At 44.9% G+C, this 143,406-nt stretch overlaps 2 protein-coding genes, 2 long non-coding RNA genes and 1 pseudogene across 5 annotated transcripts; 3 read left to right on the top strand and 2 right to left on the bottom strand.

The window, feature by feature from the left end:
- Positions 1 to 72,870: 72,870 nt before the first annotated feature.
- LOC113842041 (peptidyl-prolyl cis-trans isomerase) lies at positions 72,871 to 78,430 on the top strand. The gene is made up of 2 exons (XM_072043323.1): positions 72,871 to 73,154; positions 77,857 to 78,430. The coding sequence occupies exons 1-2, from the start codon at positions 73,080 to 73,082 to the stop codon at positions 78,175 to 78,177; spliced, it is 396 nt and encodes a 131-aa protein (XP_071899424.1). The 5' UTR covers positions 72,871 to 73,079; the 3' UTR covers positions 78,178 to 78,430.
- Positions 78,431 to 80,166: 1,736 nt separating this feature from the next.
- Positions 80,167 to 83,281, top strand: LOC140003393 (uncharacterized). Its single transcript, XR_011811922.1, has 2 exons — positions 80,167 to 81,289; positions 82,172 to 83,281. It is a non-coding gene; the product is annotated as an uncharacterized lncRNA (long non-coding RNA).
- Positions 83,282 to 90,121: 6,840 nt separating this feature from the next.
- Positions 90,122 to 94,754, top strand: LOC140003389 (uncharacterized). The gene is made up of 2 exons (XR_011811911.1): positions 90,122 to 92,015; positions 93,533 to 94,754. It is a non-coding gene; the product is annotated as an uncharacterized lncRNA (long non-coding RNA).
- A 22,109-nt stretch (positions 94,755 to 116,863) lies between these two features.
- LOC140003418 (zinc finger CCCH domain-containing protein 11A-like) lies at positions 116,864 to 123,414 on the bottom strand. 2 transcript variants are annotated; one of them, XM_072043384.1, is made up of 7 exons: positions 123,168 to 123,414; positions 122,424 to 122,648; positions 122,117 to 122,193; positions 121,238 to 121,430; positions 120,428 to 120,597; positions 119,952 to 120,013; positions 116,864 to 119,402 (listed from the first exon to the last, which is right to left on the bottom strand). In XM_072043384.1, the coding sequence occupies exons 2-7, from the start codon at positions 122,629 to 122,631 to the stop codon at positions 119,135 to 119,137; spliced, it is 978 nt and encodes a 325-aa protein (XP_071899485.1). In that variant the 5' UTR covers positions 122,632 to 122,648; positions 123,168 to 123,414; the 3' UTR covers positions 116,864 to 119,134. The 2 variants fall into 2 exon arrangements, with proteins under 2 accessions (XP_071899485.1, XP_071899484.1); XM_072043383.1 differs by lacking the exon at positions 123,168 to 123,414 and having other exon boundaries at positions 122,424 to 123,110.
- On the bottom strand, positions 123,157 to 142,635 carry LOC140003428 (zinc finger CCCH domain-containing protein 11A-like; annotated as a pseudogene).
- Between the last annotated feature and the right edge of the window lie 771 nt (positions 142,636 to 143,406).

The following is a 143,406-nucleotide window of genomic DNA, read 5'->3' as shown; positions in this document are numbered from 1 at the left end:
ACGTCACAATGCTAAGGTCCTATTGCTGAGGTCACAATGCTAAGGTTCTCTTTCTGAGGTCACAATGCTGAGGTCACAATGCTGAGGTCCTATTGCTGAGGTCCTATTGCGTAGGTCACGATGCTGAGGTCCTATTGTTGAGGTCCTATTGCTGAGGTCACAATTCTGAGGTCCTATTGCTGAGGTGCTATTGCTTAGGTCAGAATGCTGAGGTCCTATTGCTGAGGTCCTATTGATTAGGTCCAGAGGATGAGGTCCTATTGCAAAGGTCTTATTGCAGAGGTCACAATGCTGAGGTCCTATTGCTGAGGTCCTATTGCTGAGGTCACAATGCTGAGGTCCAATTGCTGAGGCCCTATTGCTGAGGTCCAACTGCTGAGGTCCTATTGCTGAGGCCACAATGCTTAGGTCACAATGCTGAGTTCCTATTGCTGAGGTCACAATGCTGAGGTCCTATTGCTGAGGTCATAATGCTGAGGTCCTATTGCTGAGGTCACAAGGCTGAGGTCCTATTGCTGAGGTCACAAGGCTGAGGTCCTATTGCTGAGGAAACAATGCTGAGGTCCTATTTCTGACGTCCTATTTCTGAGGTCCTATTGCTGAGGTCCTATTGCTGAGGTCCTATTGCTGAGGTCCTATTGCTGAGGTCCTATTGCTGAGGTCACAATGATGAGGTCCTATTCCAGAGGTCCTATTGCTGAGGTCCTATTGCTGAGGTCACAATGCAGATGTCACAATGCTGAGGTCCTATTGCTGAGGTCACAATGCTGAGGTCCTATTGCTGAGGTCACAATGCTGAGGTAACAAAGCTGACGTCCTATTGCTGATGCCCTATTGCTGACATCCTATTGCTGAGGTCACAATGCTGAGGTCCTATTGCTGAGGTCACAATGCTGAGGTCCTATTGCTGAGGTCACAATGTTGAGGTCCTATTGCTGAGGTCACAATGCTGAGGTCACAATGCTAAGGTCCGATTGCTGAGGTCCTATTGCTGAGGTCACAATGCTGAGGTCCTATTGCTGAGGTCACAATGCTGAGATCACAATTCTGAGGTCCTATTGCTGAGGTCCTATAGCTAAGATCACAATTCTGAGGTCCTATTGCTGAGGTCCTATTGCCGAGGTCACAATGCTGAGCTCCTATGGCTGAGGTCACAATGCTGAGGTCCTATTGCTGAGGTCCTATTGCTGAGGTCCTATTGCTGAGGTCCTATTGCTGACGTGCTATTGCTGAGGTCCTATTGCTGAGGTCACAATGCTGAGGTCCTATTGCTGAGACCCTATTGCAGAGGTCACAATGCTGAGGTCCTATTGCTGAGGTCCTATTGCTGAGGTCACAATGCTGAGGTCCTATTGCTTAGGTTCTATTGCTGAGGTCCTATTTCTGAGGTCAAAATTCTGAGGTCCTATTCCTGAGGTCACAATGCTGAGGTCACAATGCTGAGGTCAGAATGCTGAGGTCACAATGCTGAGGTCACAATGCTGAGGTCACAATGCTGAGGTCCTATTGCTGAGTTCCTATTGCTGAGGTCCTATTGCTGAGGTCACAATGCTGAGGTCACAATGCTGAGGTCACAATGCTGAGGTCCTATTGCTGAGGACCTATTGCAGAGGTCACAATGCTGAGGTCCTGTTGCTGAGGTCCTGTTGCTGAGGTCCTGTTGCTGAGGTCCTGTTGCTGAGGTCCTGTTGCTGAGGTCCTATTGCTGAGGTCCTATTGCTGAGGTCACAATGCTGAGGTCCGAGGTCACAATGCTGAGGTCCTATTGCTTAGGTCAGAATGCTGAGGTCACAATGCTAAGGTCCTATTTTTGAGGTCCTATTGCTGAGGTCACAATGCTGAGGTCACAATGCTGAGGTCACAATGCTGATGTAACAATGCTGATGTCCTGTTGCTGAGGTCCTATTGTTGATGTCCTATTGCTCAGGTCACAATGCTGAGGTCCTATTGCTGAGGTCAGAATGCTAAGGTCCTATTGCTGAGGTCACAATGCTGAGGTTCTATTTTGAGGTCCTATTCCTTAGGTCACAATGTTGAGGTCACAATTATGAGGTCCTATTGCTGAGGTCACAATTCTGAGGTCACAATGCTGAGGTCCTATTGCTGAGGTCACAGTGCTAAGGTCCTATTGATGACGTCACAATGCTAAGGTCCTATTGCTGAGGTCACAATGCTAAGGTTCTCTTTCTGAGGTCACAATGCTGAGGTCACAATGCTGAGGTCCTATTGCTGAGGTCCTATTGCGTAGGTCACGATGCTGAGGTCCTATTGTTGAGGTCCTATTGCTGAGGTCACAATTCTGAGGTCCTATTGCTGAGGTTCTATTGCTTAGGTCAGAATGCTGAGGTCCTATTGCTGAGGTCCTATTGATTAGGTCCAGAAGATGAGGTCCTATTGAAAGGTCTTATTGCAGAGGTCACAATGCTGAGGTCCTATTGCTGAGGTCCTATTGCTGAGGTCACAATGCTGAGGTCCAATTGCTGAGGCCCTATTGCTGAGGTCCAACTGCTGAGGTCCTATTGCTGAGGCCACAATGCTTAGGTCACAATGCTGAGGTCCTTTTGCTGAGTTCCTATTGCTGAGGTCACAATGCTGAGGTCCTATTGCTGAGGTCATAATGCTGAGGTCCTATTGCTGAGGTCACAATGCTGAGGTCCTATTGCTGAGGTCACAAGGCTGAGGTCCTATTGCTGAGGAAACAATGCTGAGGTCCTATTGCTGAGGTCCTATTGCTGAGGTCCTATTGCTGAGGTCCTATTGCTGAGGTCCTATTAATGAGGTCACAATGATGAGGTCCTATTCCAGAGGTCCTATTGCTGAGGTCCTATTGCTGAGGTCACAATGCTGATGTCACAATGCTGAGGTCCTATTGCTGAGGTCACAATGCTGAGGTCCTATTGCTGAGGTCACAATGCTGAGGTAACAAAGCTGACGTCCTATTGCTGATGCCCTATTGCTGACATCCTATTGCTGAGGTCACAATGCTGAGGTCCTATTGCTGAGGTCCTATTGCTGAGGTCACAATGTTGATGTCCTATTGCTGAGGTCACAATGCTGAGGTAACAATGCTAAGGTCCGATTGCTGAGGTCCTATTGCTGAGGTCACAATGCTGAGATCACAATTCTGAGGTCCTATTGCTGAGGTCCTATTGCTGAGATCACAATTCTGAGGTCCTATTGCTGAGGTCCTATTGCCGAGGTCACAATGCTGAGCTCCTATTGCTGAGGTCACAATGCTGATGTCCTATTGCTGAGGTCCTATTGCTGAGGTCCTATTGCTGACGTGCTATTGCTGAGGTCCTATTGCTGAGGTCACAATGCTGAGGTCCTATTGCTGAGACCCTATTGCAGAGGTCACAATGCTGAGGTCCTATTGCTGAGGTCCTATTGCTGAGGTCACAATGCTGAGGTCCTATTACTGAGGTCCTATTGCCGAGGTCACAATGCTGAGCTCCTATTGCTGAGGTCACAATGCTGAGGTCCTATTGCTGAGGTCCTATTGCTGAGGTCCTATTGCTGAGGTCCTATTGCTGACGTGCTATTGCTGAGGTCCTATTGCTGAGGTCACAATGCTGAGGTCCTATTGCTGAGACCCTATTACAGAGGTCACAATGCTGAGGTCCTATTGCTGAGGTCCTATTGCTGAGGTCACAATGCTGAGGTCCTATTGCTTAGGTTCTATTGCTGAGGTCCTATTTCTGAGGTCAAAATTCTGAGGTCCTATTCCTGAGGTCACAATGCTGAGGTCACAATGCTGAGGTCAGAATGCTGAGGTCACAATGCTGAGGTCACAATGCTGAGATCCTATTGCTGAGGTCCTATTGCTGAGTTCCTATTGCTGAGGTCCTATTGCTGAGGTCACAATGCTGAGGTCACAATGCTGAGGTCACAATGCTGAGGTCCTATTGCTGAGGACCTATTGCAGAGGTCACAATGCTGAGGTCCTGTTGCTGAGGTCCTGTTGCTGAGGTCCTGTTGCTGAGGTCCTATTGCTGAGGTCCTATTGCTGAGGTCACAATGCTGAGGTCCGAGGTCACAATGCTGAGGTCCTATTGCTTAGGTCAGAATGCTGAGGTCACAATGCTAAGGTCCTATTTTTGAGGTCCTATTGCTGAGGTCACAATGCTGAGGTCACAATGCTGAGGTCACAATGCTGATGTAACAATGCTGATGTCCTGTTGCTGAGGTCCTATTGTTGATGTCCTATTGCTCAGGTCACAATGCTGAGGTCCTATTGCTGAGGTCAGAATGCTAAGGTCCTATTGCTGAGGTCACAATGCTGAGGTTCTATTTTGAGGTCCTATTCCTTAGGTCACAATGTTGAGGTCACAATTATGAGGTCCTATTGCTGAGGTCACAATTCTGAGGTCACAATGCTGAGGTCCTATTGCTGAGGTCACAGTGCTAAGGTCCTATTGATGACGTCACAATGCTAAGGTCCTATTGCTGAGGTCACAATGCTAAGGTTCTCTTTCTGAGGTCACAATGCTGAGGTCACAATGCTGAGGTCCTATTGCTGAGGTCCTATTGCGTAGGTCACGATGCTGAGGTCCTATTGTTGAGGTCCTATTGCTGAGGTCACAATTCTGAGGTCCTATTGCTGAGGTTCTATTGCTTAGGTCAGAATGCTGAGGTCCTATTGCTGAGGTCCTATTGATTAGGTCCAGAAGATGAGGTCCTATTGAAAGGTCTTATTGCAGAGGTCACAATGCTGAGGTCCTATTGCTGAGGTCCTATTGCTGAGGTCACAATGCTGAGGTCCAATTGCTGAGGCCCTATTGCTGAGGTCCAACTGCTGAGGTCCTATTGCTGAGGCCACAATGCTTAGGTCACAATGCTGAGGTCCTTTTGCTGAGTTCCTATTGCTGAGGTCACAATGCTGAGGTCCTATTGCTGAGGTCATAATGCTGAGGTCCTATTGCTGAGGTCACAATGCTGAGGTCCTATTGCTGAGGTCACAAGGCTGAGGTCCTATTGCTGAGGAAACAATGCTGAGGTCCTATTTCTGAGGTCCTATTGCTGAGGTCCTATTGCTGAGGTCCTATTGCTGAGGTCCTATTAATGAGGTCACAATGATGAGGTCCTATTCCAGAGGTCCTATTGCTGAGGTCCTATTGCTGAGGTCCTATTGCTGAGGTCACAATGCTGATGTCACAATGCTGAGGTCCTATTGCTGAGGTCCTATTAATGAGGTCACAATGATGAGGTCCTATTCCAGAGGTCCTATTGCTGAGGTCCTATTGCTGAGGTCCTATTGCTGAGGTCACAATGCTGAGGTCACAATGCTGAGGTCCTATTGCTGAGGTCACAATGCTGAGGTCCTATTGCTGAGGTCACAATGCTGAGGTAACAAAGCTGACGTCCTATTGCTGATGCCCTATTGCTGACATCCTATTGCTGAGGTCACAATGCTGAGGTCCTATTGCTGAGGTCCTATTGCTGAGGTCACAATGTTGATGTCCTATTGCTGAGGTCACAATGCTGAGGTAACAATGCTAAGGTCCGATTGCTGAGGTCCTATTGCTGAGGTCACAATGCTGAGGTCTTATTGCTGAGGTCACAATGCTGAGATCACAATTCTGAGGTCCTATTGCTGAGGTCCTATTGCTGAGATCACAATTCTGAGGTCCTATTGCTGAGGTCCTATTGCCGAGGTCACAATGCTGAGCTCCTATTGCTGAGGTCACAATGCTGAGGTCCTATTGCTGAGGTCCTATTGCTGAGGTCCTATTGCTGAGGTCCTATTGCTGACGTGCTATTGCTGAGGTCCTATTGCTGAGGTCACAATGCTGAGGTCCTATTGCTGAGACCCTATTGCAGAGGTCACAAAGCTGAGGTCCTATTGCTGAGGTCCTATTGCTGAGGTCACAATGCTGAGGTCCTATTGCTTAGGTTCTATTGCTGAGGTCCTATTTCTGAGGTCAAAATTCTGAGGTCCTATTCCTGAGGTCCTATTCCTGAGGTCACAATGCTGAGGTCACAATGCTGAGGTCACAATGCTGAGGTCACAATGCTGAGGTCCTATTGCTGAGGTTACAATACTGAGGTCACAATGCTGAGGTCCTATTGCTGAGTTCACAATGTTGAGGTCCTATTGCTGAGTTCACAATGCTGAGGTCACAATGCTGAGGTCCTATTGCTGAGGTCCTATTGCTGAGGTCCTATTGCTGAGGTCACAATGCAGAGATCACAATGCTGAAGTCCTATTGCTGAGGTCCTATTGCTGAGATCACAATTTGAGGTCCCATTGCTGAGGTCCTATTGCTGAGGTCACAATGCTGAGGTCCTATTGCTGAGGTCACAAGGCTGAGGTCACAATGCTGAGGTCCTATTGATGAGGTCACAATGTTGAGGTTACAATGCTGAGGTCCTATTGCTGAGGTCACAATGCTGAGGTCCTATTTTTGAGGTCCTATTGGTGAGGTCACAATTCTGAGGTGCTATTGGTGAGGTCCTATTGCTGAGGTCCTATTGATGAGGTCCTATTCCTTAGGTCCAGAAGATGAGGTCTTATTGCAAAGGTCTTATTGCAGAGGTCAAAATGCTGAGGTCCTATTGCTGAGGTCCTATTGCTGAGGTCACAATGCTGAGGTCCTATTGCTTAGGTTCTATTGCTGAGGTCCTATTTCTGAGGTCAAAATTCTGAGGTCCTATTCCTGAGGTCACAATGCTGAGGTCACAATGCTGAGGTCCTATTTCTGAGGTCCTATTGCTGAGGTCCTATTGCTGAGGTCACAATCCTGAGGTCAAAATGCTGAGGTCCTATTGCCGAGGTTACAATACTGAGGTCCTATTGTTGAGGTCCTATTGCTGAGGTCCTATTGCTGAGGTCCTATTGCTGAGGTCCTATTGCTGAGGTCACAATGCTGAGGTCACAATGCTGAGGTCCTATTGCTGAGGTCCTATTTCTGAGGTCACAATGCTGATGTCCTATTGCTGAGGTAACAATGCTGAGGTCCTATTGCTGAGGTCCTATTGCTGAGGTCCTATTGCTGAGATCACAATTTGAGGTCCTATTGCTGAGGTCCTATTGCTGAGGTCCTATTGCTGAGGTCACAATGCTGAGGTAGTATTGCTGAGGTCACAATGCTGAGTTCCTATTGCTGAGTTGCTATTGCTGAGGTCCTGTTGCTGAGGTCACAATGCTGAGGTCCTATTGCTGAGGTCCTGTAGCTGAGGTCCTATTGCTGAGGTCCTATTGCTGAGGTCACAATGCTGAGGTCACAATGCTGAGGTCCTATTGCTGAGGTCCTATTGCTAAGGTCACAGTGCTGAGGTAACAATGCTGAGGTCCTAATGTTGTGGTCCTATTGCTTAGGTCACAATTCTGAGGTCCTATTGCTGAGGTCCTATTCCTGAGGTCACAATGCTGAGTTCACAATGCTGAGGTCCTATTGCTGAGGTCACAATGCTGAGGTCCTATTGCTGAGGTCCTATTGCTGAGGTCCTATTGCTGAGGTCCTATTGCTGAGGTCCTATTTCTGAGGTCCTATTGCTGAGGCCCTATTGCTGAGACCCTATTGCTGAGGCCCTATTGCTGAGGCCCTATTGCTGAGGTCCTATTGCTGAGGTCCTATTGCTGAGGTCCTATTGCTGAGGTCCTATTGCTGAGGTCCTATTGCTGAGGTCCTATTGCTGAGGTCACAATGCTGAGGTCCTATTGCTGAGGTCCTATTGCTGAGGTCACAATGTTGAGGTCCTATTGCTGAGCTCCTATTGCTGAGCTCCTATTGCTGAGCTCCTATTGCTGAGCTCCTATTGCTGAGCTCCTATTGCTGAGGTCCTATTGCTGAGGTCCTATTGCTGAGGTCCTATTGCTGAGGTCACAATTCTGAGGTCCTATTGCTGAGGTCCTATTGCTGAGGTCCTATTGCTGAGGTCCTATTGCTGAGGTCCTATTGCTGAGGTCACAATTCTGAGGTCCTATTGCTGAGGTCCTATTGCTGAGGTCCTATTTCTGAGGTCCTATTGCTGAGGCCCTATTGCTGAGGCCCTATTGCTGAGGCCCTATTGCTGAGCTCCTATTGCTGAGCTCCTATTGCTGAGGTCCTATTGCTGAGGTCCTATTAATGAGGTCCTATTGCTGAGGTCACAATGCTGAGATCACAATGCTGAGGTCCTATTGCTGAGGTCACAATGTTGAGGTCCTATTGCTAAGGTCCTATTGCTGAGGTCACAATGCAGAGGTCACAATGCTGAGGTCCTATTGCTGAGGTCCTATTGCTGAGGTCCTATTACTGAGGTCACAATGCTCAAGTCCTATTGCTGAGGTCACAATGCTGAGGTCCTATTGCTGAGGTCCTATTGCTGTGGTCCTATTGCTGAGGTCACAATGCTGAGGTCACAATGCTGAGGTCACAATGCTGAGGTCACAATGCTGAGGTCCTATTGCTGAGGTCACAAGGCTGTGGTCCTATTGCTGAGGTCCTATTGCTGAGGTCTTATTGCTGAGGTCCTATTGCTGAAGTCCCAATGCTGAGGTCCTATTGCTGAGGTCCTATTGCTGAGGTCCTATTGCTGAGGTCCTATTGCTGAGGTCGTATTGCTGAGGTCCTATTGCTGAAGTCACAATGCTGAGATCACAACGCTGAGGTCCTATTGCTGAGGTCAAAATGTTGAGGTCCTATTGCTGAGGTCCTATTGCTGAGGTCACAGTGCAGAGGTCACAATACTGAGGTCCTATTGCTGAGGTCCTTTTGCTTAGGTCCTATTACTGAGGTCACAATGCTGGGGTCCTATTGCTGAGGTCCTATTGCTGAGGTCCTATTGCTGAGGTCACAATGCTGAGGTCCTATTGCTGAGGTCCTATTGCTGAGGTCGTATTGCTGAGGTCCTATTGCTGAGGTCACAATGCTGAGATCACAATGCTGAGGTCCTATTGCCGAGGTCCTATTGCTGAGGTCACAATGTTGAGGTCCTATTGCTGAGGTCACAATGCAGAGGTCACAATGCTGAGGTCCTATTGCTGAGGTCCTTTTGCTTACGTCCTATTACTGAGGTCCTATTGCTGAGGTCCTATTGATGAGGTCCTATTGCTTAGGTCCTATTGCTGAGGACCTATTGCTGTGGTCCGATTCCTGAGGTCACAATGCTGAGGTCCTATTGCTGACGTCCTATTGCTGACGTCCTATTGCTGAGGTCCTATTGCTGAGGTCCTATTGCTGAGGTCCTATTGCTGAGGTCCTATTGCTGAGGTCACAATGCTGAGATCACAATGCTGAGGTCCTATTGCTGACGTTCTATTGGTGAGGTCACAATGCTGAGGTCCTATTGCTGAGGTCACAATGCTAAGGTCACAATGCTGAGGTCCTATTGCTGAGGTCCTATTGCTGAGGTCACAATGCTGAGGTCCTATTGCTGAGGTCACAATGCTGAGGTCCTATTGCTGAGGTCCTATTGCTGAGGTCCTATTGCTGAGGTCCTATTGCTGAGGTCACAATGCTGAGGTCCTATTGCTGAGGTCCTATTGCTGAGGTCCTATTGCTGAGGTCCTATTGCTGAGGTCACAATGCTGAGGTCCTATTGCTGAGGTCCTATTGCTGAGGTCACAATGCTGAGGTCACAATGCTGAGGTCACAATGCTGAGGTCACAATGCTGAGGTCACAATGCTGAGGTCCTATTGCTGAGGTCACAAGGCTGTGGTCCTATTGCTGAGGTCCTATTGCTGAGGTCACAATGCTGAGGTCCTATTGCTGAGGTCTTATTGCTGAGGTCCTATTGCTGAAGTCCCAATGCTGAGGTCCTATTGCTGAGGTCCTATTGCTGAGGTCCTATTGCTGAGGTCACAATGCTGAGGTCCTATTGCTGAGGTCACAATGCTGAGGTCCTATTGCTGAGGTCCTATTGCTGAGGTCCTATTGCTGAGGTCCTATTGCTGAGTTCACAATGCTGAGGTCCTATTGCTGAGGTCACAAGGCTGTGGTCCTATTGCTGTGGTCCTATTGCTGAGGTCACAATGCTGAGGTCACAATGCTGAGGTCACAATGCTGAGGTCACAATGCTGAGGTCACAATGCTGAGGTCCTATTGCTGAGGTCACAAGGCTGTGGTCCTATTGCTGAGGTCCTATTGCTGAGGTCACAATGCTGAGGTCCTATTGCTGAGGTCTTATTGATGAGGTCCTATTGCTGAAGTCCCAATGCTGAGGTCCTATTGCTGAGGTCCTATTGCTGAGGTCCTATTGCTGAGGTCCTATTGCTGAGGTCGTATTGCTGAGGTCCTATTGCTGAAGTCACAATGCTGAGATCACAACGCTGAGGTCCTATTGCTGAGGTCAAAATGTTGAGGTCCTATTGCTGAGGTCCTATTGCTGAGGTCACAGTGCAGAGGTCACAATGCTGAGGTCCTATTGCTGAGGTCCTTTTGCTTAGGTCCTATTACTGAGGTCACAATGCTGGGGTCCTATTGCTGAGGTCCTATTGCTGAGGTCCTATTGCTGAGGTCACAATGCTGAGGTCCTATTGCTGAGGTCCTATTGCTGAGGTCGTATTGCTGAGGTCCTATTGCTGAGGTCACAATGCTGAGATCACAATGCTGAGGTCCTATTGCCGAGGTCCTATTGCTGAGGTCACAGTGTTGAGGTCCTATTGCTGAGGTCACAATGCAGAGGTCACAATGCTGAGGTCCTATTGCTGAGGTCCTTTTGCTTACGTCCTATTACTGAGGTCCTATTGCTGAGGTCCTATTGCTGAGGTCCTATTGATGAGGTCCTATTGCTTAGGTCCTATTGCTGAGGTCCTATTGCTGAGGTCCTATTGCTGTGGTCCGATTCCTGAGGTCACAATGCTGAGGTCCTATTGCTGACGTCCTATTGCTGACGTCCTATTGCTGAGGTCCTATTGCTGAGGTCCTATTGCTGAGGTCCTATTGCTGAGGTCCTATTGCTGAGGTCCTATTGCTGAGGTCACAATGCTGAGATCACAATGCTGAGGTCCTATTGCTGACGTTCTATTGGTGAGGTCACAATGCTGAGGTCCTATTGCTGAGGTCACAATGCTAAGGTCACAATGCTGAGGTCCTATTGCTGAGGTCCTATTGCTGAGGTCACAATGCTGAGGTCCTATTGCTGAGGTCACAATGCTGAGGTCCTATTGCTGAGGTCCTATTGCTGAGGTCCTATTTCTGAGGTCAAAATTCTGAGGTCCTATTCCTGAGGTCCTATTCCTGAGGTCACAATGCTGAGGTCACAATGCTGAGGTCACAATGCTGAGGTCACAATGCTGAGGTCCTATTGCTGAGGTTACAATACTGAGGTCACAATGCTGAGGTCCTATTGCTGAGTTCACAATGTTGAGGTCCTATTGCTGAGTTCACAATGCTGAGGTCACAATGCTGAGGTCCTATTGCTGAGGTCCTATTGCTGAGGTCCTATTGCTGAGGTCACAATGCAGAGATCACAATGCTGAAGTCCTATTGCTGAGGTCCTATTGCTGAGATCACAATTTGAGGTCCCATTGCTGAGGTCCTATTGCTGAGGTCACAATGCTGAGGTCCTATTGCTGAGGTCACAAGGCTGAGGTCACAATGCTGAGGTCCTATTGATGAGGTCACAATGTTGAGTTTACAATGCTGAGGTCCTATTGCTGAGGTCACAATGCTGAGGTCCTATTTTTGAGGTCCTATTGGTGAGGTCACAATTCTGAGGTGCTATTGGTGAGGTCCTATTGCTGAGGTCCTATTGATGAGGTCCTATTCCTTAGGTCCAGAAGATGAGGTCTTATTGCAAAGGTCTTATTGCAGAGGTCAAAATGCTGAGGTCCTATTGCTGAGGTCCTATTGCTGAGGTCACAATGCTGAGGTCCTATTGCTTAGGTTCTATTGCTGAGGTCCTATTTCTGAGGTCAAAATTCTGAGGTCCTATTCCTGAGGTCACAATGCTGAGGTCACAATGCTGAGGTCCTATTTCTGAGGTCCTATTGCTGAGGTCCTATTGCTGAGGTCACAATCCTGAGGTCAAAATGCTGAGGTCCTATTGCCGAGGTTACAATACTGAGGTCCTATTGTTGAGGTCCTATTGCTGAGGTCCTATTGCTGAGGTCCTATTGCTGAGGTCCTATTGCTGAGGTCACAATGCTGAGGTCACAATGCTGAGGTCCTATTGCTGAGGTCCTATTTCTGAGGTCACAATGCTGATGTCCTATTGCTGAGGTAACAATGCTGAGGTCCTATTGCTGAGGTCCTATTGCTGAGGTCCTATTGCTGAGATCACAATTTGAGGTCCTATTGCTGAGGTCCTATTGCTGAGGTCCTATTGCTGAGGTCACAATGCTGAGGTAGTATTGCTGAGGTCACAATGCTGAGTTCCTATTGCTGAGTTGCTATTGCTGAGGTCCTGTTGCTGAGGTCACAATGCTGAGGTCCTATTGCTGAGGTCCTGTAGCTGAGGTCCTATTGCTGAGGTCCTATTGCTGAGGTCACAATGCTGAGGTCACAATGCTGAGGTCCTATTGCTGAGGTCCTATTGCTAAGGTCACAGTGCTGAGGTAACAATGCTGAGGTCCTAATGTTGTGGTCCTATTGCTTAGGTCACAATTCTGAGGTCCTATTGCTGAGGTCCTATTCCTGAGGTCACAATGCTGAGTTCACAATGCTGAGGTCCTATTGCTGAGGTCACAATGCTGAGGTCCTATTGCTGAGGTCCTATTGCTGAGGTCCTATTGCTGAGGTCCTATTGCTGAGGTCCTATTTCTGAGGTCCTATTGCTGAGGCCCTATTGCTGAGACCCTATTGCTGAGGCCCTATTGCTGAGGCCCTATTGCTGAGGTCCTATTGCTGAGGTCCTATTGCTGAGGTCCTATTGCTCAGGTCCTATTGCTGAGGTCCTATTGCTGAGGTCCTATTGCTGAGGTCACAATGCTGAGGTCCTATTGCTGAGGTCCTATTGCTGAGGTCACAATGTTGAGGTCCTATTGCTGAGGTCCTATTGCTGAGCTCCTATTGCTGAGCTCCTATTGCTGAGCTCCTATTGCTGAGCTCCTATTGCTGAGGTCCTATTGCTGAGGTCCTATTGCTGAGGTCCTATTGCTGAGGTCACAATTCTGAGGTCCTATTGCTGAGGTCCTATTGCTGAGGTCCTATTGCTGAGGTCCTATTGCTGAGGTCCTATTGCTGAGGTCACAATTCTGAGGTCCTATTGCTGAGGTCCTATTGCTGAGGTCCTATTTCTGAGGTCCTATTGCTGAGGCCCTATTGCTGAGGCCCTATTGCTGAGGCCCTATTGCTGAGCTCCTATTGCTGAGCTCCTATTGCTGAGGTCCTATTGCTGAGGTCCTATTAATGAGGTCCTATTGCTGAGGTCACAATGCTGAGATCACAATGCTGAGGTCCTATTGCTGAGGTCACAATGTTGAGGTCCTATTGCTAAGGTCCTATTGCTGAGGTCACAATGCAGAGGTCACAATGCTGAGGTCCTATTGCTGAGGTCCTATTGCTGAGGTCCTATTACTGAGGTCACAATGCTCAAGTCCTATTGCTGAGGTCACAATGCTGAGGTCCTATTGCTGAGGTCCTATTGCTGTGGTCCTATTGCTGAGGTCACAATGCTGAGGTCACAATGCTGAGGTCACAATGCTGAGGTCACAATGCTGAGGTCCTATTGCTGAGGTCACAAGGCTGTGGTCCTATTGCTGAGGTCCTATTGCTGAGGTCTTATTGCTGAGGTCCTATTGCTGAAGTCCCAATGCTGAGGTCCTATTGCTGAGGTCCTATTGCTGAGGTCCTATTGCTGAGGTCCTATTGCTGAGGTCGTATTGCTGAGGTCCTATTGCTGAAGTCACAATGCTGAGATCACAACGCTGAGGTCCTATTGCTGAGGTCAAAATGTTGAGGTCCTATTGCTGAGGTCCTATTGCTGAGGTCACAGTGCAGAGGTCACAATACTGAGGTCCTATTGCTGAGGTCCTTTTGCTTAGGTCCTATTACTGAGGTCACAATGCTGGGGTCCTATTGCTGAGGTCCTATTGCTGAGGTCCTATTGCTGAGGTCACAATGCTGAGGTCCTATTGCTGAGGTCCTATTGCTGAGGTCGTATTGCTGAGGTCCTATTGCTGAGGTCACAATGCTGAGATCACAATGCTGAGGTCCTATTGCCGAGGTCCTATTGCTGAGGTCACAATGTTGAGGTCCTATTGCTGAGGTCACAATGCAGAGGTCACAATGCTGAGGTCCTATTGCTGAGGTCCTTTTGCTTACGTCCTATTACTGAGGTCCTATTGCTGAGGTCCTATTGATGAGGTCCTATTGCTTAGGTCCTATTGCTGAGGTCCTATTGCTGTGGTCCGATTCCTGAGGTCACAATGCTGAGGTCCTATTGCTGACGTCCTATTGCTGACGTCCTATTGCTGAGGTCCTATTGCTGAGGTCCTATTGCTGAGGTCCTATTGCTGAGGTCCTATTGCTGAGGTCACAATGCTGAGATCACAATGCTGAGGTCCTATTGCTGACGTTCTATTGGTGAGGTCACAATGCTGAGGTCCTATTGCTGAGGTCACAATGCTAAGGTCACAATGCTGAGGTCCTATTGCTGAGGTCCTATTGCTGAGGTCACAATGCTGAGGTCCTATTGCTGAGGTCACAATGCTGAGGTCCTATTGCTGAGGTCCTATTGCTGAGGTCCTATTGCTGAGGTCCTATTGCTGAGGTCACAATGCTGAGGTCCTATTGCTGAGGTCCTATTGCTGAGGTCCTATTGCTGAGGTCCTATTGCTGAGGTCACAATGCTGAGGTCCTATTGCTGAGGTCCTATTGCTGAGGTCACAATGCTGAGGTCACAATGCTGAGGTCACAATGCTGAGGTCACAATGCTGAGGTCACAATGCTGAGGTCCTATTGCTGAGGTCACAAGGCTGTGGTCCTATTGCTGAGGTCCTATTGCTGAGGTCACAATGCTGAGGTCCTATTGCTGAGGTCTTATTGCTGAGGTCCTATTGCTGAAGTCCCAATGCTGAGGTCCTATTGCTGAGGTCCTATTGCTGAGGTCCTATTGCTGAGGTCACAATGCTGAGGTCCTATTGCTGAGGTCACAATGCTGAGGTCCTATTGCTGAGGTCCTATTGCTGAGGTCCTATTGCTGAGGTCCTATTGCTGAGGTCACAATGCTGAGGTCCTATTGCTGAGGTCCTATTGCTGAGGTCACAAGGCTGTGGTCCTATTGCTGTGGTCCTATTGCTGAGGTCACAATGCTGAGGTCACAATGCTGAGGTCACAATGCTGAGGTCACAATGCTGAGGTCACAATGCTGAGGTCACAATGCTGAGGTCCTATTGCTGAGGTCACAAGGCTGTGGTCCTATTGCTGAGGTCCTATTGCTGAGGTCACAATGCTGAGGTCCTATTGCTGAGGTCTTATTGATGAGGTCCTATTGCTGAAGTCCCAATGCTGAGGTCCTATTGCTGAGGTCCTATTGCTGAGGTCCTATTGCTGAGGTCCTATTGCTGAGGTCGTATTGCTGAGGTCCTATTGCTGAAGTCACAATGCTGAGATCACAACGCTGAGGTCCTATTGCTGAGGTCAAAATGTTGAGGTCCTATTGCTGAGGTCCTATTGCTGAGGTCACAGTGCAGAGGTCACAATGCTGAGGTCCTATTGCTGAGGTCCTTTTGCTTAGGTCCTATTACTGAGGTCACAATGCTGGGGTCCTATTGCTGAGGTCCTATTGCTGAGGTCCTATTGCTGAGGTCACAATGCTGAGGTCCTATTGCTGAGGTCCTATTGCTGAGGTCGTATTGCTGAGGTCCTATTGCTGAGGTCACAATGCTGAGATCACAATGCTGAGGTCCTATTGCCGAGGTCCTATTGCTGAGGTCACAGTGTTGAGGTCCTATTGCTGAGGTCACAATGCAGAGGTCACAATGCTGAGGTCCTATTGCTGAGGTCCTTTTGCTTACGTCCTATTACTGAGGTCCTATTGCTGAGGTCCTATTGCTGAGGTCCTATTGATGAGGTCCTATTGCTTAGGTCCTATTGCTGAGGTCCTATTGCTGTGGTCCGATTCCTGAGGTCACAATGCTGAGGTCCTATTGCTGACGTCCTATTGCTGACGTCCTATTGCTGAGGTCCTATTGCTGAGGTCCTATTGCTGAGGTCCTATTGCTGAGGTCCTATTGCTGAGGTCCTATTGCTGAGGTCACAATGCTGAGATCACAATGCTGAGGTCCTATTGCTGACGTTCTATTGGTGAGGTCACAATGCTGAGGTCCTATTGCTGAGGTCACAATGCTAAGGTCACAATGCTGAGGTCCTATTGCTGAGGTCCTATTGCTGAGGTCACAATGCTGAGGTCCTATTGCTGAGGTCACAATGCTGAGGTCCTATTGCTGAGGTCCTATTGCTGAGGTCCTATTGCTGAGGTCCTATTGCTGAGGTCACAATGCTGAGGTCCTATTGCTGAGGTCCTATTGCTGAGGTCCTATTGCTGAGGTCACAATGCTGAGGTCCTATTGCTGAGGTCCTATTGCTGAGGTCCTATTGCTGAGGTCCTATTGCTGAGGTCCTATTGCTGAGGTCACAATGCTGAGGTCCTATTGCTGAGGTCCTATTGCTGAGGTCCTATTGCTGAGGTCCTATTGCTGAGGTCACAATGCTGAGATCACAATGCTGAGGTCCTATTGCTGAGGTCCTATTGCTGAGGTCCTATTGCTGAGGTCCTATTGCTGAGGTCACAATGCTGAGGTCACAATGCTGAGGTCCTATTGCTGAGGTCCTATTGCTGAGGTCCTATTGCTGAGGTCCTATTGCTGAGGTCACAATGCTGAGATCACAATGCTGAGGTCCTATTGCTGACGTTCTATTGCTGAGGTCACAATGCTGAGGTCCTATTGCTGAGGTCATAATGCTGAGGTCACAATGCTAAGGTTACAATGCTGAGGTCCTATTGCTGAGGTCCTATTGCTGAGGTCACAATGCTGAGATCACAATGCTGAGGTCCTATTGCTGAGGGCCTATTGCTGAGGTCACAATGCTGAGGTCCTATTGCTGAGGTCGTATTGCTGAGGTCCTATTGCTGAGGTCACAATGCTGAGATCACAATGCTGAGGTCCTATTGCTGAGGTCCTATTGCTGAGGTCACAATGCTGAGGTCCTATTGCTGAGGTCGTATTGCTGAGGTCCTATTGCTGATGTCCCAATGCTGAGGTCCTATTGCTGAGGTCCTATTGCTGAGGTCGTATTGCTGAGGTCCTATTGCTGAGGTCACAATGCTGAGATCACAATGCTGAGGTCCTATTGCTGAGGTCACAATGCTAAGGTCACAATGCTGAGGTCACAATGCTGAGGTCCTATTGCTGACGTTCTATTGCTGAGGTCACAATGCTGAGGTCCTATTGCTGAGGTCACAATGCTAAGGTCACAATGCTGAGGTCACAATGCTGAGGTCCTATTGCTGAGGTCACAATGCTGAGGTCCTATTGCTGAGGTCCTATTCCTGAGGTCCTATTGCTGAGGTCCTATTGCTGAGGTCCTATTGCTGAGGTCCTATTGCTGAGGTCACAATGCTGAGGTCCTATTGCTGAGATCCTATGGCTGAGGTCCTGTTGCTGAGGTCCTATTGCTGAGGTCCTATTGCTGAGGTCACAATGCTGAGGTCACAATGCTGAGGTCCTATTGCTGAGGTCCTATTTCTGAGGTCCTATTGCTGAGGTCACAATGCTGAGGTCACAATGCTGAGGTCCTATTGCTGAGGTCCTATTGCTGAGGTCCTATTGCTGAGGTCACAATGCTGAGATAACAATGCTGAGGTCCTATTGCTGAAGTTCTATTGCTGAGGTCACAATGCTGAGGTCCTATTGCTGAGGTCACAATGCTGAGGTCACAATGCTAAGGTTACAATGCTGAGGTCCTATTGCTGAGGTCCTATTGCTGAGGTCACAATGCTGAGATCACAATGCTGAGGTCCTATTGCTGAGGTCCTATTGCTGACGTACTATTGCTGAGGTCCTATTGCTGAGGTCCTATTGCTGAGGTCCTATTGCTGAGGTCACAATGCTGAGGTCCTATTGCTGAAGTCCTATTGCTGAGGTCCTATTGCTGAGTTCACAATGCTGAGGTCACAATGCTGAGGTCCTATTGCTGAGGTCCTATTGCTGAGGTCCTATTGCTGAGGTCCTATTGCTGAGGTCACAGTGCTGAGGTCCTATTGCTGAGGTCACAATGCTGAGATCACAATGCTGAGGTCCTATTGCTGAGGTCCTATTGCTGACGTACTATTGCTGAGGTCACAATGCTGAGGTCCTATTGCTGAGGTCACAATGCTGAGGTCACAATGCTGAGGTCACAATGCTGAGGTCCTATTGCTGAGGTCCTATTGCTGAGGTCCTATTGCTGAGGTCACAATGCTGAGATCACAATGCTGAGGTCCTATTGCTGAGGTCACAATGTTGAGGTCCTATTGCTGAGGTCCCAATGCTGAGGTCCCAATGCTGAGGTCACAATGCTGAGGTCACAATGCTGAGGTCACAATGCTGAGGTCACAATGCTGAGGTCCTATTGCTGAGGTCCTATTGCTGAGGTCCTATTGCTGAGGTCCTATTGCTGAGGTCACAATGCTGAGATCACAATGCTGAGGTGCTATTGCTGACGTTCTATTGCTGAGGTCACAATGCTGAGGTCCTATTGCTTAGGTCCTATTGCTGAGGTCACAATGCTGAGGTCCTATTGCTGAGGTCCTATTCCTGAGGTCCTATTGCTAATGTCCTATTGCTGAGGTCCTCTTGCTGAGGTCCTCTTGCTGAGGTCCTATTCCTGAGGTCCTATTGCTGAGGTCCTATTGCTGAGGTCACAATGCTTAGGTCCTATTGCTGAGGTCCTATTGCTGAGGTCCTATTGCTGAGGTCACAATGCTTAGGTCCTATTGCTGAGGTCCTATTGCTGACGTACTATTGCTGAGGTCACAATGCTGAGGTCCTGTTGCTGAGGTCCTATTGCTGAGGTCACAATGCTGAGGTCACAATGCTGAGGTCCTATTGCTGATGTCCTATTGCTGAGGTCCTATTGCTGAGGTCACAATGCTGATGTCCTATTGCTGAGGTCCTATTTCTGAGGTCATATTGCTGAGGTCACAATGATGAGGTCCTATTGCTGAGGCCCTATTGCTGAGGTCACAATGCTGAGGTCCTATTGCTGAGGTCCTATTGCTGAGGTCCTATTGCTGAGGTCCTATTGCTGAGGTCAAAATGCTATGGTCCTATTGCTGAGGTCACAATGCTGAGATCACAATGCTGAGATCACAATGCTGAGGTCCTATTGCTGAGGTCCAATTGCTGAGGTCCTATTGCTGAGGTCACAATGCTGAGGTCACAATGCTGAGGCCACAATGCTGAGGTCACAAGGCTGTGGTCCTATTGCTGAGGTCCTATTGCTGAGGTCACAATGCTGAGGTCCTATTGCTGAGGTCCTATTGCTGAGGTCCTATTGCTGAGGTCCTATTGCTGAAGTCCCAATGCTGAGGTCCTATTGCTCAGGTCCTATTGCTGAGGTCCTATTGCTGAGGTCCTACTGCTGAGGTCCTATTGCTGAGGTCGTATTGCTGAGGTCCTATTGCTGAGGTCACAATGCTGAGATCACAATGCTGAGGTCCTATTGCTGAGGTCACAATGTTGAAGTCCTATTGCTGAGGTCACAATGCAGAGGTCACAATGCTGAGGTCCTATTGCTGAGGTCTTTTTGCTTAGGTCCTATTACTGAGGTCCTATTGCTGAGGTCCTTTTGCTGAGGTCCTATTGCTGAGGTCCTATTGGTGAGGTCCTATTGCTGAGGTCGTATTGCTGAGGTCCTATTGCTGAGGTCACAATGCTGAGATCACAATGCTGAGGTCCTATTGCTGAGGTCACAATGTTGAGGTCCTATTGCTGAGGTCACAATGCAGAGGTCACAATGCTGAGGTCCTATTGCTGAGGTCCTTTTGCTTAGGTCCTATTACTGAGGTCACAATGCTGAGGTCCTATTGCTGAGGTCTTATTGCTTAGGTCCTATTGCTGAGGTCCTATTGCTGAGGTCCTATTTCTTAGGTCCTATTGCTGAGGTCCTACTGCTGAGGTCCTATTGCTGAGGTCCTATTGCTGAGGTCACAATGCTGAGATAACAATGCTGAGGTCCTATTGCTGACGTTCTATTGCTGAGGTCACAATGCTGAGGTCCTATTGCTGAGGTCACAATGCTGAGGTCACAATGCTAAGGTTACAATGCTGAGGTCCTATTGCTGAGGTCCTATTGCTGAGGTCACAATGCTGAGATCACAATGCTGAGGTCCTATTGCTGAGGTCCTATTGCTGACGTACTATTGCTGAGGTCCTATTGCTGAGGTCCTATTGCTGAGGTCCTATTGCTGAGGTCACAATGCTGAGGTCCTATTGCTGAAGTCCTATTGCTGAGGTCCTATTGCTGAGTTCACAATGCTGAGGTCACAATGCTGAGGTCCTATTGCTGAGGTCCTATTGCTGAGGTCCTATTGCTGAGGTCCTATTGCTGAGGTCCTATTGCTGAGGTCACAGTGCTGAGGTCACAGTGCTGAGGTCCTATTGCTGAGGTCACAATGCTGAGATCACAATGCTGAGGTCCTATTGCTGAGGTCCTATTGCTGACGTACTATTGCTGAGGTCACAATGCTGAGGTCCTATTGCTGAGGTCACAATGCTGAGGTCACAATGCTGAGGTCACAATGCTGAGGTCCTATTGCTGAGGTCCTATTGCTGAGGTCCTATTGCTGAGGTCACAATGCTGAGATCACAATGCTGAGGTCCTATTGCTGAGGTCACAATGTTGAGGTCCTATTGCTGAGGTCCCAATGCTGAGGTCCCAATGCTGAGGTCACAATGCTGAGGTCACAATGCTGAGGTCACAATGCTGAGGTCCTATTGCTGAGGTCCTATTGCTGAGGTCCTATTGCTGAGGTCCTATTGCTGAGGTCCTATTGCTGAGATCACAATGCTGAGGTGCTATTGCTGACGTTCTATTGCTGAGGTCACAATGCTGAGGTCCTATTGCTGAGGTCCTATTGCTGAGGTCACAATGCTGAGGTCCTATTGCTGAGGTCCTATTCCTGAGGTCCTATTGCTAATGTCCTATTGCTGAGGTCCTCTTGCTGAGGTCCTCTTGCTGAGGTCCTATTCCTGAGGTCCTATTGCTGAGGTCCTATTGCTGAGGTCACAATGCTTAGGTCCTATTGCTGAGGTCCTATTGCTGAGGTCCTATTGCTGAGGTCACAATGCTTAGGTCCTATTGCTGAGGTCCTATTGCTGACGTACTATTGCTGAGGTCACAATGCTGAGGTCCTGTTGCTGAGGTCCTATTGCTGAGGGCCTATTGCTGTGTTCCTATTTCTGAGGTCCTATTGCTGATGTCCTATTGCTGAGGTCCTATTGCTGAGGTCACAATGCTGATGTCCTATTGCTGAGGTCCTATTTCTGAGGTCATATTGCTGAGGTCACAATGATGAGGTCCTATTGCTGAGGCCCTATTGCTGAGGTCACAATGCTGAGGTCCTATTGCTGAGGTCCTATTGCTGAGGTCCTATTGCTGAGGTCCTATTGCTGAGGTCCTATTGCTGAGGTCAAAATGCTATGGTCCTATTGCTGAGGTCACAATGCTGAGATCACAATGCTGAGGTCCTATTGCTGAGGTCCAATTGCTGAGGTCCTATTGCTGAGGTCACAATGCTGAGGTCACAATGCTGAGGCCACAATGCTGAGGTCACAAGGCTGTGGTCCTATTGCTGAGGTCCTATTGCTGAGGTCACAATGCTGAGGTCCTATTGCTGAGGTCCTATTGCTGAGGTCCTATTGCTGAGGTCCTATTGCTGAAGTCCCAATGCTGAGGTCCTATTGCTCAGGTCCTATTGCTGAGGTCCTATTGCTGAGGTCCTACTGCTGAGGTCCTATTGCTGAGGTCGTATTGCTGAGGTCCTATTGCTGAGGTCACAATGCTGAGATCACAATGCTGAGGTCCTATTGCTGAGGTCACAATGTTGAAGTCCTATTGCTGAGGTCACAATGCAGAGGTCACAATGCTGAGGTCCTATTGCTGAGGTCTTTTTGCTTAGGTCCTATTACTGAGGTCCTATTGCTGAGGTCCTTTTGCTGAGGTCCTATTGCTGAGGTCCTATTGGTGAGGTCCTATTGCTGAGATCACAATGCTGAGGTCCTATTGCTGAGGTCACAATGTTGAGGTCCTATTGCTGAGGTCACAATGCAGAGGTCACAATGCTGAGGTCCTATTGCTGAGGTCCTTTTGCTTAGGTCCTATTACTGAGGTCACAATGCTGAGGTCCTATTACTGAGGTCCTATTGCTGAGGTCCTATTTCTTAGGTCCTATTGCTGAGGTCCTACTGCTGAGGTCCTATTGCTGAGGTCACAATGCTGAGATCACAATGCTGAGGTCCTATTGCTGAGGTCCTATTGCTGACGTTCTATTGCTGAGGTCAGAATGCTGAGGTCCTATTGCTGAGGTCCTATTGCTGAGGTCACAATGCTGAGGTCCTATTGCTGAGCTCCTATTGCTGAGGTCCTATTGCTGTGGTCCTATTGCTGAGGTCACAATGCTGAGGTCCTATTGCTGAGGTCCTATTGCTGAGGTCCTATTGCGGAGGTCCGATTGCAGAGGTCCTATTTCTGAGGTCAAAGTGCTGAGGTCCTATTGCTGAGGTCCTATTGCTGAGGTCCTATTGCTGTGGTCCTATTGCTGAGGTCACAATGCTTAGGTCCTATTGCTGAGGTCCTATTGCTGAGGTCCTATTGCCGAGGTCACAATGCTGAGGTCACAATGCTGAGGTTACATTGCTGAGGTCACAGTGCTGAGGTCACAATGCTGAGGTCACAATTCTGAGGTCCTATTGCTGAGGTCACAATGCTGAGGTCAGAAGGCTGAGGTCACAATGCTGAGGTCCTTTTGCTGAGGTCTTATGGCTGAGGTCCTATTGCGGAGGTCACAATGCTGAAGTCCTATTGCTGAGGTCCTACTGCTGAGGTCAAAATGCTATGGTCCTATTGCTGAGGTCACAATGCTGAGGTCCTACTGCTGAGGTCCTACTGCTGAGGTCACAATGCAGAGGTCCTATTTCTGAGGTCCTATTTCTGAGGTCCTATTTCTGAGGTCCTATTGCTGAGGTCCTATTGCTGAGGTCCTATTGCTGAGGTCCTATTGCTGTGGTCCTATTGCTGAGGTCCCAATGCTGAGGTCCCAATGCTGAGGTCCCAATGCTGAGGTCCCAATGCTGAGGTCACAATGCTGAGGTCACAATGCTGAGGTCCTATTGCTGAGGTCACAGTGCTGAGGGCCTATTGCTGTGTTCCTATTTCTGAGGTCCTATTTCTGAGGTCCTATTTCTGAGGTCCTATTGCTGAGGTCCTATTGCTGAGGTCCTATTGCTGAGGTCCCAATGCTGAGGTCCCAATGCTGAGGTCCCAATGCTGAGGTCCCAATGCTGAGGTCCTATTGCTGAGGTCACAGTGCTGAGGTCCTATTGCTGAGGTCCTATTGCTGAGGTCCTATTGCTGATCTTACAATGTTGACTTCTCAATGCTGAGGTCCTATTGCTGAAGTCCTATTGCTTCTGTCCTATTGCTTCTGTCCTACTGCTGAGGTCACAATGCTGAGGTCCTATTGCTGATGTCCTATTGCTGAGGTCACAATGCTGATGTCACAATGCTGAGGTCCTATTGCTGAGGTCCTATTGCTGAGGTCCTATTGCTGAGGTCACAATGCTGAGGTCACAATGCTGATGTCCTGTTGCTGAGGTTTTATTGCTGAGGTCACAATGCAGAGGTCCTATTGCTGAGGTCACAATGCTGGTGTCACAATGCTGAGGTGCTATTGCTGAAATCACAAGGCTGAGGTCCTATTGCTGAGGTCCAAATGCTGAGGTCCCGTTGCTGAGGTCACAATTCTGAGGTCCTATGGCTGAGGTCACAATGCTGAGGTCACAATGCTGAGGTCACAATGCTGAGGTCACAATGCTGAGGTCCTATTGCTGAGGTCCTATTGCTGATGTACTATTGCTGAGGTCCTATTGCTGACGTCATAATGCTGAGATCACAATGCTAAGGTCCTATTGCGGAGGTCCTATTGCGGAGGTCATATTGCGGAGGTCCTATTGCGGAGGTCCTATTGCGGAGGTCCTATTGCGGAGGTCCTATTGCTGAGGTCCTATTTCTGAGGTCCTATTGCTGAGGTCACAATGCTGATGTCCTAATGCTGAGATCCTATTTCTGAGGTCGTATTGCTGAGGTCACAATGATGAGGCCCTATTGCTGAGGCTCTATTGGTGAGGTCACAATGCTGACGTCCCTTTGCTGTGGTCACAATGCTGAGGTCCCTTTGCTGAGGTCACAATGCAGAGGTCACAATTCTGAGGTACTATTGCTGAGGTCACAATGCTGAGGTCAGAATGCTGAGGTCACAATACTGAGGTCCTTTTGCTGAGGTCTTATGGCTGAGGTCCTATTGCGGAGGTCACAATGCTGAAGTCCTATTGCTGAGGTCCTACTGCTGAGGTCAAAATGCTATGGTCCTATTGCTGAGGTCACAATGCTGAGGTCCTATTTCTGAGGTCCTATTTCTGAGGTCCTATTGCTGAGGTCCTATTGCTGAGGTCCCAATGCTGAGGTCCCAATGCTGAGGTCCCAATGCTGAGGTCCCAATGCTGAGGTCCCAATGCTGAGGTCCTATTGCTGAGGTCACAGTGCTGAGGGCCTATTGCTGTGTTCCTATTTCTGAGATCCTATTTCTGAGGTCCTATTTCTGAGGTCCTATTGCTGAGGTCCTATTGCTGAGGTCCTATTGCTGAGGTCCCAATGCTGAGGTCCCAATGCTGAGGTACCAATGCTGAGGTCCTATTGCTGAGGTCACAGTGCTGAGGTCCTATTGCTGAGGTCCTATTGCTGAGGTCCTATTGCTGAGGTCCTATTGCTGATCTTACAATGTTGACTTCTCAATGCTGAGGTCCTATTGCTTCTGTCCTATTGCTCCTGTCCTATTGCTTCTGTCCTACTGCTGAGGTCACAATGCTGAGGTCCTATTGCTGATGTCCTATTGCTGAGGTCACAATGCTGATGTCACAATGTTGACGTCCTATAGCTGAGGTCCTATAGCTGAGGTCCTATAGCTGAGGTCCTAGAGCTGAGGTCCTATTGCTGAGGTCCTATTGCTGAGTTCACAATGCTGATGTCACAATGCTGAGGTCCTATTGCTGAGGTCCTATTGCTGAGGTCCTATTGCTGAGGTCCTATTGCTGAGGTCCTATTGCTGAGGTCCTATTGCTGAGGTCACAATGCTGAGGTCACAATGCTGAGGTCACAATGCTGAGGTCCTATTGCTGAGGTCACAATGCTGAGGTCCTAATGCTGATGTCCTATTGCTGAGGTTTTATTGCTGAGGTCACAATGCAGAGGTCCTATTGCTGAGGTCACAATGCTGGTGTCACAATGCTGAGGTGCTATTGCTGAAATCACAAGGCTGATGTCACAATGCTGAGGTCGCAATGCTGAGGTCCCGTTGCTGAGGTCACAATGCAGAGGTCACAATTCTGAGGTCCTATGGCTGAGGTCACAATGCTGAGGTCCTATTGCGGAGGTCCTATTGCGGAGGTCCTATTGCTGAGGTCCTATTGCTGAGGTCCTATTTCTGAGGTCCTATTGCTGAGGTCACAATGCTGATGTTTTATTGCTGAGGTCCTATTTCTGAGGTCGTATTGATGAGGTCACAATGATGAGGCCCTATTGCTGAGGCCCTATTGATGAGGTCACAATTCTGAGGTCACAATACTGAGGTCCTATTGCTTAGGTCCTGTTGCTGAGGTCCTGTTGCTGAGGTCACAATGCTGAGGTCCTATTTCTGAGGTCCTATTGCTGAGGTCACAATGCTAATATCACAAAGCTGAGGTCCTATTGCTGAGGTCACAATGCTGAGGTCACAATGCTGAGGTCACAATGCTGAGGTCCTATTGTTGAGGTCCTATTTCTGAGGTCACAATGCAGAGGTCCTATTGCTAAGGTCACAATGCTTACGTCCTATTGCTGAGTTGCTATTGCTGAGGTCACAATGCTTACGTCCTATTGCTGAGGTCCTATTGCTGAGGTCACAATGCTGAGGTTTTATTAATGAGGTCCTATTGCTGAGGTCACAATTATGAGGTTCTATTGCGGAGGTCCTATTGCGGAGGTCACAATGCTGAGGTCCTATTGCTGAGGTCCTATTGCTGAGGTCACAATGCTGAAGTCCTATTGCTGAGGTCGTATTGCTGAGGTCCTATTGCTATGGTCCTATTTCTGAGGTCACAATGCTGAGATCCTATTGCTAAGGTCCTGTTGCTGAGGTCCTATTGCTGAAGTAACAATGCTGAGGTCCTATTGCTGAGGTCACAATGCAGAGGTCACAATTCTGAGGTCCTATTGCGGATGTCCTATTGCTGAGGTCCTATTGCTGAGGTCCTATTACTGAGGTCACAATGCTGAGGTCCTATTGCTGTGGTCACAATGCTGAGGTCCTATTGCTTAGGTCCTATTCCTGAGGTCCTATTGCTGAGGTCACAATGCTGAGGTCACAATTCTGAGGTCCTATTGCTGAGGTCACAATGCTGAGGTCCTCTTGCTGAGTTACTATTGCTGAGGTCACAATGCTGAGGTCCTATTGCTGAGGTCCTATTGCTGAGGTCCTATTGCTGAGGTCCTTTTGCTGAGGTCACAATGCTGAGGTCCTATTGCTGAGGTCCAATTCCTGAGGTCCTATTGCTGAGGTCACAATTCTGAGGTCCTATTGCTGAGATCCTATTGCGGAGGTCCTATTACTGAGGTCACAATGATGAGATCACAATGCTGAGGTCCTATTTCTGTGGTCACAATGCTGAGGTCCTATTGCTGAGGTCTTATTGCTGAGGTCCTATTGCTTACGTCCTATTGCTGAGGTCCTATTGCTGAGGTCCTATTGCTGATGTCCTATTGCTGATGTCCCATTGCTGAGGTCCTATTGCTGAGGTCACAATGCTGAGGTCACAATGCTGAGGTCCTACTGCTGAGGTCACAGTGCTGAGGTCCTATTCCTGTGGTCCTATTGATGACGTCCTATTGCTGACGTCCTATTGCTGAGGTCACAATGTTGAGGTCCTATTGCTGAGGTCCTATTGCTGAGGTCCTATTGCTGATGTCCTATTCCTGAGGTCACAATGCTGAGGTCACAATGCTGAGGTCACAATGCTGAGGTCCTATTGTTGAGGTCCTATTTCTGAGGTCAAAATGCAGATGTCCTATTGCTAAGGTCCTATTGCTGAGGTCACAATGCTTACGTCCTATAGCTGAGGTCCTATTGCTGAGGTCACAATGCTGAGGTTTTATTGCTGAGGTCCTATTGCTGAGGTCACAATTATGAGGTCCTATTGCGGAGGTCCTATTGCGGAGGTCACAATGCTGAGGTCCTATTGCTGAGGTCACAATGCTGAAGTCCTATTGCTGAGGTCGTATTGCTGAGGTCCTATTGCTATGGTCCTATTTCTGAGGTCACAATGCTGAGATCCTATTGCTAAGGTCCTGTTGCTGAGGTCCTATTGCTGAAGTAACAATGCTGAGGTCCTATTTCTGAGGTCCTATTGCTGAGGTCACAATGCTAATATCACAAAGCTGAGGTCCTATTGCTGAGGTCACAATGCTGAGGTCACAATGCTGAGGTCACAATGCTGAGGTCCTATTGTTGAGGTCCTATTTCTGAGGTCACAATGCAGAGGTCCTATTGCTAAGGTCACAATGCTTACGTCCTATTGCTGAGTTGCTATTGCTGAGGTCACAATGCTTACGTCCTATTGCTGAGGTCCTATTGCTGAGGTCACAATGCTGAGGTTTTATTGCTGAGGTCCTATTGCTGAGGTCACAATTATGAGGTTCTATTGCGGAGGTCCTATTGCGGAGGTCACAATGCTGAGGTCCTATTGCTGAGGTCCTATTGCTGAGGTCACAATGCTGAAGTCCTATTGCTGAGGTCGTATTGCTGAGGTCCTATTGCTATGGTCCTATTTCTGAGGTCACAATGCTGAGATCCTATTGCTAAGGTCCTGTTGCTGAGGTCCTATTGCTGAAGTAACAATGCTGAGGTCCTATTGCTGAGGTCACAATGCAGAGGTCACAATTCTGAGGTCCTATTGCGGATGTCCTATTGCTGAGGTCCTATTGCTGAGGTCCTATTACTGAGGTCACAATGCTGAGGTCCTATTGCTGTGGTCACAATGCTGAGGTCCTATTGCTTAGGTCCTATTCCTGAGGTCCTATTGCTGAGGTCACAATGCTGAGGTCACAATTCTGAGGTCCTATTGCTGAGGTCACAATGCTGAGGTCCTCTTGCTGAGTTACTATTGCTGAGGTCACAATGCTGAGGTCCTATTGCTGAGGTCCTATTGCTGAGGTCCTATTGCTGAGGTCCTTTTGCTGAGGTCACAATGCTGAGGTCCTATTGCTGAGGTCCAATTCCTGAGGTCCTATTGCTGAGGTCACAATTCTGAGGTCCTATTGCTGAGATCCTATTGCGGAGGTCCTATTACTGAGGTCACAATGATGAGATCACAATGCTGAGGTCCTATTTCTGTGGTCACAATGCTGAGGTCCTATTGCTGAGGTCTTATTGCTGAGGTCCTATTGCTTACGTCCTATTGCTGAGGTCCTATTGCTGAGGTCCTATTGCTGATGTCCTATTGCTGATGTCCCATTGCTGAGGTCCTATTGCTGAGGTCACAATGCTGAGGTCACAATGCTGAGGTCCTACTGCTGAGGTCACAGTGCTGAGGTCCTATTCCTGTGGTCCTATTGATGACGTCCTATTGCTGACGTCCTATTGCTGAGGTCACAATGTTGAGGTCCTATTGCTGAGGTCCTATTGCTGAGGTCCTATTGCTGATGTCCTATTCCTGAGGTCACAATGCTGAGGTCACAATGCTGAGGTCACAATGCTGAGGTCCTATTGTTGAGGTCCTATTTCTGAGGTCAAAATGCAGATGTCCTATTGCTAAGGTCCTATTGCTGAGGTCACAATGCTTACGTCCTATAGCTGAGGTCCTATTGCTGAGGTCACAATGCTGAGGTTTTATTGCTGAGGTCCTATTGCTGAGGTCACAATTATGAGGTCCTATTGCGGAGGTCCTATTGCGGAGGTCACAATGCTGAGGTCCTATTGCTGAGGTCACAATGCTGAAGTCCTATTGCTGAGGTCGTATTGCTGAGGTCCTATTGCTATGGTCCTATTTCTGAGGTCACAATGCTGAGATCCTATTGCTAAGGTCCTGTTGCTGAGGTCCTATTGCTGAAGTAACAATGCTGAGGTCCTATTGCTGAGGTCACAATGCAGAGGTCACAATTCTGAGGTCCTATTGCTGATGTCCTATTGCTGAGGTCCTATTGCTGAGGTCCTATTACTGAGGTCACAATGCTGAGGTCCTATTGCTGTGGTCACAATGCTGAGGTGCTATTGCTTAGGTCCTATTCCTGAGGTCCTATTGCTGAGGTCCTATTGCTGAGGTCACAATGCTAAGGTCCTATTGCTGAGGTTTTTTTCCTGAGGTCACAATGCTGAGGTCCTATTGCTGAGGTCACAGTGCTGAGGTCCTATTGGTGAGTTACTATTGCTGAGGTCACAAAGCTTAGGTCCTATTGCTGTGGTACTATTGCTGAGGTCCTATTGCTGAGGTCCTATTGCTGAGGTCACAATGCTGAGGTCCTATTTCTGAGGTCACAATGCAGAGGTCCTATTGCTAAGGTCCTATTGCTGAGGTCACAATGCTTACGTCCTATTGCTGAGGTCCTATTTCTGGGGTCCTATTGCTGAGGACACAATGCTGAGGTCACAATGCTGAGGTCCTATTTCTGGGGTCCTATTGCTGAGGACACAATGCTGAGGTCACAATGCTGAGGTCCTATTGCTGAGGTCACACTGCAGAGGTCACAATTCTGAGGTCCTATTGCTGAGATCCTATTGCTGAGGTCCAATTGCGGAGGTCCTATTGCCGAGGTCACAATGCTGAAGTCCTATTGCTGAGGTCCTATTGCTGATGTCCTATTGCTGAGGTCACAATGCTGATGTCCTATTGCTTAGGTCACAATGCTGAGGTCCTATTGCTGAGGTCCTGTTGCTGAGGTCGTATTGCTGAAGTCACAATGCTGAGGTCCTATTGCTGAAGTCACAATGTTGAGGTCCTATTGCTGAGGTACTATTGCTGAGGTCCTATTGCTGATGTCCTATTGCTGAGGTCCTATTGCTGAGGTCACAATGCTGAGGTCACAATGCTGAGGTCACAATGCTGAGGTCCTATTGCTGAGGTCCTATTACTGAGGTCCTGTTGCTTAGGTCACAATGCTGAAGTCCTATTGCTGAGGTTCTATTGCTTAGGTCCTGTTGCTGAGGTCCTGTTGCTGAGGTCACAATGCTGAAGTCCTATTACTCAGGTATTATTTCTGAGGTCTTATTTCTGAGGTCCTATAGCTGAGGTGCTATTGCTGAGGTGCTATTGCTGAGATCCTATTGCTGAGGTCACAATGCTGAGGTCCTATTGCTGAGTTACTATTGCTGAGGTCACAATGCGGAGGTCCTATTGCTGTGGTACTATTGCTGAGGTCCTATTTCTTAGGTCCTATTGCTGAGGTCACAATGCTGAGGTCCTATTGCTGAGGTCCTATTGCTGAGGTCCTGTTTCTGAGGTCACAATGCAGAGGTCACAATGCTGAGGTCCTATTACTGAGGTCCTATTGCTGAGGTCACAATGCTGAGGTCCTATTGCTGAGGTCCTATTGCTGAGGTCACAATGCTGAGGTCCTATTGCTGAGGTCCCTTTGCTGAGGTCACAATGCTGAAGTCCTATAGCTGAGGTCCTATTGCTTAGGTCCTATTGCTGAGGTCACAATGCTGAGGTCCTATTGCTGAGGTCCTATTGCTGAGGTCACAATGCAGAGGTCACAATTCTGAGGTCCTATTGCTGATGTCTTATTGCTGAGGTCCTATTGCTGAGGTCACAATGATGAGGTGCTCTTGCTGAGGTGCTATTGCTGAGGTGCTATTGCAGAGGTGCTATTGCAGAGGTGCTATTGCAGAGGTGCTATTGCAGAGGTGCTATTGCAGAGGTGCTATTGCTGAGTTGCTATTGCTGAGGTCACAATGCTGAGGTCCTATTGCTGAGGTCACAATGCTGAGGTCCTATTGTTGAGGTCCTATTTCTGAGGTCACAATGCTGAGGTCCTATTGCTGAGGTCACAATGCTTACGTCCTATTGCTGAGGTCCTATTGCTGAGGTCAAAATGCTGAGGTCACAATGCTGAGGTCCTACTGCTGAGGTCACAGTTCTGAGGTCCTATTGCTGTGGTCCTATTGATGACGTCCTATTGCTGACGTCCTATTGCTGAGGTCACAATGTTGAGGTCCTATTGCTGAGGTCCTATTGCTGAGGTCCTATTGCTGATGTCCTATTGCTGAGGTCACAATGCTGAGGTCACAATGCTGAGGTCCTATTGTTGAGGTCCTATTTCTGAGGTCACAATGCAGAGGTCCTATTGCTAAGGTCACAATGCTTACGTCCTATTGCTGAGTTGCTATTGCTGAGGTCACAATGCTTACGTCCTATTGCTGAGGTCCTATTGCTGAGGTCACAATGCTGAGGTCCTATTGCGGAGGTCCTATTGCGGAGGTCACAATGCTGAGGTCCTATTGCTGATGTCCTATTGCTGAGGTCACAATGCTGAGGTCACAATGCTGAGGTCCTATTGCTGAGGTCACAATGCTGAGGTCACAATGCTGAGGTCCTATTGCTGAGGTCACAATGCTGAGGTCCTATTGTTGAGGTCCTATTTCTGAGGTCACAATGCTGAGGTCCTATTGCTGAGGTCACAATGCTTACGTCCTACTGCTGAGTTGCTATTGCTGAGGTCACAATGCTTACGTCCTATTGCTGAGGTCCTATTGCTGAGGTCACAATGCTGAGGTCCTATTGCGGAGGTCCTATTGCGGACGTCACAATGCTTACGTCCTATTGCTGAGGTCACAATGCTGAGGTCCTATTGCGGAGGTCCTATTGCTGAGGTCACAATGCTGAAGTACTATTGCTGAGGTCGTATTGCTGAGGTCCTATTGCTATGGTCCTATTTCTGAGGTCACAATGCTGAGATCCTATTGCTAAGGTCCTGTTGCTGAGGTCCTATTTCTGTGGTCAGAATGCTGAGGTCCTATTGCTGAGGTCTTATTGCTGAGGTCCTATGCTTAGGTCCTATTGCTGAGGTCCTTTTCCTGAGGTCACAATGCTGAGGTCCTATTGCTGAGGTCACAATGCTGAGGTCCTATTGGTGAGTTACTATTGCTGAGGTCACAATGCTAGGGTCCGATTGCTGTGGTACTATTGCTGAGGTCCTATTGCTGAGGTCCTATTGCTGAGGTCCTATTGCTGAGGTCACAATGCTGAGGTCCTATTGCTGAGGTCCTATTGCTGATGTCCTATTGCTGATGTCTTATTGCTGAGGTCACAATGCTGAGGTCACAATGCTGAGGTCCTATTGCTGAGGTCCTATTGCTGAGGTCACAATGCTGAGGTCACAATGCTGAGGTCACAATGCTGAGGTCACAGTGCTGAGGTCCTATTGTTGAGGTTCTATTTCTGAGGTTCTATTTCTGAGGTCCTATTTCTGAGGTCCTATTGCTGAGGTCCTATTGCTGAGGTCCTATTGCTGAGGTCCTATTGCTGAGGTCCTATTACTGAGGTCACAATGCTGAGGTCACAATGCTGAGGTCACAATGCTGAGGTCCTATTGCTGAGGTCACAATGCTGAGGTCCTGTTTCTGTGGTCCTATTGCTGAGGTCCTATTGCTGAGGTCCTATTGCTGAGGTCACAATGCTGAGGTCCTATTGCTGTGGTACTATTGCAGAGGTCCTATTGCTGAGGTCTTATTGCTGAGCTCTTATTGCTGAGGTCCTATTGCTGAGGTCACAATGCAGAGGTCACAATTCTGATATCCTATTGCCGAGGTCACAATTCTGATATCCTATTGCTGAGGTGCTATTGCTGAGGTGCTATTGCTGAGGTGCTATTGCTGAGGTGCTATTGCTGAGGTGCTATTGCTGAGGTCCTATTGCTGAGGTCCTATTGATGAGGTCACAATGCTGAGGTCCTATTGCTGAGGTCCTATTGCTGAGGTCCTATTGCTGAGGACACAGTGCTGAGTTCACAATGCTGAGGTCCTATTGCTGAGGTCACAATGCTGAGGTCCTATTTCTGAGGTCACAATGCAGAGGTCCTATTGCTAAGGTCCTATTGCTGAGGTCACAATGCTTACGTCCTATTGCTGAGGTCCTATTGCTGGGGTCCTACTGCTGAGGACACAATGCTGAGGTCACAATGCTGACGTCACAATTCTGAGGTCCTATTGCGGAGGTCCTATTGCGGAGGTCACAATGCTGAAGTCCTGTTGCTGAGGTCCTATTGCTGAGGTCACAATGCAGAGGTCCTATTCCTGAGGTCCTATTGCTGAGGTCCTATTGCTGAGGTCCTATTTCTGAGGTCCTATTGCTGAGGTCACAATGCTGATGTTTTATTGCTGAGGTCCTATTTCTGAGGTCGTATTGATGAGGTCACAATGATGAGGCCCTATTGCTGAGGCCCTATTGATGAGGTCACAATTCTGAGGTCACAATACTGAGGTCCTATTGCTTAGGTCCTGTTGCTGAGGTCCTGTTGCTGAGGTCACAATGCTGAGGTCCTATTTCTGAGGTCCTATTGCTGAGGTCACAATGCTGATATCACAAAGCTGAGGTCCTATTGCTGAGGTCCTATTGCTGAGGTCACAATGCTGATATCACAATGCTGAGGTCCTATTTCTGAGGTCCTATTGCTGAGGTCACAATGCTGTGGTCCTACTGCTGAGGTCACAATGCTGAGGTCCTATTGCTGAGGTCACAAGGCTGAGGTCCTATTGCTGAGGTCCTATTGCTGAGGTCCTATTGCTGAGGTCACAATGCTGAGGTCACAATGCTGAGGTCCTATTGCTAAGGTCCTATTGCTGAGGTCACAATGCTGAGTTCCTATTGCTGAGGTCCTATTGCTGAGGTCACAATGCGGAGATCACAATGCTGAGGTCACAATGCTGAGGTCCTATTGCTGAGGTTACAATGCTGAGGTCACAATGCTGAGGTCCTATTGCTGAGGTCCTATTTCTGAGGTCACAATGCAGAGGTCACAATGCTGAGGTCCTATTGCTGAGGTCCTATTGCTAAGGTCACAATGCTGAGGTCCTATTGCTGAGGTCCTATTGCTGAGGTCACAATGCTGAAGTCCTATAGCTGAGGTCCTATTGCTTAGGTCCTATTGCTGAGGTCACAATGCTGAGGTCCTATTGCTGAGGTCCTATTGCTGAGGTCACAATGCAGAGGTCACAATTCTGAGGTCCTATTGCTGATGTCTTATTGCTGAGGTCCTATTGCTGAGGTCACAATGATGAGGTGCTCTTGCTGAGGTGCTATTGCAGAGGTGCTATTGCAGAGGTGCTATTGCAGAGGTGCTATTGCAGAGGTGCTATTGCTGAGGTGCTATTGCTGTGGTGCTATTGCTGAGGTGCTATTGCTGAGTTGCTATTGCTGAGGTCACAATGCTTACGTCCTATTGCTGAGGTCCTATTGCTGAGGTCACAATGCTGAGGTCCTATTGCTGAGGTCACAATGCTGAGGTCCTATTGTTGAGGTCCTATTTCTGAGGTCACAATGCTGAGGTCCTATTGCTGAGGTCACAATGCTTACGTCCTATTGCTGAGGTCCTATTGCTGAGGTCACAATGCTTACGTCCTATTGCTGAGGTCCTATTGCTGAGGTCACAATGCTGAGGTCACAATGCTGAGGTCCTACTGCTGAGGTCACAGTGCTGAGGTCCTATTGCTGTGGTCCTATTGATGACGTCCTATTGCTGACGTCCTATTGCTGAGGTCACAATGTTGAGGTCCTATTGCTGAGGTCCTATTGCTGAGGTCCTATTGTTGATGTCCTATTGCTGAGGTCACAATGCTGAGGTCACAATGCTGAGGTTTTATTGCTGAGGTCCTATTGCTGAGGTCACAATTATGAGGTCCTATTGCGGAGGTCCTATTGCGGAGGTCCTATTGCGGAGGTCACAATGCTGAGGTCCTATTGCTGAGGTCACAATGCTGAGGTCGTATTGCTGAGGTCCTATTGCTATGGTCCTATTTCTGAGGTCACAATGCTGAGATCCTATTGCTAAGGTCCTGTTGCTGAGGTCCTATTGCTGAAGTAACAATGCTGAGGTCCTATTGCTGAGGTCACAATGCAGAGGTCACAATTCTGAGGTCCTATTGCGGATGTCCTATTGCTGAGGTCCTATTGCTGAGGTCCTCTTACTGAGGTCACAATGCTGAGGTCCTATTGCTGTGGTCACAATGCTGAGGTCCTATTGCTTAGGTCCTATTCCTGAGGTCCTATTGCTGAGGTCACAATGCTGAGGTCACAATTCTGAGGTCCTATTGCTGAGGTCACAATGCTGAGGTCCTCTTGCTGAGTTACTATTGCTGAGGTCACAATGCTGAGGTCCTATTGCTGAGGTCCTATTGCTGAGGTCCTATTGCTGAAGTCCTTTTGCTGAGGTCACAATGCTGAGGTCCTATTGCTGAGGTCCAATTCCTGAGGTCCTATTGCTGAGGTCACAATTCTGAGGTCCTATTGCTGAGATCCTATTGCTGAGGTCACAATGCTGAGGTCCTATTGCTGAGGTCCAATTCCTGAGGTCCTATTGCTGAGGTCACAATGCTTACGTCCTATTGCTGAGGTCCTATTGCTGAGGTCACAATGCTGAGGTCCTATTGCGGAGGTCCTATTGCGGACGTCACAATGCTTACGTCCTATTGCTGAGGTCACAATGCTGAGGTCCTATTGCGGAGGTCCTATTGCTGAGGTCACAATGCTGAAGTACTATTGCTGAGGTCGTATTGCTGAGGTCCTATTGCTATGGTCCTATTTCTGAGGTCACAATGCTGAGATCCTATTGCTAAGGTCCTGTTGCTGAGGTCCTATTTCTGTGGTCAGAATGCTGAGGTCCTATTGCTGAGGTCTTATTGCTGAGGTCCTATGCTTAGGTCCTATTGCTGAGGTCCTTTTCCTGAGGTCACAATGCTGAGGTCCTATTGCTGAGGTCACAATGCTGAGGTCCTATTGGTGAGTTACTATTGCTGAGGTCACAATGCTAGGGTCCGATTGCTGTGGTACTATTGCTGAGGTCCTATTGCTGAGGTCCTATTGCTGAGGTCCTATTGCTGAGGTCACAATGCTGAGGTCCTATTGCTGAGGTCCTATTGCTGATGTCCTATTGCTGATGTCTTATTGCTGAGGTCACAATGCTGAGGTCACAATGCTGAGGTCCTATTGCTGAGGTCCTATTGCTGAGGTCACAATGCTGAGGTCACAATGCTGAGGTCACAATGCTGAGGTCACAGTGCTGAGGTCCTATTGTTGAGGTTCTATTTCTGAGGTTCTATTTCTGAGGTCCTATTTCTGAGGTCCTATTGCTGAGGTCCTATTGCTGAGGTCCTATTGCTGAGGTCCTATTGCTGAGGTCCTATTACTGAGGTCACAATGCTGAGGTCACAATGCTGAGGTCACAATGCTGAGGTCCTATTGCTGAGGTCACAATGCTGAGGTCCTGTTTCTGTGGTCCTATTGCTGAGGTCCTATTGCTGAGGTCCTATTGCTGAGGTCACAATGCTGAGGTCCTATTGCTGTGGTACTATTGCAGAGGTCCTATTGCTGAGGTCTTATTGCTGAGCTCTTATTGCTGAGGTCCTATTGCTGAGGTCACAATGCAGAGGTCACAATTCTGATATCCTATTGCCGAGGTCACAATTCTGATATCCTATTGCTGAGGTGCTATTGCTGAGGTGCTATTGCTGAGGTGCTATTGCTGAGGTGCTATTGCTGAGGTGCTATTGCTGAGGTCCTATTGCTGAGGTCCTATTGATGAGGTCACAATGCTGAGGTCCTATTGCTGAGGTCCTATTGCTGAGGTCCTATTGCTGAGGACACAGTGCTGAGTTCACAATGCTGAGGTCCTATTGCTGAGGTCACAATGCTGAGGTCCTATTTCTGAGGTCACAATGCAGAGGTCCTATTGCTAAGGTCCTATTGCTGAGGTCACAATGCTTACGTCCTATTGCTGAGGTCCTATTGCTGGGGTCCTACTGCTGAGGACACAATGCTGAGGTCACAATGCTGACGTCACAATTCTGAGGTCCTATTGCGGAGGTCCTATTGCGGAGGTCACAATGCTGAAGTCCTGTTGCTGAGGTCCTATTGCTGAGGTCACAATGCAGAGGTCCTATTCCTGAGGTCCTATTGCTGAGGTCCTATTGCTGAGGTCCTATTTCTGAGGTCCTATTGCTGAGGTCACAATGCTGATGTTTTATTGCTGAGGTCCTATTTCTGAGGTCGTATTGATGAGGTCACAATGATGAGGCCCTATTGCTGAGGCCCTATTGATGAGGTCACAATTCTGAGGTCACAATACTGAGGTCCTATTGCTTAGGTCCTGTTGCTGAGGTCCTGTTGCTGAGGTCACAATGCTGAGGTCCTATTTCTGAGGTCCTATTGCTGAGGTCACAATGCTGATATCACAAAGCTGAGGTCCTATTGCTGAGGTCCTATTGCTGAGGTCACAATGCTGATATCACAATGCTGAGGTCCTATTTCTGAGGTCCTATTGCTGAGGTCACAATGCTGTGGTCCTACTGCTGAGGTCACAATGCTGAGGTCCTATTGCTGAGGTCACAAGGCTGAGGTCCTATTGCTGAGGTCCTATTGCTGAGGTCCTATTGCTGAGGTCACAATGCTGAGGTCACAATGCTGAGGTCCTATTGCTAAGGTCCTATTGCTGAGGTCACAATGCTGAGTTCCTATTGCTGAGGTCCTATTGCTGAGGTCACAATGCGGAGATCACAATGCTGAGGTCACAATGCTGAGGTCCTATTGCTGAGGTTACAATGCTGAGGTCACAATGCTGAGGTCCTATTGCTGAGGTCCTATTTCTGAGGTCACAATGCAGAGGTCACAATGCTGAGGTCCTATTGCTGAGGTCCTATTGCTAAGGTCACAATGCTGAGGTCCTATTGCTGAGGTCCTATTGCTGAGGTCACAATGCTGAAGTCCTATAGCTGAGGTCCTATTGCTTAGGTCCTATTGCTGAGGTCACAATGCTGAGGTCCTATTGCTGAGGTCCTATTGCTGAGGTCACAATGCAGAGGTCACAATTCTGAGGTCCTATTGCTGATGTCTTATTGCTGAGGTCCTATTGCTGAGGTCACAATGATGAGGTGCTCTTGCTGAGGTGCTATTGCAGAGGTGCTATTGCAGAGGTGCTATTGCAGAGGTGCTATTGCAGAGGTGCTATTGCTGAGGTGCTATTGCTGTGGTGCTATTGCTGAGGTGCTATTGCTGAGTTGCTATTGCTGAGGTCACAATGCTTACGTCCTATTGCTGAGGTCCTATTGCTGAGGTCACAATGCTGAGGTCCTATTGCTGAGGTCACAATGCTGAGGTCCTATTGTTGAGGTCCTATTTCTGAGGTCACAATGCTGAGGTCCTATTGCTGAGGTCACAATGCTTACGTCCTATTGCTGAGGTCCTATTGCTGAGGTCACAATGCTTACGTCCTATTGCTGAGGTCCTATTGCTGAGGTCACAATGCTGAGGTCACAATGCTGAGGTCCTACTGCTGAGGTCACAGTGCTGAGGTCCTATTGCTGTGGTCCTATTGATGACGTCCTATTGCTGACGTCCTATTGCTGAGGTCACAATGTTGAGGTCCTATTGCTGAGGTCCTATTGCTGAGGTCCTATTGTTGATGTCCTATTGCTGAGGTCACAATGCTGAGGTCACAATGCTGAGGTTTTATTGCTGAGGTCCTATTGCTGAGGTCACAATTATGAGGTCCTATTGCGGAGGTCCTATTGCGGAGGTCCTATTGCGGAGGTCACAATGCTGAGGTCCTATTGCTGAGGTCACAATGCTGAGGTCGTATTGCTGAGGTCCTATTGCTATGGTCCTATTTCTGAGGTCACAATGCTGAGATCCTATTGCTAAGGTCCTGTTGCTGAGGTCCTATTGCTGAAGTAACAATGCTGAGGTCCTATTGCTGAGGTCACAATGCAGAGGTCACAATTCTGAGGTCCTATTGCGGATGTCCTATTGCTGAGGTCCTATTGCTGAGGTCCTCTTACTGAGGTCACAATGCTGAGGTCCTATTGCTGTGGTCACAATGCTGAGGTCCTATTGCTTAGGTCCTATTCCTGAGGTCCTATTGCTGAGGTCACAATGCTGAGGTCACAATTCTGAGGTCCTATTGCTGAGGTCACAATGCTGAGGTCCTCTTGCTGAGTTACTATTGCTGAGGTCACAATGCTGAGGTCCTATTGCTGAGGTCCTATTGCTGAGGTCCTATTGCTGAAGTCCTTTTGCTGAGGTCACAATGCTGAGGTCCTATTGCTGAGGTCCAATTCCTGAGGTCCTATTGCTGAGGTCACAATTCTGAGGTCCTATTGCTGAGATCCTATTGCGGAGGTCCTATTACTGAGGTCACAATGATGAGATCACAATGCTGAGGTCCTATTTCTGTGGTCACAATGCTGAGGTCCTATTGCTGAGGTCTTATTGCTGAGGTCCTATTGCTTACGTCCTATTGCTGAGGTCCTATTGCTGAGGTCCTATTGCTGATGTCCTATTGCTGATGTCCTATTGCTGAGGTCCTATTGCTGAGGTCACAATGCTGAGGTCACAATGCTGAGGTCCTACTGCTGAGGTCACAGTGCTGAGGTCCTATTCCTGTGGTCCTATTGATGACGTCCTATTGCTGACGTCCTATTGCTGAGGTCACAATGTTGAGGTCCTATTGCTGAGGTCCTATTGCTGAGGTCCTATTGCTGATGTCCTATTCCTGAGGTCACAATGCTGAGGTCACAATGCTGAGGTCACAATGCTGAGGTCCTGTTGTTGAGGTCCTATTTCTGAGGTCAAAATGCAGATGTCCTATTGCTAAGGTCCTATTGCTGAGGTCACAATGCTTACGTCCTATAGCTGAGGTCCTATTGCTGAGGTCACAATGCTGAGGTTTTATTGCTGAGGTCCTATTGCTGAGGTCACAATTATGAGGTCCTATTGCGGAGGTCCTATTGCGGAGGTCACAATGCTGAGGTCCTATTGCTGAGGTCACAATGCTGAAGTCCTATTGCTGAGGTCGTATTGCTGAGGTCCTATTGCTATGGTCCTATTTCTGAGGTCACAATGCTGAGATCCTATTGCTAAGGTCCTGTTGCTGACGTCCTATTGCTGAAGTAACAATGCTGAGGTCCTATTGCTGAGGTCACAATGCAGAGGTCACAATTCTGAGGTCCTATTGCTGATGTCCTATTGCTGAGGTCCTATTGCTGAGGTCCTATTACTGAGGTCACAATGCTGAGGTCCTATTGCTGTGGTCACAATGCTGAGGTGCTATTGCTTAGGTCCTATTCCTGAGGTCCTATTGCTGAGGTCCTATTGCTGAGGTCACAATGCTGAGGTCCTATTGCTGAGGTTTTTTTCCTGAGGTCACAATGCTGAGGTCCTATTGCTGAGGTCACAATGCTGAGGTCCTATTGGTGAGTTACTATTGCTGAGGTCACAAAGCTTAGGTCCTATTGCTGTGGTACTATTGCTGAGGTCCTATTGCTGAGGTCACAATGCTGAGGTCCTATTTCTGAGGTCACAATGCAGAGGTCCTATTGCTAAGGTCCTATTGCTGAGGTCACAATGCTTACGTCCTATTGCTGAGGTCCTCTTTCTGGGGTCCTATTGCTGAGGACACAATGCTGAGGTCACAATGCTGAGGTCCTATTGCTGAGGTCACACTGCAGAGGTCACAATTCTGAGGTCCTATTGCTGAGATCCTATTGCTGAGGTCCAATTGCGGAGGTCCTATTGCCGAGGTCACAATGCTGAAGTCCTATTGCTGAGGTCCTATTGCTGATGTCCTATTGCTGAGGTCACAATGCTGAGGTCCTATTGCTGAGGACCTGTTGCTGAGGTCGTATTGCTGAAGTCACAATGCTGAGGTCCTATTGCTGAAGTCACAATGTTGAGGTCCTATTGCTGAGGTACTATTGCTGAGGTCCTATTGCTGATGTCCTATTGCTGAGGTCCTATTTCTGAGGTCACAATGCTGAGGTCCTATTGCTGAGGTCCTATTGCTGAGGTCCTATTACTGAGGTCCTGTTGCTTAGGTCACAATGCTGAAGTCCTGTTGCTGAGGTCCTATTGCTTAGGTCCTGTTGCTGAGGTCCTGTTGCTGAGGTCACAATGCTGAAGTCCTATTACTCAGGTATTATTTCTGAGGTCTTATTTCTGAGGTCCTATAGCTGAGGTGCTATTGCTGAGGTGCTATTGCTGAGATCCTATTGCTGAGGCCACAATGCTGAGGTCCTATTGCTGAATTACTATTGCTGAGGTCACAATGCGGAGGTCCTATTGCTGTGGTACTATTGCTGAGGTCCTATTTCTTAGGTCCTATTGCTGAGGTCACAATGCTGAGGTCCTATTGCTGAGGTCCTATTGCTGAGGTCCTGTTTCTGAGGTCACAATGCAGAGGTCACAATGCTGAGGTCCTATTGCTGAGGTCCTATTGCTGAGGTCACAATGCTGAGGTCCTATTGCTGAGGTCCTATTGCTGAGGTCACAATGCTGAGGTCCTATTGCTGAGGTCCCTTTGCTGAGGTCACAATGCTGAAGTCCTATAGCTGAGGTCCTATTGCTTAGGTCCTATTGCTGAGGTCACAATGCTGAGGTCCTATTGCTGAGGTCCTATTGCTGAGGTCACAATGCAGAGGTCACAATTCTGAGGTCCTATTGCTGAGGTCCTATTGCTGAGGTCCTATTGCTGAGGTCACAATGATGAGGTGCTCTTGCTGAGGTGCTATTGCAGAGGTGCTATTGCAGAGGTGCTATTGCAGAGGTGCTATTGCTGAGGTGCTATTGCAGAGGTGCTATTGCTGAGGTGCTATTGCTGAGTTGCTATTGCTGAGGTCACAATGTTGAGGTCCTATTGCTGAGGTCACAATGCTGAGGTCCTATTGTTGAGGTCCTATTTCTGAGGTCACAATGCTGAGGTCCTATTGCTGAGGTCACAATGCTTACGTCCTATTGCTGAGGTCCTATTGCTGAGGTCAAAATGCTGAGGTCACAATGCTGAGGTCCTACTGCTGAGGTCACAGTTCTGAGGTCCTATTGCTGTGGTCCTATTGATGACGTCCTATTGCTGACGTCCTATTGCTGAGGTCACAATGTTGAGGTCCTATTGCTGAGGTCCTATTGCTGAGGTCCTATTGCTGATGTCCTATTGCTGAGGTCACAATGCTGAGGTCACAATGCTGAGGTCTTATTGCTGAGGTCACAATGCTGAGGTCACAATGCTGAGGTCACAATGCTGAGGTCACAATGCTGAGGTCCTATTGTTGAGGTCCTATTTCTGAGGTCACAATGCTGAGGTCCTATTGCTAAGGTCACAATGCTTACGTCCTATTGCTGAGTTGCTATTGCTGAGGTCACAATGCTTACGTCCTATTGCTGAGGTCCTATTGCTGAGGTCACAATGCTGAGGTCCTATTGCGGAGGTCCTATTGCGGAGGTCACAATGCTGAGGTCCTATTGCTGATGTCCTATTGCTGAGGTCACAATGCTGAGGTCACAATGCTGAGGTCCTATTGCTGAGGTCACAATGCTGAGGTCCTATTGCTGTGGTACTATTGCAGAGGTCCTATTGCTGAGGTCACAATGGTGAAGTACTATTGCTGAGGTCGTATTGCTGAGGTCCTATTGCTATGGTCCTATTTCTGAGGTCACAATGCTGAGATCCTATTGCTAAGGTCCTGTTGCTGAGGTCCTATTTCTGTGGTCACAATGCTGAGGTCCTATTGCTGAGGTCTTATTGCTGAGGTCCTATTGCTTAGGTCCTATTGCTGAGGTCCTTTTCCTGAGGTCACAATGCTGAGGTCCTATTGCTGAGGTCACAATGCTGAGGTCCTATTGGTGAGTTACTATTGCTGAGGTCACAATGCTAGGGTCCGATTGCTGTGGTACTATTGCTGAGGTCCTATTGCTGATGTCCTATTGCTGATGTCTTATTGCTGAGGTCACAATGCTGAGGTCACAATGCTGAGGTCCTATTGCTGAGGTCCTATTGCTGAGGTCACAATGCTGAGGTCACAATGCTGAGGTCACAATGCTGAGGTCACAGTGCTGAGGTCCTATTGTTGAGGTCCTATTTCTGAGGTTCTATTTCTGAGGTCCTATTTCTGAGGTCCTATTTCTGAGGTCCTATTGCTGAGGTCCTATTGCTGAGGTCCTATTGCTGAGGTCCTATTACTGAGGTCACAATGCTGAGGTCACAATGCTGAGGTCACAATGCTGAGGTCCTATTGCTGAGGTCACAATGCTGAGGTCCTGTTTCTGTGGTCCTATTGCTGAGGTCCTATTGCTGAGGTCCTGTTGCTGAGGTCACAATGCTGAGGTCCTATTGCTGTGGTACTATTGCAGAGGTCCTATTGCTGAGGTCTTATTGCTGAGCTCTTATTGCTGAGGTCCTATTGCTGAGGTCACAATGCCGAAGTCCTATTGCTCAGGTCCTATTGCTGACGTCTTATTGCTGAGGTCCTATAGCTGAGGTGCTATTGCTGAGGTGCTATTGCTGAGGTCCTATTGCTGAGGTCACAAAGCTGAGGTCCTATTGCTGAGGTCACAATGCTGAGGTCCTATTGCTGAGTTACTATTGCTGAGGTCACAATGCTGAGGTCCTATTGCTGTGGTACTATTGCTGAGGTCCTATTGCTGAGGTCCTATTGCTGAGGTCACAATGCTGAGGTCCTATTGCTGAGGTCACAATGCTGAGGTCCTCTTGCTGAGTTACTATTGCTGAGGTCACAATGCTGAGGTCCTATTGCTGAGGTCCTATTGCTGAGGTCCTATTGCTGAGGTCCTATTGCTGATGTCACAATGCTGAGGTCCTATTGGTGAGGTCACAATGCCTAGGTCCTATTGCTGAGGTCCTATTGCTGAGGTCACAATTCAGAGGTCCTATTGCTGAGGTCCCAATGCTGAGGTCCTATTGCTGAAGTCACAATGCTGAGGTCCTATTGCTGAGGTCCTGTTGCTGAGGTCAGAATGCTGAGGTCACAATGCTGAGGTCCTATTGCTGAGGTCACAATGCTGAGGTCACAATGCTGAGGTCCTATTGCTGAGGTCCTATTGCTGATGTCACATTGCTGAGGTCACAATGCTGAGGTCCTATTGCTGAGGTCCTATTTCTGAGGTCGTATTGCTGAGGTTACAATGATGAGGTCCTATTGCTGAGGTCCTATTGCAGAGGTCCTATTGCAGAGGTCCTATTGCAGAGGTCCTATTGCAGAGGTCCTATTGTTGAGGTCCTATTACTGAGGTCCTATTGCTGAGGTCACACTGCAGAGGTCACAATGCTGAGGTCCTATTGCTGAGGTCACAATACTGAGGTCCTATTGCTGAGGTCCCAATGCTGAGGTCCTATTGCTGAGGTCCTATTGCTGAGGTCCTATTGCTGAGGTCCTATTGCTGAGGTCACAATGCTGAGGTCACAATGCTCAGGCCCTATTGCTGAGGTCCTATTGCTGTGGTCCTATTGCTGAGGTCACAATGCTCAGGTCCTATTGCTTAGGTGTCAATGCTGAGGTCCTATTGCTGAGGTCCTATTGCTGAGGTCACAATGCAGAGGTCACAATGCTGAGGTCCTATTGCTGAGGTCACAATGCTGAGGTTCTGTTTCTGAAAACCTATTGCTGAGTTCACAATGCCGAGGTTACAATGCTGAGGTCCTATTGCTGAGGTCCTATTGCTGAGGTCACAATGCTGAGGTCCTATTGCTGAGGTTACAATGCTGAGGTTCTATTTCTGAGGTCCTATTGCTTAGGTCACAATGCTGAGGTCACAATGCTGAGGTCCTATTGCTGAGGTTACAATGCTGAGGTTCTATTTCTGAGGTCCTATTGCTTATGTCACAATGCTGAGGTCCTATTGCTGAGGTCACAATGCTGAGGTCCTATTGCTGAGGTCCTATTTATGAGGTCACAATGCTGGTGTCACAATGCTGAGGTCCTATTGCTGAGGTCACAATGCTAAGGTCCTATTGATGAGGTCACAATGCTAAGGTCCTATTGATGAGGTCACAATGCTGAGGTTCTGTTTCGGAAAACCTATTGCTGAGGTCACAATGCTGAGGTCACAATGCTAAGGTCCTATTGATGAGGTCCTATTGCTGAGGTCACAATGCTGAGGTCGTATTGCTGAGGTTACAATGCTGACGTTCTATTTCTGAGTTCCTATTGCTTAGGTCACAATGCTGAGGTACTATTGCTGAGGTTACAATGCTGAGGTTCTATTTCTGAGGTCCTATTGCTTATGTCACAATGCTGAGGTCACAATGCTGAGGTCCTATTGCTGAGGTCACAATGCAGAGGTCCTATTGATGAGGTCACAATGCTAAGGTCCTATTGATGAGGTCACAATGCTGAGGTCCTATTGTTGAGGTCACAATGCTGAGGTTCTGTTTCTGAAAACCTATTGCTGAGGTCACAATGCTGAGGTCACAATGCTGAGGTCCTATTGCTGAGGTCCTATTGCTGAGGTCACAATGCTGAGGTTCTATTTCTGAGGTTACAATGCTGAGGTTCTATTTCTGAGGTCCTATTGCTTATGTCACAATGCTGAGGTCACAATGCTGAGGTCCTATTGCTGAGGTCACAATGCTGAGGTCCTATTGCTGAGGTCACAATGCTAAGGTCCTATTGATGAGGTCACAATGCTGAGGTCCTATTGTTGAGGTCACAATGCTGAGGTTCTGTTTCTGAAAACCTATTGCTGAGGTCACAATGCTGAGGTCACAATGCTGAGGTCCTATTGCTGAGGTCCAATTGCTGAGGTCACAATGCTGAGGTTCTATTTCTGAGGTCCTATTGCTTATGTCACAATGCTGAGGTCACAATGCTGAGGTCCTATTGCTGAGGTCACAATGCTGAGGTCCTATTGATGAGGTCACAATGCTGAGGTCACAATGCTGAGGTCCTATTGCTGAGGTCACAATGCTAAGGTCCTATTGATGAGGTCACAATGCTGAGGTCCTATTGTTGAGGTCACAATGCTGAGGTTCTGTTTCTGAAAACCTATTGCTGAGGTCCTATTGCTGAGGTCACAATGCTGCGGTCCTATTGATGAGGTCACAATGCTGAGGTCACAATGTTGAGGTCCTATTGCTTAGGTCACAATGCTGAGGTACTATTGCTGAGGTTACAATGCTGAGGTTCTATTTCTGAGGTCCTATTGCTTATGTCACAATGCTGAGGTCACAATGCTGAGGTCCTATTGCTGAGGTCACAATGCTGAGGTCCTATTGATGAGGTCACAATGCTGAGGTCACAATGCTGAGGTCCTATTGCTGAGGTCACAATGCTAAGGTCCTATTGATGAGGTCACAATGCTGAGGTCCTATTGCTGAGGTCACAATACTGAGGTCCTATTGCTGAGGTCACAATGCTGAGGTCCTATTGCTGAGGTCCTATTGCTGAGGTCCTATTGCTGAGGTCCTATTGCTGAGGTCACAATGCTGAGGTCACAATGCTCAGGCCCTATTGCTGAGGTCCTATTGCTGTGGTCCTATTGCTGAGGTCACAATGCTCAGGTCCTATTGCTTAGGTGTCAATGCTGAGGTCCTATTGCTGAGGTCCTATTGCTGAGGTCACAATGCAGAGGTCACAATGCTGAGGTCCTATTGCTGAGGTCACAATGCTGAGGTTCTGTTTCTGAAAACCTATTGCTGAGTTCACAATGCCGAGGTTACAATGCTGAGGTCCTATTGCTGAGGTCCTATTGCTGAGGTCACAATGCTGAGGTCCTATTGCTGAGGTTACAATGCTGAGGTTCTATTTCTGAGGTCCTATTGCTTAGGTCACAATGCTGAGGTCACAATGCTGAGGTCCTATTGCTGAGGTTACAATGCTGAGGTTCTATTTCTGAGGTCCTATTGCTTATGTCACAATGCTGAGGTCCTATTGCTGAGGTCACAATGCTGAGGTCCTATTGCTGAGGTCCTATTTATGAGGTCACAATGCTGGTGTCACAATGCTGAGGTCCTATTGCTGAGGTCACAATGCTAAGGTCCTATTGATGAGGTCACAATGCTAAGGTCCTATTGATGAGGTCACAATGCTGAGGTTCTGTTTCGGAAAACCTATTGCTGAGGTCACAATGCTGAGGTCACAATGCTAAGGTCCTATTGATGAGGTCCTATTGCTGAGGTCACAATGCTGAGGTCGTATTGCTGAGGTTACAATGCTGACGTTCTATTTCTGAGTTCCTATTGCTTAGGTCACAATGCTGAGGTACTATTGCTGAGGTTACAATGCTGAGGTTCTATTTCTGAGGTCCTATTGCTTATGTCACAATGCTGAGGTCACAATGCTGAGGTCCTATTGCTGAGGTCACAATGCAGAGGTCCTATTGATGAGGTCACAATGCTAAGGTCCTATTGATGAGGTCACAATGCTGAGGTCCTATTGTTGAGGTCACAATGCTGAGGTTCTGTTTCTGAAAACCTATTGCTGAGGTCACAATGCTGAGGTCACAATGCTGAGGTCCTATTGCTGAGGTCCTATTGCTGAGGTCACAATGCTGAGGTTCTATTTCTGAGGTTACAATGCTGAGGTTCTATTTCTGAGGTCCTATTGCTTATGTCACAATGCTGAGGTCACAATGCTGAGGTCCTATTGCTGAGGTCACAATGCTGAGGTCCTATTGCTGAGGTCACAATGCTAAGGTCCTATTGATGAGGTCACAATGCTGAGGTCCTATTGTTGAGGTCACAATGCTGAGGTTCTGTTTCTGAAAACCTATTGCTGAGGTCACAATGCTGAGGTCACAATGCTGAGGTCCTATTGCTGAGGTCCAATTGCTGAGGTCACAATGCTGAGGTTCTATTTCTGAGGTCCTATTGCTTATGTCACAATGCTGAGGTCACAATGCTGAGGTCCTATTGCTGAGGTCACAATGCTGAGGTCCTATTGATGAGGTCACAATGCTGAGGTCACAATGCTGAGGTCCTATTGCTGAGGTCACAATGCTAAGGTCCTATTGATGAGGTCACAATGCTGAGGTCCTATTGTTGAGGTCACAATGCTGAGGTTCTGTTTCTGAAAACCTATTGCTGAGGTCCTATTGCTGAGGTCACAATGCTGCGGTCCTATTGATGAGGTCACAATGCTGAGGTCACAATGTTGAGGTCCTATTGCTTAGGTCACAATGCTGAGGTACTATTGCTGAGGTTACAATGCTGAGGTTCTATTTCTGAGGTCCTATTGCTTATGTCACAATGCTGAGGTCACAATGCTGAGGTCCTATTGCTGAGGTCACAATGCTGAGGTCCTATTGATGAGGTCACAATGCTGAGGTCACAATGCTGAGGTCCTATTGCTGAGGTCACAATGCTAAGGTCCTATTGATGAGGTCACAATGCTGAGGTCCTATTGTTGAGGTCACAATGCTGAGGTTCTGTTTCTGAAAACCTATTGCTGAGGTCACAATGCTGAGGTCACAATGCTGAGGTCCTATTGCTGAGGTCCTATTGCTGAGGTCACAATGCTGAGGTCCTATTGCTGAGGTTACAATGCTGAGGTCCTATTGCTGAGGTCCTATTGCTGAGGTCCTATTGCTGAGGTCCTATTGCTGAAGTCACAATGCAGAGGTCCTATTGCTGAGGTCACAATGCTGAGGTTCTGTTTCTGAAAACCTATTGCTGAGGTCACAATGCTGAGGTCACAATGCTGAGGTCCTATAGTTGAGGTCCTTTTTCTGAGGTCACAATGCTGAGGTCCTATTGCTGAGGTCCTGTTGCTGAGGTCACAATGCTGAGGTCACAATGCTGAGGTCCTATTGCTGAGGTCACAATGCTGAGGTCACAATGCTGAGGTCCTATTGCTGAGGTCCTATTGCTGAGGTCACAATGCTTAGGTCACAATGCTGAGGTCCTATTGCTGAGGTCCTATTGCTGAGGTCACAATGCTGAGGTCCTATTGCTGAGGTCTTATTGCTGAGGTCACAATTCTGAGGTCCTATTGCTGAGGTCCTGTTGCTGAGGTCACAATGCTGAGGTCACAATGCTGAGGTCCTATTGCTGACGTCCTATTGCTGAGGTCCTATTGCTGAGGTCCTATTGGTGAGGTCACAATGCTGAGGTCCTATTGCTGAGGTCCTATTGTTGAGGTCCTTTAGCTGAAGTCCTATTGCTGAGGTCCTGTGCTGAGGTCACAATGCTGAGGTCCTATTGCTGAGGTCCTATTGCTGAGGTCACAATGCTGAGGTCCTATTGCTGAGGTCACAATGCTGAGGTCACAATGCTGAGGTCCTATTGCTGAGGTCCTAATGCTGATGTCCTATTGCTAAGGTACTATTGCTGAGGTCACAATGTTGAGATCACGATTCTGAGGTCCTACTGCTGAGGTCACAATGTTGAGGTCACAATGCTGAGGTCCTTTTGCTGAGGTCCTATTGCTGAGGTCCTATTGCTGAGGTCACAATGATGAGGTCCTATTGCTGAGGTCCTATTGCTGAGGTCACAATGCTGGGGTCACAATGCTGAGGTCCTATTGCTGAGGTCCTATTGCTGATGTCACAATGCTGAGGTCACAATGCTGATGTCCTATTGCTAAGGTACTATTACTGAGGTCAAAATGCTGAGATCACGATTCTGAGGTCCTACTGCTGAGGTCACAATGTTGAGGTCACAATGCTGAGGACCTTTTGCTGAGGTCCTATTGCTGAGGTCCTATTGCTGAGGTCACAATGATGAGGTCCTATTGCTGAGGTCCTATTGCTGAGGTCCTCTTGCTGAGGTCCTATTGCTGAGGTCCTCTTGCTGAGGTCCTATTGCTGAGGTCACAAAGTTGAGATCACAATGCTGAGGTCCTAGTGCTGAGGTCCTATTGCTGAGGTCCTATTGCTGAGGTCCTATTGCTGAGGTCACAATGCTGAGGTCCTATTGCTGAGGTCCTATTGCTGACGTCACAATGATGAGGTCCTATTGCTGAGGCCCTATTGCTGAGGTCACAATGCTGAGGTCCTATTGCTGAGGTCCTATTGCTGAGGTCACAATGCTGAGGTCCTATTGCTGAGGTCCTATTGCTGAGGTCACAACGTTGAGGTCACAATGCTGAGGTCCTTTTGCTGAGGTCCTATTGCTGAGGTCCTATTGCTGAGGTCACAATGATGAGGTCCTATTGCTGAGCTCCTATTGCTGAGCTCCTATTGCTGAGGTCCTATTGCTGAGGCCCTATTGCTGAGGTCCTATTGCTGAGGTCCTCTTGCTGAGGTCCTCTTGCTGAGGTCCTCTTGCTGAGGTCCTATTGCTGAGGTCCTATTGCTGAGGTCCTATTGCTGAGGTCACAAAGTTGAGATCACAATGCTGAGGTCCTAGTGCTGAGGTCCTAGTGCTGAGGTCCTATTGCTGAGGTCCTATTGCTGAGGTCCTATTGCTGAGGTCACAATGCTGAGATCCTATTGCTGAAGTCACAATGCTGACGTCCTATTGCTGAGGTCCTATTGCTGACGTCACAATGATGAGGCCCTATTGCTGAGGTCACAATGCTGAGGTCCTATTGCTGAGGTCCTATTGCTGAGGTCACAATGCTGAGGTCCTATTGCTGAGGTCCTATTGCTGAGGTCCTATTGCTGAGGTCACAATGCAGAGGTCACAATGCTGAGGTCCTATTGCTGACGTCCTATTGCTGAGGTCTTATTGCGGAGGTCACAATGCTGAGGTCACAATGCTGAGGTCCTATTGCTGAGGTCACAATGCTGAGATCACAATGCTGAGGTCCTATTGCTGAGGTCACAATGCTGAGATCACAATGCTGAGGTCCTATTGCTAAGGTCACAATGCTGAGGTCACAATGCTGAGGTCCTTTTGCTGAGATCACAAAGCAGAGGTCACAATGCAGAGTTCACAATTCTGACGTCCTATTGCTGAGGTCCTATTACTGAGATCACAATGCTGAGGTCCTATTGATGAGGTGCTATTGCTGAGGTCACAATGCTGAGGTCCTATTGCTGAAGTCCTATTGCTGAGGTCCTGTTGCTTAGGTCACAATGCTGAGGTCACAATGCTGAGGTCCTATTCCAGAGGTCCTATTGCAGAGGTCCTATTGCTGAGGTCCTATTGCTGAGGTCCTATTGCTGAGGTCCTATTGCTGAGGTCAAAATGCTGAGGTCCTATTGCTGAGGTCCTATTGCTGACGTCCTATTGCTGACGTCCTATTCCTGAGGTCACAATGCTGAGGTCCTATTGCTGAGGTGCTATTGCTGAGGTCACAATGCTGAGGTCCTATTGCTGAAGTCCTATTGCTGAGGTCCTGTTGCTGAGGTCACAATTCTGAGGTCACAATGCTGAGGTCCTATTGCTGAGGTCCTATTGCAGAGGTCACAATGCTGAGGTCACAATGCTGAGGTCCTATTGCTGAGGTCCTAATGCTGATGTCCTATTGCTGAGGTCCTATTGCTGAGGTCACAATGCTGAGATCACGATTCTGAGGTCCTACTGCTGAGGTCCTATTGCTGAGGTCACAATGCTGAGGTCCTATTGCTGAGGTCACAATGCTGAGATCACGATGCTGAGGTCCTACTGCTGAGGTCCTACTGCTTAGGTCCTACTGCTGAGGTCCTATTGCTGAGGTCCTATTGCTGAGGTCCTATTGATGAGGTCCTATTTCTGAGGTCCTATTTCTGAGGTCCTATTGCTGAGGTCCTACTGCTGAGATCCTACTGCTGAGGTCCTATTTCTGAGGTCCTATTGCTGAGGTCACAATGCTGATGTCCTATTGCTGAGGTCCTATTGCTGAGGTCACAATGCTGAGATCACGATGCTGAGGTCCTACTGCTGAGGTCCTATTGCTGAGGTCCTATTGCTGAGGTCCTATTGCTGAGGTCCTATTGCTGAGGTCACAATGCTGAGGTCACAATGCTGAGGTCACAATGCTGAGGCCCTATTGCTGAGGTCCTATTGCTGTGGTCCTATTGCTGAGGTCACAATGATGAGGTCCTATTGCTGAGCTCCTATTGCTGAGCTCCTACTGCTGAGGTCCTATTGCTGAGGCCCTATTGCTGAGGTCCTCTTGCTGAGGTCCTCTTGCTGAGGTCCTCTTGCTGAGGTCCTATTGCTGAGGTCCTATTGCTGAGGTCCTATTGCTGAGGTCACAAAGTTGAGATCACAATGCTGAGGTCCTATTGCTGAGGTCCTATTGCTGAGGTCCTATTGCTGAGGTCACAATGCTGAGATCCTATTGCTGAAGTCACAATGCTGACGTCCTATTGCTGAGGTCCTATTGCTGACGTCACAATGATGAGGCCCTATTGCTGAGGTCACAATGCTGAGGTCCTATTGCTGAGGTCACAATGCTGAGGTCCTATTGCTGAGGTCACAATGCTGAGATCACAATGCTGAGGTCCTATTGCTGAGGTCCTATTGCTGAGGTCCTATTGCTGAGGTCCTATTGCTGAGGTCCTATTGCAGAGGTCAAAATGCAGAGGTCACAATGCTGAGGTCCTATTGCTGAGGTCCTATTGCTGAGGTCCTATTGCTGAGGTCACAAGGCAGAGGTCACAATGCTGAGGTCCTATTGCTGACGTCCTATTGCTGAGGTCTTATTGCGGAGGTCACAATGCTGAGGTCCTATTTCTGAGGTCCTATTGCGGATTTCACAATGCTGAGGTCCTATTGCTGAGGTCACAATGCTGAGGTCACAATGCTGAGGTCCTATTGCTGAGGTCACAATGCTGAGATCACAATGCTGAGGTCCTATTGCTGAGGTCACAATGCTGAGATCACAATGCTGAGGTCCTATTGCTAAGGTCACAATGCTGAGGTCACAATGCTGAGGTCCTTTTGCTGAGATCACAAAGCAGAGGTCACAATGCAGAGTTCACAATTCTGACGTCCTATTGCTGAGGTCCTATTACTGAGATCACAATGCTGAGGTCCTATTGATGAGGTGCTATTGCTGAGGTCACAATGCTGAGGTCCTATTGCTGAAGTCCTATTGCTGAGGTCCTGTTGCTTAGGTCACAATGCTGAGGTCACAATGCTGAGGTCCTATTCCAGAGGTCCTATTGCAGAGGTCCTATTGCTGAGGTCCTATTGCTGAGGTCCTATTGCTGAGGTCCTATTGCTGAGGTCAAAATGCTGAGGTCCTATTGCTGACGTCCTATTGCTGACGTCCTATTGCTGACGTCCTATTCCTGAGGTCACAATGCTGAGGTCCTATTACTGAGGTCACAATGCTGAGATCACAATGCTGAGGTCCTATTGCTGAGGTGCTATTGCTGAGGTCACAATGCTGAGGTCCTATTGCTGAAGTCCTATTGCTGAGGTCCTGTTGCTGAGGTCACAATTCTGAGGTCACAATGCTGAGGTCCTATTGCTGAGGTCCTATTGCAGAGGTCACAATGCTGAGGTCACAATGCTGAGGTCCTATTGCTGAGGTCCTAATGCTGATGTCCTATTGCTGAGGTCCTATTGCTGAGGTCACAATGCTGAGATCACGATGCTGAGGTCCTACTGCTGAGGTCCTACTGCTTAGGTCCTACTGCTGAGGTCCTATTGCTGAGGTCCTATTGCTGAGGTCCTATTGATGAGGTCCTATTTCTGAGGTCCTATTTCTGAGGTCCTATTGCTGAGGTCCTACTGCTGAGATCCTACTGCTGAGGTCCTATTTCTGAGGTCCTATTGCTGAGGTCACAATGCTGATGTCCTATTGCTGAGGTCCTATTGCTGAGGTCACAATGCTGAGGTCCTATTGCTGAGGTCACAATGCTGAGATCACGATGCTGAGGTCCTACTGCTGAGGTCCTACTGCTTAGGTCCTATTGCTGAGGTCCTATTGCTGAGGTCCTATTGCTGAGGTCCTATTGATGAGGTCCTATTTCTGAGGTCCTATTGCTGAGGTCCTATTGCTGAGGTCCTACTGCTGAGATCCTACTGCTGAGGTCCTATTTCTGAGGTCCTATTGCTGAGGTCACAATGCTGATGTCCTATTGCTGAGGTCCTATTGCTGAGGTCACAATGCTGAGATCACGATGCTGAGGTCCTACTGCTGAGGTCCTATTGCTGAGGTCCTATTGCTGAGGTCCTATTGCTGAGGTCCTATTGCTGAGGTCACAATGCTGAGGTCACAATGCTGAGGTCACAATGCTGAGGCCCTATTGCTGAGGTCCTATTGCTGTGGTCCTATTGCTGAGGTCACAATGCTCAGGTCCTATTGCTTAGGTGTCAATGCTGAGGTCCTATTGCTGAGGTCCTATTGCTGAGGTCACAATGCAGAGGACACAATGCTGAGGTCACAATGCTGAGGTCACAATGCTGAGGTCCTATTGCTGAGGTCCTATTCCTGAGGTCACAATGCAGAGGTCACAATGCAGAGGTCACAATGCTGAGGTCACAATGCTGAGGTCCTATTGCTGAGGTCACAATGCTGAGGTCCTATTGCTCAGGTCACAAGGCTGAGGTCCTATTGCTGAGGTCACAATGCAGTGGTCACAGTGCTGAGGTCCTATTGCTGAGGTCACAAGGATGAGGTCACAATGCTGAGGTCCTATTGCTGAGATCCTATTTCTGAGGTCCTATTGCTGAGGTCCTATTGCTGAGGACCTATTGCTGTGGTGCTATTGCTGAGGCACTATTGCGGAGGTCACAATGCTGAGGTCCTATTGCTGAGGTCCTATTGCTGAGGTCCTTTTGCCGAGGTCCTATTGCTGAGGTCCTGTTGCTGAGGTCCTATTGCTGAGGTCCTATTGCTGTGGTCCTATTGCTGAGGCACTATTGCGGAGGTCACAATGCTGAGGTCCTATTGCTGAGGTCCTATTGCTGAGGTCCTATTGCTGAGGTCACAATGCTGAGGTCCTATTGCTGAGGTCCTATTGCTGAGGTCCTATTGCTGAGGTCACAATGCTGAGGTCACAATGCTGAGGCCCTATTGCTGAGGTCACAATGCTGAGGTCCTATTTCTGAGGTCCTATTGCTGAGGTCACAATGCTGAGGTCACAATGCTGAGGTCCTATTGCTGAGGTCCTATTGCTGAGGTCCTATTGCTGAGGTCACAATGCTGAGGTCCTATTGCTGAGGTCCTATTGCTGAGGTCACAATGCTGAGGTCCTATTGCTGAGGTCCTATTCTTGAGGTCACAATGCTGAGGTCCTATTGCTGTGGTCCTATTGCTGAGGTAACAATGCTGAGGTCCTATTGCTGAGGTCCTATTGCTGAGGTCAGAATTCTTAGGTCCTATTGCTGTGGTCACAATGCTGAGGTCACAATGTTTAGGTCCTATTGCTGAGGTCCTATTGCTGAGGTCACAAGGCTGAGATCACAATGCTGAGATCATTATTCTGAGGTCACAATGCTGAGGTCCTATTGCTGAGGTCTTTTGCTGAGGTCACAATGCTGAGGTCCTATTGCTGAGATCACAAGGCTGAGGTCACAAAACTGAGGTCCTATTGCTAAGGTCCTATTGCTGAGGTCCTATTGCTGAGGTCAAAGTTCTGAGGTCCTAGTGCTGAGGTCCTATTGCTGAGGTCCTATTGCTGAAGTCCTATTGCTGAGGTCACAATGCTGAGGTCCTATTGCTGAGGTTCTATTCCTGACGTCCTATTGCTGAGGTCACAATGCTGAGGTCACAATGCTGAGGTCCTATTGCTGAGGTCCTATTGCTGAGGCAGTATTGCGGAGGTCACAATGCTGAGGTCCTATTGCTGAGGTCACAATGCTGAGGTCTTATTGCTGAGGTCCTATTGCTGAGGTCCTATTGCTGAGGTCTTATTGCTGAGGGTCTATTGCTGAGGTCCTATTGCTGAGGTCCTATTGCTGAGGTCACAATGCTGAGGTCACAATGCTGAGGTCCTATTGCTGAGGTCACAAAGCTGAGGTCCTATTGCTGAGGTCACAATGCTGAGGTCACAATGCTGAGGTCCTATTGCTGAGGTCACAAAGCTGAGGTCCTATTGCTCAGGTCACAATGCTGAGGTCCTATTGCTGATGTCCTATTGCTGAGGTCCTATTGCAGAGGTCACAATGCTGAGGTCACAATGCTGAGGTCACAATGCTGAGGTCCTACTGCTGAGGTCCTATTGCTGAGGCACTATTGCGGAGGTCACAATGCTGAGGTCCTATTGCTGAGGTCACAATGCTGAGGTCTTCTTGCTGAGGCCACAATGCTGAGGTCTTATTGCTGAGGCCCTATTGCTGAGGTCACAATGCTGAGGTCACAATGCTGAGGTCCTATTGCTGTGGTCCTATTGCTGAGGTAACAATGCTGAGGTCCTATTGCTGAGGTCCTATTGCTGAGGTCAGAATTCTTAGGTCCTATTGCTGTGGTCACAATGCTGAGGTCACAATGTTTAGGTCCTATTGCTGAGGTCCTATTGCTGAGGTCACAAGGCTGAGATCACAATGCTGAGATCATTATTCTGAGGTCACAATGCTGAGGTCCTATTGCTGAGGTCTTTTGCTGAGGTCACAATGCTGAGGTCCTATTGCTGAGATCACAAGGCTGAGGTCACAAAACTGAGGTCCTATTGCTAAGGTCCTATTGCTGAGGTCCTATTGCTGAGGTCAAAGTTCTGAGGTCCTAGTGCTGAGGTCCTATTGCTGAGGTCCTATTGCTGAGGTCCTATTGCTGAGGTCACAATGCTGAGGTCCTATTGCTGAGGTTCTATTCCTGACGTCCTATTGCTGAGGTCACAATGCTGAGGTCACAATGCTGAGGTCCTATTGCTAAGGTCTTATTGCTGAGGTCCTATTGCTGAGGTCACAATGCTGAGGTCCTACTGCTGAGGTCCTATTGCTGGGGTCCTATTGCTGAGGCACTATTGCGGAGGTCACAATGCTGAGGTTCTATTGCTGAGGTCACAATGCTGAGGTCTTATTGCTGAGGCCCTATTGCTGAGGTCACAATGCTGAGGTCACAATGCTGAGGTCCTATTGCTGAGGTCACAATGCTGAGGTCACAATGCTGAGGTCCTATTGCTGAGTCCTATTGCTGAGGTCACAATGCTGAGGTCACAATGGTGAGGTCCTATTGCTGAGGTCACAATGCTGAGGTCCTATTGCTGAGGTCACACTGCTGAGGTCCTACTGCTGAGGTCCTATTGCTGGGGTCCTATTGCTGAGGTCCTATTGCTGAGGTCACAATGCTGAGGTCACAATGGTGAGGTCCTATTGCTAAGGTCTTATTGCTGAGGTCCTATTGCTGAGGTCACAATGCTGAGGTCCTACTGCTGAGGTCCTATTGCTGGGGTCCTATTGCTGAGGCACTATTGCTGAGGTCACAATGCTGAGGTCCTATTGCTGAGGTCACAATGCTGAGGTCTTATTGCTGAGGCCCTATTGCTGAGGTCACAATGCTGAGGTCACAATGCTGAGGCCCTATTGCAGAGGTCCTATTGCTGTGGTCCTATTGCTGAGGTCACAATCCTAACGTCTTATTGCTGAGGCCCTATTGCTGAGGTCACAATGCTGAGGTCCTATTGCTGAGGTCCTATTGCTGAGGTCCTATTGCTGTGGTCCTATTGCTGAGGTCACAATTCTGAGGTCCTATTTCTGAGGTCCTATTTCTGAGGTCCTGTTGCTGAGGTCCTATTGCTGAGGTCACAATGCTGAGGTCCTATTGCTGAGGTCCTATTGCTGAGGTCACAATGCTGAGGTCACAATGCTGAGGTCCTACTGCTGATGTCCAATTGCTGAGGTCCTATTGCTGAGGTCCTATTGCTGAGGTCCTATAGCTGAGGTCACAATGCTGAGGTCACAATGCTGAGGTCAAAATGCTGAGGTCCTATTGCTGAGGTCCTATTGCTGAGGTCCTATTGCTGAGGTCACAATGCTGAGATCACAATGCTGAGGTCCTATTGCTGAGGTCACAAGGCTGAGGTCCTCTTGCTGAGGTCCTATTGCTGAGATCCTATTGCTGAGGTCCTATTGCTGAGGTCACAATGCTGAGGTGCTATTGCTGAGGTCCTATTGCTGAGGTCCTATTGCTGTGGTCCTATTGCTGAGGTCACAATGCTGAGGTCCTATTGCTGAGGTCCTATTTCTGAGGTCCTATTGCTGTGGTCCTATTGCTGAGGTCACAATGCTGAGGTCCTATTGCTGAGGTCACAATGCTGAGGTCCTATTGCTGAGGTCCTATTGCTGAGGTCCTATTGCTGAGGTCCTATTGCTGAGGTCCTATTGCTGTGGTCACAATGCTGAGGTCACAATGTTGAGGTCCTATTGCTGAGGTCCTATTGCTGAGGTCACAATGCTGAGGTCCTATTGCTGAGGTCACAATGCTGAGGTCCTATTGCTGAGGTCACAAGGCTGAGGTCACAATGCTGAGGTCACAATGCTTAGGTCCTATTGCTGAGGTTACAATGATGAGGTCACCATGCCGAGGTCCTATTGCTGAGGTCCTATTGCTGAGGTCCTATTGCTGAGGTCCTATTGCTTAGGTCACAATGCTGAGGTCCTATTGCTGAGGTCCAATTCCTGAGGTCCTATTGCTGAGGTCAAAATACTGAGGTCCTATTGCTGAGGTCACAAGGTTGAGGTCCTATTGCTGAGGTCCTATTGCTGAGGTCCTATTGCTGAGGTCCTATTTCTGAGGTCACAATGCTGAGGTCCTATTGCTGAGGTCACAATGGTTAGGTCGCAATGCTGAGGTCCTATTGCTGAGGTCCTATTGTTGAGGTCCTATTGCTGAGATCACAATGCTGAGGTCACATTGCTGAGGTCCTATTGCTTAGGTGACAATGATGAGGTCCTATTGCTGAGGTCCTATTGCTGACGTCACCATGCTGAGGTCCTATTTCTGAGGTCCTATTGCTCTAGGTCCTATTGCTGACTTCCTATTGCTGAGGTCCTATTGCTTATGTGCTATTGCTGACTTCCTATTGCTGAGGTCACAATGCTGAGGTCTTATTGCTGTGGTCCTATTGCTGAGGTCACAATGCTGAGATCCTATTTCTGAGGTCCTACTGCTTAGGTCCTATTGCTGACTTCCTATTGCTGAGGTTACAATGCTGAGGTCCAATTGCTGAGGTTCTATTCCTGAAGTCCTATTGCTGAGGTCACAGTGCTGAGGTCCTATTGCTGAGGTCCTATTGCTGAGGACCTATTGCTGAGGTCCTATTGCTGAGGTCCTATTGCTGACGTACTATTGCTGAGGTCACAATGCTGAGGTCCTATTGCTGAGGTCACAATGCTGAGGTCACAATGCTGAGGTCACAATGGTGAGGTCCTATTGCTCAGGTCACAATGCTGAGGTCCTTTTGCTGAGGTCACAATGCTGAGGTCACAATGCTGAGGTCCTATTGCTGAGGTCCTATTGCTGAGGCACTATTGCGGAGGTCACAATGCTGAGGTCCTATTGCTGAGGTCACAATGCTGAGGTCTTATTGCTGAGGCCCTATTGCTGAGGTCAAAATGCTGAGGTCACAATGCTGAGGTCCTATTGCAGAGGTCCTATTGTTGTGGTCCTATTGCTGAGGTCACAATCCTAACGTCTTATTGCTGAGGCCCTATTGCTGAGGTCAGAATGCTGAGGTCCTATTGCTGAGGTCCTATTGCTGTGGTCCTATTGCTGAGGTCACAATCCTAAGGTCTTAATGCTGAGGCCCTATTTCTGAGGTCACAATGCTGAGGTCCTATTGATGAGGTCACAATGCTGAGGTCCTATTGCTGAGGTCCTATTGCTAAGGTCCTATTGCTGAGGTCACAATGCTGAGGTCCTATTGCTGAGGTCACAATGCTGAGGTCACAATGTTGAGGTCCTATTGCTGAGGTCCTATTGCTGAGGTCACAATGTTGAGGTCCTATTGCTGAGGTCACAAGGCTGAGGTCCCATTGCTGAGGTCACAATGCTGAGGTCCTATTGCTGAGGTCACAAGGCTGAGGTCACAATGCTGAGGTCACAATGCTTAGGTCCTATTGCTGAGGTTACAATGATGAGGTCACAATGCCGAGGTCCTACTGCTGAGCTCCTATTGCTGAGGTCCTATTGCTGAGGTCACAATGCTGAGGTCCTATTGCTGAAGTCCTATTGCTGAGGTCAAAATGCTGACTTCCTATTGCTGAGGTCACAATGCTGAGGTCCTATAGCTGAGGTCCTATTGCTGAGGTCCTATTGCTGTGGTCCTATTGCTTAGGTCACAATGCTGAGGTCCTATTGCTGAGGTCCTATTGCTGAGGTCCTATTGCAGAGCTCCTATTGCTGAGGTCCTATTGCTGAGGTCAAAGTGCTGAGGTCCTAGTGCTGAGGTCACAAGGCTGAGGCCCTGTTGCTGAGGTCACAATGCAGAGGTCACAATGCAGAGGTCACAATTCTGAGGACGTATTGCTGAGGTCCTATTGCTGAGGTCCTATTGCGGAGGTCACAATGCTGAGGTCACAATGCTGAGGTCCTATTGCTGAGGTCCTATTGCTGAGGCACTATTGCTGAGGTCACAATGCTCAGGTCCTATTGCTGAGGTCACAATGCTGAAGTCTTATTGCTGAGGTCCTATTGCTGAGGTCCTATTGCTGAGGTGCTATTGCTTAGGTCCTATTGCTGAGGTCCTATAGCTGAGGTCCTATTGCTGAGGTCACAATGCTGAGGTCCTATTGCTGAGGTTCTGTTGCTGAGGTCGTATTGTTGAGGTCACAATGCTGAGGTCCTATTGCTGAGGTCCTATTGCTGAGGTCACAATGCTGAGGTCCTATTGCTGAGGTCTTATTGCTAGGGTCAAAATGCTGAGGTCCTATTGCTGAGGTCACAATGATGAGGTCCTATTGCTGAGGTCACAATGCTGAGGTCACAATGCTGAGGTCACAATGCTGAGGTCCTATTGCTGAGGTCACAATGCTGAGGTCACAATGCTGAGGTCCTATTGCTCAGGTCACAATGCTGAGGTCACAATGCTGAGGTCCTATTGCTGAGGTCACAATGCTGAGGTCACAATGCTGAGGTCACAATGCTGAGGTCCTATTGCTGAGGTCACAATGCTGAGGTCACAATGCTGAGGTCCTATTGCTCAGGTCACAATGCTGAGGTCACAATGCTGAGGTCCTATTGCTGAGGTCCTATTGCTGAGTTCACATTGCTAAGGTCGTATTGCTAAGGTCTTATTGCTGATGTCACAATGATGAGGTCCTATTGTTGAGGTCACAATGCTGAGGTCCTTTTGCTGAGGTCCTATTGCTGAGGTCACAATGCTGAGGTCCTATTGCTGAGGTCCTATTGCTGAGGCACTATTGCGGAGGTCACAAAACTGAGGTCCTAATCCTGAGGTCACAATGCTGAGGTCCTATTGCTGAGGTCCTATTGCTGTGGTCCTATTGCTGAGGTCACAATGCTGAGGTTCTATTGCTGAGGCCCTATTGCTGAGGTCACAATGCTGAGGTCACAATGGTGAGGTCCTATTGCTCAGGTCACAATGCTGAGGTCCTTTTGCTGAGGTCACAATGCTGAGGTCACAATGCTGAGGTCCTATTGCTAAGGTCACAATGCTGAGGTCACAATGCTGAGGTCCTATTGCAGAGCTCCTATTGCTGAGGTCCTATTGCTGAGGTCAAAGTGCTGAGGTCCTAGTGCTGAGGTCACAAGGCTGAGGCCCTGTTGCTGAGGTCACAATGCAGAGGTCACAATGCAGAGGTCACAATTCTGAGGACGTATTGCTGAGGTCCTATTGCTGAGGTCCTATTGCGGAGGTCACAATTCTGAGGTCACAATGCTGAGGTCCTATTGCTGAGGTCCTATTGCTGAGGCACTATTGCTGAGGTCACAATGGTGAGGTCCTATTGCTCAGGTCACAATGCTGAGGTCCTATTGCTGAGGTCCTATTGCTGAGGTCACAATGCTGAGGTCACAATGGTGAGGTCCTATTGCTCAGGTCACAATGCTGAGGTCCTTTTGCTGAGGTCACAATGCTGAGGTCACAATGCTGAGGTCCTATTGCTAAGGTCTTATTGCTGAGGTCACAATGCTGATGTCACAATGCTGAGGCCCTATTGCTGAGGTCCTGTTGCTGAGGTCCTATTGCTGAGGTCACAATTCTGAGGTCCTACTGCTGAGGTCCTATTGCTGAGGTCCTATTGCTGAGGCACTATTGCGGAGGTCACAATGCTGAGGTCCTATTGCTGAGGTCACAATGCTGAGGTCTTATTGCTGAGGCCCTATTGCTGAGGTCACAATGCTGAGGTCCTATTGCAGAGGTCCTATTGCTGTGGTCCTATTGATGAGGTCACAATCCTAAGGTCTTAATGCTGAGGCCCTATTGCTGAGGTCACAATGCTGAGGTCCTATAGCTGACGTCCTATACCTGAGATCCTATTGCTTAGGTCCTATTGCTGAGGTCACAATGCTGAGGTCCTATTGATGAGGTCACAATGCTGAGGTCCTATTGCTGAGGTCCTATTGCTAAGGTCCTATTGCTGAGGTCACAATGCTGAGGTCCTATTGCTGAGGTCACAATGCTGAGGTCACAATGTTGAGGTCCTATTGCTGAGGTCCTATTGCTGAGGTCACAATGTTGAGGTCCTATTGCTGAGGTCACAAGGCTGAGGTCCTATTGCTGAGGTCACAAGGCTGAGGTCCTATTGCTGAGGTCACAAGGCTGAGGTCACAATGCTGAGGTCACAATGCTTAGGTCCTATTGCTGAGGTTACAATGATGAGGTCACAATGCCGAGGTCCTATTGCTGAGGTCCTATTGCTGAGGTCCTATTGCTGAGGTCATATTGCTGAGGTCCTATTGCTGAAGTCCTATTGCTGAGGTCAAAATGCTGAGGTCCTATTGCTGAGGTCACAATGCTGAGGTCTTATTGCTGAGGTCCTATTGGTGAGGTCCTATTGCTGTGGTCCTATTGCTTAGGTCACAATGCTGAGGTCCTATTGCTTAGGTGACAATGTTGAGGTCCTATTGCTGAGGTCCTATTGCTGAGATCACAATGCTGAGGTCCTATTGCTGAGGTCCTATTGCAGAGCTCCTATTGCTGAGGTCCTATTGCTGAGGTCAAAGTGCTGAGGTCCTAGTGCTGAGGTCACAAGGCTGAGGCCCTGTTGCTGAGGTCACAATGCAGAGGTCACAATGCAGAGGTCACAATTCTGAGGACGTATTGCTGAGGTCCTATTGCTGAGGTCCTATTGCGGAGGTCACAATGCTGAGGTCACAATGCTGAGGTCCTATTGCTGAGGTCCTATTGCTGAGGCACTATTGCTGAGGTCACAATGCTCAGGTCCTATTGCTGAGGTCACAATGCTGAAGTCTTATTGCTGAGGTCCTATTGCTGAGGTCCTATTGCTGTGGTCCTATTGCTGAGGTCACAATGCTGAGGTCCTATTGCTGAGGTGCTATTGCTTAGGTCCTATTGCTGAGGTCCTATTGCTGAGGTCACAATGCTGAGGTCACAATGCTGAGGTCCTATTGCTGAGGTTCTGTTGCTGAGGTCGTATTGTTGAGGTCACAATGCTGAGGTCCTATTGCTGAGGTCACAATGCTGAGGTCCTATTGCTGAGGTCACAATGCTGAGGTCCTATTGCTGAGGTCTTATTGCGAGGGTCAAAATGCTGAGGTCCTATTGCTGAGGTCACAATGATGAGGTCCTATTGCTGAGGTCACAATGCTGAGGTCACAATGCTGAGATCACAATGATGAGGTAATGTTGCTGAGGTCCTATTGCTGAGGTCACAATTCTGAGGTCCCATTGCTGAGGTCCTATTGCTGAGGTCACAATGCTGAGGTCACAGTGCTGAGGTCCTATTGCTCAGGTCACAATGCTGAGGTCACAATGCTGAGGTCCTATTGCTGAGGTCCTATTGCTGAGTTCACATTGCTAAGGTCGTATTGCTAAGGTCTTATTGCTGATGTCACAATGATGAGGTCCTATTGTTGAGGTCACAATGCTGAGGTCCTATTGCTGAGGTCCTACTGTTGAGGTCACAATGCTGAGGTCACAATGCTGAGGCCCTATTGCTGAGGTCCTATTGCTGAGGTCACAATGCTGAGGTCCTATTGCTGAGGTCCTATTGCTGAGGCACTATTGCGGGGGTCACAAAACTGAGGTCCTATTCCTGAGGTCACAATGCTGAGGTCCTATTGCTAAGGTCCTATTGCTGTGGTCCTATTGCTGAGGTCACAATGCTGAGGTTCTATTGCTGAGGCCCTATTGCAGAGGTCACAATGTTGAGGCCCTATTGCTGAGGTCACAATGCTGAGGTCCTTTTGCTGAGGTCACAATGCTGAGGTCCTATTGCTGAGGTTCTGTTGCTGAGGTCCTATTGCTGAGGTCTTTTTGCTGAGGTCACAATGCTGAGGTCACAATGCTGAGGTCCTATTGCTCAGGTCACAATGCTGAGGTCCTATTGCTGAGTTCACAATGCTAAGGTCGTATTGCTAAGGTCTTATTGCTGAGGTCACAATGCTGAGGTCACAATGCTGAGGTCCTATTGCTGAGGTCCTATTGCTGAGGCACTATTGCGGAGGTCACAATGCTGAGGTCTTATTGCTGTGGTCCTATTGCTGAGGTCCTATTGCTGTGGTCCTATTGCTGAGGTCACAATGCTGAGGTCACAATGCTGAGGTCCTATTGCTGAGGTCACAATGCTGAGGTCCTATTGCTGAAATCCTATTGATGAGGTCCTATTGCTGAGGTCCTATTGCTGTGGTCTCAATGCTGAGGTCACAATGCTTAGGTCACAATGATGAGGTCCTATTGCTGAGGTCACAATGCAGAGGCCACAATGCTGAGGTCCTATTTTTGAGGTCACAATGCTGAGGTCCTAATACTGAGGACTTATAGTTGAGGTCACAATGATGAAGCCATATTGCAGAGGTCAGAATGCTGAGGTCCTATTGCTAAGGTCCTATTGCTGAGGTCACAATGCTGAGGTCACAATGCTGAGGTCACAATACTGAGGTCCTATTGCTGAGGTCCTATTGCTGAGGTTCTATTGCTGTGGTCCTATTGCTGAGGTCACAATTCTGAGGTCACAATGCTGAGGTACTATTGCTGAGGTCACAATGCTAAGGTGCTCTTGCTGAGGTTACAATGTTGAGGTCCTATTCCTAAGGTCTTATTGCTGAGGTCACAATGCTGAGGTCCTATTGCTGAGGTCACAATGATGAGGTCACAATGCTGAGGCCCTATTGCTGAGGTCCTATTGCTGAGGTCCTATTGCTGAGGTCCTATTGCTGAGGTCACGATGCTGAGGTCCTATTGCTGAGGTCCTATTGCTTAGGTCCTATTGCTTAGGTCCTATTGCTGAGGTCACAATGCTGAGGTCACAATGCTGAGGTCACAATGCTGAGGTCCTATTGCTGAGGTCACAATGTTGAGGTCCTATTGCAGAGGTCCTACTGCTGTGGTCCTTTTTCTGAAGTCACAATGCTGAGGTCCTATTGCTGAGGTCCTATTGCTGAGGTCACAATGCTGAGGTCCTATTGCTGAGTTCACAATGCTACGGTCCTATTGCTAAAGTCTTATTGCTGAGGTCACAATGCTGAGGTCCTATTGCTGGGGTCCTATTGCTGAGGTCCTATTGCTGAGGTCACATTGCTGAGGTCCTATTGCTGAGGTCCTATTGCTGAGGTCCTATTGCTGAGGTCACAATACATAGGTCCTATTGTTGAGGTCCTATTGCTGAGATCCTATTGCTGAGGTCACAATGCTAAGGTCCTATTGATGATGTCACAATGCTGAGGTCCTATTGCTGAGGTCAAAATGCTGAGATTCTATTTCTGAAGTCCTATTTCTGAGGTCACAATGCTGATGTCAAAATGCTGAGGTCCTATTTCTGAGGTCACAATGCTGAGGTCACAAGGCTGAGGTCAAAATGCTGATGTCCTATTGCTGTGGTCACAATGCTGAGATCACGATGCTTAGGTCCTGTTGCTGAGGTCCTATTGTTGAGGTCACAATGCTGAGGTCCTATTGCTGAGGCCACAATGCTGAGGTCCTATTGCTGATGTCCTATTGCTGAGGTCACAATGCTGAGGTCCTATTGCTGAGGTCCTATTGCTGAGGTCACAATGCTGAGGTCCTATTGCTGAGGTCCTATTGCTGAGGTACTATTGCTGAGGTCCTTTTGCCGAGGTCCTATTGCTGAGGTCCTATTTCTGAGGTCACAATGCTGAGGTCCTATTGCTGAGGTCCTATTGCTGAGGTTCTATTCCTTAGGACACAATGCTGAGGTCCTATTGCTGAGGTCTTATTGCTGAGGTCCTATTGCTGAGGTCCTATTCCTGAGGTCCTATTGCTGAGGTCACAATGCTGAGATCACAATGCTGAGGTCCTATTGCTGAGGTCAAAATGCTGAGGTCCTATTTCTGAGGTCACAGTGCTGATGTCCTATTGCTGTGGTCCTATTTCTGAGGTTTTATTGCTGAGGTCCTATTGCTGAGGTCACAATGCTGAGGTCACAATGCTGAGGTCCTATTGCTAAGGTCCTATTTCTGAGGTCACAATGCTGATGTCCTATTGCTGAGGTCCTATTGCTGAGGACACAATGCTGAGGTCCTATTGCTGAGGTCACAATGCTTAGGTCACAATGCTGAGGTCCTATTGCTGAGGTCACAATGCAGTGGTCCTATTGCTGAGGTCCTATTGCTGAGGTCATGTTGCTGAGGTCACAATGCAGAGATCACAATGCTGAGGTCCTATTGCTGAGGTCCTATTGCTGAGGACACAATGCTGAGGTCCTATTGCTGAGTTCACAATGCTTAGGTCACAATGCTGAGGTCCTATTGCTGAGGTCACAATGCTGAGGTCCTATTGCTGAGGTCCTATTGCTGAGGTCATGTTGCTGAGGTCACAATGCAGAGATCACAATGCTGAGGTCCTATTGCTGAGGTCCTATGTCTGTGGTCCTATTGCGGAGGTCACAATGCTGAGGTCCTATTGCTGAGGTCCTATTGCTGAGGTCCTATTGCTGAGGTCCTATTGCTGAGGTCACAATGCAGAGGTCACAATTCTGAGGCCCTATTGCTGAGGCCCTATTGCTGAGGTCATATTGCTGAGGTCACAATGCTGAGGTCCTATTGGTGAAGTCCTGTTGCTGAGGTCCTATTACTGAGGTCACAATGCTGAGGTCCTATTGCAGAGGTCCTATTGCTGAGGTCCAATTGCTGAGGTCACAATGCTGGGGTCCTATTGCTGAGGTCCAATTGCTGAGGTCACAATGCTGGGGTCCTATTGCTGAGGTCACAATGCAGAGGTCCTATTGCTGAGGTCACAATGCTGAGGTCCTATTGCTGAGGTCCTATTGCTGAGGTCCTATTGCTGAAGTCACAATGCTGAGGTCACAATGCTGAGGTCCTATTGCTGAGGTCACAATGCTGATGTCCTATTGCTGAGGTCCAATTGCTGAGGTCCAATTGCTGAGGTCCTATTGCTGAGGTCCTATTGCTGAGGTCAAAAAGCTGAGGTCCTATTGCTGAGGTCCTACTGCTGAGGTCACAATGCTGAGGTCCTATTCCTTAGGTCGTATTGCTGAGGTCACAATGCTGAGGTCCTATTGCTGAGGTCCTATTGCTGAGGTCGTATTGCTGAGGTCAAAAAGCTGAGGTCCTATTGCTGAGGTCCTACTGCTGAGGTCACAATGCTGAGGTCCTATTGCTGAGGTCCTATTGCTGAGGTCACAATGCTGAGGTCCTATTGCTTAGGTCGTATTGCTGAGGTCACAATGCTGAGGTCACAATGCTGAGGTCCTATTGCTGAGGTCCTATTGCTGAGGTCCCATTTCTGAGGTCACAATGCTGAGGTCCTATTGCTGAGGTCACAAGGCTGAGGTCCTATTGCTGAGGTCCTATTGCTGAGGTCACAATGCTGAGGTCACAAGGCTGAGGTCCTTTTGCTGAGGTCACAATGCTGAGGTTTTATTGCTAAGGTCCTATTGCTGAGGTCACAATGCTGAGGTCACAATGCTGAGGTCGTATTGCTGATATCCTATTGCTGAAGTCACAATGCTGAGGTCTTATTGCTGAGGTCCTATTTCTGAGGTCCTATTTCTGAGGTCCTATTGCTAAGGTCCTGTTACTGAGGTCAAAATGCTTAGGTCCTATTGCTGAGGTCACAATGCTGAGGTCCTATTGCTGAGGTCCTATTGCTGAAGTCACAATGCTGAGGTCACAATGCTGAGGTCCTATTGCTGAGGTCACAATGCTGATGTCCTATTGCTGAGGTCCTATGGCTGAGGTCCTATTTCTGAGGTCCTATTGCTGAGATCCTCTTGCTGAGGTCCTACTTCTGAGGTCCAAATGCTGAGGTGCTATTGCTGAGGTCCTATTGCTAAGGTCCTATTGCTGAGGTCAAAATGCTGAGGTCACAATGCTGAGGTCCTATTGCTGAGGCCCTATTGCTGAGGTCCTACTGCTGAGGTCACAATGCTGAGCGCACAATGCTGAGGTCCTATTGCTGAGGTCACAATGCTGAGGTCACAATGCTGAGGTCCTATTGCTGAGGTCCTATTGCTGAGGTCACAATGCTGAGGTCCTATTGCTGAGGTCCTATTGCTGAGGTCCTATTGCTGAGGTCACAATGCTGAGGTCCTATTGCTGAGGTCACAATGCTGAGGTCCTATAGCTGAGGTCACAAGGCTGAGGTCCTATTGCTGAGGTAACAATTTTGAGGTCCTATTGCTGAGGTCCTATTGCTGAGGTCACAATGCTGAGGTCCTTTTGCTGAGGTCACAATGCTGAGGTTTTATTGCTAAGATCCTATTGCTGAGGTCACAATGCTGAGGTCCTATTGCTGAGGTCACAGTGCTGAGGTCCTATTGCTGAGGTCACAAGGCTGAGGTCCTATTTCTGAGGTCCTATTGCTGAGGTCACAGTGCTGAGGTCCTATTGCTGAGGTCACAATGCTGAGGTCCTTTTGCTGAGGTCACAATGCTGATGTCCTATTGCTGAGGTCCTATTGCTGAGGTCCTATTGCTGAGGTCACAATGCTGAGGTCACAAGGCTGAGGTCCTTTTGCTGAGGTCACAATGCTGAGGTTTTATTGCTAAGATCCTATTGCTGAGGTCACAATGCTGAGGTCCTATTGCTGAGGTCACAGTGCTGAGGTCCTATTGCTGAGGTCACAATGCTGAGGTCCTTTTGCTGAGGTCACAATGCTGAGGTCCTATTGCTGAGGTCCTATTGCTGAGGTCCTATTGCTGAGGTCACAGTGCTGAGGTCCTATTGCTGAGGTCACAATGCTGAGGTCCTTTTGCTGAGGTCACAATGCTGATGTCCTATTGCTGAGGTCCTGTTGCTGAGGTCCTATTGCTGAGTCCTATTGCTGAGGTCACAAGGCTGAGGTCCTTTTGCTGAGGTCCTATTGCTGAGGTCCTATTGCTGAGGTCACAATGCTGAGGTCCTATTGATGAGGTCCTATTGCTGAGGTCCTCTTGCTGACGTCACAATGCTGAGGTCCTATTGCTGAGGTCCTATTGCTGAGGTCCTATTGCTGAGGTCCTATTGCTGAGGTCCTATTGCTGAGGTCGCAATGCTGATGTCCTATTGCTGAGGTCCTATTGCTGAGGTCCTATTGCTGAGTTCCTATGGCTGAGGTCAAAATGCTGAGGTCCTACTGCTGAGGTCCTACTGCTGAGGTCCTACTGCTGAGGTCCTACTGCTGAGGTCACAATGCTGAGGTGACAATGCTGAGGCCCCATTGCTGAGGTCCTATTACTGATCTCCTATTGCTTCTGTCCTATTGCTGACGTCACAATGCTGAGGTCACAATGCTGAGGTCCTATTGCTGAGGTCCTATTGCTGAGGTCACAATGCGGAGGTACTCTTGCTGAGGTCCTGTTGCTGAGGTCCTATTGCTGAGGTCACAATGCTGAGGTCCTATTGCTGAGGTCCTATTGCTGAGGTCACAATGCTGAGGTCACAATGCTGAGGTCACAATGCTGAGGTCCTATTGCTGAGGTTCTATTGCTGAGGTCACAATGCTGCGGTCCTATTGCTGAGGTCCTCCTGCTGAGGTCACAATGCTGAGGTCACAATGCTGAGGTCCTATTGCTGAGGTCTTATTGCTGAGGTCACAATGCTGAGGTCCTATTGCTGAGGTCCTATTGCTGAGGTCCTATTGCTGAGGTCCTATTGCTGAGGTCGTATTGCTGAGTTCACAATGCTGAGGTCCTTTTGCTGAGGTCACAATGCTGATGTCCTATTCCTGATGTCCTATTGCTGAGGTCCTCTTGCTGAGGTCGTCTTGCTGAGGTCCTATTGCTGAGGTCACAAGGCTGAGGTCCTTTTGCTGAGGTCCTATTGCTGAGGTCACAATGCTGAGGTCCTCTTGCTGAGGTCACAATGCTGAGGTCCTATTGCTGAGGTCACAATGCTGAGGTCCTATTGCTGAGGTCCTATTGCTTAGGTCCTATTGCTGAGGTCACAATGCTGAGGTCCTTTTGCTGAGGTCACAATGCTGAGGTCCTATTGCTGAGGTTCTATTGCTGAGGTCACAATGCTGAGGTCACAATGCTGAGGTCCTATTGCTGAGGTCACAATGCTGAGGTCCTATTGCTGAGGTCCTATTGTTGAGGTCACAATGCTGAGGTCCTTTTGCTGAGGTCCTATTGCTGAGGTCCTATTGCTGAGGTCCTATTGCTGAGGTCACAATGCTGAGGTCCTATTGCTGAGGTCCTGTTGCTGAGGTCCTATTGCTGAGGTCCTATTGCTGAGGTCACAATGCCGAGGTCCTGTTGCTGAGGTTCTATTCCTGAGGTCACATTGCTAAGGTCCTATTGCTGAGGTCCTATTGTTGAGGTCACAATGCTGAGGTCCTTTTGCTGAGGTCCTATTGCTGAGGTCCTATTGCTGAGGTCCTATTGCTTAGTTGACAATTCTGAGGTCCTATTGCTGAGGTCCTATTGCTGAGGTCTTATTGCTGAGGTATTATTGCTGAGTTCACAATGCTGAGGTCACAATGCTGAGGTCCTATTGCTGAGGTCACAATGCTGAGGTCACAATGCTGAGGTCCTATTGCTGAGGTCACAATGCTGAGGTCCTACTGATGAGGTCACAATGCTGAGGTCCTATTGCTGAGGTCACAACGCTGAGGTCCTATTGCTGAGGTCCTATTGCTGAGGTCCTGTTGCTGAGGTCCTATTGCTGAGGTGTCCTGGTTTCAGTTAGAACAGAATTAATTTTCTTCCTAGTAGCTGGTGGAATGCTGTTTTTTGGCTTAGGATGAGAAGAGTGCTGATCACACCCCAATGCTTTAATTGTTGCAGAGCAGTGCTTATACTAAGCCAAGGACATTTCAGCCTTTTGCTTTGTCCTGCCAATGGGCAGGCTGGGGGTGCAGTAAGAACTGGGAGGGGACAGACCCAGGACAGGTGACCCAAACTAGCCAAAGGGGTATTCCATACCATCTGACGTCATGCTAAACAATATATAGGGGTGGCTAGCCGGGGGGAGGGGGCCGGACTGCTCGGGGTTAGGCTGAGCATCGGTCAGCGAGTGGTGAGCAATTGCATTGTGCATCACTTGTTTGTACATACTATTATTACTTTCGTATTATCACTATTGTATCATTATTATTATTATTATTATTATTATTGTTATTATTATTTTCCATCTTATTAAACTGTCTTTATCTCAACTCACGGGCTTCACTTTCCATTTCTCTCCCCCGTCCCAGAGAGGGAGGGGGGAGGGTGAGCGAACGGCTGCGTGGTGTTTAGCTGCCAGCCGGGTTAAACCACGACATTACTGCATGGGATCAATCATGCACGAGGAAGAGAGATTCCTTTTGAAGCTCCTGCTTAGAATAACAGTAGGGAGCGCTTCAGAAAGCCCAATGGATGTAGCTGTAGGGGGAAGGAGCTGAGCCTAAAGCCTTCCTGCCTCCAGCAGCGGCAAATCCTGAGCTCAGTTCCCACCAAGGTATCAAAACATGTAGTGAGCCAAGCTGAGTGTGGTCTGGTTGGAAGGTTAGCAATGAATATGGTCAACTGCTGTCCTGCCGGGCGGGCTACCCTCCTGGTGCTGCAACCACTGGGGACAACACGGTGCCAATTCCACAGAGATGCTGACCAGCGTCAAGGCGCTTGACCTGGTCTGCATGAAGGCAATTTCACATCACGAAAAGCAAAGATTTCCTCCAGTGACTCCTGAGCCAGCTCTCAGGTTCTCCTCTGCACCAGCGCTAAGACTTTTAATCCTCAGCCTGGCAGGTGTTGACAAACTTTGTAATCCTCGTCATTTAAAAAGAAGAGGGGAAAAAAATGCTGTTTCTTCTTATGGAATTAAAGCCAATGTGTAAAGAAATCCCCATTAATAGGGCAAATAATAAAACAGAGGGTTAACTCCGGCAGGGTGTCAGGTGGCTGCTGCTTACAGAAACAAGGTGGATACTTTATTATTATTTTTTTTTTTTATAAAGGCGGGAGGAGTTGTGGAGATGTGGGTAGTGCTTAGGTCCAGCAGGAAACTTGTGCATGTCAGTGGGACGCTAGAGACTGAGGAGGGGATGAATTTTTAACGCAGCCTGTCCACAGAGATATCACACCGTTTGGGGACAGCCCAGTGGCCTCCATTTGAGCAAAGTGCCTGGAACTTGCAGAAAAGCGAGAGGGGCACACCTCCAGCAAGCCGCGGGGCAACCGCCTTACGGCTTACAAAATTAAATCAATCAATCCAAAAGAATAAGTTACAGCTCGTGTCTCAAACTCTGCAGCCTGCGCGTCTTCAGGGCTGCTCCCAGCTACTTTCTGAGGGACCCTTTGCAACCTCAGTTCCTAAAGCCCTGTCAGGGAGCCCCAGCGGCCGCCCCGCGCATGCGTCACAGCCTCGCCCCTCCCCTCCCCGCACTGTGGCAACGGCTCCTGCGCATTCAGCGGGGGCGTGCGCAGTGTGCGCAGTGTGCGCAGTGTGCGTAGCGCGCTGCGTGCGCGGCGTTCCTAGGGCGCGGCCGGTGCCCCGCCTGGAGCTGTTTGTTTGTGCCGCTGCGGCGGCGCGGCGCGGCACGGGAGCGGAGCGGAGCCCGGCCGGGCTCGGCGCTGCTGCGGTCGCCATGTTGAGGCGCAGCAAGGCCGAGGTGGAGCGCTGTGTCGCCTCCGTGCAGGCCTCTGCGGCTTCTCGGAGAGAGGTGAGCGAGGCCTCGCCGCTTCCCTTGGCCGGCGGGGGGGGAGGCGGAGGGGGTCGCGGAGGGGGTCCCGGTGGGGTCCCGGTGGGGTCCCGGGTGGGGTGGGGGGCTAGGGGGGTGGCCGGCGTCGTGAGGGGAGGGTTGGGGCTGCCCCTGCCCCTGCCCCTGCCCCTGCCCCTGCCCCGCGGCGCCTCACGGACAGGAGGGGTTTTATAGCAGGGCTTTCCTCGGGGCCGGAGCGAGGGAGAGGTACTTTCCTTCACAAACGAAGCACCGCGCCGCCTTCAAGTTTCAGTGTCCTTTCCGTGCGGCGCCGTGGAGGTTTCTGGCCGGCCGCTCGCTGAAGCGACAGCGCCGAGCGAGGGGGGCTGGGGGCGCACAGCTCCGCTCCCTGTCAGCCAGCGGGCCCGGGGGTGACAAACGCCACCCGTGCCCATTTTAGCTGGGAAACGCTCAGCCGCCTGATGCGATTCAGCGGGCCCTAATCCTGAAAGATCCCGGCCTGCCGCTCGGAGTTGCTTTGAAGCGGCGTGAATGTGCCCGAGCTAAGCGTGATCCGGTAGGGACTGCGTGCAGGGGCTGTGCCTTTGGTTGGTGCCTTTCCCAGCAGCAGCAGCAGCAGCAAAGCTGTCCTGTGACTTTGTGGGTTCGACTTGGGCACTGTTTGGGCTAGACAGCGTCAAGTGCATCGCCGCCAGGTGCACAGATACGTTCCCACAGTGTTGATACTCCCCGGTGGCCTCGACACAAAATATTTCCTCTCCTCTTCTTGTGCTCAAGGCCACCGGACGCGTTTAGTTTTGACTTTCGAGCGATGCTTACAGCTGACTGTGTAGCACAGTCCACCGAGGGAATAGTTACTGGTTTCCTTGTTGTGTTGATTTCGGAGGGAAGGGTCTGCCAAGGCTGCAAGCGTTTCTTTTGAGGTTGCTTTTCATCCCTGTCCGCAAGGTGTCAAGCGTGAGTCCGCTCTGGCGTGTCAGTGATACCTGAAAAGATGGACCGAAAACGCGGAGGCCTGTTTTCATTTAAATTCGCTTAAAGTTTTACATAGATCACTTGGGGGTGGGGGAGGGGTGGGGAGTAGCAATTTGAGTGTATTTCGAATGCAGACCGTTGATTCATGTTTTGCGTCGTTGGGCCTAACTACCTCCAGTAGTTTGGAGTTCACAGACAAAACCTGCTTTTTGATCCGATGTTGGGAGCTCGGATTTTAAATACATATTTAAAAATAGCTTCTAGTTTGATATGAGAATTTGATATGAAGCCTGTCTGCAAAACCTGCTATGAGAAGCTTCCTCTAGAGCTGAAGAAAAGACTGAAGAAACTAGCTGAAACTTTGGGAAGGAAGTGAAGACTTTTCTGCTCTCCCTGTTCTTTATGGAAATGTTATACATCTTACTCGTGGGGAGGGACTTTGAGGCTGCAATGAGATAATAGATTATGATGCATGCCTTTCAATCAGACTGAGATATTTTGAAATTTTCCATTCTCTGTACGTGTACATGTATACTTATTTGTTGATAAATAGACCACACTTATAGACTAAATTAAATATCAGCTCACCTGAAAGGTTTCAGACCCTGATAATGCAGTAGAATTGGTACAAGTGTGCCACTGTGCACAGTAATCTCTGTGGAATTTTAGATGGAGAATATGCTTGTGAATACCGGCAAAGACACACTTTGCAAATGTGTCCAATGTTACGGACACAGAGTGTCATTTATATTAATGAAAGTATTGATGTGCAGATTAAGCATGAATATAAAACTTCAAGTGTCTAGGGCAAGAAACCAAACATACCTCACCTCATGGAAAAACAAAACAAAACAAACAAACATGCCCAGATTTCAGGTCAAATAGTCTCATTAAGGAGCCTGGTTTCAGATGGTTTGAAAAGTATCTTATTTCTAGATACAGTCACTGTACAAATGACCTGCTTCTGATCGTTTGTGCTTACATGATGAATCTGTACATCGGACTTAGCATGAAATATCTGTATGAAGTCTATATTCCTACTGCAGGAAATGAGCATGCTCAGAACTACTTGAATTTTGCTATATTCCATTCAGAGTAACTCATTAACTTTTATATATGCTTTTGCATTGTATTCACTTTTTGTGCCTTGTTCTGCTGGACCATACATAACAGTGTTCCATTAAATATATATATATAGTTTTATTTTTATTTCATATTTTTATGCAGAAACTATATACAAGGTATTTTCAAAAGATAACATACTTTGCCTTAATTATTCAGGATGCAAGAGGAATTTTGTTACAAATGTGAACACCTGAGGTTTAAATTTAGCTTCTTTAACGTCTAGAACAGTAATGGAAATGCATATTTCAATTAACTGGCAATATTACTTTTACACTGTGAGTGTAAATATATGTGGTTTGATCCTGCTAGGATCTATTTCTTTAGTCATCCTCAAGAACTGAGTTCACAAGTCATCAGAATTCCTTATAACATACACCTGATTGTTTTATACCGTTGAGTTCTGTTCATGCACACCTGTTTTATTTTTTCCTTTTCTATTGAAAATGCAGTTGCTCAGGAATTCCTGATGGTACTGTGTTACCAACTACACGTGTTTGTTTTTTCCTTTTTATACTAGTGACTTACACAGATTTTATGTAATTACATCATAGCAAGCAAAATTTCCTTTCCTGTTTATGGAAAACTGGTTGCTTCAAAACATCTTTCCAGTGTCATCAATAAAGGCTATGTTATTAAGACTTGTATCAGCTCTCTTCAATGAGTGTTTGAGATGGATGGAAAAGCAGCAAGGCAGCCTTTCTTCCCTATGCTTCTACCTGTGCCTATGTAAATACTTCCTTATCCTGATTTAAAGGAGACACACACCTAACCTATGTATGCACTTTAGTTATTAGGTTTAAGACAGAAACTGCAGTTTGCTTCGTAATGAACAACTTGGTTCTTCTGGCTGTTTTCTGAATCGGCACAGTCAGGAGGTTTTCCTAAAGAAAATACCTTGTCTGAGTTTAAAATGCGTACCTTCCTACCACATCTTTCTCTCTTGTTTTCAATGTAATGCGGCTCTCACCTCAAGCCTATAGTTTAGTGCTAGGTAAGGTCTTTTTGATTGTTATTATTTGTTATTATTGTATGTAGTTATTCAGTGCAGTAACAGTTCAGTAGCTGAATGCAGTCCTTACTGTGTTCATGACGAGAAGCCCTCTTCCCCCCCCAAAAAAAGTTTATATAACTAGCCTGATAACACCGTTGGGATTTCGGACTGTGCCATGGGTTCGGGAGACCACTCTCAGCAATACTTCCTTTAAATTGTAATTCAGTTCTTCTAGTTTTTTCATGCTCCGCTGACCGTATGCGCAGCCCTACTGTGGGTGGAAACAGCCCCTGACCCCAAGGGGTATGGCCTGCCTTGTGTGGTTATATCCCAGAACGTGGCAGCCTCGTTTGCACCTCCTCCAGGCTCCGCAGTAACCCTGTGGCCCGAACTCCATGGTTTTTGCTGTGTTTCCACGCTCTAAACTGAGAGTAGGTGGGATTTCTTAGGTGGGAAGAAAACATTTTACCTATCTTGAAACAGTTGTGAGTGATATGTACTAGACCAGGACTAAGTACCATCTTTTTTGTTTACTCTGTCAGATTTTAGGGGTTCTTTTTGCAACATTGTTACATTGGGGGAAAAAAACAGGCTGTACTTTAAATGTAGCAGACTCTCTTCTTCTACTTCTTCTACACTCTTCAGTAAGAAGTGGTTGTGAAATGTCACAAGTATTAAGGCTTGTTGCTTGCTTCACCAGTAACCTCAATTTCACGTTTGTAGCCTTGGCCAGTTACAGGAAAAGCATTGTTTTCCAAATCCCACATCTTTCAAAAACAAAACTTTGGTTATGAGGAGCGGACTGGAGCTGATAACTAGTTATCAAATTCAGTCTCTCAAAAAGTATCCCCATAATTTCTGAAGGCATAGGAGATCGGTATCTGCTCACGTATACCTTCCCTTCGTTCCTAAAAGTCTTCCAAATATTCAGTAGGAGGTATAATGACTTAAAACAGGTAAAATAAACTGAATTCCTTACATGCTACAAGAATGCTTTTGCATAATGCTACATCCCTCAAGGCAGGGCACAATCGTTTCCAAATTCAGAAATGGATAGCAATATACAAATGGCTTGTCATCAGAGTGAAAAACTCTCCAGTCTTGACTGGGTATTAAGTGAATCTGAAGTATGACTCTCGTTGTTCTTTTCTTTAAACTTTCTGCACAAAAGCAGGAAAGTTCTGATCAGTGGTACCATGACTTTTTCTGGGTGGTCAGTTTTGTGCCTGCAGGGACTAAGTGAGAATAGAGATAATCGTGGTTGCCAGTTGTAAGGGCCGAGTGAAGCAGGAAGCAGAAAGTGGGAATGACCCGCTTAGAGTAGTTGCCATGTGGAACAAAGATAAAATGCTGTGTTCAGGATAAACGAGGAACATTCCAGTAATGCTTTGTTACCACGAGCAAATCTGCTGAAGGTGGAAAGCCTTATATCCAAGTAACTATAGTACTTGTGATAACTAAGAATGAGGTTTTACCTGTGTTTTTTGAACAAAACCTCTTATTTTGGAAAGAATGTAACTGTGCTATTGGTCGATGTTCTTGAACATCACGATGTTCGTGATGATCTTGTTCTTTGGGACTTGAAAGTAAACGCTGTGCTTTTTTTTTAAGGGAGGTGATGTAACTAACCATGATGGAACAGGTGGACGGTCAATTTATGGAGATGCATTTGAAGAAGAGAGCTTTGAAGTGAAGCACACGGGTCCTGGATTGCTGTCGATGGCAAATAGGGGTCGGGCTACGAATAACTCTCAGTTCTTCACAACACTCAAAACAGTAGAAGCCTTGGACTTTAAACACGTGGTGTTTGGTTTTGTGACAGATGGAACGGATGTTGTGAAAAAGCTCGAATCCTTTGGTTCTCCCAACGGGTTAGTAAGTGGAAGAGTTGTCATTACAGACTGTGGGCAAATAGAGAATTCTGGCTTTTGAGTATACAGATGTTCTAGCAGTATAAATCAGTATTTAGATGTTATTGATTAATTATTTCCACTTCCTTAAAAAGGACACTTCTGATGTATAAATGTAAAATTGCAGCTTATGGTTGTTTTTTATGTGTTCTAATTGATTTTTTTTGCATGTTAAATAAGTTCAGACACTGGCATATTTTGGGTGTATTTGTGTTATGACATATTTGTATGGAATGTCAAATTTTACAAATTAAATCTTAGTCTTGTCAAAATAACTATTGTCTTCACTTTGGCTTGCTGAAGAGCAATTTGCATCGCGTTGTGTACTTATTTTGAACGTGCTAATTGATGTTGATGGTCAGTAGACGGAAGGCCTTTGAAATGTCATTCTTCCTCTGATGAGCAGTGAGGAAGCTGAGGCAGCTGGGCAGGTGCTGGTCAGGTGGATGCTGTTTTGTGCTGTCTGCAGGCTCTTGGGCACTTGAGTACTTTGAAAGGTAAAGAGCAGTTCTTATGTGCAGTCTGCCACAGGATTTAGTTCATACTTGCTCGGGAGATTACCTTCCAGACCCACGTTGTTTTTGTACATGGTATGTTAAAGTGGCTGGTAACTTTTCGTGACAACCATCTCCTGGAGTGTTATCTGGGAAGCTGTGGTGCAGAGGGGGAACGTGCATGGGTAAGTTCTTTTTAACTTCTCTCTTACAGCTCGGCGCCAGGACTATCAGTATTTTTTTCAGAACAGCCGACTTGCTGTTCATATATGCAGTTAGAGATGACTATAGACATCACATGTTTCTGTCACGCGCTATATCTTCATATCATGCTTTACTTCTGAGGCTAGCGAGAGCAACCCTTCCCTCAGCCTCTCCAGGGAACGCTGCTTACACAAGCATTACCCTGCACGCCCCTAGCGCACAGATTCGACCCGTGCCTGCGTTACACGGAGCTGTAACCCAACAGCGAGCCTCTCCCCTGCTCGTCCCCGTTTCAGCTCCACAGCACGGGACGAGGCCCCGCCGTTGTTCCCGTTAACCCCCTCCGCCCGCCCCGGTCCCTCAGCGCAGCGGCCGCCTCGATTTCACGTTGGTAGCCTTGGCCAGTTACTGGAAAAGCATTGTTTTCCAAATCCCACATCTTTCAGAAACAAAACTTTGGGTATGAGGAGCAGACTGGAGCTGATAACTAGTTATCAAATTCAGTCTCTCAAAAAGTATCAGAAGGGTCTTCCTATGCAATTACTTTGAAAGTGTTGTACATCTAAAATGTGCTTGTTGTGTGTTTTCCGTTCAGAAATCGTTGAAAGGATTCCAGTTCGCTAAGCTGTATTTTGAAGTAAAGGAGTATGAACTTGCTAAAAGGTAATACGCGTTGCTGTATTCTGCTATTCTGTTCTCTAAAGTACTTTAGAAAAGCTAAGTGAATATGAAGTAGACTGGAGAAATCAAGATCACTATCATGCTGCTTTACAGTAGCAGTAGATGTGGGTATCAAGTGCTGTTTAAATCTTTATAAAACAGCAAGTTAGATAATTAGTTGCGTGATATTGAAAAACTTGCTGTTTGAAACGGCTTTTATTCCATTGTATTATGAAGCAATTACAGTTACAGTTTCTTTCTCTTTTTTTCTTTTTTTTTCTTTTTTTTTTTTTTTTTTTTTTTTTTTTAGTAAATACCAATACTTGGTGGCAAATAAGTAGCGTCTGTACATGTAAAAATAATGTTGTTCTGTACTTTAAGGTCCAGACCAGGTATCTGGAACCAACCATGACTGCATTTCCTGTATCACATGTTAAATTCCTGCCCCGCTTCCGTGGACACTGGGGGGGGGCGGGGAAGGACAGAGGGACTCGTATTATTGAGGAATATTGATCCTTTTTTTCCTGCTCCATAGGTATATATCTACATACCTCAGTGTGCAAAAGAGAGATCGGAGAGCACACAGATTTCTTGGACAAATTTATGAAGCTGAGGACAACATAGAAAAAGCTTTTGGATGTTACAGGGTAAGTACTCCACCGACCTCCGATGTCCTGCTTTAATCCATTGTAAAGGGACTTTTAAAATCATTCTGTTCTGGACTTTTCTTAAATGCATAGAAGAAAACATGTTTGTGGAAAAAGTGTAATATGTATGCTTTCTGTTGCCAAAGGTGTATATGACGTACTGCAGAGGGGATTCTTCATTTGATGTGTTTTGCTTCATCAGTATTTTTTTTTAAGATGATTCTTTTGTGACCTAGACTGGGTCTTTGTGCTAGCTGCTACTAAATTCTTTCCATATCTTACATTGCCCTTTGGATTAGGGAATTTGACAGCAGTGACAGATTCTTAGCAAGGGCTCAGGTGACAGCAGTAATCTAGTTGCTACTGGAAGACTAGACCTAGGGTGTTTTCTAGTTGTTCGTATTTATTGCTTTTTTGGGGGGTTTTGTTTGGGGGGGTGTGAGATGGGGCAGGGCGAACATAATTGACATTTATTTGTATGATTGCCCAATGAAAAATTCACCATCAGAATGCCTTTGTTCAGGTTTTGGGGAGGGAGAGGATGTGCTCAAAAGTTTTGCTGCCAATACATCCCAGCTTGTCGTAGGGTGTGACTTAATTATATATTTCTTCAAAAATGTCTATATGGAGTTAGACTAAAGGTACGTAAGAGTCCAGCTGCCTGCGTATAGCTGGTGGTGGGGGCAGAGTAGCTGGCTTCTGCGTTTTTTCCCTTGGAAATTCTTTCTTTTCTGAATTTTTGCTCTTTTGAGTTGCAGCAGATGTATCTGGGTGCTGTAGACTAGTGATGCATTTAGCAACTGAGGTCTTTCTTAACTCATTCAAAAAGTATTTACTAATAGATCTGTCTAATTTGAATACCTGTGTCTTTTCAATGACTGTTATAATTTTCTTTCCCATTCTGTGTGGATTGCAAGATCAAGTTACCTTTTTTTTCCTGCCTTTTTTTCCGGTGTGCGTGCATGGGGAAAACTAGCGTTCTGTGGAGTTGAACCCAATGCAGAAAGATCTAGTACTGAAGATAGCGGAGTTACTGTGCAATAATGCCGTCACTGATGAAAGAGCAAAATACTGGGTTGAAAAATCTGCTAAGTTGTTTCCTGGAAGCCCTGCTGTTTACAAGTTGAAGGTAAATGCCAATTTCCAATCTCTGTTCTGTGACGTTCAGAAGCTTCTAGCGTCTGACTGGAGGAGCACTTTTCCCGTGTCATCTTCTGTAAAACTTCCTGGCTAAATTATTTTAGAATCTTGAGTATTAAATCTAATGGAATTAATATTCTTTAGGTGTAATTCTTCTAGAATGTATTCTATTTTTCTAGATTTCCTATTCTTCTATTTAAAGAAATGTTAATTTCTCTGCCATTTGACACTTCGGTCTAGCTTTCAAGAAAACTGCAACTGCAGGCTTTCGTACACTTGTCAAGGTTTCAGGGTTGACAGTCTTCAAAAATGCAGGAAAATCATGTTAGTAGTCACATCCAAGAAGTTAAGACTAGGTAGGCAGTTCTCTATTTATTGTGTGACTGGCAGGAAGGTATCAGGCCTGAGAACTCAGACTTCCTTGCCCTCTATGCTGCTTGTTTGTTTTCTAAATTTGGATTAAATAGAGCAGAAAGTAAGGAATGCTCTAACTCTCGATTGCTGCGTAAAAGCCTTCAGTCGCACAGTCTGACTTTTGCACAGGTATTAGTTTTGTGTAACACAGCAGCAATGACACTTAGTCTTAAGATGTTTGTTTTAGACAGGCTATTCTGTGGCAGGGTATGCTGCCTTTGAACCAAATGGTTTCACAAGCTGAACATGCCATCCATAAGAGACAAATTCTGATTTTTTTCCCTATTTGAAATGTTTGAGTGTTTCATTAAGCTTCGTAATAACTGGAAGCTTTTCAGCTTTAATAGTTTAAGTAATGTAGTTTGTGTGGTGGAGGCAAGAGTTGTCTGTTAATGTAGTTGTTGAAAAGGCCCACATGCAAGATGAAATATTAATGCGTTGCCTTCATGTTCAATAGGAGCAGTTGCTGGATTGTAAAGCACCATCGCTAGCGGAACTTCATAAATATGATGTTGGTAAGAGGCGTTACTCTCTGAAACTCAGCATAAACATGACTGTCTGTACCAGAGGTTCTTCTAGAAATACTTCGTATTGCAGTAAGAGACAGATAGCAACACTGAACAGCTAGTATGGCCCTAATCACTCCAAAAGAGGAGTGAATATGTAAGGAGTTTCAATTTATGCTGTAACATGTTGCTGAGAAGCAGTATTGTTATGCTTGGTTCTTAAGAATCTGTCACATACTTCCCTACTTCTATCCTTTCTGTGTTCTCTAGTCTGTTCTGATCCATTTTCATTTGCTGCTGCCTGTTTAGCTCTTTGTGTTTGGACATCGGTAAGCGTCAATGGGAAGGCAGGTCTGTCTTCCTATGTGACCTATGAATATAGGCTCCGAATATGTTTCTAACCACCTAAGAATGAATTCAGCTCTGTAATAATGGCAGTGTCGGACTAATACTGGTTTGGAACAATGGGCAGTAATGTTTGTGTTATCGTCATTTGTGCCAAAGATGTACACTTGGGTCTTCAAGACAGAACAAGGGAGGACCAGGAATGACAAAAAGGAATTTGCATTGGGGCTATATGGGTGCTCACGCTCATTGCTAATGTAGTCGGTTAGGTAGGACTAAATATTCGAGCAAGAGGCGTATCTATTAGTATTTTTAGAGTCGAGTGTGAGGCAGCCTTTATCAAAAATGAAAGTGCTCAGGTTCCCTAAATGGTGGACTGGCTTCTCTTTATTCTAAACTAAATTCTTAACAGAGAAACTGTGACTATTGTGCATCAATTCTCATTGTATACAACTAAATTCCTCTTAATTTACTCAGTAGCAATTTGTTAAATTGCAGTTCTGAAGTGTTTCACTCAACGGGAAATAGGAGAGGTCCGGGTCTATTCAGCAGTTAATCACTTTCCTGAAGCCATAACAAAAAGGAAACTTTGGCTACCTCATGTTTCAGTCCGTGCATAGATTGATTCAAACAAGTCATGGAACAAAACTTTGAGCATTTCTCCGTAATTCTTTAGGAGATTACTTTTTCATTTCAATATGTCTTGCTTTATGCTGGTCGCTGTAAACGCTTAAAATACACTTTCGCTGGTTTGGATAAGCAGTCTTTATTTATTTAAGACTATATTTTTAATGTAAAGTGTGTTCTTTTTCTCCACAGATAACACCTTACCATCCCATTTGGGTAAAAGTCAGAGTAATAGCGAACTGCAAGTCGCCCGTCAGAATCTCCAGGTAGGAACTGTAATGGCCTCAGCCATTTTGTAATGATCAGTAATGTTACAAAGATTCTCACTTTTGACAGAGAATTCAGAAATTACTAACTATATCACTGTCATCATCCACCTCTTCCCCTAAATTAGTTCACTGACTTGGTAATGACATGGGTAGTGGTTAGATCAGAGATTTGCTCTGCTGAAGGGAGTTTGAACACAGTGCTATTATTCCAAGAGTTGTGTCTTGTGATGCGGTGTTGGCATGGAGAGAAACACCTGCAAGCACTGCTTTTCCTGACAGCACCTGAAACTATGCTCTTCACTCTGGGCATTCAAGAGCACTTGCCCTCTTGACTTGATCTTCTGTGAAGACCATCCCTTCTGCCTTTACTTTTCTGCTGCTGGTGACTCCCAATAGTTTATCCACCAGCAGGCTTGGGCCACTAACTAAAGAGCTCCCAAACCTGCATTGGTTTTATTCTGTAACAGCTTCTGTGCTTCTGCTAGATTTCCTGCTGGGACTGTCTTTTGCACCATCCAAGATGAAAAGAATTGTGCGTATCTTTTTTCTCACCACTTTCCTAGAGGTGCTTTCCACTAACTGAAGAAACAATACAGCAATCTAGTGTTTAGGGCACTGGACTCTTTTGTCTTACAGATAATAGCATTATCCAAAACTTCTGGAAACAAAATCCTACTTTTAATTGTCTATGCTGTTACTTGAACAGCCATGCAGAGTTGCATTCTGCATTTTGGAAGGCCAAGCAGTCCTGCCGCAAATCCAATTGAATGTAGATGGCCATTAGGATACTTCTAATTAGTCAGCTATTGTGTAACACTATAATTAAAAACAAAACCTAAGCATATCTGCAGAGGAAAGAATTCTAGTTCACTATAAATCGGTAATTTCATGTGTTTCGAAGGCGTTTCAACATTTTTTTTCCTTGGTATAGAGGGAGCGTTCAGCACAGGAGAAATATGCACTGGAACTTGAGAGACGAGAACGTGCTCTAGTTGAGCGAGAAGAATTGCTTCACAGATGTGAAGCAGCTTTCGCTGCAATAAAAGATGCTGATGAAGACGTTTAGGCAGTACTTGGAACTATGAAAAAGGTACAATAACTTACTTAGTGATTCTTATTGCTCCCCATACATTTTAACTTGCTTGTAGTTTTCTTAAGCCATCATATGTTTGCTGGATATAATGCTTATTTCTTTAAAGTGTTTGAAACCCCCAAATGAAAGATTTAGCATAAAAAGTGCCAAACTGTTGTTAGTGAGTTTGGTGTGGTTTCCAGTTCAGAATGGTGCAATGAATTGTGGGATGTGTAGGTACAGATTACTGTTGAAATTTGGGAAAACTAGATTAAAATGAAGCAGTTAACCACTGGGTTAGAGAGGTCAGTAAGACTGGTGCTTCCAGTATTTGCAGGTCTTCGGAACAGACTAGACAAACATTTGGCAGGAATGAAGTGATGCACTTTATTATGATACAGATGGTACCCGATTTGATAATGGAATTGGATGGTTTAGACATCCTGGCACCACCTACGACAGCCCTGTGGTCTGTGAAATTATTGCCAAATCCCTGAAGAACTGTGAAATTATTGTCAAAACCCCAAATATGCAAGCCTTATAAAGCATTGTGTAATGTGGTTTGGAGAAATTGAGAATATTAATTCTTTTGTTTTCCTCTCAAAACCTTTCACTTATAATTCTGCTGTCCCTGACTGTTTTGAAAGTTTATGGTCAATTTCAAGCCACCTTGCTCCTGTTCCATCCCAAGCTGGGCAAGCTTTTCCTAGGCTTGGTTAACTCTAAAGGTTTGGCCTTTTCAATGGAAGTAATTGAGCACTCCGTTTGGAGCCTATCTGTAGCATTTTCTTTGTTGATGAGATCATTTCTATATTTACCGCTTAAGTCCTTTTTGCAGCATGATAACAGTCTGAGAGTGAGGCTTAAGAAAATGTAGTGGATGGTTGAATTCCTAGTGCAGAAGACAACACTTCTGAACAAAAAGCTATTTTCACATAGAAGATTCTCACGGTTTCTGAGAAATGGAATGTTATTTTCTGAAAACATTTGTTTTATACTCGGCTTCAAAGCCTCAGTGTTGGTTTTTTTTTTCCAGAATCTGCTGGAAAATATTTAATTATATTTCAAATTTCCAGTGAAGGGGAAAAAAGACATATTCCTTGGTTTCTTTTTCAAGGCACGCAGGTTTTTGACTGTTACAAGTAATTGTCACTTCAATTTTCCTTTGTTGCAGTTTCTTTTGTCTGTTTTTGCTTATATTTTAATGGTATGTACTGGTATTAAATTATATTGTGGACTAATAATAATAACAAATATTAAAAGATTACTATCTTGAGTTTCACAATTATTTTTTTCCAATTCGATGAAATGTAGCACGTATTGGATACATTCCTGGACATTGCAGGACAGGTGTTTAAGTACAGGTGAACTAAAGCGTCTTAACTATCAGCAGTGAATAGTTAGAATATTTGAAAGATTCAAAAAAAGGAGAATTGGGCATATTTGTGGTTAAAATGGATGTTAAAAAAAAAAAGAGCTAAGTGTAAACAAAAGCTTTGACATTTGTTTTCATTCACAATTCTTTCCCACACCTGACTTAACTGAGGAATGTACAAGAGGATCAATGAGAAGATCTAGGTATTTTCTGGAAAAAAAAAACAAGATCCATAGGCTGTACACCATGGCTCCCATTTTCTTTATATTTCTTCTTAATATGTGGTGTGGATGTTGCTTTCTTCACTACTGGTGGTATGTGCAGATTGGACCATGAAGAATTACAAATTTGATCTTTGAAAGTTTGTCCTGTTTTTTAACACTGAAATGGAACTTAGTTGAGAATTATTTCTAAAAAGACTCTCTTGTTAATCACGTTTTAAAATTTGATATTTCTCTAGCAGCGTGAGACAAAAATGAGCCAACTGAGAGAAACCTTGAGAAAAATGACTGATGAAAATAACGAACTGAGGTCATCGCTTAACTCTCTGAGGGAAAATAACGAATTGCTAAAAACCCAGGCAAGATTAATTATTTCCTGTTACTAGCTTTACGAGTTACAGTCAAGTAGTCAAGCAGTACAGTCAAGTTTATAAGTAGCTTTGCAAGTTACAGTCAACAATTTTAAACGTTTGAACAAGTTGTTTGCAAAATTGCTGATTTTGTTTCTTTAAGACAAGAATTGTGTGAATGGTTGTAAATACTTTCTGCTTCGTTTTCTAGTACATGAAATTTAGTCTCTCAGAGCTTTTGCAGTATTAAAGACTTTAGAGTTAGTTATTTTTGAAAGTGTTAATTAAAGGAGTATTTTCTCTGTTCTTAAAGGCACGCGGAGACAGTGGTTCACAAGAATACAACGTTAAAGTTTTCTTCTCACTTGACTTAAATCTGACCTAAATGCTGACAAGCAAATTGCTGCCTAAACTCTTTTGACCGTTGCTCCTTCAGTGAATTGCAGTTCTGATGCTCTTGAGTATGATTAAAATCATCTGCTTCCTAGTCTCAGTAAAATCTTTCTTTCTCTTTCTCTTTTGTGCAAACTGAAGTATTCATAGAGGACTTACATGATGATCAGGATGCTTGTTGTATCCATAGAGTATGCTACTTATATTTAAATGGTGGTTATAGTTTGCCCCATATTCTTTTCTCACAGTCGCAAGTGATATATGAGCAGTATCAGTAGTTAGAATTCTGAGTGAAGAGAAGAACAGTTGTCTGAAGGTAGATACAAGAAAACTTGTGAAGGTTTTAGAGAGATGTTCGTGTAGTTTGTCTTCAGGAACGTCTGGATACCTTTCACAGAGCTTTTCTGTACAGTTGTAGCAGAGGGACAGAATGACAATTTCACAAAATCTTTATTCTTCCAACAATGCTAGTTACACAGTTAAAATTTAGCCTAAGTAGATTGTATGAAATAAAGCAAAGGAGTGTATTAAATGTATTAAAATGAGGATCATGCACAGATCATTAAATATTTTCTTTCTCCTATGATCCATTTAGTTAGAATTATAAAATAGAGTGATTTTGTATGTGAAAATCTCTTCCCAAGGCTTTCATAAACATTTGTTTAAGCACAAAATAAAGCATGTGCGTATTACTAATGTACTCGTATATTTTAGTCTATTGGTATTGTGGTTTAGAAAATCATAGACTTGAAAACTGAAATAACTGATGTTGTGGATGTGTTACAGTTACTACGGATTTCAAAAGTTTACGACCCCTTAACTATTCTTATGGACTGGATCTCAGACCAACACCTTAGCAAAATAGAAATACAAGAAGAGAGAGAGGGCAGTGAGAAACCTCAGTGTGCTAAAGAAAACTACACTCTAGAAAATTGTATGAAGGTAAAGGCATTTGAATTTGTTTAGGTTGAAATGTTAAGATTCTTTGTATTATTTCTGAGTGTAACAGGTCTGCCTGTTTTACACACGCTTTGAATACATGAATTAAAAGAAAACAGCAGTTAATCCATCAGTATTAATTCCAACAGTGAGATGTAATAGATAATTTTTCATACAGATATTTATACAGATCATTTTTAAGGAAATGTGTAGTGTGCAGTCTGACCTTGAGATTCCACGTGTCTTTCTATTTTAAGTCACTTTTCTCAGCTGATAATTTATCTCGTGTTTTATCTGTAATACTGTATGTAATTCCTTTTTCCTAAGGAGACACACACGTCTAATTTAAAGTATTTTAGTGCTGATACTAGGTATTAAAAGTTCAAGTTATGTCTTATAAAAGATGATACCGTGCTATACTTGTAACGCTTTTTTGGGATACCGAGGCTTGGAAATCAGTGAAGCGTTCAGGAAATCTGCTTTTTCTGTTTGCTTGTTTGTTTGTTTAATTACTATTCTATCTAAAATTTGTAGCCCTTGGTATTAGACTTCAGAGCTTGAGCTCACACAATGTCTTTCCACTTTTTGTGTAAACCTGTGTAAAATGTAAATTCAGTATATAATTCTGTTACCTGTACCAGATCTGCCCAGTGAGTATTTGTACATGTAGTCTGTTAAACTCCGGGAATACGTTGATTTTAGTTTGGTTTAGTTTTGCTTAGTTTGCTTTTTACTTGTGGTTAGCTTGTACTGTAAGTTCGTATACTGCACGTAACTTTGCCATTCTGTATTTTTACAGCTTTTGCCTATGGTCACTGGACAGCTCCAGTGGATGCCATTTGTGGATCCTAAACTACATATGTCTGTGATTCAATTTATCTACTGGTCTCTAAGGCAGATAGACACTGGTAGTCAGGTAAATTCCCAAGAGATATTTTGTATTATAAATGAGTATGAAAAGTAGATATTTTCAGGGAGTATATATAAAAGAAACTTTGCTGTCTTTGCAAAGCATACATGCCTACCACAGATACATAGCAAATGAAAAACTAATTCTCACCAAATTAACTTTCTCACATTCGTTGTAATATTTTGCACCGTGTCTGTAAACATATTTTTGCACACATATGTGATCTTTGTTGCAGTAGTGTGTAGCATCTCAGAAATGGTATTTTCCATATGTGCTTACAAAACGTGTGAACTAGGAAAAGAAATATATTTTTGTTCGCTTTATGCATGAGATTTGTTGAAATTGATGGCAACGTGTGGCAAAGTAGCAAAGGTATTTTGATTTCTTTGTTCTCTACTCAGTGTCTAACTGAATAGAACTAAGCTGGTGGTTCCAGTGCTAATGAGAAGGTATTTTAAATGAGCATGTTATTAAGTTTGATTCTGAAGTAATATTTCTGCACCGGTTTTTGAAAAGTCCAATACATCTTACCTGTACAGTATTCTTAAGGGTCATGTTTAGACCTTAGTTCTGTAAACGCTTTTGTAGGACCTAGCTTCAGGCATCTTCACAAAAGAGGGTAGTGTAGTAGGCAGCACTGATTAAAGCTGAGTCTGAACTGACTTTATTCTGGAACCAGAGGCAAATTAAATAATGTCAGCATATCAGGGGCCCTGACTACCTTGTTTCTTTGTGAAGTGTGTGTTGACTAGGCCCTGTGCTAATGTTGTTCAACTGCTTGTGGAATGCAAAGTAGTATCCCATGTACAGACTATATTGCAATACACGGTCACGACATCTGCTATTTAATATTTAATCCTTAGGGGAACATACGTACTTAGCAGACAGGATTTTCATGTATTTTAATGTTTACGCTAAATGTGCACGTTGTTTGAAACAGGATGCAAGCATGACAGCAACAATGGAGAGACTTGCAGAAGTTATTCTCAAAGGCGCAGTACAAAAGGGAAGCATGCAAAAATGGACTAAAAAGTCTACACGGAGTAAACCAAAAGCTGCACATTTCTTTAAAAGCTCCTCTATGCCTTTGAGGTTTCTGTCAACTTTGGTTGTGCTTAGAACAGCAAAACGAAGTAAGTTCTGGTTTTTATTATGTCTTTTTTAAATTTTCTTTTTCTTTTTTTTTTTTTTTTAAATCTTATTTTCAGGTATGTGCCCAGACAAAAAAACAAATGTACAAAATGCAGCAGTTCAATGATACTGTAGCATCTGTAATGCTTTAGTAGTAAAGGATGTTTTATTTGAATTTTACCACCTGATGAAGCATAATATAGGGAAGCAAGTATGAACCTTGCTATTATTCATGTCATAATTTGTGTGGTCATTTTAATACGCTTTATTTATGTCAGTGAGATCAACGTATTTTGTGACAAAGGGGAAAAGAGATGTTGGTAATTCTCTCAAGCAATCACCGTAGCAGTGATTTGTTTGTCAAGATCTGCACTGCATATAATGGTACAGCTAATTGCTCCTCAGTAAACTGAAATCAGTAGCAAATTCAGAACAGTTCTAGAATTTCATTGCTTTGTCAAAGTTTAATGTAAAGCTCATACTCTATCTAGCTCTTACCTCTCTGCTGTCTCCCCTTTTCTCCTACCAAGTCTGTCACTGCAAGTGGCTACCCATAAACATTATCAGCATTGAAGAATGCTACCATATGCTGATGCAGTATAGTAATGTATTTTGTTAACAGGCAAAAGCAAACGAGGTCGTACTTGTCCGGAGATATCGCAGTTCTTAGTGACTTTTGCTTCAGTTCATGAGAGTTACTCCACTTGTGCAATTTCCAGGATGCTGTAGTATCTCTTCTCAGCAGCAGTTTCTTTAAAAACAAACAGGGCCTGAAAAGACAAAAAACGTTTTCTTTGAAGTGATGACAAAAATACTGACCTGTGCAGTATTTATACTGGTAGTACTTAGAATAAGTAGGATTTAAACATTCTGGAAGACCACCCTGTCACCATTAATAAACAAATACAGTATTTCAGCTGTTGGAGGGAAGAATCAGTGTATTTTCAATTTCAGTATCATATAGTTTCAGTCAGAATATTTTGGTGAAGCATGATTACCCTGAAATTGAAACTCACATTTCTAGAAATGTTTGATGAAAATGATGCAAATGAATTACAATACAAAAAAAGTACTTATTGCAGAGATTAACTATAAGCAGATGAAAGCTGTTGATCAGAATGAATCAGTTTAGCTTCTCATGGTCGGTTTTTACTGCGAGCCTATAGAACATGGAAAAAAATTACCTGTTAAATTTATGTTGAAACTTACCGTGTATGAATTTTCATCACTGACCACATGTCTAATGATCTAGCGATGACAAAGCAGCACATTCAGTTTAAACATATATATCCTGTTCCCTTCAAGATGCTAATATCCAGCAGATGGCACTGTAATTAAACTTTTGCTATGTGATAAATTTTTCCCTTACTCTTAATTTTCTGTGCTCCAGATGATCAATGCTATTCCAAGATACTGAGGAAGATTTGACATCATGAAATTAAGAAAACTGAATTGATTCACTTAATCTAAATTCTCTGAATAATTTAGTGTTCTCCAAAATGGATGCATATATAACGTGGATGCATATATAACTTAAACTACAGCTTTTTATGGAAAGGAATGTGAATAGTTGCTGTCATGACAGTAATTGCAGTTATTCAGATGAATGAGCCTTTTACTCCTTTATTAGAGGCTTCCCAGATGTTGAAACCAATATAGTCCCAAACTATGCAGCTTGTGATTTCTTTTCTCTCTTAAGGAAGAGATTAGAAAGGTGTTATATTTGCAAATATATTTTGCTCAATTTGTGAGTTGTAACTTGTCTTTTTTTCCACTCACAACAATTTTTGTAAGGAATAAAAATAGGCAGAAGATGCATTTAAACAAATAAGTAAATTAATATTTTCAGCCATTTAATTTTTTTTTTAATTAGTATATATCTGCAACAGTAACTCTTAGGATAAATATTCATGTATTTGTGATCATCTAATGGAACTGTGATTACATAATTTTTATTCCCTGTTTTCTGTTATCTTTCAGTGAATTACCTGACTCAGGCATTTCGTTCCCTTTGCGTGGACTTGAAGACAGATGAAGGAAAGATCTTATTTTTGCAATACCGATGTGTGCCTATCATACTAAGCCACTTAACTATATCCAAAAAATGTCTCCTTTTTATTGCACTTAATGCATTAGTTGAGATGGCCATGAACAACGATAAAAGTGAGTAATTGAAAAAAATACATACAAAGTTATGATGAAAGTAGGTGAGGTAAGCATAAATACCAAATCAAAAATAACGTGCTGCTTCTCTATAAATAACCTGATCTAGCATTAGCATTCATTTGTGTCCTTTAAATTCATTAGAGATATAAAGTATGTTTCTGAATTGTCCGTCTCTTCTCACTGTCAGCATCCAAGCTTTACATCTTGTCCTGGTTGCTTTCTTAGTGGTGTGATTTTTTTTTTGATGTTTAGTTTAGCTTTTCTGTTTATTCCACTGGTTTACCTTGCTGATGTTTTGCCAATGAGTAATTTTCTTTTGAAGTAAGGCTGTGCCAGGGCAGCCATTTCATGAAATCCTGTTAGCAGGTGGAGATAAAATAAATAAATAAATAAATAAATAAACTTTTATCTTTTTTTACCCCCCTAATGTGAACAGCTCACCCCTAGCCATTTTTCACTTTAAAGTAATTGGAAATGGCACATCTGTAAGGGATGGTTATGTTTCAATGAGTTGTACTGTGGTGTGGTCCTATAAAAGGGTTAATAGTCTCCTTCACAGTGGTTTTCCAGGTGACACAGGCAAAGAATCAGTTGATAACAATCTGGATGAACACACAAGTAGTGAGCCATTCCAGTGTCATGTGGAACAATCCTTGTTAATTTTCTTAAAATAAAAAGTATTCATTGTTTTTTGGAACAGAAAAGGGAAGGAGAAGGGACTGCTGCTATTTGTGAAATGTATATTGTTGGCTTGGGGTATTTTGTTACCATGTACTATAGGGGCAAAAACAGAAAGCGTGTTTGACTTGGGATGGAACAACGTTGAGTTAGAAGGCATTTTGTAGTGAGATAAGTGGCAGAAAGATTTACCTGATGTTGTTTTCATCCTTTCAGACCGTGTGGTTAGTTTATCTATTTGTTTTTTTTACACTAAAGTATTTCTAATCATCATAATTTTGATCGGTATAGTAACTGGGAAAGAAAAACCTAAGCAGGGTTGATGGTATCTGACATTACTTTGAAGAAAAATTCCACTAACAGTACATGTTCTGTTATCTAGTAGTAGTCATTTCGATCTGCTGGATGCCTAGATTTGGAAGAATAATGGAGATAAATTGTGACAAGTTCACATTTTGCCATGTTGCTTGTAACCTTGTTGCATGTCAAATGTAACCGTTCAGGTATTGGTACCATCTGTTTCCTATCTATAGGTAGTATCTTAATGACAAATTAGAATTAATAGTCTTATTGCTGTTCATCTTTACTGGCACGCAGCTTTTCATGTACCCCATCCCTGTTTGGTTCAGGTGTTTCACATCCAGAATCCTGTCAGTCTGTCTTGTTATAAAGGTAGTTCCTGGCCTCCAAGGTGTAGGTTTTTGTTCTGGTCTTTTCTGATCTTTGTAAACTTCTGTTCAGTCCAACTTACTTCTGTGACATAAGGAATCCTGTTCTATTTTTAACCTTTTTTATTGCTTTTTTTTGTGTGTGTATGTTTGTGATGGTCATTTAAGAATGAGGGTGGCCTCCCGTACATCCTGTGTCATAGCTGCGTGAAGGTCTTGCACATCTAGGAAGCTGAAGAACAATTGATACCATCCTGAGGTCAACATGTACTGGGTGATGGGCTGGACCTGTCCTTGGGCTCTCTTAACTCGGGGTCACCCACGAAGGCATCCACACTCGAGGGGCCTTGCACTGACTGTTACCTCGCCTGCCCTCCGTTGTGCTATAACCACTGGCTCTTAGCAGGCCCAGCTGTTGACGACGAGAATCAGTTAAACTCAGCAAATGGTTCCAATCTTGCCAGTGACTGTGTAAGAGACAGCAGCTCATCAGCAAGCTGTTCAGTGTAGTTATTGGTTCTTTTTCTGTGGTCCTTATGTAACTTTTCCACGAGCTAACTCTCTATCACTCTGTTGGGTTGGTCCGCTCTCCTGGCAGATCCACATGCAATTAGAAACGAGGCAAAACCGTAATGGTTAATTTGTTAAAACATGAACTTCAAGCTGGTGTTCCTGACAGTCTTCATTTTCTGAGGTGACAGAGCTTTAGCTATAAAACAGAAATTTCTGAATGACAATAGCTGGTGAGACTTGATGCTGTGAGTGACTGATCACTTTGAGGGTAAATTTCAGATGAGTTCTGTCAACAGTGATAAATTGCTCATTGTTCATTACAGTCTACCAATGAAGTTAAGTTAATGTAACTACCAAATGCTGCAATTTTTTATGGCTCCTATGGGAGGCTTTTGCAGATTATTTAAAATTGTGTCAAATCCTGACCGGATAGATTCCAAGTTAGTTTTTCTACAGTAGTTAATAAAAACAAAATCTGTGCAGAGATGATGCAGAAAAATATGTAAAAATACACAGTTTTTATTCTTCTAGTTCATCAGATAGACAGGCATTTAAATTATATGCTTATTTTGTACATTTGTGATGATTTAAAATCTATTCTGCAAAAGCTTATTTGAAATGAATATATAAAATGAATAGATAAACAATGTAGGAAAAATCTCTTTAAATGCATGTCTTTATCAGTTTGCTTTCATGTGATTGAACTTTGTGAAACTTGAGGTATTATTTCCACTTTGGCTCTTCTGCTTTATGGTAAAATTCCCTCAGCGTATTTTTTATATTGTTTTATAAACCTCACAGTTAAAACATTTTACAGTGTATCTGTATGTATATGTGTGTGTATATATATTAATAAAGTTTTTTTAAGATACCTTAAGACCGGTATTTTTAATAATAAAATAATACAGTATTATTGAGACCAGTAAGAACAAGTCAGCAAAGAAATGGCCAAGTAAGCAGAATATGGTATTTGTTTACACCTACAAAAAGGAATTTAAGGCATTTTTAGATATTTATAGGAATAAATTGTAGGACCTCCTTCTTCTACAGTAAAAGTAGAATAATATTACAATAACTATTAATTTAATGGCATATTCTAAGTAACTATATCCTGGGGCATACCAAGTGTGTTTATACGCTAAGGGCAGAGTGCAGTGAATAGTGACTTGTTTTGTTGGATTTCTAACAAATGTGTTCAGTTCTGTGACCTATTAAATCGGTACTTATGTTCTTTATGGTGTTGCTCTAAATCAGTCTGTACTATTAGAATCAAGAGTGAAATAACACAAGGGAACAGATTTTACTTTATTCTGAATTGACTAAGTTTTGGGGAGCAGGATAAATAGAAAAGATTATACTATATGGCCATGTTTAAAAATTATCCAGCATTTTACAGGAATTGTTTTGATATTCAGGTGTTCTTATCCAACTCTGACCTCTCAATTACGATTCTGCCTGTCTTGAAACGGTACGGTGACAGTTTTGATAATGAAAAGCTGTCTAGTCATCAGTGTCTACATGTACTATTTCCGTACGTCATTTTGCAGCAGCTTAAAATATTTCCTTGTCAGTTTTTTTAGCATAGCTTAGTGTTCTCATCATGTCATCATAAGAAAAGGAGCATTGAATAAACATGTTGAAGATGAGATTTTTTTATCTGAGTTTAAAATTGCTCAGTGTCCTGTTTTCCTTTGTTCTCAAGGGAATAGGCCTTGTTTTAATACCACAAGTGCTGGTAATATCAGAATTCTTAGGAACTTGGGTGAGTTTTGTTCGCGGTTTTACCTGATTTTTGCATCACATGCCTAGAATATACCCAGTTAGTACATTGTTCTCATGGTTGCACAGCATGAGGCGCATATAAAACCCTCAAAAGCTATAAATCAATGATTTAGTTTTCCATGAGCCAAGTGCTGTGATTAAACTTTTTAACTATTTTCTTTTACAGTTTACTTAAAGATTTTCCCAGAAGACTGCAGTAATGAACGCTTTTTCCATACTTTGGCTGCATTGCTTCAGAATCGCGAGCTAGACATTTCGATTTTGGAAAGGATTTGTTTTATATTACAGAAACTCTCCGAAATAAAGTAATCCTTTACTACCGTTTTTCTGTTAATTGCCATTAGATCACTGAACTTGGGGACCTTTCTCTTTTTTTAAAAGCGCATCTCTGTTTTGACGTTCGTTTGCTCCAATACAAATAATGCTGGACTTTCATTGTTAGCAATTATGTTTAAAATGTTTGTCACAGATATGTAAGATGAATCTCTCAATTTGCCTATATATCTGTGTAGTTCAGAATATGAACTAAAAAATAACTAGCCTAAAGAACATATATTCCTCATTTATTTAGATGACGAGAATGCTTAGAAGAAAACCCTTCTTTTCTTCCCCCGACCTTCGGTTTTACTGAGTTACTTGGTAAAAATGTCCTCTGAAAATTGTTTTGTATGTGACTTAAATTTCAGTTTTGTCAATTTTCATCTCTATCAAAACAAACAAACAAAACAAACAAAAAAACAACACACGGTTTAAAGTCTTGAGCCATTTAAGACTTTGGGGGAATGTTAACCTTTACAGAATAGGTTTCTGTTGCTTACTGGTTACTAATTTATTATAACAAAGACCTTCAGCATGTCAGTGGTAGAATGCTGCTGAGTTCCGTTGATGTGCATTATTTAATGGGATTGTTTCATTTATAAAAGCAGGTATTTACACTAAACTGTTGCTTACATTAGAGTTAGTTATTTACAAAACTGAGGGTTTTGTTTGATTTTTCTTAGGAACAAAATTGAACTCTGGGGGAAAAAAAAAAAAAAAAACAACAAAAAACTTCCTGTAAAATACTCTAATTTAAATCATATTTTTCATCGGAAATAAACTAAAGGTGTACTCAGAAATCCAGATTTTTTAATTTGTTTAATTAAAAGACAACCTCACAGGTGGTGCCATAAATCTTAAGAAATGAACCTTGAAATATTCTTTAATTTTTTTATCCTTGGTTTTGTAGTAGTTCATTACTGTATTTGCCTCGATGTTATTGTGCATTTTCTGTACACATCCTGTTTCTGAAATCTTGCTTCTCACTGGGGAAATCTTTTTACAGGTTTTCCTTGATCTTCCACTGTACTACATGTAAATACCATTTAGTCAAGAGAAAGCATAGTTCTTGATGTGAGGAATGTTTTAACAATTCCAATTCGTGTCCATAAATTCGTGTCCATAAAGAATAATTCTGTTTGAATCCTGTCTGCCTCTGGGCCCTGCACTGGCAATTTAATTCTTGAACCACAGATGCAGTGTGTCCCAGTCTCCCCCTCATTCCAGTCAATTTATCACGTCTTCAGAAAACACTCCTTAAATTTATGAACCTGTTTGCTTTTGTTATTCCTGACTTCTAGTTCTAACAGTTACAGGTTTTTTTTCTGTCTTCTTCGAGATTGATTTAACACTGCTATAGATGTTACGTAGATGACTGTAAATAGCTGGGAAAGAATGTTTTAATTGCTCATGAGTCGTCAACCTGTTTGGGAGTTTCAGAACAACTGATAATAACTGGTGACTGCTGGTGACTGTTATGAGATCCTTGGTATCTGGCCAGGGGGGCCAAGAGATTAAGAGGAAGAAAAAAGAAGCTGAAGGACGGTTGGGAGACAAGACCTGTGGAGAGTGTACAGAGAGTGTTCCATAAACTTTGAATAGTGCCGAGTAAGTACAAAGGGTGAGAGGAAGACTACGAGCCTTCAGCATGAAAGACCCCTAGAGACCCCCAGAGGAGACTGATGCGCATGCTCCAGTAGGAGGAACTGGACCCCGGAAGCTAATTATAATAATCTATTTTTTTAGAAGTAGTAATGAATATGTATTAGTCTAGGCGCATGAAAATCAGCTGCTTGATGTAACTGGTGTGCGTCCTGGTGGAGCGGAGACTCCCGGTGCACCCAGCGCTGTTTGCTTACCTCTATTCCTTTATATTCTTTTAATAAATCCTATTTTTTTATTTAATCCTAATTTGAATCCTGAGCCATTTATAACAGGCATACTCGGGTTATTATGTAAAGCAATGTTCTGTATACATGTATTTAGAACGTTTGATGTTTGTGTGTGCGTGTTGGTGGAGCGTAGACTCCCTGCACACCCAGCGCTGTTTACTTGCCTTTTATATACCTTTTAGAAATATTTGTTTCATAAATATTACAAAATTCAGACCTCATTTATAACAGGAAACAAATGGGGATACATAGGTTTTTATATCTACCTGGATCTCCAAAATCTCTATTAGGTTGAGATCTGTTAGAACAACTAGAAGCAGAAATTATCTTTGAAAAAAGGAAAATGGAATTAAGGATAGGAGAAGAACAACTAATAAATGTGTTAAGCCTGGCACTAATACAAACCGACCCTAAAAGTGAAATACCCTTAGAGATCATAAATCAAGTATATCCAGGAGTTTGGGCCACTGAAGTCTCTGGAAGAGCTAAAAATGTGACCCCAATAATTATTAAATTAAAGCCAGGAGAGAAACCCATTAAGGTTAAGCAATATCCTTTGAGGATAGAAGATAGGAAAGGAATTAAAGAGATAATTGATAGATTTATACAGTATGGATTATTGATTGAATGTGAATCAGAATACAATACACCCATATTGCCAATTAAAAAGGCAGATGGAAAAAGATATAGGCTAGTTCAGGATCTGAGGGCCATAAATAAGATCACTGAGGATATACATCCAGTAGTGGCAAACCCTTATACTTTGCTGACTAAATTAAGGAATAGTCAAGTCTGATTTACCGTACTGGATTTAAAAGATGCCTTCTTCTGCCTACCTTTAGCCACTGAAAGCCAAAACCTATTTGCCTTTGAATGGGAAAACCCTGACTCAGGCAGAAAGACACAGTTAACGTGGACAGTGCTACCACAAGGATTCAAGAATAGCCCCACTATTTTTGGAAACCAATTAGCAAAGGAACTTGAAACTTGGATACCTCCGGACACTGAAGGGGCTTTGTTACAATACGTAGATGATCTCTTAATAGCTACCGAGACTAAAGAGAGTTGTATTCAATGGACTATAAGTCTCCTTAATTTTCTGGGTTTAAATGGATAACGAGTCTCTCAACAGAAAGTCCAGCTGGTTCAACAACACGTGACCTACTTGGGATTTGGAATTTCAGGAGGTCAGCGAGAACTAGGAACTGAACGTAAGGAAGTCATTTGCCGGACTCCAGAACCTCAAACGGTAAAGGAGCTACAAACCTTTTTAGGAATGACAGGTTGGTGTCGCCTTTGGATTTATAATTATGGACTAATGGTAAAGCCTCTATATGAATTGATAAAGAGTAATCAGTCAAAGTTAGTCTGGACTGGAGAAGCACAAAACGCCTTGAAACAACTTAAACGAGAATTGCTGCAAGCTCCAGCTTTGGGATTACCGGATCTTTCGAAACCCTTCTGGTTGTTTTCTCATGAGAGACAAGGGATAGCTTTGGGAGTACTAGCACAAAGACTGGGTCCCTATAAACGAGCAGTAGCTTACTTCTCTAAACAATTAGATGAAGTAAGTAAAGGATGGCCCGGATGCCTTCGAGCTGTTGCAGCTGTTGTTATCAATATACAAGAAGCTCGGAAGTTTACAATGGGACAGAAAATGACAGTGTTAGTCTCCCATACGGTCTCAACAGTTTTGGAACAAAAAGGAAATCATTGGCTTTCACCACAAAGATTTTTAAAATATCAAGCAATATTAGTAGAACAAGATGATGTGGAAATTGTGGTCACTAACGTCGTAAATCCAGCTTCTTTCCTTAGCGGAACTCTGGATGAACCTATAACTCATGATTGTATAGAAACAATAGAGACTGTGTATTCTAGTCGACCCGATCTTAAGGAAGAACCTTTAGAAGATGCTGACGAATCTTGGTATACTGATGGGAGCAGCTTTGTGAAACAAGGACAACGTAAGGCAGGGTACGCCATTACAACCACTCAACAGGTAATCAAGTCCAAACCATTACCCCCTGGGACGTCCACCCAGAAAGCAGAGATAATTGCTCTTACACGAGCACTGGAACTAGCAGCAGGAAGGAAAATAAGTATTTGGACAGACTCTAAATATGCATTCGGCGTGGTACATGCTCATGGAGCGATTTGGAAAGAACGTGGATTGCTGACTGCTCAGGGAAAACAAAAAAAAAACATGCTGAAGAAATTTTAAAATTGTTAGAGGCTGTAAAACAATCAGAAAAGGTAGCTATCATGCATTGTCAAGGACACCAAAAGGGAAACTCTGATTTTGAAATTGGAAATCGATTGGCAGATCAGGAGGCTAAACAGGCAGCTGAAATAACTGAGGTGAAGGCATTGTCTTTAATACCAGACGGTAAAATCCAAACTATATACATGAACCAAAAAGCCAAATTATACAAAAGAAGACTTAAAATTAATTGAAGATTTGAAAGGTAAAATGAAACCAGATAGATGAGTATATTTAAAAGATAACTGTGTAATAATACCCTCTAATTTGATATGGCCCATACTTCTTACAGAACACAATAAAACACATCGGGGAGCTGACACATTGCATAAGAGCATGAGTCAGACATTAGTGGGATGAAATTTATACACAACAATAAAACAAGTAACTTAACAATGTAGCATCTGTTTACGTAATAACCCCAATACCAGGAATAGAATAAAATTTGGAATAATTGGTAAAGGAAATTATCTGGGACAACAGTGGTAAATTGATTTTTTCAGAACTCCCTAGAAAAGGGGGGTATTGTTATTTACTGGTTCTGACTGACATGTTTCCAGGATGGCCCGAAGCTTTTCCTTGTCGAACAAACAAAGCAAGAGAAGTGGTTAAAGTCTTGTTAAATGAAATAATACCGTGCTTTGGGATTCCAGTAGCAATGTCTTCTGAGAGAGGTTCACATTTTTGTGTGCAAGTGGTACAACAGATAAGTAAGATTCTAAAGATAGATTGGCAACTGCATACTCCTTATAGACTGCAGGCAAGTGGACAGGTAGAAAAATGAACCATTTAATTAAACAACAAATAGCTAAAATCGGACAAGAGGCTAATTTGTCATGGCCTCAATCCCTCCCTTTAGCATTACTTAGAATTAGAGTTAAACCTAGAGTAAAGAAGAATTTGAGCCCCTTTGAAATTTTATATGGAAGGCCATATCAATTTATATTTAGTGGAGAGGATCTAATGCAGCTGGGATCAGAATATTTATATACTTATATAACTGAACTTCAAAAACAATTAAATAAAGTACATAAATTTGTGTTAGGGACCAGGGCTAGAGGGTTGGATCAACCAATCCACCCCTTTAAGCCTGCGGAATATATGTATAAAGACTTTTTCAGGACAACCCCTACAGGAAAAATGGAATGGACTGTATCAAGTGTTGCTGACAACTCACACTGCTATCAAGATTAGAGAACAAGCCGCTTGGATCCACTATTCCCGAGTGAAGAAGGCTCCAGGAGCTCCCTGGAAAGTAACACTAGGTGACAATGAACTGAAACTAAAGCTTAGTCGATCAAGATGAGGACATTATGGTCGGGAGTATTTGGTAATATGGTTGGTAGAAAATTTGTTCATCGAATTGTTTTGTTTTTATGGCTTATAGTTGTAATTGTGATTCAAGAAGGTGCCTCTGTGACAATAGAGAATGGTGGGTGGCCTTGAACTAAAGCTGTAACAACAGAGGATAAGAACTTTAATGGAAAGTTATCAGTTATGGTCATCTGGCGAACAAATGGTAATTATTTATATAAACCATCAGAATGGTGAAAATTAGGAGAAGAGTGGACACAAGATAATGTATCCTGAGCTCTTAGTTGTATGCAAGCACAGTTATGGTTGCAGGCAACGGCTGCCTTGATCATTAGGGAAGGAAGTAAAGGCATTTTTCCGGCTGAAGTCCAAAAGGCAGTCTGGGACAATGCCAATGATTTTGAGAAGTTCCAGTCCTCGTGGACCCTGGTAAATTGTACTTATGCCCATTATTAACATGGCTACTGCCTTCGTGCTTACTATACGGATGGAGAATGGGAAACGGCAGTCTGTAAATCTAGAATCATGTGTTACCGGGGAACAACGAGGATTTATTTGTGAAAGCAATACAATTGAGGCTCAGGATGTATGTTTTGACACGGAGCAAGGTATCTGTCACTTTGAAATTCATCCAAATACTAGCCAAAAGAATGTGCTTGTATATGTTGGTCAAGGGTGTGTGTGTTTAAGAACTGCTTGTGATTTTGTAGAAGTAGATAAAGAGAACATAACTCTCCATAGCAAACATCATTCTAATTTCTGTATTTGTAACTTTGTTAGAATCGTCGGGTGTGATATTCTATATTTGGCACCAGTGGTATCCCACCAGCTGATCAAGTCTAACAACACAATGTATCATAAGTTACTACCTACACCTATTGGGATGAACCTCACACTAGTGAAGCAACTAGTTAAACACCAAGACCTGATTAGAATTTTAAAAGGCATTCAGGAAAATGGAGAGAAGACTCTAATTACTGTCCATCATGATACAAAGGAAATAAGCAGAGTTTTGCAAAGAGTAAAACGAGACACAAGTCACAACTGGTGGGATACACTTTTTGGATGGTCGCCAACTGTAACTGGGATTTTGAACACATTGAGTCACCCAATTATTGTTTTATTGATATTAGTGCATCCAGCGCTGCAATAAAGAATATACCACTTAAAGAAATTTTGGCTTTGATCTTTAAATCAGTATACATGCATGAATTTACAGTTAACTGGCAAATGTTCAAACACCACAAAGAAATGAGCAGCACATCACAATTTAGGACTCTAGGCTGACGTTAGGAGCAGACTTTCAAGCATTTGTGGAATAACCACATAGCTTTAAATGCGGTGATCTACTGTTTCAAGGAAAATATGCTGAATAGCCCAAAAACACATCTCAGTTCCTCTAGAACCACTTCCATCTTCAACTAAACTAATAAAGCCACAGATTTCCAAGAACTTTGAAAAGAGCATCTTCCCACACGCTGTCTCCTTGTGTCTATTACTAACATGCTTATTTGCCACCATCTATCATCGAAACACGTGCTCAGCTAACACCTAAAGTACTGACTGATCCCAGCACTCGCTGCTAAACCTAAAACACCACCAAGATACACAATAACTGAAGGAGCACGTCCATCCTCTGCTGGCACCGACCAACCTTGGCGCTGCCTGCACACGACAGTATTGATTTTGGCAGTTTGTACACTTTATCACGGCAAGCCCCATCTACTATTTATTCCTTATCAGCGCGTTTACAGGAAGCTTTGATCCACCCAGCGGGATCAGCTTTCTCACTTTTAATAACCTTTGTTTATTTAAGCCATCTGATCAAAGGCTATCAAGATACTCTATTTAAAACGCTCTAAATCCTTAAAATCACTTAGGATCAAGCCACCAGCTCGCCCCCGAGCTCCGGGAGCAGCTTCCCAGCCCCACGCACCCTGCCTCGGGAACCCGCTTCAACCCGCAGCAGCGGCGAGCACATGGCAGGCAGCGATCCTGGCGGTTTAGAGGGCGAACAGGTTGTGAGTGAATTCACCAGAAAAAATAACTTTTTTTTTTTTTTTTTTTTTTGAGGAAGAACTTCAGGAAAAAAACAAACAAACAAACAAACAAACAAACAAACAAAAGCACAGTTGAGGTGCACTGTTAAAATGTAACAGCCACCGGTTTGCTTGCAGGACGCTGGCTGACCCACGAACCCCCCTTGAAGCCCTCCCACCCCTAAAAAAAACCCCAAAGCTTAAAGGGCATTTCTTAAGCTCGCAGCTGCTGCCTGACGGCATTTTCCAGCTCACAGCCGACCTCCTGCCCCAGGAGCCGCCCAACGCCCGGCGGCAGCGAGCCGAGGCAGCCCAGCCGAGGCACGTCCCGGGGCAACTCCGAGCGCTGCTCGCGGCCGGAAGCTTTTGATTCACCTCTCCCCAGGGCAGGGCAGGGCAGGTGGTGAACAAACAGAAATGGTTGCTGGGCTATCCATGGTCAAAATTAGTTTTGGAAGCAGCGTGCTCGCTGAAGTGGCGCACCGCACGTTGCCCTTGTGCTTGGTGATTCGCTGGAAGCCCAGCGGGGAATAACCCGCGCAGTCAGCACAGCGGGCCCGAGCAGCAGAGTTCCCCCACTGCTGCCTGCTAATAACACTGTGCAGGATAGAACTCCCACTCTCTGATTCAAACGAGGATCTCCTGTTTGAAGAAAGTTCAGCCTTCCTGGAGCGCCCTGCCTTTAGAACTGCCTCCCCGAGGACTCTGTCAGCCAGGTCTCTAAACAGGCCAGTGTCTGCCCTCTGGAAATCCACGGCAGCGGTTCTGCAAACTGCCTTCCTTACTTCGCCAAAGATGAAAAAAGCCTATCGCTTCATGATGGCTGTGCCCAAAGAGACCTCCAACCATCATGTCACCCACAGGTCCTTCCCTGATTGCAAACAACAGGTCAAGTGGGGCACCTTCCCTTGCTGCTTCCCTCACCACCTGTGTCCACACACCCCAGGAGTCTCTCAGACCATTTCCTCCTTCCTGCACTGTATTTCAAGCAGACACCTGGCAAGCTGAAGTCCCCCATGAGAACAAGGGTAGCAAACATGAGACTTCCCTTGCTGCGTATGCAGTATTTTATCTGTGGGTCTGTGGTTTTTCTTTGTTAGTTTGCTGGGGGGGGGGGGGGGGAGAGAGAGGGATGTTCTTTTTTTTCTTCCCCGTTTTTCTTTCTTTCTTTTTCTTTTTTCTTCTTCCCTCTTCCCCATATGATTGACTTGTTGTCCTCTCTCTCACATTGTTCTGTTTGTGTATTGGAATTGTTAGCTCCTATTCATGGTCAACACTTCATCCAGTTCTCAAAGATCACAAATGTACCCAATGTATTTACCTCCTGTAGTGCTACAGGACATTGTACTTATGTCTGGAAATGGATACATATGGCATACAGAATCTAATGTTTGAATGACTACCTAATCTGTAGTGTCACAGCTGCAGAAACCTGCGGAGCATCAGCAGACATCTCCTACCAATTGAGTTGTATGTTTCCTACATTACTTCTTGCTTATTTTTCATCCATGAAGAACAGAATTTCCATTTATGCAGACCTCAAGAGGAATTCATCCTTAGTTGTAGAGTAGTGACAGGTATTTGATAATACACAGTGTCATCCGAAGAAGAAATGCCTTTGGCAATTCTTTCACCTCATAAAGAATAGTAAATAAGTGCACATTTTAAACTGTATTTACTTGTTTGTTTATTGCTCTTTGACAACAAACATGGAGTGAATAATAGAGACACTAATATTAAACTTAACATTAGCAAGACTTGTTACTTCCATGCAAGTAGAAATAATCCAACAAAAAGATGACGATTCTTATCTCACAATTGAGATGAACAACATAGAATAATGAAGTATGGTTTACCTAACCGTTTAGAATATAGTATTTTGCAATCTACTCAGAAAAATTGTAAATGTGCCACAAGACAATAGGCCCATTTATCATGTTGTAACAGCCGCCTCATGATGTGGACAAATTTATTCTGTGCTTGCAGCAAGGAAAAATGCGGTCCTTTCATATCTACAGCCACACATGTTATACACTACTTGCCCAGATGACAGCAGAGTAAAAATCCCTTTGCTAAGTACATCTAATAATCCACAACAACACTTTCAAATATGCCCACTCGTAGTCCACCACTAACATAAAACTAACCTTACTTTCAAAAGTGCCTTTTTTGATATGTTGGAGAGAGTTATGGATAAAAGTTAGATTCAGTTAAGTGCGGACATTCTGCTCTCTGCATTCAAGTTTGTGCAGCTATTAAGTGTATGCTTTTCAGTGAGTACTGTACTCTTACAAAAAAGGTTTGCTTTTCATCCTCAACTGATTACCAACAGAAGTCAATCAAAGGATACATGTAGCCCTTGCAGATTGGGAATTCAAAAGAATTATCTATCTTCTAAAAAAAGACATGAGTAATTAGTACAAAGAAAATACTGTACTTGCCCATCTAGCTTACCTAGAAAATGCTGAATTTGATCCTCTGTTTTGCTTGGTTTGTTTGTTTGTTTGTTTTCTACAGTAATGTTACAGAAACAAACAACACGCTTCGATATTCCCAAAGTGCAATTTTTTTTAAGCCCCAACAAACAAAACCTTCAAGTGAAATAAGCAGTTCCCTTAATTTCACAACCAGACCATAACAACCATAACAATTATTTTGACTTTTTTTTTTTTTTTTTTTTTTTTCTGTGGAGAAACAAAAAACTTCTAGGTCATGCAATAGGACACAAAGTAATTTTAGATGTGATATTTTTTAAAGTACTTTCACGTTCCTTTTCAATAACAAATTGATTTTTAGGCTATTTTAATATCAAGCATGGCTCGTATAAAATGTACGAAGTATTTAGAAAAGAGAAGTCAGAGGTCAGTCATTATCAATACCAGGTAAGATTCTGGAAACTGTATTTTTCTAGCTATATAGTGAAATAAATTATGTAGTTTGTTATTGTTTCTGACCCAATGAAATGAAGCAGAATGTTCTTTCAGAAAACCTAAATTACACAGGTACAGTGCACTTCACAGTGCAATTTTTGAAAAATATTTGAAGTTAGTGAAATAAAACCAAGTAAACAATATAAATTACTTCTTCAATGTTAAAAGGTCTTTGAATGATATGTCCATAGATACTGAATTAATTACAATCCATCTCAGATTCACTCAAACTGTGTGAACATCACAAGCACCTCATGATTTGATCGTGACCAGAAGAACTAAAGGGCATTAAGTGGTTCATCCATGGCTGCTACTTACCAAGACCATCTGTAGTGGGTTTACATGGCAAAGTTTTGGTAGCAGGGGGCCATAGGGGTGGTTTCTGTGAGAAAGATCTAGAAGGGCCCCATTGTTTTCCAGAGCTGAGCCAATAAGCGATGTTGTTTTGCGCCTCTGTGAGAGCATATTTAAGACAGGGAAAAAAACGCTGCGCCACACAGCAGCTGGGAGAGTCAAGGGAGTGAGGAACAGCCTTGCAGGCATCAAAGTCAGTGTAGAAGGAGGGGGAGAGGTGCTCCAGGCGCCGGAGCAGAAGTCCCCTGCGGCCTGTGGTGAGGCCCATGGTGAAGCAGGATGTCCCCCTGCAGCCCATGGAGCACCACGGTGGAGCAGGGTTCCACGCTGCAGCCCGTGGAGGAGACCACGGTGGAGCAGGTGGCCCTGCACCGACGGAGGCTGCCGCCTGTGGAAGACCCCTGCCGGAGCAGATTCTGGGCCGGACCTGTAGCCCGTGGAGAGGAGCCCACGCAGGAGCAGGTGACCTGGCAGGAGCTGCTGCCCGTGGGGGAGCCAGGTTGGAGCAGTTTTCTCCTGAGGGATGGACCCCATGGTACAGACCCATATCTGGAGCAGCTCTGGAAGAGCTGCTGCCTGTGGGAAGCCCACGCCGGATCAGTTCATCAAGGACTGCATCCCATGGGAGGGACCCCACAGCACAGGGGACGAGAGTGACCGAGAAGGAGCGGCAGAGAAGAAGCGCTGTAGACTGACCATATACCCATTTCCCCGTTCCCCATTTTCTCCCCATTCCTCTTTGAGGAGGGGGAGTGACAGAGTGGCTGTGGTGGAGCTCGGCTGCCCACCTGAGTAAAACCACCACAGTCCTTTTGTGCTTTCTTAAATTCTTCACAACTAATGCATTCCTAACAATCATCCTGCACATATTTTGCCCATTACTTCTATCAACTATCATCCTTATCTGAAATTCCTCGAGCCCCACGTTGGGCGCCAAAAAGGACTGTCGTGGTTTTACTCAGGTGGGCAGCTTTTGTGCTTTCTTAAATTCTTCACAACTAATATATTCCTAACAATCATCCTGCACGTATTTTGCCCATTACTTCTATCAACTATCATAATTTCTTTTTTTATCATTTGTTTTTTTTGTTTTTTTTGTTTTTTTTTAGGATCTGGGTTGATTTTGGGGTGGTTTTGAGGTGGGTTTTGTTGAGTTTCCGTTGGGTTTTATGGTGGTTGGTAGTGGACTGTACATTTAGGAGAACTTCAGGTAGGTTTAAGGTTTTTTTGGGGGTTAAATCACGTTTTTTCTTCTAATCCGGTTCGCTTTTGGGGTGTTTTTGACGTGTTATGGGGTTTCCGTTGGGTTTTAGTTGGGTTCTTGTTGGTCATCATTGTAGAAAAGGGTAAATTGCAGGTTTTGGAGAACATCAGGTAGGTTTCGGGGGACTTTTGGGGTGGATTCATGGTATTTGGGGTTTTCTTTCATTTTTGGGGGTGATCCTGTTCTTTTTTGGGGTGTTTTTGACGTGTTTTCGGGTTTCCGCTGGGTTTTAGTTGGGTTCTTGTTGGTCATCATGGTGCAAAAGGGTAAATTGTGGGTTTTGGAGAACATCAGGTAGGTTTAGGGGGACTTTTGGGGTGGATCTATGGTTTTTGGGGTTTTCTTTCATTTTTGGGGTTGATCCTGTTTTTGTTTGGGGCGTTTTTGACATGTTTTGAGGTCTCCGTTGGGTTCTCGTTGGTCATCATGGTGGAAAATGGTAAATTGTGGGTTTTGGAGAACATCAGGTGCGTTTAAGGTTTTTTTGGGGGGTTAAAGCACGTTTTTTCTTCTGATCCTGTTATTTTTTGGGATGTTTTTGATGTGTTTTGGGGTTTCCGTTGCGTTTCGTTGAGTTCCTAATGGTTTTTATGTTGGTTGGGAGTGGACCTTGGGATTTGGAGAACATCAGGTAGATTTAGGGTGGTTTTGGGGTGGATCTATGGTTTTGGGATTTTCTTCTGATTTTTAGGATTTTCTTCTGTTTTTGGGGTGATCCCGTTCTTTTTTGGGGTGTTTTTGACGTGTTTTGGGGTCTCCGTTGGGTTTCGTTGGGTTTTCCGTGGTAATTATGGTGGAAAAGGGTAAATTGTGGATTTTGGAGAACATCAGGTAGGTTTAGGGGGACTTTTGGACAGATTCATGGTTTTGGGGGTTTTTTCTGTTTTTTGGGGTGGTCCCATTCATTTTTGGGAAGTTTTTGAGGTGTTTGGGGGTCACCGTTGGGTTTTGTTGGGTTGTCGTTGGTCATCATGGTGGAAAATGGTAAATTGTGGGTTTTGGAGAACATCAGGTAGGTTTAAGGGTTTTTTGGGGTGAAATCATGGCATTTTGGGTTATTTTAGGATTTGGGTTTATTTTGGGGTGGTTTTGAGGTGTTTTGGGGTCTTCATTGGGTTTCGTTGGGTTCTTGTTGGTCATTATGGTGAATGGGAGTGAAATGTGGGATTTGGAGAAGATCAGGTGAGTTTCGGGTGGTTTTGGGGGGAAAATCATAGTTTTTGTTTTTTTTTCTTCTGATCCATTTATTTCTTGGGGTGTTTTTGACGTGTTTTGGGGTCACCGTTGGGTTTTGTTGGGTTTCCATTGGGTTTTATGGTGGTTGGGAGTGTATTGTACATTTAGCAGAACATCAGGTAGGTTTAAGGTTTTTTGGTGGGTTAAATCACTTTTTTTCTTCTGATCCGGTTCGCTTTTGGGGTGTTTTTGAAGAGTTTTGTGGTTTCCGTTGCATTTTGTTGAGTTCCTAATGGGTTTTATGGTGGTTGGGAGTGGACTTTGAAATTTTTTTTAATTTTTTTTATTTTATTTCTTCCAAAACCCATATATTTTACATGCAAAACATTGTACATAGAGATTAATATCAAAATGCAATACAGATCAGGTGCACTTTAAGCTGGACTCTAGGATTTGGGAAACACACCAGGGTACATATTGCTTTGAAACCACCATTATTTTTTTTTAATGTCATGCATACCACATAATATTCAGTCTTTTGTTTTGTATTTTTCTGTTTTTATACAAAAATACCAGTGCTTATTATACTAGTTACTGGAAAATAAAAAAATCAGATCTGTGTGCCCTCTTCAAATCAAAATTTTGTTGTGAGAGCACTGGATAAATATATATACACACACCAACAAGTGTCATAAACTTTGCCTTTGCTGAAGGAAGACAAATAACACAAAGAAAATCTGTCTAGTTTGTTTTACAGGCTTGTCTTTCTCAGTATGGAACAAACTGACCTCCCTGGTCTAACTTTGCAGTTGGCTATTCTGCCTTTGTCCTGGAGAGAAGAGCAAGAAAGGAACAAATCTGTTTTTGCACTCCAAAAACGCGTTAGAGGAGGATTATCACACCTACCTAAGGGTACTTCCTTGTTTGTTTATAAAGCACCAAGTATTTCTCTTGGACAGTCTCTGTTGCTGGCTTGTTTTGTGCCTTCCGTTTATAATAAAGATATTCAAGATGCTTACCCCTTGGGTTTTTGTTTTTTGTTTTTTGTTTTTTTTTTAAAGAACAGTGGAAGTGGAGAGTCGGATGACAAGCAAGAACAAACACCAGAAACTCCTTGTTCTGCCCCTGCTTTTTAATCACCCAGCATCACCCCGGCTGCAAAACAGCCTCTGCTGATTTACCTGCTTGTTAAAGCACCCCACAGGCTGCAAGTGCAGTGTGCTAGGTGTCAAGTTCTATTTCACGGTGCACAGGTAACCATTTGTCTTCCCACAGTCGAAGCACAGAACAGCCTCTTGCTAACAGAACTCATCCCTTCTGCTGCAAGAAACCTCATGGCCTGCAGGAAAACCTCAAGCTAAGAGTTCCAAAGCAAAAGCAGAAAACGCATGATTTGTACTCTTTATATTGGAGTGAATTCTAGCTGCTAAACGCTGCCTACATCTGAGGGCACGTGCTGAGGCTGGGGGGAAGGACACTCAACACCCACTGACAGCAGGAGTGCAAAGATGCCAGCCAAGAAGGCAAAGGTTAGAGCTGAACGCTGCCTCAGCTTCCTCCAGCAGCCAGCTGGGGGTCACCTTTCAGCACGCTCTCTGAGACTCTGAGCCCCGAGTTACCGCAGCCGCCAGGTACAGCTGCTCCTTGCTGGCCCAAACTATTGGAAGAGTCTTCAAACTTCAGGGACCTGTTTTATGACAGCCTCAAGATCAAATCAATCTGTTCTGAAGGCGCTGATCGTCCTGGTGTTTCTGCAGCTGTCAAAGAACAATCCTGAACCGAGGCACTCGTCTGATCAGACAGTGCTGCAGCACAGATTTCTCTTTAGCTTGACACATCAAGGTGAAGAGGAATCGATTCTTGCAAGCAACCTCTCAAGCAGGGATCTAATAAGGTGACCAGAACGACAGATCTGTTGTGCAGATCTGAGCACGTCCCTCTGCAGGGAATCACTTTCAAGCCTAAGATGTTTCACCCATCTCCCTGCCCCAGAGCGACACAAGTAAAGCTCTTAAGCAATTGCTAACCTGTTCTCAGTGCTCACGAGTCCCAAATCACTCATTTTACAATCTATAAACCATGGCAGCTGGCACCTAGTTGGCACACGGTGACACTGCACACGTTGGCAGTGTCGTCAGGAGCTGCAAAGTCAGGGCTGAGGGGGTTAAGGGAAACCCACCCATCAGTTTAGCAACTTGGCTCCCGTAGGATACTTCCTACGGCAGGAGTTTCAGCAAAGCCACTCAGAGGGACCTGCTGGCTAATTCAAACAGGACTTCTGCTGGAGCAGTCAGAAGGCAGCAGGAGATATCCAGTGGGCATCACTGTCAGTCTGTGGCAGTTTGGGGTCCAGGTACCAGTGGTTATGCGTGGTTTTCTCTGCTTCACTTTCTCCAAAGCTGTGAGAAAATATTTCTTTTACAGCACTGTACAGTCCCACGTTACGGATGGAACCAGCTGCATCAACTTCCAGTACGACGGTGTTGGAAAAAGGTGCCTTTGGTGGTCAGGAGCACAACAGCTCTGCTGATGTGTTATTTAAGTGTGTTCTTACATCTGAGTTTCCTCATAGCAGTATGTAGCTGAGGGGGTCCAACTTTCCCAGGGAAGATTTATGGTTTTTCTCCTACCAAGCACCAGCTCAGTATACAAAGCTCTGTTAATAACACCCAAGCATGTAGATGTTAAACTGAAACTGCTTTTAAACCTAGTTGTTGTTACAAAAATAGCTTAATACACCATCTTCAGAGGGTAAAAATTCACATGGAAGTACAGAAAAACCCAGAAGCGCTTCCTGAGCTTCAGTTTACCAACAGCACCATCGGATTTAGATCCTGGCCTGGCAGCCAGGATGCAGGGTCTGTAAGCATTGCTGCGATGTGGAAGTGCCAAGGCAGGTTTCTGGCCTGCCCTGACTAAAAGACCTTTTTTTTTCCATACAAACAGCGTGCCAGGTACGCTGTAATGCCAATGTGCCAGGTCAATAGAGGATGTCAAACAACAGAGGCGTTTATCCTAATTTCTGGCATGAAAACACTTTTAACAGCATTCTTTTCACCAAGAAACCCCTCTCTATCTTCTCCAATACTCCAGGATCTGCTGCAGCTGCAGCAGCCGCGCTGCTACAACCCACATCTTTGCCAAATCTTTTCAATAATTGTGCTTTACCTCGGCAATGTTGAGGTCACTCCTCTTCCTCCTCCAGCTGAGGAAGCAGCTCGCTGGCTCTGCCACACCGCAGGTGCGGAAGCGAAAGCTGGGAACACAGGAGTCAAACTCTCAGTGCTCACAAAGCCACCAGGGCACAGGCCTGACACAGAGGCACCCTGTATCCGCTCTCCCTCCCCGCTGCGAGGCTCGCAGCAGCCCCGACCCGAAGCGCACACAGTGCTTCGCATGGTGATGTCACCGCTGATTCTGAGTCCCCAGGTGAGGATCTGCCTCACCACTCTCAACGCTGGGGTTGGGTTTTGGTTTTGTTTTTTTTTTTTTCTTTTAAACATTCACAGCTTATGGGAAACCATCAGGTAAACCACAAATCGCTAGGGAAGAAGTCCCACACGAGGGAAGAAGTCCGTGCTTTTCTTCCAGGCAGCGGCACGTGCTTTAACACGCCGCGTTCGACAAAGCAGCTCTCCCCGTTTTGCTCAGTGGCAACAGGCACGACTGCAACGCACACAGGTGTAGGCAGCACCTGCAGGTCCCAAACCCTTAACCGGTTTGTAGAGAGCACCAATTTTTGAAGTAGTGGTTCTCCCTTAATCCATGAGCACTTCTTTCCTTTATTTATAGCAGGTGGCTCTCCTCCATTTTCCTCCTCAGTGTCTGAGCAGACACTGGGAATTGTTTCCGGAGGAAGGGCACTGCTGAAGCTCCTACATCTACTCTCCGAGAAAAGAGAGTATGTTAAAGAATACAGATTTCCTTTCTTTTTCCTTTTTTAAATACAATTTCTGAAATCAACGCTGCGGCCTGGCAGCAAATACCTACGGGACTAAAGAGGATTCCTCATCCTCACTGTAACTTTGTAGTTAACTTCCCAACGAACCCATCTCCCCAGGAAGCGGCCATTTGAGATGGGAAGGGGCAGAGCAAGAGGAAGCTCTCCTTAGCCTAGCTCTTCCCCCAACACCACCTCGCCACCCAGCACCAAATTCAATTCACCTGCTCCGCCCGATCAGTCGAACGGGCGTCCGACGCTGGCACACGCCACAGCGGTGGTTCTGACTTGGCTTAAATCACCTATCCGCAGAATATCTCGGGTCTGTACGCTCCAATAACGCAGTAGTTGAGAAATAACGCCCAGAGCTCACACTCTGAGTGCAGCCCAACAGCACCGAAGCACCGGGAGGCTAAACATTCCCAACCTGGCAACAAGGCTGACCCAAGCAACAGCACGGAACCCTTCTGCACCTTCAGCGTGGACATCAGCGGAAGGAAACACAGATTTTTCTTTTCTCCTGGGGCTGCACCGCTCAGGGCCAGCAGAGCAGTGCTTCCCCTTCCCTTCTGTGTCTGTGCCAAGATCGTGCCTCGTCTCTCGAGTCCTGCCCATGATGGTGCCTGACCTCAGCCCCTTGAGGCGGCCATTCCTCCACCACCGCAGCTCTCTTGGCAAGCTGCGAGTCATTTTATGGCTTGTCACGGCTTTCCAGAGCCAGGCACACAGGTTCTGGAGAAGGCTGGGGCAGGACAAGCCTGCTTTAAGCCCCAAACCTGCCTCCTTTACTGTCTCCTCTCAGGCCAGGCCTACCCTCCGGGCCCAGCAGCACTCATCCTGCCTGCCCCAGGACCCGCAGGTTGCACCCTGTGGTAGCAGCAAAGAGCCCCCCAAATGTCTGTCCTGGGGTACACAGGGGTGAGGCAGCCCCGTCACTGCACAGACACCCGTGGGACACGTCACCAGAGCCGCTATCGGCTTGGCAATTAAGGACGTGGGAGAGGAGCCCACGTCACGCAAGCATTCGTGGCTGCCCTGGACAAAGAAATAAACATTGGCTGGTTTTCTCCCCATTTAAACAGCTAAAAGCACCGCTAACAGTTTCTTTCTTTGCGTCCAGCCTGTACTACGTTTAAAGAAAGAAGCAGCTTCTGCTGAGGAGGTGGAAGATGCTGTCAGCAGAAACACCGTGCCTAGAATGCGAGCAGGGAAGACAGCGATGCTGCGAAATAAAGCTTTTATAGCCGCTTCAGATCAGTTGGCCCGGGCTCCAAGGGTCAGACACCCATCTGGGAAGATTGAATTTCCTCCTCGATAGCCTTGCCCAGCTCAATCTTGCCATCCTGACTTGGCTCCAGAGAAAGCCTCTTATTAAAGGCACAGAGAAACAATAGCTTCTCGGCCAAAAACTAGGAGTTCAAGCAATCCAGTGAAAAAGCTGTGCTTGGGAACAAGAATGTTTCAGAGTCTAGTTGATTTTAGTTCTCATCGTCACTCGTGTCATGGCAAAGGGCCTCTACAGAGGCAAAAGAGTCTCAGCACTGAGGTAGGACATAGCTCAAACACCAGCCCCAGAAGGTGGAGATCATAGCCTTGACTCACCCTAAAGGAATCGTAGAAAGGGCACCAGGTAAGAGGACAAGGAGGGTTTTTGCTCTAGGGTTAGTTTGTCACATAGCCCAGGAGCCACTGGCTTTGGCTAGCATTTGACAACTGATTCTGGACCTTGAATGGACGAAGCCATACTCTGCCTCTGAATAATGAGGCTTGCATAGAGAGAAAACCCACACTGCCTATAGGGACTCTGTCATAGCAGTGGGCTTGCTTCTTGATCCCCATCCCTCAACACAGAGACGCGTGGTTTTGTCCCAACATTAAGTATTTACAACAAATTCGACAAGCGCTTTTCCTCTGCCAGCAGCAAACACCTGAGGGCCCCCACAGCTTCACAAATCATAGAGGGAAGAGCCTACCGTGCCGCGAAAAGTTCGGAAAATAATTCAAAATTGATCTGCTAGGGGAAAAAAAAAATAAAAATCGATGGCTGGTGGCAGGGTACACAATACACCCGAGTCTCAGCTCTGTCCTCCGCAGGGTCAGTGCCCACGCCCAAGCGCGATGCTGATGGCGCCCGAACATTTGCTGTAGCAGGCAGCAGAGCCAGTGGCTCAGGGGAGCAACTTTTAAAACCAAGAGGCACTTAAACAACCCTTCATCGACCCCGTGACTGCGGCAGAGTCCCGACTGCTCACCCCGGATTCCTCACACCAACAAAAAGCACCAACCAAAGCCTGGGGGAATTTTGGTACAGCACAATCGGCGTTCCCTTGCCTGCAAACTTATCTTGGACTGATTTGTGGGAAAACACATCTTGGGGGCAAAAATATGAAGAAGTTTTGGAACTAGAAGTTAGTAGCTTCGTGCCATTGGAATCTTACTATGTATGTGTACAAAGGTGTAACCCGCCTAAGGGTATGGGAAAACAGGATTGTATAAATACGGGTACTACTTATGTGGGAAATCAGACATCTTGTAATCAAACAATTGATATTAGTACAACTAGCAGTTGGGCAAATTCAACCAGCTGGCCAGTTCCAGAAGGAAAAGGGTGGTATTGGCTATGCAATGATACAGCCTGTAAGGTCTTGCCCGAGAACTGGAAGGGAACTTGCACTCTTGGAGCAGTAGTCCCCAATATGACAGTACATGATGTAGTGCCTCGAGGTTACTTGAGAAATCATATCCGGAGAATCAGGCAAAAAATTAGCAATCCATTGATAGAGAGACACACCGCTTTTCATAGTTTTGTTCGATGGTTTATCCCATGGTTAGGAGTGAGTGAATTGGAAAAGGCAATAGTTAATATTTCTGCAATTATAGAGAAGTTAGAAAACAAAATTTCGGATGCTATAAAGGCTCAACAAGAAGAGATATCTAGTTTATCACAGGTAGTATTACAAAATCGGATGGCCCTAGACTTGTTATTGGCCACTCAAGGGGGAGTCTGTACAGTAATAAACACAAGTTGTTGTATGTATGTAGATCAGAGTGGAAGGATCTCTACTGACCTGGAAGAAATATGGAAGCAGACAAGGATCCTACATGAGATCAGTAAAGATGATCTTTCATATTTAGTTTAGTTTTAGTGAAATATGGAATAAGTTAACCTCCTGGTTGCCCAATTTCTAATGGTTGAAACAAGATTTCATTGCTCTAATCGCAGTAGTAGTGTTAGGAATATTTGTGTGCATGTTGTTTAGATGCCTGCTTTGTTGTGTTACTGCAAATGATAGAAGCATCTGATGCAAAAGAATTTGCATGGGAAAAGAAAAGGGGGGATTGATTAAGGAGGCATTGGGGAGGCATTGGGGAGGCAAGGACAATCCCCAGACAAGGACTGTATATCTCGAAACAAGACACTGGAACTCATGATAAGGAAGCGGCAGACGGACAGAGAAACAAATGGAAGGACTATAAATCTCAAAACTGGACATTGGAATTCATTATAAAGATACAACAACTGGAAGAATTAGCAACAACCAGCGCTTGCAATTAAGAAACATGCCAACTCAGCAGATTCCTGACCAAAGGTGAAAAGTACACTGTGAGGAAGACTTGGGGTCTTCCTCCCAAAGACCCCTGCCCACGTCCCAAAGACCCCTGCCCACAATTCTTGGGAGGCTCTACGCAGGTGCAAGGTGCCAAAAGGCTAATTAGCATGAGAAGCGAGGGAAGGGGGGGATAGGTAAGGAATATGTATAGGCGCTTGTAGAATATTGAGAGATTGTATAAATTCAAGACTGCTTTCCACCTTGGGTATGCACGATAGGTGGAGAGATCCCCTGTGCATCATCCAGCGCTGCAATAAAGACTATACCACTTCAAGGAATTTCAGCTTCGATCTTTGAATCATGGTAGAACAGGGCTTGGGGTGAGGGGAAAGCGAGGGCAGGTGGGCGCAGCCTCTGAGCTCTCCTTGTCCTGATTTTTGTTTTTTTTTCCCGGAGCCGGCAGAAGTCCCTGTGAAGTCCTTCGGCACGATGAAGGCCTGCTTGAGCTCCAGCAGCAGTTTTGTTGGTGGAGGTTTTCCCTGGTGGGGCCGGGGCATCACAGCACACACACACACGCACAGAGACGCGTGGTTTTGTCCCAACATTAAGTATTTACAACAAATTCGACAAGCGCTTTTCCTCTGCCAGCAGCAAACACCTGAGGGCCCCCACAGCTTCACAAATCATAGAGGGAAGAGCCTACCGTGCCGCGAAAAGTTCAGAAAATAATTCAAAATTGATCTGCTAGGGGAAAAAAAAAATAAAAATCGATGGCTGGTGGCAGGGTACACAATACACCCGAATCTCAGCTCTGTCCTCCTCGGGGTCAGTGCCCACGCCCAAGCGCGATGCTGATGGCACCCGAACATTTGCTGTAGCAGGCAGCAGAGCCAGTGGCTCAGGGGAGCAACTTTTAAAACCAAGAGGCACTTAAACAACCCTTCATCGACCCCGTGACTGCGGCAGAGTCCCGACTGCTCGCCCCGGATTCCTCACACCAACAAAAAGCACCAACCAAAGCCTGGGGGAACTTTGGTACAGCACAAGAGAAGGGAGTGGGGGTAGCGGAGCCACATGGCAGAGCTGCTGCTCTTCACCAGTTGATCATCCCTGATAATTGAAAGTAAGGCTGGGTGGGCTGACCCCCACCCCCACTCCTGGCAGCAAGTTTGGTCCACAACACACTGGAATAACGATTCTGCTCCCTCCCACCCCTACAGCTTCATCATCTGACACAGGTATAGTCAAAACAATGGCATACACGAGTAAAAGTCAAGAGTTGACATAGTAACTCCAGGATTTGGGTATCAACTGTCCGAGAAATCAGAACACCGAAGCTTCACAATGTGCCCAACATCGAGTTGTGCCAAGGGGGGAGGAAGGAAGAAGCTTTACCTTTAAGCCTTCAGAGCATCGCTCCATCAGAAGATCGATTTGCAGCCACCGTGGCGTGCCAATGGAGATCTTTCTGTGCCAAAAGAAGTGCTTTGTCCTCTCGATATCGAAGGTAGCCACCTATAGTTACAGAACGGATGCACAAGACCTTAACTCTGACCAGCAGGGAAATTTAGGACAACTGAGTGCAGATCCTGCCAATTTCTACCACTTCGGACTGTGCTTTAAGTCTCATTGCAAAGCCTCAGTTAGAAAAAGGATCACCTCGGGGTATCCAACTGTGGTGATTTTACCGTGCTGGGCAGCTAAACCCCACAACCGCTCTCTCACTCCCCCTCCTTTAGATGAGGAGGGGGAGAAGTAAAGCAAAGAACAACTCACGGGTTGAGATAAGGATAATTTAATTAAAGGGAAATAATTATAATAATTAAATAAAGACTACCATGAACTAAACAATTTAACTAAGGGGAAATAAAAAGGGAAAGGGGAAAAGGGAGGGGAAAAGGGAAAATAAAAAGAAGGGAGGAAAACAAACAAACAAAATAAATGAAGGCTATATGGAAGTGCAGAGGAAAGAAATTACTCTCTACATCCCAAAAATGAGCGCTGATTGACCACGTCCTTGAAGCAAGGCCTCAACGCATGCAGCCGGTGTTCAAGAGGAGGACCGACGTCTTCTCAACGAGAGCCCACCCTTCCCCTCTTCTTCCCGTTTCCACCTTTTATTGCTGAGTGTGATATCACATGGTATGGAATATCCCTTTGATTGGTTTAGGTGAGCTGCCCTAGTGATGTTTCTCTCCTCACTTTTTGCCCATCCCCTAGGAGGGTTAGAGAAAGGCCCAATACTGTGCCACCGCAGCTCAGCAATAGACACAACACTGGTGTGATAAATCTGTTGTTCCAGCTACAAGTACAGAGTACGGCAGTGTATGGGCTGCTGCCGGGAAAGTTAACATTCCAGCCAGACCCAGTACACCAACAAGAAGACAGTTTTAATTTTTTTTTTTTTTTTAAATATACCATAGGACTACGCGGTTCAACTGTCAATCATCTCAGAGAGTTCAAGGAGGAGGTCATCCTCATCCTTCCCTGGGTCTAAGTCGATTTCGGCTTCCAGTCTGCCTCCTGAGATTTCCCAAAGTAGCTTCTCAAAATCTTCATCTGCAGATAAGGGCGCGTTCCCCGTGGAACTCAGCCGGCGTGTGCGTGCCTCTTCTAGCTGGGAAGAAGCTGAGGTTGAGGTCTCCAGATCGATCTCCATCTGCTCCTCAAATCTTGCCGGGCTTCCAAGACGCACTTCAGGTCTTGGGAGAGCAAGAAAGAACAATCAGGATATGCCATTTCTTAACGGGAAATCCCTTTTCTGCAAACCGGCTCTTAAAACTGTAGGCAAGCCCTCCTACGCTTCAGTCTTACACAGGGATTGTTATCAATCAACCCAGGGCTACATTTAGAGCCCGATGTGTTACCAGCTACATTTTTCAGTCTGGGGCTTTATCTGTGAAGCCAGGGCACCTGGAGTTGAGGTGGCATTCTTGAGGACCAAAAGGCAGAGGACACTACTCCTCATCTATCACCTCACGAGGAAGTAGAACTTCACCTCCTCCTCGTTCAGGTATTCAGACAACCCAAGAAGTCACTGGAAAGCTGTGCTGACTTGCAGCATCTAAAGAAAGCCTAATTAAGCAATCCTGCTAGATTTCCTGCTAGAAAGTGGTTTCAGGTGACTTATTCCTTTGATGGATTTTGGCTTTAATTATCTCAGAACCCTCCTTTTTTCCCACATGTGACAGAACTTATGTTTCCCTGGGGATATACATTGATTAAGAGAAAGAACAAGTTGGGGTTGTCACCTGTTTGGGGGATTTTCTTCAAGTCTGATGGCTGGGGCGTGCTCCGGCACGTCTGAAACACCCTAGAAAGCAGCAAAACAGTATTTATGACACATGGGTAAAAGATTCCTTAATAGCTTTTTCCTCCACACTGCTTCTCCTCTGGCATTGCGGAGCCGTGGCCAAAATACAAAACCAAGGTGCTCCTGAAGAAAGTTCACATTCACCTGGAGGTTACTCATGATCTTGTGTCTTTTAAGAACGTGGCATTCATGGACAAAATCCCCCCCACCAGAGAAATCACAGCACCAGAGTACCGGTTAAAGAGTGCCATTCAGCTCATAAATACAGAAGGGTTCTACAAGCATCCTGTAGACAGCTACTGGATTTCCAAGGAAACAGAAGGCCTGCAGAACGTTTGCCTTTTCCACCTTTTCTCCTAGAGGAGGGTAGGAATTTAACAAGGGATCCATCTCTGCGTTAGCTCCTGGCCTTACCATGGCTGCTTTTTTGGCTGGAGGTCCCATCATGTCAGCATCCAAGGCAGTCCGGAGTTCCACAGCTGCTATGGCAGAGGGATAACTCCCAGGTGCCTTACGTTTCAGTGCCTTCTTCTTGGGGAAAGTGACTTTCCCACCCGAAGGCTTCGCAGATGTCATCAAGTTGGCTAGAGTAAAAGGAAGAGAGAACTGATACAGTCTTGCTCTGCCTCAGGAAAAATCCAGGTTCTCTTCATCATTTCCACAGTCCTTCTACACAGTTAAATGCATTTGGCCAGCAGAATTGCACCACCATTGCCTGGATTCTCAGGAATGTTTTCCACATAGTAAACTCTGTCTACCAATAATCCATACAAAGGAACCAAGAAACCGAATAGCTACAGTAAATAAGAATCCAGGACAAGGGAAACCTCAGACACATAGCAATCCTAAGTGCAAGCTAGGTTCACAAATATAGACAGCTTTTATATTTCAAGTCCTGCTCCCTCTAGGAAAGGGAAAAGCAGCAGTTAGAGTAGGACAAGAGCGTATGCAACTGTTGTACCAGCTTCCTCTCCCTTGCAGTGATGTCCCACAGTTAAGTTGTTCTACAAAGTCCAAATTTGTAGTGTCATTTTCTAGTCTCCCGTTCCTTACCTAACATCTGGCTGGCAGGAAAAGAAACAAACTAAGAAAAAGAAAGTCCACACTTCGCTTCGTAGCATTGCGTGGCAAAATGCACCCAGCCAGAGTTACAGCATGAGAATTGTCATCTTCTGTCTGTATTTCAGAAGACAACCTAAGTAACTCTTAACCTTCAACACTTACTTTTATCTTCCCGGCCCTGAAATTGAGCTGCCACTTTCCCTGCTGGTTCAGTATGAAAGAAGCCAGCAGTAGATTTGACAGCAGCTTCCTCCTTCCCAAGCTTCTCTTGTTGTTCTTGCTGTTGCCACTTCTCCCACCGTCTCTCTTCAAAGCTCTTCTCTGGACATTTACAAGTTCCACTCTGCTGAGTGGGCTAGAAGGAAAGAAAAGTAGTGCATGAATAGGACAAAAAAAAAAAAATCCGTGCGTGGAGATTTCGTTAAGAAAATCTGATCAGCAATCCCTCCAAAATGGTCTTGATGTGGAACAGCATATTAATATCGTTCAGGTTACTGTTGTGTCTTTTTTTCCCTAAAATTCTGCCTGTAACAAGAGCCATGCTTTACTATGGACACAGTCTCACATATCTGCAATATCCACTATGGCAAGCTTCTTTAAACAGCTAGGGTGTTCTGCTGTACATCTATTTATCACATTCTTTTTAAGCAGCAGAAAGTCATACAAGTTCCCCTAGACAGTACCCACAGACAGATTGATTTCCTTCAACACAGAACTCTGGCCTTCTGCATTAAATCCTTCATGTCTGACAGATCAAGTCAGTAAGAACAAAAAGAATTCCCTCCACGTTAACTGTGTAGATTTCAGCTGGTGCTAACAGGGTTTCTTTGTTGCTGTGGTATAAACAGACTGATTCCAAGTTTGAGGAGTACAGAGTTGTCTGGAAATGCTGCTGGCGATAGGATTTAGACTGCACTGCAGCTCCTACCAGGTGCTGAAGGGTAAGAACACACTCAAGAGGGTGGCACACGGTGAGTAACCAAACTTGTCAGAATGATCAGAAATTGTACGAATGTATGTGTGTCTTCACAGAGGACTCACCTGTACATCAGGTACAGAGGAAAGTTTAGGATAAGGCTGGTTCAATTCCACTGCCTTCTTTTCTTTTTTTAAAGCACCTGAAAAAGAAGACCAAAAAAAGTTTGGTCAACGGCAGAAATAAAGAAAGCTGGGTACTTGTTTCCTTTGTGCATTTATTTCCTTGTGCCCCATGAGAGAGAGAGAGAAAGGCTACAATGTGCAATCCATTCAGCAATTATCCATGAAGCAGATCCTGAGCAAACTGAACTTGCTCAAGATGGAAAGCACCTCACTGGGGCAGGCATTAAAGCATCTGTTTATGGAGCACCTGTTAGTTTTGTGCTCCATAAAGATTTCTGCTCTGCTGGGGCAGGTCCGGGTTGTGCTGAGGGAGCTGCACGAGCAGGTCTTGCCCCTGCGCTGGAATCTTCAGTTTTACCATGCCCTTCAGCCTCGGCTTTGGCTTGAGTTTCGCGTCTCTGAAGAGCTTTCTCACGACGGATTTCCTCCAGTGTTTTCACATGGATCTCTCCCATCGGCTTAGCAGCCTTCCCTGTCATCATCAAGAAATGAGGAGAAGCACCAACATTTAAAGAGAGTCCAGCAATAGTTTCAGTCTCCAACATTTGTCAGAGCACTAAGGAAAACTAATCTTGAGTGTTCCCAATAATGCATCTTAGAACAATATCCTTAGAACAACATTCTCCTCCTCCTCTGAGCCACTTGTATTTTGAAGACCAGCCCTATCCAGAGAGAACTGCTACACAGAAATGCTGCTTTACTTTAGTACTTTTTCAGACTGCATTTCAAATTCCTGCTCCTGGCAGTGGTTCTATTCTAATTGTACGGAACGGTTCACAGAAGCAGCTAAAAACCTTGACAAGGCACAAGTAGAAAAGAAACACACACCTAGAGCCAGATTTCTGATAGTGGCTGTCAGAAGAGCTTCAGCACTCAAGAAAGAGGCATCAGTTCTTTGTTTTCGTTTCAATTAGTTTTTAGGGATGGATGAAAGCAGTCCAAGTTCATGGAAAGGAAGGAGGAGAAAGCATATTTAATATCTAGCTGTTACCTCTCTCAGTACTGGTCTGTTTAGGAGGTAATCCCAGCCTGTCCTTCAGAGACTTGGCAACTTGAACTGCAAAACAGAAACAGAACGAATTAGGGAGGCTGCATAATGTCAACTTCAGGTTCACATTGCAAAACAAGACAGGAAAGGGAACTTTGAATCCCAGTGATTACCACCTCAGCCAACATGCAAAAAGAAACATCACTGGAAAAGGACAAACAGAAAGACTAAATACAAAACCCAGGAATCCAATCCAGATGCCTGTTCAGTACCTGGATCTCTCTTGGGTGCTTTGTCAGCATTTCCCAGAGCCTCTACCTTCTTCCCCAGCCTTTCAGCAAGGCGGCGCTTCACTGGAAGGGTGCTTACATCGTCTTCAGAGAAAACAAGGAATATTGTAAGAACTTTTCTTTGCAGGAAGCTTTGAGAACAGTCAACAATAAGCTTCTATTTTTCAAGCATATTTTCATAGAATTGCCTTTCAGCTGATAAATGATTTTTTTTTTTGGCCATTTCTGCAGTCAACACAGATCTCCACTGCAACGTATTTGCCTTTCATACATCAAAAATACTCTTTAATGCAGTCATATATAGAAGGCAGCACCTACGTAACAGCTCATAAAAAGTTCTTACCCGCGGAGGCTTTCCGTTTTCCTTGTCTAGCAGCAAGATCTAGTCGAACCACAGGTTCCTCTCCTAAAACAAAAGGGATTTTTTTTTCTATTTCACAGAAACCAGTAGCCAACAGAAATATTATCCTGTTAGCCCATCTCCACCATGTCAGACACTGTTTTGACAGCTAAACCACATAAACTCATATTTTAACTATAATTAACATAGAAAAAAAATATTAATAGTCTCAGTGCTTGCTTCAAATTCCAGCTGAGATAGTAGAGAGTGAATCTGAGTCTGCTTGACAGCTATACTTTGTGCAGAACAAAGCTGCATAAGCAAGCAGAATATTATTAGGTACAAATGCTGACAAATAGTCCTTTCGAAGGTGAATGTCTACGAGTAAAAGTACTTCCACACTTTTTTCCCTTTCAAAGGCATTTGCACAGCTCTAAACAATGTATACACAAACTCCTGTCAGACTGTGTCCACACCTGCCACTGTCAGCCTCTTTAATGCTTCAGAAATTGCGTCTTATATAGCACTGTCTTCTACAGCTCTTTCTTCTCGTTACTCTTCTGTTTTTCAGTTACCCCCCTATTTGCATACTGACACTTTTTTTTTTCTCCTGCCACTGCACTTAACCTGAGCACCAAATCTTGCCAGTACAACCAGGGACTTGAAGCATAAAAGCACGTTTTGAACAGAAGGCAGCACCAGAAGGCTAACATGGGTGAATTGTTTTAATTATTGCTTAACCCTCCAGTTTGGGAGTAATGAAATCAAAACAAAAGCATTCCTTACTACCTTTCTTGGAAGACAGTGTCACAGTTCTCACCACTGTCCGAACGTTTTCCTTTTCTGGAGCAGGAAAAATCATAGAATCAACGGGACGAAGAGAAGATCTTGAAGAACCTTCTGTTCAGAGCAACCAAAACATAAGGAAGTTTACCCAACATAAAAAACTATCACAAAAAAACAAAAAACTTTAAATTATTTGTTACTGTCCAAAATACAGCAAGAAGAGCATGTAAATAAGAGAGGTGACTAATTTGCCTCTGGTTGCCCTTTGAACTCCCATTTAGAATACCAGCTGGCTGAGAATCAGGTTGCTTGATGCCCCCAGCTAAAAATGGAAGTCTGTCCCTCAAGCAGCTCCCACGCACCATCACCTGCCGTGAACAGGATCAGAAAGTAGGGCATATTAACTCACCACCGTGTCTCTTATTTTTTTCCTTCATCTTCTGAGATTTGATTTCCTCAAGTGTTTTTATTCCAAAATTCAGATTGCCCTCTGAAAACAGGAAACAGTTCATGAGACTGGCTTAGAGGCACTAACTGAGGGACCACAGGTCCTCAGGCTTCTTAGCGCTCAGGAACTTTCTGAAGTATTTAGAATAAAGCCTGTCAACACTCCTCACAAGTGAAAGAGCCAGAGAACCAAGGGCATTTTGCCCCCCCTATCATCCTTCAGGCTTAAAAATGTAGTTTTAATTTTAATCCATTTACACGATATTAGATCCCTCTATCGTTAGATATGGCTTATCAACAGTGGTTGCAAGGCTGCACGTGCAGCCATTTAAACTCCGTGCTGTGGCCCTCGTTTGTTCTCCAAAAGTAAAGAAAAGGAGTTCACCTTTCTGACCCAATGGGCACGTGATGGTATGAATGGCAGAAATGAGATCATGGAAATAACCGAGTCCATTCAGCACCCCTACATTTTGTTGTGTTTTTACACCACACTGCTTTTGACTTCACTGTCAAGTTCTTCTGATTTATCCTACTAAGGTGCTGGAATACCTTGTTTAGTAGTAGTAGAACTGCCTTTGCGAGTGGAAATCACCCGTAATCCATTTTTGCCTTCCGCAGCTGGTTGCTGGACGGGAGTTCTAGTTTCTTCTCCTTCCTCAGAAAGCTGGTCTGAAGGGGAAAAATCTATTCAGTTATGCATAGACCAGATTGTTCATGATTACGTAGCTCATGCAGTGACACTTCAGCCCATGGTTCATATAAAAAACTTTGTTGCTCTTTTGTTTTGTTTTGTTTTTAAAGAGCTACACTGACCTGATAAACTCCTAAGTAGAATACACCAGGACAAAACATCTAGGACTCTAGATTCTCTCTGCAGCTTTAACTACTACACAACACATTGCTCTTCAGACAGAAAAAAGAAATTTCCTTCCTAGTTTCACACAGAACTTTACACAACAGACCAGCTAAAGCCAGGAGTGGTTCTAAGCTTTCCTCCAACGTTTCAGGTTCTGTCCACTGACTGCCGGACAAAGCCACCAGTGACCTGGCCACACTGCCTGCCCTATCGCTAGTCAGACCTCAGGTCATCTGTGATTTCTACATTCATTTACAGCACAGATTCCTTCAAGAACCAAAGATTTAACACATTCATTTACAGCATGAATTCCTTCAAGAACCAAAGATTTAACACATTCATTTACAGCACAAATTCCTTCAAGAACCAAAGATCTACACATTCATTTACAGCACAAATTCCTTCCAAGAACCATAACATGCTCACCATCATCATCTTCATCATCATCTGCAGCATTGATTACAACTGGAGGGTGTGTAGGGCTTGGGACATTTTCAGAGTTTTCCACTTTCATCACCCCCTTAGCTGTGGAGAGGGATTTGACTGGACAGAAAATTTGTTTTGCTGCAGTGACATCTGAGCCACTTTCAAATCATCGTCCGCGGACTCAGGCGGACTTGGCAGTGTAGCTAGAGGAAGAGGAGGATCATCGGTAATATGGCAGTTTAAAACTTTGACCACAATGCAAAGAGATGGTAGGAAAGGTAGATAACCCGCACAGACAACGAATTCAGCATCTCCTTTTGCCCACCCCATCACTGTTTACACCGGGAACAATGACTTCCCTTCGAACAACAACACATCTCCCTACCACCCAGCAAAAGATGAAACAACAGGAAGCAAACTGCAAGGCAAACATCACACAAAGCCAAGAGAAGCTGAGCACGAAAGCAGAAAACAAACACCAGCAGTACACTCGGTGCAGTACACCTATGACTGCAGACCTTTTCCTGCACTCACAAATGAACAGTTACCTGATGCCCCCTACAGGATTGGCACCCACTAAGTAATACTCCAAATTAATTCTTCAGCGCTTAAAGAAAAAGGACCTAAACTCACTCTTGCTTGGTGGTAAGAATTGTCCATCGATGTAACGTCCCTTTGCATGATGAAAAGCACAGTTGGCTTTCTGACAGCCTCCCGGCTGCTTCTCCCAGTAGCAAGGAATCTCACTGCACTTTTTCTGAAGACAGAAAGAAAGAAAAGCTCGTGATAACATGCACCTGAGGCTTGCAAAGAGATGCGCAGCTCCAGATCATGACAGCTGTCACAACACAGTGCTGAAACATCATTCCAAAGGTCAGTTTCTCAGTTCAGTGGAGTATTTCTGGGCATATTCACAAAGTTTGCATAAGCTGCAACCACTATGCACATTTAGATTTGTCATCATTCAGTTTGAGAAGACAGGCACTCTCAGGCATCAGTTGAGGGTGGGTTAAACTAATACACCTAGGATTATACTAGCATTATTCAGAGGGGAAAAGAACATCTGAAATTGCCTAGGTTAACCCTGTCTAGAACTACTTCTTGGAGACTTAGTTCTTCTGCACCTTTAACTTTCCCCACTTCCTACCCCAGGCAGCTAGAACAGCGTTATCGGAAGGACTGTGGGTCAGAAGAGACCTGAGAGTTCGTTATCAAGCCTGCTCCCATGACGATAGAACAGCCTGTTTATTACCCCCCTGCTCCAGCAGGTTTTAGCAGTCTATTTAACAGCTATTCTGCATCTGTTGAGAAAACTGTCAGCATCTAATAAATATATATATATATATATCTTGCTAAGACACACCTAAGGCATTGATTTTATTTCCCTCTGCTTCCTCCCACCCCCTCTCTTGGTAACAGAAACCAGTATGATTTGGAAGCAAACGAATCTATCCTGCAAAAGCACAATCAGTACACCTACGGCACTGAAAAATGCTTTTGTTGATTGATTTTGAGAACACATCGTTAGGCACTCACGTCAATTTCCATGTGTCTGAATCGGCAGACGTTCCTGAAACAACGACCCTCCTGCCACAGCTTGCAGACCGTCTCATTGCCCAGAGCAGCTTCGCAGTGGCGGTAGGCACATTTGTCTCCCTGGAACCAAAAGGAAACCAACAAGGAAAATAGAGTACAGCCTCAAAAATGGCCATGCTGCTGCCTAATGTTGCTACAACTGAATTCAGAATCTATCTGGTTCTCAAGTTAACCAAAGACCAGCGTGCCTCCTCCTCCTAATCTACTCCTTCCTGAAAAAAATGGGGAAAAAAAGCAAAGCAAAGGAAAGCCGGCCATACCTTGGTACAGGTAGAATAGAAATAGAAGTAGCAATCGTCTCCTTGTTTAGACATGCCGACGAGTTCTGCTAACAAGCTCGGCTTCTCTCCACAGGGACTTCCTCTGCTCTTGGAGAGAGCTGTCTTCACCCTTGCTTGGGCTGAAAGTCTTCTACTGGCTTGTGATCAGTGAAATCTTCTTTTTAAAAGTAACCCTAAAGAAAGTAACAAGTGAAAAATAATGAGGAACGAACAGTTTTCCAGCTTTCTTCAGTTAATCAAATCAAGTTATCAGTCTCTCAAAGAGAGCAAAGCCTTTTTCCCAAATTCTGGAAATACACACCAAGAAGTGGCATAAGCTTTGCCTTTGCTGAAGGAAGACAAATAACACAAAGAAAATCTGTCTAGTTTGTTTTACAGGCTTGTCTTTCTCAGTATGGAACAAACTGACCTCCCTGGTCTAACTTTGCAGTTGGCTATTCTGCCTTTGTCCTGGAGAGAAGAGCAAGAAAGGAACAAATCTGTTTTTGCACTCCAAAAACGCGTTAGAGGAGGATTATCACACCTACCTAAGGGTACTTCCTTGTTTGTTTATAAAGCACCAAGTATTTCTCTTGGACAGTCTCTGTTGCTGGTCTGTTTTGTGCCTTCCATTTACAATAAAGATATTAAGATGCTTACCCCTTGTTTTTTGTTGTTTGTTTTTTGTTTTTTTTTTCTAACGAACAGTGGAAGTGGAGAGTCGGATGACAAGCAAGAACAAACACTAGAAACTCCTTGTTCTGCCCCTGCTTTTTAATCACCCAGCATCACCCCGGCTGCAAAACAGCCTCTGCTGATTTACCTGCTTGTTAAAGCACCCCACAGGCTGCAAGTGCGGTGTGCTAGGTGTCAAGTTCTATTTCACGGTGCACAGGTAACCATTTGTCTTCCCACAGTCGAAGCACAGAACAGCCTCTTGCTAACAGAACTCATCCCTGCTGCTGCAAGAAACCTCATGGCCTGCAGGAAAACCTCAAGCTAAGAGTTCCAAAGCAAAAGCAGAAAACGCATGATTTGTACTCTTTATATTGGAGTGAATTCTAGCTGCTAAACGCTGCCTACATCTGAGGGCACGTTCTGAGGCTGGGAGGAAGGACACTCAACACCCACTGACAGCAGGAGTGCAAAGATGCCAGCCAAGAAGGCAAAGGTTAGAGCTGAACGCTGCCTCAGCTTCCTCCAGCAGCCAGCTGGGGGTCACCTTTCAGCACGCGCTCTGAGACTCTGAGCCCCGAGTTACCGCAGCCGCCAGCTACAGCTGCTCCTTGCTGGCCCAAACTATTGGAAGAGTCTTCAAACTTCAGGGACCTGTTTTATGACAGCCTCAAGATCAAATCAATCTGTTCTGAAGGCGCTGATCGTCCTGGTGTTTCTGCAGCTGTCAAAGAACAATCCTGAACCGAGGCACTCGTCTGATCAGACAGTGCTGCAGCACAGATTTCTCTTTAGCTTGACACATCAAGGTGAAGAGGAATCGATTCTTGCAAGCAACCTCTCAAGCAGGGATCTAATAAGGTGACCAGAACGACAGATCTGTTGTGCAGATCTGAGCACGTCCCTCTGCAGGGAATCACTTTCAAGCCTAAGATGTTTCACCCATCTCCCTGCCCCAGAGCGACACAAGTAAAGCTCTTAAGCAATTGCTAACCTGTTCTCAGTGCTCACGAGTCCCAAATCACTCATTTTACAATCTATAAACCATGGCAGCTGGCACCTAGTTGGCACACGGTGACACTGCACACGTTGGCAGTGTCGTCAGGAGCTGCAAAGTCAGGGCTGAGGGGGTTAAGGGAAAACCACACATCAGTTTAGCAACTTGGCTCCCGTAGGATACTTCCTACGGCAGGAGTTTCAGCAAAGCCACTCAGAGGGACCTGCTGGCTAATTCAAACAGGACTTCTGCTGGAGCAGTCAGAAGGCAGCAGGAGATATCCAGTGGGCATCACTGTCAGTCTGTGGCAGTTTGGGGTCCAGGTACCAGTGGTTATGCGTGGTTTTCTCTGCTTCACTTTCTCCAAAGCTGTGAGAAAATATTTCTTTTACAGCACTGTACAGTCCCACGTTACGGATGGAACCAGCTGCATCAACTTCCAGTACGACGGTGTTGGAAAAAGGTGCCTTTGGTGGTCAGGAGCACAACAGCTCTGCTGATGTGTTATTTAAGTGTGTTCTTACATCTGAGTTTCCTCATAGCAGTATGTAGCTGAGGGGGTCCAAGTTTCCCAGGGAAGATTTATGTTTTTTCTCCTACCAAGCACCAGCTCAGTATACAAAGCTCTGTTAATAACACCCAAGCATGTAGATGGAATACAATTGTTTTCCTTACAACCCCCCAGTTATTTCCATGTCTGTTCTGGACCTTGGGATCTCTTTTGGGAGCTACATTACGCAGAGCAATACGATAAGGCTGAGATCACCGCTGCCTCAATGTAATGCAAAGGTGAAGGCCTTTCTGACAGGCAGTTTGGAAATGAATGCAGCCCCATCTTGTCAGCATCAGAGCAGAGCCAGCTCCAGATGGCTCCAAAAAGGAGCTGCTGCTGGCCAGAGCCGAGGCAGGGAGTGCTGCTGGGTGGGCTTCGGGGGAGCAGATTTAAGGAAGGGGGGAAAATACTGCTGTGCAACAGCAGCTGGGAGAGAGGATTGTGAAAGCGTGAGAGAAGCAGCCCTGCAGCCCCCCAGGTGAGCGCCGCAGGAGGGCAGGAGGTGCTGCAGGCAGGCAGCAGCAGTTCCCCTGCGGGCTGTGCAGGGAGAGGCCCCTGGTGGAGCAGGCTGTCCCCCTGCAGCCCATGGGTCCCCCATGGAGCAGATCTCCACGCTGCTGCCCCCCTGTGGGTGGAGGAGCCCCCGGTGGAGCAGGTGGATGTGGCCTGGAGGAGGCTGCAGCCCATGGAGAGCATTGCTTGTTGAAAAAGCTAAGAATTGTTCATAACTTATTACAAAAACAAAGAAATTTAACACGAGATGGAGCTTCTGAAGGTTAGACTTACATGTAATTGGTGAGTAGCCCCCTGTAAGCTGTGCAAGGACAGCAGCTACCAGCAGCTGGTAGCACAAGCAACTGCCAGCTTAAGCAGCTCTGCAGCAAGGTGGAATGAACAACAGTGGGTGACAACCTTGTTTCAAGTTGTCCTTTCCAGTGGTCAAACCTCCTCAAAATTCCTCACAGTATATTTGGTTTAAAAGAAACGAAGCACAGAACCAGCAAGAAATTCAGTGTCATTCTACTTTACGGATGGCAAATCAGACCCTTGTTTTGAAGGAAAACATAATAAAATAAAATTAAAATAAAATTAAAATAAAATAAAATAAAATAAAATAAAATAAAATAAAATAAAATAAAATAAAATAAAATAAAATAAAATAAAATAAAATAAAATAAAATAAAATAAAATACTAAGCTATTTCTCCACCATAAAATAGATTATTGTTTTCTGAAAGAAAGAAACTACAAACACCTTGGTCTTAGATTCAACTGACAGAAATGCTTGAGTTACTCATAATGTTTCACTTCATTGTAGATATGACTGGAAACCAGAGACAAGACTGGTAAAATCATTCCTAGAACTCTGTGTTGTTTTCCTTCAGGTACCTTGTCTCTCAAGTCGGTGAGGGCTGGGACAGAATGAGATTGGAAAAGTCAAGTGTAGTATTCATTGTTACAGAAGTAGTTGTCCTGTATCTTCCATGGCAAAAGAATTTTCCTGAATAAATATATAAATAAATAGATAAAATTCCCCTGGCAAAGATTGGAAGCTGACACTTACCTGAAAGTTACCAAAGCAACTTCCTCCCGGCAAGGTAACATAGCTCACAAATGGTGGGCCCAGGGAACTCAGTGATTCATACGCAATGATGCCTTCGCTTGGGAATATGGCCTTCTGCTTCTGTTTGCTTTCCCAGAACTCCTGCAATATTGCTACGACATTCACTGTCAAAGACATAAAAATGCTGAATGTAGGATGCATACATGTCCTTGATCTTAGTGTTTTCTGTGTTACACAAGAAATGCAGACATATGAGCTTGATACATTTATTATTGATAATAAAATGTCTGTGATTATCTCTGCTGGTGTGAAAAATATGATTTTGTGGCAATTTTGGACTTTCTGGGATTGCAGGCTACTGTAGTACATAAATTGCAGGTCAGCAATATTGTACTATTAAGTCAATGTGTTGGAACTTTGATATCACAGCAGCCATTAAGCTGCTCACTTTCAAACATGAGAAAATGTTATACTCAGATTCCTCTTTTCCATTCTCAAAAAAAAAAAAAAAAACAAAAACAAAAACAAAAACACATGGTCATGCAAGGAAAGCAGCTGACTTTTAATGCAAAACGTTATGAAGTAGCTGGAAAAAAAGGTGTTGTATATTATGATGATAATAGTTGCAGGCTAATGTGAAAATAGAAATGTGAAAACCAGAAATCCAATTGACATCATGACTATTGAGCCAGTACTCCAAAGTTTTACGTTCTGTGTTGGGGTTTTCTCAACACTTTTCGGCTTGGACTCGAAAAGAATTTTAGTATAGTTTATCTAGACTCCTTTTACAGAGCCATGTGTAGCTTAGAGATAATTTTCTTTCTTTCTGGGCATCGTTCAGCAGGTGGTGAGCAATTGCATTGTGCATCACTTGTTTTGTACACATTAGTGGTATTAATACTCTTATCATCATTATTATTATTTTCCTTTTTTTTCTTCTTCTTTTTTTTTTTTTTCCTCTCTCCAAATAAACTGTCTTTATCTCAACCTACAGGCTTTCTTTCCTTTTTTTTTTTTTTTTTTTTTCTTTTCTTTTTCCTGATTCTCTCCCCCATCCCACAGAGGGAGGGAGGAGGGTAAGCAAATGGCTGCGTGGTGCTTAGCTGCCTGATAGGTTAAACCACAACACTATGCAAAAACAAACAAATGAACAAACAAACAAAAAAAAAAACAGCTGTGTATGATGTTCATCATTTCTCACTTGAAAATTTAAATTCAGAAGGTAAGAAGTATGTTTCTTAATTTGGATCTTCCAGTGGAAGTATGGAAGCCCTAGGCAGCAGTATGGGTCCTTCAGAGTACTGATACTGGTTCAGTATCAAGTATTAGTGCATACAGGAATCAGTGGCAGAGATAATTTTCCTCATACATGTATAATTTTCCTCTTTCTTCATCTCGTCTGACCTTGTTAGTAGTGGAATAATGTAGAAGTGATCCATTTTGAGACAGTGTCACCCTGGTGGTAGCTCACATGCAATCTATGGACAGGGCATTGCTCTGTTTGCTGCAGGGTGAGCAATGTGAGCTCCAATATTGTCACCGCCTGTTTCCTGACTTCTGGCAGCTGCACTGCTCTCACAGACAACAGCTTTTTTTGGCATTTAGCCATGACAAGGGCAGACACACAGAGTGTGGTCATCACCAGTTCCCTTTTCGCTGTGCTCAAGCCATGAGGAAGTGCGGGTGGCGTGGTCTGAGCTCTGGGGAGGCGAGGCAGGGTGTTTGGAGCACACTGCTGTCTGCCACTGGATGGTGTCACGGATGCAGCAGCAGTGTTGGCTCCTACCAGTTCTGGCATTTGGGGCATTTAAAGCTGCAGAACTCTCATGGCATTGGAATATTGCTTCACCGTAAAGAAGAAAGCTATCTGAATAAATTTTGTATTTGTAACAGGAAACACGTTGGGATAACCACTGTCTCAGTGCAGCTGTGAGAAAAAACTGAAATATTGAGGAACTCTTAACCACAGAAACTGACTTCTGCTTTTCTAAATGATGATGAATGTGGGAGAAAAACTGGTCTACTAGCCAGGGAAACTGCTACCAGTACGGACTCCAAATGGTAATCCACCTTCAGAAACTGGTCTCTGGCTGAATACCTCACTGATGTAAACATCTGAGTGTTTTTTTTTTCTTCTTTTTTTTTCTTTTTTTATGAGACCTTCTGCTCCACAGAGCATGCACACATTGGGTAACAATCTAATTTTAAACCCATTAAGTGAAAACTGATATTTGAACATAAAATTCATGAATGTAAAATTTCCAAGTTTAAACATGACAATTCAGTAGGAGCTGTTGCTTCAGTGTGAGAATGGTATTGGTGACATTCAGTCCTTTACTGGTATTGAAATAGATAGCAACAGAAAGTATCAGCTTTAAGAATATCACTGATTTAGGATGTTTCCATAAAGTGCTTTGGTTTTTGAAACAACTGTTGTCCAAGAGTGCAGTCCTTAAAAACAATAATGCAAAGTCCACAGGAATAATGAATTTGGTGGTGTAGGTAACCCACAGTACTCTTTCTGGTCTCATCATTCAGCCTGTATGATACAACTTTTGGTAAAACAATAAATAAATAAATTTTAATAAAGCTTGATTTCTCCCACATCATGATGAGATCGATTATTCTGTAGGTAATAAACTGCTGAGTCTTCTAAGAAGACGTACAATGCAATTGGCAAAGCTGCACAGGGAAATCCCAAGCATGATCATTTTTTGTCCAGTCCAAGTCCCTAGATTTTAGTATCCTATGCCCCTCATTGATGGAGGGGAAACTACCCATAAATATCATGCGTGCTTTTGCTTACCAAGAGGAAATTATACTGGTATAGTGGTCTATAAAAGAAACAGGTATTTAAACTGTTTAGTACCAATGATAGCAATAAGTGACCTAAATTGCTGTGTGTATGATCCTTGCTTCTCTTCTGTTGTTAGTTTTACAGAAATTAAGAGTTCAGAGTGTAAAATTTCTGTTTTAATTTCCATTCTTGTTCATGAGTCCTTTCGATGGTAATTCAGCATTTAGACAGCCTGCATCTCTCACTTGGCTGAAAGTTTCCACTCTGAAAACTAATATTCAAAAGACTTTTTAGACCTATAGAGAGGTATCTACTTTCACTGCAATACACCAACAGAAATATATTTCCCTTCTTTTCCTGAAATCCTGAAACATGCTTTAAGCTGTCTCAAATTTTACAGATAAAGCAATATTTTACCAGAGGACTAGTAAGCAGTGAGTAGCTGCTACAGATTAAACTAATACGTGTATGACTAACACAGAAACAGTAGCTGAGCAGCATCATTTTTATTCTGTTTAGAATTTCTGTCAAATGAAAGCTATGTGCCTATCCCACAGTGCAGCTGGATATCTCTAAGTAATTAAAAGTGCCTGGGTTTGTACTGAATTGGATAAACATAAAACCTGGCTTAGCTGTGAGGATGGTAGCAGGAAATACTTGGTGGTATATATGTAGTGGCAGCATCAAATTATCACTGCAGTTTTTGCTGTGATTTTTTCAATCCTAGCCAAAACTAGCACCTCAAAACAGTGATGAACATGAAGATGCATCAGGTTAAACTACAGAATGCAGCCATGATATCAAAGCCTCAAACTTTTTTTTCCCCAAGAATTCTTTATGTTTTGATTTAATTAATTTTATTTTACTCAACTGTTTAGCTTGAATCAGTATGTTTATCATCATTAAATTAAAACAGCATATCAATTTCAAATATATAATTAAAACAATTTCAGCTAAACTTGTAAAAATTCGGTGTGTGTGAAAACAGTTCTCTACTAAAAAAAAAAAAAAAAAAGATTTTATTTATGCCTAACAGCCACTACAGCCACTATTATTTTTTTTTTCCTTCATTATGTATCACATGGATTTGTAGTAGTTTAGGAAGATGTGAAAAATGTATACATATGATCAGATGCACAATCAAATATACTAAGTTACTATTCTAAGATAGTAACTAATGATTACTAATATGATGATTACTAATGTTGTATTAAGATCTCTCAATATTCATTTTTCCTGCAATCACATGCATTGTTTGCCTTCATTTCTAAACATTCCGGGCAGAATGTTGTTCAGTCTCTATGCTGTATATCAGTATTTGGCATCCAACTGGCTTAAGTCTAAAAATGCAGTATGGAAAACAATGAGAATTTTCAGAAGTACATAAATGAAACAACAAGATTCATGGTTTAATGCAGCAAAATACTGTAATTTATGTCTCATTTTGAAAGGACATTCTCATTGTAATTGACTTTCGTATTTTGAAAGATGCCTATGATGTGGTTGAGTTTTTAAGATAATGCTTATAGTATTTGTATGCAATGACAAACAATTTTCTTCAGGATTAAATCATCCATGCTTTAAAACAATTTATTTTGTACACTGTCAGTTGCTGAATTAGTTAACAGTATTGATTTTGTTGTAGGCAATGCCAAGACCCCATTCAGACAATATTTTATCCACTTTATACCTCAGATCTTTCTCAGTTAGAGTTTCATAGTAGTACGTGCATCACCAAGTTCAAGAGCAAGAATTCCATATACCCTCCTTTAGTACTCTCCCATCTGTGAATATTAATGGTTCCACAACAGTCTATTTGATGCTGGCTGTAATGCCTAGTTACGAGGTGAGAAGATGATTTTTCTTCTCTACTTTGCTTTTTACTCAGCTGGAAAAGCCTCTTGCCCAGGGGCTGAGCATTGTATCAAATGAAGCTGTCCCCAAGTGCAAATCCTGGTAGAGTTCTTGAAGTTTTCCTAGACTCTAAGGACTTTTTATTATTTATTTATTTATATATATATATATTTGAATTTAGGACAGGCTGCGAGTTCTGTGGAACAACAAATATGTGGGTTATACAGCTGCATTTACCCTAAATAAACCCTGAGCTCTTTTGAGAGTTCAGAAATACAGTTTGATGTGAACTGTGTTTGAAAGAGGATTAAATGATAACACATTTATTATAACACAACATTGTTTTCCAGACAATTTCTCACCTTTCAGTAGCAACTGTCTTGCCTCTGCTCAAGGAAGTCTGTGAGTCAAATTAAATATCATTCTAAGTGGGAAACAGAACTCTCCAACTTGGATTATGTCAGTAAGTTTGCACTGCATTGATGCCAGAAAAAAAATAGCTCCAGGTTTCTGTGAATTACTGCTAAAAATACTGGCTAGGCATTCACCTCAACCAAGGCAAACAAACAATGCCATAAACAGGAGGCTGGCCAACTGGGAGGGGGGTGTTTTGGCCAAGACTGGAAGGGCAAATCGGAGTGGGAGCCAAGTGACTCTGCCACTGAAGTGGAATGGAGTCATATACTTGACAACGTCTCACTGCCGAGAGAGTGGAGTATAAAGTACACACACACAAGATAACCACCTACTTTGTCATTTTAAAACTTAAAACAGCTGTTTCTAAAAGTCCTTTTAACTGCCTTCGTGGATTTAATTTAATACGTGAATGCAGAAGAAAAATACAAGCTTTTTGAATGAAAGAAATATGTAATATGAAATCTATTAAAGAAGATTCTTCAGTGAGAGGCTAGTAAAGTTCCCTTACATGTCTTAAATCAAGCCATGGCACATAATCAGTAAAACTATATCGTTTAAACAAATTTCATAAGTTACAAGTGCACCCTTCCCCAGCTGCAGCCTATTAAGGCTTGTAACTTAATGCATACATCTTAGGGAAGCTGTTAAATTGGGCTCAGGCTAGCAAAGAGATACTGTTTAAATCTCTAGAAAAAAAAAAAAAAAAGGCAGCAACTGGAGTGGGATCCAGCTGTTTTGAGGGAAGGTTTTATTGCTTCTCTTTTGATTTATTTTGCATATTTTTAAACATATAAATAATAGCATTAGGAAAAAAAAGGTACAAATGTGAGTAGGCAATATCAATTAATTTTCCCATGATCTTACTATGCATTTATCATATATATTATGTTATGTATTAGCATGTAAGCAGTGATTTTGTTAGGATATTCTGGTCCATACTATTCTGTTCTCCATGTATATGTACAAAAATAAAAAGCCCCATATCCTTACTAAACCTAATGAAATTAGGTATATTGTTAAATATATATAAAAACATTATCAAGTATCATGTACTGGGACACCAACAATATGCTGAGAGGACTTCAGGGGCATTTTTCCTTCTCCATGATGGATTTGGATGCTATATGAGTGAGCTGATCTAGCAGTGGACTACTAGGTGATTCTGTCTAAAACCCTTAAAAAGCACAAAAAGTAGCAAGATGTTGTTTCAGGAAAAGAAGATCTGATTGTGGGGTGAGATTCCACTTGTGAGAAGCAACATCTTTAATTGGCAATGACTACCTTAAATCCAGCACTGACTGACAGTTCCTAGACTTCAAGGATTTGGAAAAAGAACAAAATAAAATTAAATAAATGAACTGGATGGCCTCCTCAAGAGCCATTCTGAACATGTTACCAAGTAAAGGAAGAAAGAAGATGTTGGAGGCAAGCAGCTCAGAGAATGGTGTAGGCTTTGTGAACCATTGGTATGTTTGTAGTCACAGCAGATTTAGATGCAGCTAGGGAAAGGAAGGGTAGAGACTGGGAGGGTTTCACTGACACCACCGTTGGACTGAGGCAAAAAGTCAATCCCTGCAGCGTTATGAATTGAGTAAGCAGGTTATCACTTGGAACAGAATGAGTAGACATACTAAAGTCAGGTGTTTTTAAGCTGATAGTCTGAAGACAACTGTTAATCATTGCCGAACAGCTTGGATTGGTCTACATTCTTATGTAGCATTACATGGGAAAATGATAAGAACTTTGGTATAATTTCAGCATCTGAATATAGCAATAAAGAATTATAAATTGGTCAATCTCCTGTGATAATCAGAAGTATAACTGATTCGCACAGGAATAGTACAGTAATAATAACATTAATCTAGAAAGGAAAAGACTGTTTGTTTGATAAAACTTTTAATCTTGTAATATTTCTCCAAGGCAACTGACTTACTCTGGCTATAGTGTACTTCAATTTAAAAGCTTGTATCAGAGAGCTAGTATGGTACCCACTGACAAATCTATTTCAATGTTAAATGAAGAAAAGTGAGCTGGGCTGATTCTACCAAAAATTATGGGCAGATCCCCATAAGTTAACATACTTTCTTATTAAAAACTCTACAGTCTAACCTGTCCATCTATTGCTGACCTGAAATCTTTGCTGGCAAAATGTGCAAAGGAAAATGTGCGATTTGTTGCTACCAGTAAAAAGAAATGGAGACACAGTGCTGTTCAGCTGATGTAAAATCACTTTGCTAAATGTTCACAAACCAACCAAGTAGCAATCCAGCTAGGAACCATGAATTCAAGTCAGGGCTTAAAAAGACTTTCTGGAAGTACTTAGCTTTTTTCCAAGCTTTATCATAACTCCTACCTGATACCATAATATTTTTTGATATGAAAACGAAGTCGTAATAAGGTCAGCATATGGATTAGACCAGTGCTGGGGTTAATTAGGTCTGCATGGTAGAAAGCATTATCTTTTTATCATGTTATCTGGGATGGAAGCTACATACAGCGCACAGTTCAGGGAAACACACACACCAAAAAGCAAACACAACTCTTGCAGTAGCATGAGTTGAGCACTGGGCTCCTTCTTCTTGCCTTCCTCCTCCATGTCTTTGCCTGTCCCATTCTTGCTGGAGCTGCCAGCCCCTCTGCAGCCCACTGTTCCCCGTCCCCCATCGGTGGGCTGGTGACAGGCCTGCACCACGGGGCCTTGCTCAGACCCCTGCTCTCTGCCAAAGATTGTCTACCACTATAAGGATAAAGCATTCTCATGGCAGGGAGGAACTTGTGAGAAACAAATTATCCCTGCTGTCTTGTTGCCAGGGCACCCAGCCATGATCTTGCATCTTTCCCAAATCCCATCATCTCTGCCTCTGCTGGGCAGATGCTAGCCCAGAAGGAGCACTGCTGCAGCAGGCACAGCACCACTCACTGTATTTGCTCCTGCAAGCTGCACCCAGGAGGGCAGGGACTTTTGAACATCTTGTCTCTCCCTGCTGCTGTTGAAGAAAGCCCTCTGTGAGACATTCCCAACAGAACAAAGTGTTGGGACAGTGCAAGCCAAGACCTCTAGGTTGGAATGGGAACAAAAAGTGTATGTGGTGCTGAGCAGTGATGAGCAGACTTGCTCTGACATCTTGCCCTAGCAAAACTCAGTCCTGTTGACATACTGAGTCACACCACATTGTGAAAAGGGTAGATGCTGCTGCAACAAAGTAGATCCTGAATGGACTTCATTCTTACTTTGTTCTTTCCAATAAGGTCTGAAAGTAATGCGTTTGTAAGAGATGTGGATGTGGTCCCATGGGGAAACATGAGACACTATGTTCTTTCTAGTCTAATACTTGCTTGCTGTATTTAAATCTGATTAAAAGTCAGAGATGGACACCATCTAGATCTAAAGATGACTTTTTGCTGAAGATAAAAAGAATGCATGTAAATTCTCATCTGACTTACAGACAAAGCACTATGAATGTCTGTCACCAGTCAGAATTAGTGGCACACACTCACAGCAACTTCAAGCCTGTATAGGTTAAATTTATATTAGAATGCCTTCAAAATTCTTTTCATACCTCAGAAAATCTAAAGTAGAAAAAAAAAAAAAAAAAAACTACTCGAATCCACTCGCACTTTTGTTTCTATTTAATCATCTCTCCCTCCCTTAGATCTGTGGGTGGTCACAAATGCATTGTCCAAGCAGCTTGTACATACACTTTCAATAAAAGCCTTGTCAGTAGACCTGCAGGAACTGGTTACCAGTGGAAACTTATGAAAGGGAATGCCCCTCTCCTCGAGCCCACCCCCCACACTGCACCCCGATCAAATTCTTTGTTGCTGTGATGTGTGTACATTCACAGACTGCTCCACGAGGTCCCAAGACTGCAACAGTAATACAAACCTACCCAGCAGCATACAAACCTCCTGCAGGGTGGCCTGAGAAACAGATGTCAGACTCCTAAGCTCTGGGACAGATCCTTATGCTACATTCACACAAGAGTAGCATCCTTCTACAAGAGTAAATCCAACTTAGTCCCAGGGAACTACTGGGTCAGCCTCTGACTTTTCAGTGTGGCTATGAGCATAAGAATCTGGCAAGTGGAGTTGTTTAATGCAGATGTACATGGGTTTTTCCCCTAGGTCCATCACTAGCCATGTCTTTAAGTCTTTATTCCTTTTACAGCAAGTTTAGAAGGCAACAGTTGACTGTATGAGACTGATTTTATTAACTCTAACAGAGCTGTTGACAAAAGAATGGAGATTAAATAAATGTCTCTGCAGTGTGCCTCAGGTCACACGGGAGATTACAATTAGAAGTGAATGTTAAATAAATAAATAAATAAAACTCCCTTCTAAAAATCTAACATTGTTCCAGCATTGTTTGCATGTTAAATGATTGACTAGGTGATTCAGACTGAAATGACACCCAGCAAAATGCTAATTTTACAATCAAATTGTTTATGTAGGACCGGATTTGGGGGCATGACATCAAGAGATCTCATTCACCTGTGAAGAAAACTGAGAACAATGGAATTTAACTATTGTTTCATTTGATCTGTTGAAGAGGGTTTTTTCCATTGTATGAAATCTGTGGATGTATTTTCTAAGAAATTACTAATTAAATAGCACTTTGTTCCATGCATAGCCCCACTCAAATCATAAATTCAAATTTAAATACTCTTATTTCCGTGATGTGAGTTGCATTGAACTCTGTTTCAAGGGATGCATCAGGCCAGTTTATTATGTGCCATCTACTGAAAGGTACTTCAGAACATTTCACAAGGGATAGTTTGTAAAATGAGAGAGAAAGAGAGAATAAATAAGTGTTTTGGCCAGGTTTAAAAAGTGCATCCATAGTCAAGTCTGATATGGGGGGAGGGGAGGGAAATCACATTCCATATACTTGCAGGAAAACATCGTATGTTTTAAGATTGCAATATTTGATATTTTGCAGTACTACAGTCAAGAAAGGTAATTTATAGGACAAACTAACCACAGAAAGAGAGTTGGCATAAAGTTTTCCAAAATTGTCAAGCAGTAAAGTTTTTACCATGTTATTAGAATGTAATTAAATATCCTAGGTAAAAGTTGTGAATCAGTTTTCTGAAATGCAAACTTAAAAAATAAGCAGCAACACTGCCTTCAAATAGGCAAGATAAAATAATGATAGTTTGTGGTATGCACACGAATACATGTACAAGCATGTTAATTACTTCTCTCTCTTAATTTGTTGGGTACAACAGACATTTGAATTAACTACACTCACTATCAGGGAAATAAAATCATTATCTTTGGTACTTACAGTCTTTAAAAACCAGGGCAGGGTCTCGAGGAGGCAGAACTTGGGCAATTACAAGTTGCAGAGACTCCAAGGTTCTGTCCATCTCTGCTCTGCTTTTCCGGAAAGCAGCCACAAGCTGCCCTCATGCCTGAGTCAGGCAAGTCCTGTACCAACTCTGGATTCCTGAGGAATCTCCCCACGTCTCCCAATCAGGCATTGCCTCAAACCCCACGACCCTCCGCAGGGTCCACCTCCCCGGACTGCTTATCTTTGCTGTATGCTGAGCTAATTAGCTGCAAAGGCAGGCTGACAGGCGCATTCCTACTCCTTCCTTCTGTTAAACACACCCACCTACAGGCCGGGGAGAGAAGCTAATCACCAGAAAGAAGTTTGTTTCATCGGTTTATTGGCGATGTGCTGAGGCAAAGACCTCTCTGGTTCATACCAAATGAATAAAGAGACTCTCTTGCTCACCCAAACCCTCAAATTATGGAAAAGATTGCAAATATAAGGAAATACTTATGTAAAGCTATACTAAACGTGATAGCCTGAAAGCAGCATGCAGGCTCTTGTTTAAAAACAACAAATTCGATAAAAAGTATGGTGTTTTTTTTTTTTTCTTCCTGTAACTATGTAACTGGAGAAGAAGGATATTAATGGCAAATAGAAAATTAATCCGATTAGCAAAATTAAACTTGTGATATATTAGGTTAACCCAATTTGAATCTGGTTTCCTGACAAGCAGTTTCCTTACTCCCTATACAATAAATGTATTAAAATACCAGTGAATTAAACTGTTTACATCTAAAAGGACCTGTGGGATATGCAGAGGTCTGAAGAGGCACTCCAATCAAGGCAAACACAGATGCAGTGGCAAAAGCTTGAAGCACGAATGTAAATACATTGCTGTCACACACATTTGTGTAAGAGTCATAAACTGTACAAAATAGTTGCTTTGCTCAGCTTACTTTTATTTCAATTCCAGTAAAGTCTTCTTTTTGATTTGGAAAAAATCCCAAAGTAAGGATGTGTGTTCTTTAATTACTGTACAGTCTTTCCCAAAGAAAGATTATTTTTTTCTTTTTTTCTTTTTAAAGATGCAGCAGTGGAAAACTGCTG

Source organism: Anas platyrhynchos, chromosome 11 (genome assembly GCF_047663525.1).
Source record: "Anas platyrhynchos isolate ZD024472 breed Pekin duck chromosome 11, IASCAAS_PekinDuck_T2T, whole genome shotgun sequence".
Classification (NCBI taxonomy): domain Eukaryota; kingdom Metazoa; phylum Chordata; class Aves; order Anseriformes; family Anatidae; genus Anas; species Anas platyrhynchos.
The sequence above is the reverse complement of the archived record's forward strand: the minus strand, read 5'-3'. Positions and strand labels throughout refer to the sequence as shown.

Excerpts from the sequence above, each read along its gene's own strand:
- LOC113842041 (XM_072043323.1), top strand. The coding sequence starts at position 73,080 with ATGTTGAGGCGCAGCAAGGCCGAGGTGGAGCGCTGTGTCGCCTCCGTG. Across the intron at positions 73,155-77,856 it reads CTGCGGCTTCTCGGAGAGAG|GGAGGTGATGTAACTAACCA; the intron begins GTGAGCGAGGCC and ends TTTTTTTTTAAG.
- LOC140003418 (XM_072043383.1), bottom strand. The coding sequence starts at position 122,721 with ATGTTGGAGACTGAAACTATTGCTGGACTCTCTTTAAATGTTGGTGCT. Across the intron at positions 122,194-122,423 it reads ATGGAGCACAAAACTAACAG|GTGCTTTAAAAAAAGAAAAG; the intron begins GTGCTCCATAAA and ends CTTCTTTTTCAG. Across the intron at positions 121,431-122,116 it reads CCTCTGTACCTGATGTACAG|CCCACTCAGCAGAGTGGAAC; the intron begins GTGAGTCCTCTG and ends CTTTCCTTCTAG.